Genomic DNA, 140,647 nt, shown 5'->3' on the forward strand with positions numbered 1-140,647 from the left:
GACACCATTTAAAGGGATCCTGTCACCAGGAGACCCATTTTAGCACTCCTACATTCCCCACAGAGTATAGTACATATACTGGCAAAGAGTTTTTGTAAAAAAATAGTTTTACAGAAAAAAGTTAGACGTACCAGTAGCAAATTGTACGGTACCTGCAGGACCATGGACAGCAGGGGGAGAACCGTGAGCGGAGGGGGGATTGGTGGCTGCTGGCGGCAGTCTGATGTTGGCCGGCGGTGGCGGGAGCACAATGCAGGTTCCGGGAGCGGAGAGAGGTGGAAAGCGGAGGTCGGTACTGTATGTGGGGGGTGGGTTGGAGTCGGCCAAAGGGTGGGCGGGAGCTTGATGCCGGCATGTGCAACGTGTGATTGTGGGATACTGTATGGTGCTGTAACCCTATGGGAGATGTGTGGGATACTGTATGGTGCTGTAAACCTATGGGAGATGTGTGGGATACTGTATGGTGCTGTAACCCTATGGGAGATATGTGGGATACTGTATGGGGCTGTAACCCTATGGAAGGCTGTGTGGAATACTGTATGGGGCTGTAACCCTGTATAAAACTGTTTTGTGGTGAATACCATACTGTTCAGGTTGTTAATAAATATTAATTTGATGGTTAAAACAAAAATCGATATTTTTTTCCAATATAAGACATACCCCGAAAGTAAGACATAGTGGGACTTTTGAGGGTAAAAAGAATATAAGACACTGGGGGTCATTTACTAAGGGCCCGATTCGCGTTTTCCCGACGTGTTACCCGAATATTGCCACTTTGCACCGATTTTCCCTGAATTGCCCCAGGATTTTGCCGCACACGATCGGATTGTGGTGCATCGGCGTTGGCATGCACGCAACGGAAATCGGGGGACGTGGCCGAACGAAAACCCGACGGATTCGGAAAACCCGCCGCATTTAAAAAAAAAGTGTTGCGGGACTCGCGCTTACCTTCACTCGGTAAAGTAAATCTGCCCCAATGTGTTACTTTCGGGGAAACACGGTAGTACCTTTCAATGCCATGTGCTCTGTGACTAAGCACTTGTCACCTGGGAGTGGTTGGTTTTTTATGCATTTTTCATTTTTGTAGGAGGTTATGGGCATGGGTTAAGGTGTTATTTTTCACATTTTCATTAAAGAAAATGCTAAATCATGCTATTAAGGGATCTGCTCAGGTTTCAAGTCACTTTGAGAGACCTAAATAATACTAAAACCCCATTATACAAACTACACCCCTCAACTTATGTATAGCAACTTTTATGAAGTTTGTCAACCATTTAATTCTTTTACAGGGGTTAAAACAAAATTGTGTGCAATTCTGAAATATACATTTTTTGGCTAAATGAATGTGTTTTTTAGAAAATGTACACATCCTCTGTGGATAAAATACCAAAACGCTCCACAAAGGTTGATACCCTATTTCTACAGAGTACAATGATACCCCATATGTGGTGGTAACCTGCTGTATGGGCACACGCCAGGGCATTAATCACTTTTTATTGGCTATACTGTACAATCTTTTTTTTTTTTTTTGGTAATTTGGAAAAATAAGGGCTTATTTTTAACTTTAAGAAATAACGTTAATACTTTTTGGTTGACAGAGCTGGTTTAGGGCTTATTTTTTACATGCTAAGCTGTCCTTTTTACTGGCACCATTTTTATGGAAAATCTACATTTTTGGAAAGTTTTTGGGGTTTTGTTTTTACGGCGCTCACCGAGCAGGTCCAATAATGTTACTTATTTATTGTACAGATTGTTACAGATGCGGTGATACCAAATATGTGGGTTTTTTTCTGCTAGTAGGCAACACCCGGCTTCCAGAGAGAATTGCGCAGCCCCTGAGCACTGGCAGACCGCGGGGGGTTCAAATCACCACATCATGTGTGGCCATGGTGTGTAAAGGGTTAAAAGGGTGTTAGCAGCGAGTGTCGGGTGTAATATACAGCTGACACCCGCGGCTTTTGGCACCGGCTCCTTCGGCAGCCGGTGGCAGAAGTGGGACGTAGTACTATGTCACGATGCAGCAAGTCCTTGGGGATAGGGGATAAGTAATTCACTTGTCAGTTACCTTGTGCTTGACTAATGGGGAAAATGGTTAGTCCACACTGGAAGATCCTTCCTGCTTTTGATGTGATGGCAAATACAGTGCCTTACAAAAGTATTCGGCCCCCTTGATCTTTTCTACCTTTTACCTTTTTTCTGTTGCTTTTACGCCAAAAATATAATTTGGAATTGTGTCCAAAAAGTTCTATTTTGGTTTAATCTGACCAGGGCACCTTCTTTCACATGTTTGGTGTCTCCCAAGTGGCTTGTGGCAAACTTTAAAAAAAACTTTTTATGGATATCTTTCAGAAATTGCTTCTTCTTGTCACTCTTAGATTTGTGCAGTGTATGACTGATTCTTCTCCTATGGACAGGCTCTCCCACTTCAGCTGTAGATCTCTGCAGTTTATCCAGAGTGATCATAGGCCTCTTGGCTGTGTCTCTGATTAGTCTTCTTGTTTAAGACAAAAGTTTAGAGGGAAGGACGGTTCTTGGTAGGTTTGCAGTGAGTGGTCTGATACTAATTCTACTTCAATATTATCCCTTGCACAGTGCTCCTTGGGATCTTTAAAGTTTGTGAAATCTCTTCCTCTCTGACGATCCTGGACATTGAATAGCCAGAGACCAGGGCTCATATCTCGGGAACGGTGGGGGCTAGGAGCAAAATTCAAAGTGCCACTGAATCGATACACAAGCCCCTACAGCATGGGAGAGTCTGTCTATGTGGAGTCTGAGTCTAAAAACAGTAGGATGTGGGGAGTTTATACATAACCCACATGTGTAGATACACCAAAATACGCAGCAAAGGGAACAATTTCTGCATAACATTACATTGAGGTCTAAACAGATATTTTATTGTACTCACTTAATATTTAAGCAGTGTAAATTACTTCTTTGGACGTTGGGAGGTTCTCAATATTGATGGCTGTCAACATTTTATAAAATGTATGGATCAAAGCATTAACCTGTTGACACCTTTAGGGGTTGTAAGTACTAGGGTGCCATGAAGTCTAAATATGGCCATGAGTATAAGAAAGGGTTTTGTATAAATCCCATCCACTACGCTGCTAGAGTAAAATGCAACAGTTTATGCTTCTGCTAAATTTTCTGCCACAACTTTTGCCCTTCCAAGTCTAAGGTCTTACTGCTTGCAAAAGTATTTTATACCAGGAGGATGAGAACGAAATTTTTATGTAATTTTATCATCGATAAGCAATGCTATATTTACGCCTATGCACTGGGGCTTGTAATATAACAGCTGCCTACAGCTGTCTGTCTCTCTGGTTTATACAACAGGAAAATGATTTTATAAAATTGCATACAAACAGAACTGGGCTTATACTTAGACCTCTGAGAATTGCAACTCAGACATTACATAAGCTGAATTAGTGTTTATGTGTATAGCTAAGTGGTTGCCTATTGATTTCTAGAACAGAATGAATGATGTATATTATATTACAGTGGTTGCACATAACATTTCAAAGTATTGTGTCTGTGATGAAAATATCCATTATGGCTGCAGCACTACCAAAGCAAATTAGAAGATAATGGGACACATTTACTAAGGTGCTTGTGCCAGTTTTCTGTTTGACTTTGCATGTTCTTTTATGTGCTAACTGCTTGCACATGTATTTAAGAAGTTTACGTGCTACATGTGTTGCATGCAACCCTTTTGTTTACCGGCTGCACTATTCTTCACATGATAGTGAAGCCACATTTGGACTGCGCCCCACGTTTTTCATGCAGAGTCTGACAGAAGTGTGTAGCACGCCCCATGTTACATGTCCAACAACAACAAAAAGTTGCCGCACACTACACTACACAGGCAAACTGCATATAGTACAGACTGCATTGTTTTTAGTAAATGTGCCCCAATGTCTATAGCTATAGGTTGAAATGCACTCCCAAAATGTAATTAATGTTTATACCAATTTCATTCTACTTTAGTTAATAATGCACAAGTATAATTATCTGCAACAACCCTGCTGATGCATAGGATAGGTAGGTTGTTGCGAATAGCGCCCTCTCCATGTTAGGAGCTGCCTAGGGAGACTGCTAACCTCTCTAGGTGTCTCCAAAAGTGGGAAACTTTGTAATTGCAACTGGAACCACTGCCTGGGAGAGCAAGTATTAACATATCTTTTGTCTGTAACCAATGATATGATGTGTATTTACTGTAAAGCAAGCTGGAAGCTGATTGGAAAGTGCTGCCACCTCACTAGGGAAGTATAAAAAGGGGGACCAGAGGGCTGTCCTACAGCCTGGCAGGTCTCCAGCAGGTGGTGTGTGCAAGAAAAATAGAGGGAGAGGCTAATTCAGTGTTTCTCCCTGCTTAAAGGAAACCTACCACTTGAAGTGGCATGTTTCCGATGGCAATTCCGGCACCAGCTCACCCTGAGCTGGTGCTCGGTATTGCCATCGGAAACCTGCCACTTCAAGTGGTAGGTTTCCTTTAAGTGTCTGTAGTGCCTGTAGGATGATTCCCAGGGTGATGGATGGTGAAACCCGTGGTGGTAAGCAGCCGTATCCAGGGATCAGACGGAGGGAACGTTGTTCAAATAAACTTATAGTTCTTGCTCTGGGTGCTAGGCAGTAGGCCTGATGCACTAGATTAATTGCTGTGGCAGCACTGACATGTGCAGCTCACTCAGGCTTGACAGAGTGCTGAGACTCACCCAGCAAGGGCTTATATACCCCCGTCAGGTGGTAGCACCTCTCCAATCACCTTCCAGCTTGCATAACAGATACATCATTGGATAATTACATATACCAATTAACTGTTGCCTTGCCAGGTAGTAACTACAGCTGCAATTGCACTTAATTCATATTCAAGAAACTTCCTAGAGAGGTGATCAATCTCCCTAATGTCTCCGGACCTGGAGAGGGGCGTTATTTGTAGATATTCAATACCAAAGTTTTGGGTTAAATAAGGTGTCAAAAAATACAGAGACTGGGTTAGTGCAGAGTCTTTCGTGATCTGGGGTGTTGAAATGATTAATAAGAACATACTCTGCAGTCCAGAGTATTAGGGGTTATGTCCGCATATTTGTTGATCTCGGAATGTAGAAGGGTTAATACATGTATTGTTAGTGTTCTAGGACAATAATAATGATAATAGTGATAATAGTGATAATATGAATAATAATGATTTTTTTTTTAAATATAAGGCCAACAAATTCTGCAGAGTACAAATCGTCATATGGGAGTGAGGTTTTAGTATCTGGTGTCTAGTGAGTTTCCACATTTACTCTTCTCTGCTGATTTATTAAAAAATAGTACATTGAATGGCTATTATTGTGGCCATGTGCATTTAAAGGGCTTCCTCGTTTTGTTTCTCTACTTGTTGTCAGTGAATGAAAACATGGTTCATCCTGAGATTTAGCATCCTTCTGGCTGTAATCCTGGTCACACAATAAAAATACCTAAGCAAATTGAATGGCAGACATGAATTTTCAAGTTTCACGTCAGGCAGCAAAAAGGCTAGAATCAGCCCTGCATCTTTCTCAATACAACAATATGTTGTTACTGTAGATGTTACCCGATTCAGGTACAATCCAGAACCTATAATTTATAGTGTAGGAATATAGTGGCGGCCTCTACCATTACACAGTCTTTAGGTCTAATATAAGCTAATCATTTGTTAATGGTTATTTGCCTAAGTATATGATACTTTACAATTTTATTTCAATACTTAATGGTTTACCTAGCATGTTATAATAATTTTAGAATGAAATGAGTGGTTTGGTGGCCTTGTACTTATATATGACATATTTTGAAAACCAAGAAGATGGGTTGCAGTGTTTTTTATTTTCTGATTATAGATTTTGTCTTCTATCTTGCGTGACGTCTATGACTATGGAGGCTGCCATTTTGACTTAGCACTAGAGACAGCATTTAGTGTTAAAAGGAACCCGTCACCAGGCACTCTTTTATAGACTCCCCCCATGTCCCCACAGACAATAAACAGCATATCCCCAAATAGGTTTTTATAAAAGTTTTACCATTATTTAGTTTAAACAATAAACTAGATTAAGTTTACCTGGCTCTCTGCAGTATTGTCACCCCACCCCAAACCTGGAAAATTGTCATTATCCAGCACTTAAAAAAAAAACACCCCCCAGTCACTCATTGCCACCTCTTCTTCTTCCTCTTCTCACTGGCCACAGCAACCGAATCTCGCACTATACAATAGGTAGAAGAGGAGGGGGCAAGGAATGACTAGGGATTTTTTTGCATAGTAAACCATGCCCTTTACCCTGCCCCTTATCTAACCCCTCTAGTATTCCCACACAGCATAATACCTACATTAATGGCCCTTACACCGTACTATGCCCCCATTTCTGTGGCCCCATTCCCCATCCTCCTCTGTGTGCCTACTTCCTCAGTGTGCTCCCTCCCTCTTATTGTGGTCTTTTTCTCTGTTGCCTCTTATATGGCCCCCTCTCTGTTCCTTCTTCCATTGTGCCCTTCTCTGCTTCACCTCTAATTATTTCTTTTCTTTTGTTGCATGAAAATAAACTGTAGTTACTAATCTTGTTCCCCCGAAGCAGTCCTGCTTCCTCCTACACACTTCTGTGTGCAGCAGAGCCAGGTTGGCGCTGGGTGATGACATCAATGTGCCAGCCAGGCTTTGCTGTATACAGACACAACAGAGACTTGTTGATGATGCAGAGCTGACGGCTCTCTGTATCACCATGATGATACACTAACTCCTCCGGACACCAATCGATTTTATGTCCTAAGACATACCTCCCGCTGGGATCCAGGATGGTTTGGAGGTACGCTAGAGGCAGCAAAACATCATCTATTGCTAGTAGTGATGTAAAAATCCCATACTACAAAATCACTGAATTTGCTCATGTACAATCTACAAAGCATCCAGATTAATCTATCAATCCAGAAACTACACAGATGCCTCCAGTCTGTACCAATTACTGCACTGGTCCATCATCTTCTGAATGCAGTTTAAACCTATCTCCTTCATCCACAAAGCTCTCCAGAGTGCTGGACCGCCCTAAGGGTACAAATAGATGGTGCAGTTATGATACGGTGAATTGCATCAATTAGAGGATTGGGGCGCTTATTATTAATGAAATTAGTATTTACTGACAGTTTCAGGTTAACAGGACATAAAACTATCACTAAACAACAATTTTGTTATGAATAATCATCACAACTGCATCACGTCCATGTCATGGCCGCACCATCTATTAGCACTATTATACAGTGAGTTATACAGTGAATACAGTCAAGTATTATAAAATGGCACCAATAAAAACTACACAAAAAATCCCTCTCACAACTCTGATGTCAATATAAAAAAACGTAATTGATCTTGAAAAGGAAAGAGAAAGACAAAATGCCAAAACATATTTGATTAACTAAGCTTATTTTCACCCTTAGGCCAAGACATATTTGATTAACTAAGTTTATTTTCACCCTTAGGACACAGCCCAATTTTTAAAATCTGCCTGTGACAAGTTTTGCAGTTATAACTTTGGAACGCTTTATCTTCAGACAGTTTATCTTCAGACAGTTTTCAGACAGTTTTTTCATGACATGTTGCACTTCACATTATTGCTATATTTTAGTTGAAATATATTGCTCTTATTTGTAAAAAAATGGAAATCTGGTGAAAATTTTAAAAATGTTCCTAGTTGCTCCACAAGGGGAAGGGTTGGAGTGCATGGACACTATCCTGTCCATCCTCAAGCTAGCTGCCTCCTCCTAAGCCACCTGGCTGTTTTGATGGTTTGGGAAAAGATTGTTTAGCCCTCCTCCTACTCCCCCAGCCCCTGTGGCAGCTAGGCTGCTTGTTGCATCATGTACACTCACCAGCCACTTTATTAGGTACACCTGTCCAACTGCTCGTTAACACTTAATTTCTAATCAGCCAATCACATGGCGGCAACTCAGTGCATTTAGGCATGTAGACATGGTCAAGACAATCTCCTGCAGTTCAAACCGAGCATCAGTATGGGGAAAAAAGGTGATTTGAGTGCCTTTGAACGTGGCATGGTTGTTGGTGCCAGAAGGGCTGGTCTGAGTATTTCAGAAACTGCTGATCTACTGGGATTTTCATGCACAACCATCTCTAGGGTTTACAGAGAATGGTCCGAAAAAGAAAAAACATCCAGTGAGCGGCAGTTCTGTGGGCGGAAATGCCTTGTTCATGCCAGAGGTCAGAGGAGAATGGGCAGACTGGTTCGAGCTGATAGAAAGGCAAAAGTAACTCAAATCACCACCCGTTACAACCAAGGTAGGAAGAAGAGCATCTCTGAATGCACAGTACGTCGAACTTTGAGGCAGATGGGCTACAGCAGCAGAAGACCACACCGGGTGCCACTCCTTTCAGCTAAGAACAGGAAACTGAGGCTACAATTTACACAAGCTCATCGAAATTGGACAGTAGAAGATTGGAAAAACGTTGACTGGTCTGATGAGCCTTGATTTCTGCTGCGACATTCGGATGGTAGGGTCAGAATTTGGCGTCAACAACATAAAAGCATGGATCCATCCTGCCTTGTATCAACAGTTCAGGCTGGTGGTGTCATGGTGTGGGAAATATTTTCTTGGCACTCTTTGGGCCCCTTGGTACCAATTGAGCATCGTTGCAACGCCACAGCCTACCTGAGTATTGTTGCTGACCATGTCCATCCCTTTATGACCACAATGTACCCAACATCTGATGGCTACTTTCAGCAGGATAATGCGCAATGTCATAAAGCTGGAATCATCTCAGACTGGTTTCTTGAACATGACTATGAGTTCACTGTACTCAAATGGCCTCCACAGTCACCAGATCTCAATCCAATAGAGCATCTTTGGGATGTGGTGGAACGGGAGATTCGTATCATGGATGTGCAGCCGACAAATCTGTGGCAACTGTGTGATGCCATCATGTCAATATGGACCAAAATCTCTGAGGAATGCTTATTGAATCTATGCCACGAAGAATTGAAGCAGTTCTGAAGGCAAAAGGGGGTCCAACCCGTTACTAGCATGGCGTACCTAATAAAGTGGCCGGTGAGTGTATATCCCCATACATTTATACATTACTCTCTTCCAGTGTCTCCTCTGATTCACACAGTCAATGGACCTCTGCCACAGTTGTTGGACTCTGGGTGCACACTAATAGGAGTCACTCACCGCCATGCTATTGCCGCTTGCAGTTTTTCTGATTTTAGGCATTGCAGGTGGCACTTGCAGGTTTCTTTGCCTTCAAGAACCACTAATCGCTGGCAAAGTCCCATTTGGGCCTCATTCCACTTGCTCTAGCTGAAGGTGGTCTCATAGAAAGTAGAGTAGATATCCTAGGTGTTCCAGCAGTGGATGTACATATCCCTGACACTCCCCATCTTCGGCCAGCAGTGGTCGTGGCCACTATAACAGGAAATGGCACTAGAGAAGGCATTCTGGTGACACTTTTCTTTTGATCCCTAGCACACCACAAGTTCTTTTGCCACCAGATTAACCTTCTGATGAGCATGGTCATGTGGTTAGCACACAGGGTGGAAGCTGATTCTTCAGATGCCACCCCAGCGACCCACTATGGGCTGCCTGTGTAGGTTGATAGCAAATTTTTAATTTGTTGATATTTGGTCTTTACTCTTCCCCTCAGCAGTTGACGGTTGATAAAGAAAAACATTTTGAAAAAGGGGGGACAAAAAACCCAAAAGCAGCTAGGATATTTGTTATTTGGCTTCAGGCTTTGCTGTACCTTCTAGTGTTCTAGTGCACCTCATTACTCTGCATCCACCATGTTTCCATTTATTGGGTTGTAACAGCAGTTCTTATTTTGTGAATTTATGCCTGCCAATAGATTGCTTGACCTCTTTTGAGATCTGACTTCATTGTCGCAGTCATCTTTTGGTTTGTACATGGAACAATCCAAAGGGAGTGTTTTGGTTGGTGGATGGAGGGAATCATGTTTCTGCTGCTTGGAACACTACACCTTTGTATATAACCCAACTGTGATATTGGGGTTTGTCTGCGGCTGCTACCAGAATATGTTTAGTGTGGTATCCTTCATATTCAAATTGTGGGGTTTGTGTCACTTCACAAAAGCTTTTTTACTCCATTGTCCTATATCATTTGCACTGTTTCACTCTTCTTGGCCCAAGTGTACATATGCACGTCCGAGGTAATTGATACCCACCATAATAGGCCAACATTGTCTTATCCGAGATTTGAACCACCCGGAAGCACAGCGGCATGTTAGGATTTCCAATAACTGTCTGTGCAACATCCCCCACCAGGGCCTAGCCTTTTCTTGGGGCCTGGATGCAGCCGGGGCCCAGAATACCGGAGTGGCTGGTGGTTGCGGCCTAGGCACGTTAGTGTCACACATGGGGACCGGAGGGCTGTCCTACAGCCTGGAAGGTCTCCAGTGGGTGGTGTGTGTAAGAAATTAGATGAGGGTGAGGCTGATGTGTACTGGTTCTCCCTGGGGCAACCCCTTAGTGTCTGTAATATGAGTCCCTGGATGATAGATGGGGCCACCCTTGATGGTAACAGCCGTAGCAGGGACCAGACGGAGACAACATTGTGCAAAAATTACTTACAGTTCTTTATTCGCAGGCAATGTGCCAAACGATTCCATACAGATGGTCGGATTACTAGGAGTGATCTTGGAGAGTGAAACTCAGGAGTTAGGTCACCAGCCTGGTTGCAGATGCAGGCTGGGATGTAGCTGTGTCCAATGCTGGAAGCTGCACCTTTAGTCCTGGTTGTTCTGTGTGAGCTCACTAGAGGTGTGAGGCACACTCTGTCTCTGGTCACTCAGTGTCGAGTTACTATGCTCCTCTGTCAGGAGCTGGGTTACAAGAGCTGTTCATGAAGTAAGAGCTCTGCACCAAGAGAGTTGCTCCTCTGTCAGGAGCTCGGTTCCAAGAGAGACCTCTCTGGGTGAGAGGTGGTGGTAAAGAGCCCTTGTCATTTCTAGTCCAGTGGTTTTGTTACTACCTCTGGTCAGGTGGTGGCTCACTCTCCAATCACACTCCACTGGATAATAATAGCAAATACAATTAACCCTTGCCTATCCAGGCAGTATCTACCGCTGCTAATTACCTCTTGGTGTACTGAATGGTACAAGAGGCTTATTCTAGGACATGGCCCCTGCTGAGGCGGAGTTTTGGCATGCAAGGTGTTAACATCTAACAGTCAAAGTTCCTCATTTACTACTATAACCCCCACAATTATTTATTCCATACAGATGTTTGTGTCTTATACCTCAGCACTGGGTTTTTACACCATGCCGGTAGTATGACCAGTATCTTCTCATTAAGTATTACCCAGTTCCAGACAATCCATTATAACAACATTAAACATTAACAAAAAGCAGTGTACTATTACACTCTGTACCCACTCTCCCATTGCATCTCTGTCAACAAGAAGAAACAGAAACGCTGGTTTTACTGCACATTTCCAGCAGCTCCAGCTTCTTCCGAAATTCTCTCCCCATCTGACACTGTCTAATGTTACCCCTCCTACTCTCTTCCACGCCTCCTCCTTTCCTGGCCATCTCTAACCCCAGCAAGCTGGCAGTGATCTCTAAGTCATCATCTGCAAAGCAAAGTCAGGGAGAGGGACTGCAGGCAGACACTCCTCTGGTAAGTTAGCTCGGCTTTTATACTACACCTTCCGTTATCTAGATTTGACCTCTTTTTAGAGTTTATGGTTATTTCTGAGGCAAATCAGGAGAAGAATTCTTATAAGGTTCTGGATAACTTGGAGATTGCTATGGAAATCATCTGGGAAAAAGACAAAGCAGACATGGAGAACTGTACTTGAAGGATTATAGCAGCACTAGCAGTGAGCAAGTTGGAGACGGTCCCTTTTTTTGCACCAAGAAATACCATATAGAAACCTGTGTTCTATAACAACTGCTTATTTATATCTGTATGCCAAAAGCTGTACTCCCCATAAATCACTCAATAAGTGTGTGCTGCAGAGCTTACATTCTAGTATAGTTCAGATGTGTGCAGATAGAAGAGGGAGTAAATTATTGTTAACTGTTTATTGATATAAAAACTCATTATATGTTTCAAAGGAGTTAAAGGAAACCTACCACTTGAAGTGGCAGGTTTCCGATGGAAATACCGGGCACCAGCTCAGGGTGAGCTGGTGCCGGAGCTTATTTTAGTTAGTGTTTTAAACCGCGGTATCGCGGTTTAAAACACTTTTTAAACGTTGTAGCCGGCGCAGGCAGGTACGCGCTCGGCGCTTACCGTGCACGCGGCTACATAGGAAGTGAATGAGAGCCGCGTGCACGGTAAGCGCCGAGCGCGTACCTGCCTGCGCCGGCTACAACGTTTAAAAAGTGTTTTAAACCGCGATACCGCGGTTTAAAACACTAACTTAAATAAGCTCCGGCACCAGCTCACCCTGAGCTGGTGCCCGATATTGCCATCGGAAACCTGCCACTACAAGTGGTAGGTTTCCTTTAAGGGGTATTAAAGGGGTTATAGTGATAGAAGTTGAGAAGAAAAGAGTTGTAATGTGATTTTGTAATGTTGCTCTTATTTATATACTCTTCATGCAGATCTTTCCTAGTTTTATATAAGAAAGTATAATCATTCCTGAAAGTTTACAAATGGTTTACACAATAGTAGTATTGTCAAATTGTGCGTTTAATATACTCTGTTCATACTCTGCAACCTGGAAGTTTTCTCATACATTGCAGGCTGCTCCTTCCTGTTAAGAGTGAAATCTGTCAGAGAGCTGGACTGACGTCAAGTTTTATCTTCATTCTCCTAAGAACTCACAAACTCTTATTTTAACTAAATCCCTCAATAAGAATTCTGCTTAGATGAGACTTTGTAAGCAGAACGGAGATAAGAGCTACAGACCAAGCAGTCAGACCATTTCTCATAGTATACAGGGCATAACAGATGGCAGCCTCCAATGTATGAGAAAACATTCAGGGTGCAAAGAAAGAAAGGCTAAATTTATTACATTTGTGAAAATGTTTTCTTAGCCTGAACAATGTCCATCCTTACCACAGGCCATAAATAAGTGAGTGTCCAACTCTCAACAGAGCTAAAAATCAGATATTTGAGGGTGCCTAGGTATTTATGTGACTCCTTCACTCTTTACACTTCTTCCTATGTCAGACTGCCAGCATAGACAATGAAGAAGACCTCTACATGTATGATGTTCATAGCATGTCCTATGCAAAGGTCACCAATTTTTCCATTTTGTCAAACCCCTTTAAGCTCTTGTGCTGTTGCATACCACAACTAATCCAATTTTAAAGTTTTGAAAAAGGAAAAATGTAATATATTGTCATAAGCGACACAACATTTTCTTTTATCCACAACCCCTATAATGTTGATCACAGTCCAACAGCTTGTGATATGAAGTAATCACAGTGAGACATATGTGAGCCGCAATAGGTTTAAAACTTAAGATCAAGGGCGTCTGCTTATTTGCTCCAGGGTGCTGTAACCAGTGATTGTCTGTTTTATATACATACCTAAAGAGTTAACTTGTTTTCACCCTCTGTAAAGTAGGCCTTTTATGCCCCGGGGCTCTTGGCTGATATTAAGTGGGAATTCCATGTGAGTTGTCCAGTCGCAGAGTTAGCATTTAGTCTATGTACAGTAGTCAGACAAAGGACTGTATTCTCCTGAGTCCGAAAGAGAAAAAAGTGTCTGGGAGGCATGAAAAAATTACATAAATAGGGCGTATCTCTTGATTTTTCAAACATCCTCCATGTAAACTTACAGTAGCATTATACCAATCTTCACCAATCCTTACCAGCAAAATTTGCTGGAATAAAATGCTAAAATAAATGAATACACCTGAGGGGGAATGTGCCAAGAGCTGGTGTATTGTATGTGTGCCAGTCTTGAGCATCTCCCAGCTGGAGTGCATCATACCGGATATATGAAGGGGCTCCGGCCTCTTAGTCTATCCTGCACACAATCCATTCCATGGATCAATCCTATTCTCCAGATCACTTTGAATCCAGTCCTGCCTTCCATAGAATCAATCTATAACCTGCGCCAGGAACCTATTGTTCTCTACCCACACCATTTCCCTCCCTGCCCACTTGACGTGAAGGTGGCATGGGGAGGAAAATAGTCGCCATTCCTGGCATTGCAGCAGGATTTGTTACTTTTTATGGCTTGTACACCACCAAACCACTGTATAAGCCTTGATAAATTGTGTTTTAAGTCTGCACCATTTTGAAGCCGTGTCAATTGAATTACATTTTTTTACTTACATTCATAGACTACAAATCATTACATACATTTGGCCTCATTTATGAAATCTGTCTAATAGCAAGTCTGTCCTTGTTGTCTATATAAACCAATAAGAACTCAAATTTAAAAAATTGACCCAAATATTTTACTTTATAATGAACCACAAAAGTGGTATGGTTTAGACCAGTGGTTCTCAACCTTTCTAATCCTGTGACACCGCAATACAGTTCCTCATGCTGTGGTGACCCCAAACCATGCAACTCGCAGTAAAAACACAGTAAAATTGCGGCTCTGATGGCTTTAGGCGACCCCCGGTTTTGGTTGTTCGACCCCCGCTGGGGTCCCGACCCACAGGTTGAGAACCACTGGTTTAGACAAATCCAGCTTAAGAGTATCCATTCTTATGGTTGGAGGTAGTCCAGGAGGCATAATAGTACTAAATTTTCTATAAATAGTTCAACAAATTTGTTCAGCACAATTTTTTTTTACTTTTTAAAAGTAGGACTAAAGTTGATCATGTGTTCTTACAAAAAATAAACTGCACCCAAAGCTGGATAATACTAGCTGATTTGACTTTCCCTATGAATAATGCATGCACTCTTCTCTGATAAACTTGTGTCCACATGACTATAGAGTGATTTTTTTCCACTGAAGTAAATGAATATTAGCAAGTAGAAATCTCAAAACCATTAAGAATTCTTTCAAAAAACTTGAGAACTTTCTGCCATGCAAACAATGCCAGTAATTTGTTGAAACTGGACAACCTTTTAAAATGTTAAGTTATTGAAAAACACACATACTTAAAAAAGTTACTTTGTTCTTACTAGAACCAGATAGTGTGATTGTGGTAAACTTTCTTATAATTACTATCCATGGCGTTCTTCCTTCTAAAATCAACTTTTAAAAATATGCACATTTTTCAGAAGGGCTCTGAGTCGGCATTACTAGAGCCCCTCCTTGCTGTAGATTCAGAGACTGTTAAACGCTTCTCCCCCCATACTTCAACACTCCCCCCCTCCTACCTCTGCCTGATGTAATCTCAAGGCAGCAGAGAAATTTTAAGCACACAGTGGGAGGGCAAAAGTGCTCCCGCACAGCGTAATGACCAGTGAAGCTGCAGCACCGAGGGGCTCTGGTAACGTCCACCATAGCGTAGGATATGTGGCTGGCAGGATACATTTATCTCTGTGCTTAGCTGTGGGAAATTCAGAGTATCGTGCCAATTATTGTGTCACATTTCTGTTATGGAATGCATCTAGATTCAGCCTACTTTTTATGAGTACGGACAGTCCACTATTAAGAACACCCGACTTACAGACGACCCCTAGTTACAAACGGACCTCTGGATGTTGGTAATTTATTGTACTTTAGACTTAGGCTACAATAAACAGGTGTAACAGTTATCAAAGGTGTCTGCAATTAAGCTTTATTGTTAATCTGGGTTTGTGTGCCAAAACAATATTTTTTAAATCCAATTGTTACAGAGACCAAAATATTTTGGCTGGTGTTACAATGAGAAAATATACAATTCCGACTTGCATAGAAATTCAACTTAAGAACAAACCTACAGAACCTATCTTGTACATAACCTGGGGACTGCCTGTAGTTAGACAAGTGGGAGTGCCTTAGATGATGGTGTTGTTCAACAAAAGGAGTTTGGCTTGAAATATATAATTTTCAGAAATTTCACAACCTAGGCCAACCAGTATGTGGTGTGGACTTTTAATAATAATTTATGGACCAGATCTATCATATAACCTGATTCACTGTGATACATTTTCAAACTGCATTACTAATATTTTATAGCATAAGTTTAGGCTATGGAGACATTGTATTACTATGATTTGAGAGCCACCTGTAGATAAGATGTGGACCATATTGTAGTGGTTTGGCAATGTGATTCAGTGACATCATTTCCAGACAGCCACAGGATGAGAAAAGTAATATAAAATACATTTAGTCTAGTGAATAGATTAGGCTACTGCTTAGATACGGCTGAAGGCAACACAGCCTAAAGCATCCAATTAGGCAGATACCATGCAGAGAGGTCTTTGACTCTGTCTGAATGGCTCTATAGAAGCGCCACATAGATACAGTATCTGCGCTATAGAAGCAACTCTCTTCCTGGTCTGTTGGTTTCCAAGCCAGGAAAGTAATGTCAATTTGTCAATCCCCTTTAACTCATTTCAAACCCCCTCTCCTGAAGCATGTTAATATCCAGGAACCCTTGGGCTAAACTTCTGGCTATGAGGAGAGGAAAAAGTCAATTTTATTAGGAAAGGCCATTCTATTCACACCACTTGGCTGCTGGTCTGTAGTGAATTTTAAAGGATGTGGCAGGGTTTCTATCCTCCATTTACCTATTTGTCTGTCCCCTCTTATCCGTGCCCCTAAGAACGCAGGAAAAGATATAGCCAAAGACCTATTATAGTCATAAAAAGCGGAGTGCTAGAGGATTTTTTCAGTATTTATTCACAACTGTGAGTATAGTGGAGGCAATCCCACTTGGATGATAGATGAGGTGCTGGGGGAGGAGGGGGTGTGTGGAAAAAATAAGCTAAGGAAAAGTTAAAAAGCAAAGTATGACAAGAAGTAAAAAGGAAAATATGAAAAAAGTTACACAATGAGAGCCATCTTTCATAGATACGGGCAAGAACCACAAAGCTGACCAGATTCAGTGAGCAGCCCGGGTCACATTACCATATGCTCTAAAAAAGCTACCACTACATTACACTATACGTGCCAAACATATCCAAAGGCCTTCGTATACTAATGTATGCCAAAAGGATGTCTGCTTGCCATGTGTAGGGTCTTTATAGTTTCAATGTATTGAAAAGCATTGTCTGCTGCACTCACTATAGAAAGACATATTATCAGTCTGCTTACAAGAGAAATATTTACTATTTTAAAAAACTGTGTATACGGTGTTGTGCCACATTTATCAAATTTTGTTATTCATTTTGGATGCATGGTTTCAAGAGGGAAATGGGTGTGGTGTACATTTTACTAAAATACATCTATATTTGGGGACACTTTGAGAAATCAGATATTTTGATAAATAACTGTCTAGTTATTTCTGGTTTTCACTAACTTAAAGATCCCTTTAACAAATATACCCAACTTTGCTCCAAAAGGCAGTCAAGGGCTTCTGTCATGGGTACACATCAGAGAGTACTCCCTTTGCTGGCAGGAAACTGACAATTCTGTTAGGATTCAATGATATTCTGCGTGTCACTGATTCCACTGGGGTCTACTTAAAATCTAATGTATATTAGGGCCTGGAGGTCAGAAATGAGGGAATATAAAGAATATGAATTTAATTTGTCCAAAGTCCCATTTGTTTGAATTCTCCCATTAAAGTAAGATGTGGTTTCTATCGATTAATTATACTTTTCTTATATAATGCTAATAATGGTCCAGAAAGTTAAGATCTAGAGAGCTATTTGTGAAATCGGCTAGAGCTGATTAAATGAATTCCAATGGACATAGCACTAATCCTATATTTATTTTTACATACAGATTAACTCCATGTTGTTATACATTTAAAAAGGGGATCATATATAGCACAAAAACAAGCACAAAAAAGTACAAACATACACATAACTAGATTGAACTGGCACAAGTGGAAGGATGGAAGGAGTCCAGAGATCACAAGCCCAGTGACTAAATATTAAAAGATAAACCATTAATTGTGAAGCACCAGAAAACCCCTTGTCTGTCCTTGTTCCTCCTGTGATTTGGTTTGGGGCCTGTGATTTTTTTGTGGTTTACAATATAGCAGTTCCATGGGGTCATGAAGATAAACATCTAATTTTGGATTTTGCTTGTATACTGACTATATACTATACTATACACTATAGTAGGGGAAAAAAATCACTGGTGACTAGTGTTCAGCCTGTACATCACCAGGGGTAAAGGGGTTACAGGGACAACTAAAACAGCTATAAAGACAGCTCCCCAAACTTCTATTAATATAGTATTTGGAAAATGAATATAGAGCTGAACGAAAATGGAGCAAGTGACAACAACAACTAATCGCATTACTGCTTCCCCAGTACACAATAAAGATGTTTCATCATTCGTTGCTTTGCTCCAAGTTTCTATTGGCTACAATTTATTAATGCATTGAAGTGATTATTTATTTTTATCATTCTCTAGTTTGACACAGTTGTATTATGGCTCCATGTCTATGTCTTTCAAACATTGCATGATGGCGCCTGTAAGATGAAGAGCGGTCTGTGGTGACTGCAGTAGCTTGATGGTGCAGGTCATCTGAGGCTAGAAAGTAGACATGCTACTCTATGTGATGTCATGTGGATTTACTGTACTCTCTGCCCTTCTCTATGGGGCTTAAAGCTTTCATACTGGAGTTCAGATTTTACCAATTATCCCTCTGTAGTAATTCTAGCAGGCAATAAAATTAAGTGCTCATTTCTTATGGAGACAAATTAGTTTTTACATCTCTTCCTTGAAACCAACCAAAATTAAATAATAATTGTTGTCCAAAGCAAATAGATTGTTGTGCAAGTATCCTGTCCATTCTTTAAATAACAAAAGCCGAAATATTTAATTGAATGGTCATTAGAAGGGTTGTAAGAAATGGTTGGTTTCTATACCCAAAACCTCGTGCATGAAGTCTCATTAATGTAAATGAAGAAGGCAGTCTTGTTTTTCCCATACAAATCCTTTTAGTAACCATTTTAATCTTGGATCTATAAAATTATAAAGTTTTTAAATATCTTTTCTTTACTATTATTAATGGACTTAACCCTTACAGGACTCAGTCCTTTGTTTTTGTGTTTCTTTTATTACTCCCTACTTTCAAAAAAACCATAACTTTTTATTTTTTGGTTTACATTTGTACATTCTAGTAGCACCATTTAATATTCCATCCAATGCACTGGAAAGCTGCAGTGAAATTGATTTAAAAAAACGAATTGCGCCATTTTCTTGTACTTTGTTTTCACGGCTTTCCCTTTACAGTCCAAATGACACATCTCCTTTCTTCTTTGGCTCAAAGATACCAAATAAATATAGTTTTGTCATATCTTTCGACCTTGCCATTTTCTGACAGGCATAGCATTTTCATACTTTAGTGTACAGAGTTTTGCAGGGCGAGCTGAGCTGTATCATTGATACCCTTTTTAGAACTGTAGACTTTTATGGGTGGCAAAATGACCAATGAGCATCTTTTTTCTGTTTTAAATTAAAATTTTATATTTTGGGACAAAGGGTTCTAGGCAAAGGGGGTGGGGTGATTTAAATTTTTTACATTTTTTTACATTATTTAAAGCTGCCTGAGAAGACTGACTGTTCATGCAATACTTCAATACTACTGTAATGCAGTATATTACAAATACAGAACAGTGAGGGAGATGTATAAAAAGTATCAGTGCATAAGCCAGTGCTGGAGTCTACTTTAGACCAGTTATTAGATGGTCTAGTTTTTGTCTGCATTTTCTGAAACTCAGACTGAATTTTCTGGCGCCTGGGTTAAGTCACACCCCTTTTGCTGAGGCCACGCCCCTTTCAGGACACGTCGGAAAACTGTCCGAAAATAGTCTTAAACTCTCAATAAATGTGCTGCTTGGTATTTCAGGGGGAAATTACTACAGGATTCTGCCATAGATAGTCTGATGAAACTCCCCCAGTGTGTTATACCTTGGATAGAGAAAAACATTAATCCTCTGGCAACACTGAGTTAGTGTCTTTAAAGTATATAAAAAATGCTTCAAAAGCAGAAGGAAACAAAAGCTGCTAAATACTGATAGGAGATCAATTGTGGACTACATTTAAAAATAGTAATTTATTATTTATTATACCATTTTCAAGTGGCATATTATATTTAATATGGGATCAGATTTACATCTACAACAAGCATTGGCCTTGCAGATGTAGACTCCCTTCCTGAATTTACTTTTATTAATTTTACACTTTATATTTTACAAGTAGTGTTTATGTCTGTGAGGGATTTATCTTGACTGTGCCTTGTGCAATAGTGTTGATTCCCTCCCTTTTCACCCGATGTATGATGTGACTGATGTTCTAAGAGGCTCCAGACTTGGTATATCGGGTACATGAATACTACACCAGGTCCTGCCAGACAGAATTCTGCTAAAACCTGACCCAGGATCCTAGTGCAAGCTATAGTAAATGGCCCACTCCGAACAGCCAGGATTTGTTATTTTTTTATGGCCCTATTCCCACTAACCGCCCCCCCCCTCCCCACACTTGGTGTGGAGTTGGCGTAGGTGGTAAAAAGTCACAACTTTTTCATAGCTTGTACAAGCCATGATAAATACCCCACGGATATGTATTTGAGTTTATGAATTATTTTTCTTTCTTGTGTACAATACATATATATTTTCAATTATTGTCCTTGTCTTGTTTTGTTGAAAGTCTGGTTTTCTAGCTAGAGTCATCTGGTAACCATATTCTTCTATTGACTAATTCATGTTGAACTCCTCTTGCTACAAAAAAATCTGCCTACAGGTTCTATGACCTGCAAGGGTGCATTCACATGTTCAGGTTTTCAGATGCATTTTTTAATGTCCAAACCAAAAGTGAAATGAAAAATGGAGGTGGAGTAGCATCTCTTTATGATTTATTCTCAGCCATTATGATCCGCACCTGTTTTTGGCTTAAAAAAAACTCATCTGATGCACCCCAATACTCACAACCCAAAGACATTAGTTTCCATGTGAAAATCATCTTGTACAGTGAAGTTGTCACTCTTGTCTCCCGTATATTGTGTGTGGGCAGTAGGTGGTATTCACCCTGGTAGCGTGTATTCTGCTCAGTGTATTTATAAATGTTACTGGTCTATTTGGGATTGCATGCTTGTACTCGCTACATGCCGGCCAGGGTCCTGCTTTATCCTCATGTGCAGTAAGCTATACATAGCCAGCTACTATGCAGCATTCACTATGCCTCTCAACTTACACCACAAGTACATGAATAGAACTGGAAGAGGTAGAGTAAAGGGTGAAAGAGAAGTAGCGCAAGAATGAAGGAGGGTGGTAGCAATAAGGTCTTTAAATACTCCTACATCCTGAAAAGGTAAAAATTAATAAAGGTAGTTTGTATATCAACTATTAGACAGATCAGCTTGCTAGCTAAGATAGAATTAGGAGAGGTTGGTCAAGCTAGTATGGTAACATACACCGGCACTTGTTTGGCACTTGCCGGCGTATGTTACCATACTAGTGTGACCAACCTCTCCTAACTCTAGCTTAGCTAGCAAGCTGATATCAATGCCCAATGCTAGGAAACATAGATGAGAGATAGGGGGTCGCTATCATATACACCTCTGATGAACCGCTATTTATTACATGTAGCGGGGAAACGCGTCGGGCTCGTACTGACTAATGGTCGCGATAGGTGAAGACCCTTATGTGCAAAATTGGTATAAGAATGAAAGCACAAGGGCTAAGCACTACTAAATCTCTATAGGTGTATGGGTTCCATCATTGCTGATTACAGTGGTTGAATGATTGGATGCGATAAGTGTGCACTAGAGATGAGCGAACATACTCGTCCGAGCTTGATGCTCGTTCGAGCATTAGCGTACTCGAAACTGCTCGTTGCTCGGACGAATACTTCGCCCGCTCGAGAAAATGGCAGCTCCCGCCGTTTTGCTTTTTGGCGGCCAGAAACAGAGCCAATCACAAGCCAGGAGACTCTGCACTCCACCCAGCATGACGTGGTACCCTTACACGTCGATAGCAGTGGTTGGCTGGCCAGATCAGGTGACCCTGGGATAGACTAGCCGCTGCCCGCGCTGCTCGGATCATTCTGTGTCTGGATGCCGCTAGGGAGAGAGCTGCTGCTGGTCAGGGAAAGCGTTAGGGTGTTCTATTAGAATAGTGTTAGGCAGGAGTGATTCAACAAGAACCCAACAGCCCTTCTTAGGGCTACAATAACGTTATACTTTTTTTTTTTTTGTTTGCTTGTGGCTGGGCTTGCTGGCACTAGTAGTGCAGCTAGTACCATATTGTGAGGAATTTGCAGGGGGACTTGCTACCGTTGTGTTTAGCTCTTAGTGACACACATATCCACCTCAAACACCAAAGTGGGAAAATTTATTAGGGGTTTGATTTCAATTAGGCACAGTCTGCCATTTACTTTTTATTTTACGTTTATTTTTTCATAACTCAGCGTCATCTCATCAGTGTGCTTTCATACTTGGCTAGAAAATAGCCATAGGAGAATCCAAACGGCTTACTTACGCCTACAGTAGCGTTATATATATTTGATTTCTGGTTGATCTGCTGGTGGCTGTCCTTGCTGCAGTGCATCTACTAGCAAATTGTGAGCAATTTGTAGTGAGAGTTGCGACCGCTGTGTTTTGCGCTTAGTGACGCACATATCCATCGCAAAGACCGAAGTGGGAAAATTTATTAGGGGTTGGATTTCAATTAGGCACAGTCTGCCATTTCCTTTTTTATTTTACGTTTATTTTTTTAATAACTCAGCGTCATCTCATCTGGCATAGCAGTGTGCTTTCATACTTGGCTAGAAAATAGCCATAGCAATAGGATAGCATCGTTTGGTTTTAAAAACTAAAAAACACAAAAAAAAACAAAAAACACAAAAAAAAGTTTAAAAAAAATTAAAGTTATAACTCTCATTTTCAAAATGTTTAACCCGAGGGCTAGGGGTAGAGGACGAGGGCGGGGACGTGGGCGTCCAACTACTGCAGGGGTCAGAGGCCGTGGTCCTGGGCGGGGTGAGACACCACCTGCTTATGAGGGAGCAGGGGAACGCCGCAGAGCTACACTCCCTAGGTTCATGTCTGAAGTTACTGGGACTCGTGGTAGAGCACTGTTGAGGCCAGAACAGTGCGAACAGGTGATGTCGTGGATTGCCGACAATGCTTCGAGCAATTTGTCCACCAGTCAGTCTTCCACGCAGTCCACCCATGTCACCGAAATCGGCACTCCTCCAGCTCCTGCACCTCAGCTTCCTCCCCCCCAGTCTGCCCCCTCCCAGCAAAATTTGCCATTTGAACCGGCATACTCTGAGGAACTGTTTTCTGGACCCTTCCCACAGTCACAAACCACTTGTCCGGTTGCTGCTGAGCAATTTTCCGATGCCCAGGTTTTCCACCAGTCGCAGTCTGTGGGTGATGATGACCTTCTTGACGTAGTGGAAGAAGTGTGTAAAGAGGTGTCCGACGATGAGGAGACACGGTTGTCAGACAGTGGGGAAGTTGTTGTCAGGGCAGGAAGTCCGAGGGGGGAGCAGACTGAGGGATCGGAGGATGATGAGGTGACAGACCCAAGCTGGGTTGATAGGCCGGGTGAACACAGTGCTTCTGAGACGGAGGAGAGTCCTCGACCAGAACAGGTTGGAAGAGGCAGTGGTGGGGCCAGACGGAGAGGCAGGGCCAGACCTGGTGCATCAGCGCCAAATGTGTCAACTAGTGAAGCTCCCGTGGCGAGGGCTCCTGCGGCGAGGGCTAGATTTTCAGAAGTCTGGAGGTTCTTTAAGGAAACACCGGATGACCGACGGACTGTGGTGTGCAACATTTGCCAAACCAGGATCAGCAGGGGTTCCACCACTAATAGCTTAACTACCACCAGTATGCGCAGGCATATGAATGCTAAACACCCCACTCAGTGGCAACAAGCCCGTTCACCTCCGGCCGTGCACACCACTGCTCCTTCCCCTGTGTCAGCTGATAGTCAGCCCCCTGCCCAGGACCCTGCCACAAAAACCCCATCGTCGCCTCCACGATCCTCCACAGCATCCACCAGAGTTCAGCTCTCCATACCCCAGACGCTGGAGCGGAAACGCAAATATAGTGCAACCCACCCGCATGCCCAAGCCCTTAATGTCCACATCTCCAGATTGCTTAGCCTGGAGATGCTGCCCTATAGGCTAGTAGAGACCGAGGCCTTTTGCAACCTCATGGCGGCGGCCGCCCCTCGGTATTCGGTCCCCAGCCGCCACTACTTTTCCCGATGTGCTGTCCCAGCCCTGCACCAGCACGTGTCAGACAACATCATCCGTGCCCTGACCAACGCCGTTTCTGACAAGGTCCACCTGACCACGGACACGTGGACGAGTGCTGCCGGGCAGGGCCACTATATATCGCTGACGGCACATTGGGTTAACTTGGTGGAGGCTGGGACCGAGTCTGACCCTGCGGCTGGTCATTTACTGCCGACGCCGAGGATTGCGGGGCCTACCTCGGTCCAGGTGTTTCAGGCCTACTATGCCTCCTCCTCTTCCCACCCCTCCTCCACCTCCTCCTCCGAACTACCATCCGTGGGCATGGCGCCATCAGTCGGTAGCTCTAGGCACAGCAGCAGTGCCGTCGCTAAGCGACAGCAGGCGGTGCTCAAACTGCTGAGCCTAGGCGATAAAAGGCACACCGCCCAAGAACTATTACAGGGCATCACGGCGCAGACTGATCTGTGGCTGGCACCGCTGAACCTGAAGCCAGGCATGGTTGTGTGTGACAACGGCCGTAACCTGGTGGTGGCTCTGCAACTCGGCAGACTGACACATGGGCCATGCCTGGCCCATGTGTTAAATCTGATAGTTCAGCGTTTCCTCAAGACATACCCCAATCTGTCTGATTTGCTCACGAAGGTGCGCCGCATCTGTGCGCATTTCAGGAAGTCCAGCACAGATGCTGCCACTCTCAGGGCAGCGCAGCGCCGCCTCCAACTGCCCGCTCACCGACTGTTGTGCGACGTGCCCACGAGGTGGAATTCAACACTGACCATGTTATCCAGAGTTTACCAGCAGCGCCGAGCGATTGTAGACTGCCAGATGTCAACTTCCACCAGAACTGGTAGTCAGGTCAGTCAGCTTCCTCAAGTCTACAATGAGGAGTGGACGTGGATGTCTGATATCTGTCAGGTGCTGAGTAACTTTGAGGAGTCAACACAGATGGTCAGTGGCGATGCCGCCATCATCAGCCTCACCATCCCGCTGCTTGGCCTGTTGAAAAACTCTCTGATCAGCATGAAGTCGGAAGCTTTGCGCTCGTCACAAGAGACGGGGGAAGAAGATTCCCTTGTTGATAGCCAAAGCACCCTTAGGTCTGTTTCTCAGCGCATATCGAAGGAGGTGGAGGTGGAGGAGGATGAGGAGGAAGAGGAGGAGAATGTTGGCGAGACACAAGAGGGAACCATTGTTGAGTCCTTCACTGTTCAGCGTGTATGGGCAGAAGAAGAGGAGTTGGAGGAGTTGGAGGAGGAGGAAATGGACAGTCAGGCCAGTGAGGGGAGTGAATTCTTACGCGTTGGTACTCTGGTGCATATGGCAGATTTCATGCTAGGCTGCCTATCCCGTGACCCTCGCGTTCAAAGAATTTATTCCAGCACCGATTACTGGGTGTTCGCTCTCCTGGACCCACGGTACAAGCAAAATCTTTCCACTCTCATCCCTGGAGAGGAAAGGAGTGTGAGAATGCATGAATACCAGCAGGCCCTGGTGCACAAGCTGAAACAGTATTTCCCTTCTGACAGCGCTAGCGGCAGAGTGCGTAGTTCTGCGGGACAAGTAGCGAGGGAGAGTAGGCGAGCAGACAGCTTGTCCAGCACTGGCAAGGGTACGCTTTACAAGGCTTTTGCCAGCTTTATGTCACCCCAGCAAGACACTGTCACCTGTCCCCAGTCTCGGCAGAGTAGGGCTGATCTTTACAGAAAGATGGTGAGGGAGTACGTAGCTGACCATACCATCGTCCTAAATGATCACACAGCTCCCTACAACTACTGGGTTTCAAAGCTGGACATGTGGCACGAACTGGCGCTGTACGCCTTGGAGGTTCTTGCCTGCCCTGCCGCTAGCGTCTTGTCCGAGCGGGTTTTCAGTGCAGCTGGTGGCATCATCACCGATAAGCGTACACGCCTGTCGACTGACAGCGCTGACAGGCTGACGCTTATTAAAATGAATAAAGCCTGGATTTCTCATAATTTCCAATCTCCACCAGGTGAAGGAAGCTCAACCTGAATAATTTATCCACTCCTCCTCCTCCTCATTTTCCTCCTTCTCCTCCTCTTTGTACAGTAAAGCAGAGGAAACTGGCTATTTTTTGACAGGGCCCACTGGCTCTAGCTATAGTACTTCATGCATTTAATTTTTCTGGAGGGCCACCGACCCGGTCCTCTGTTTTAAACAATTTTTCGGAGTGCCACATACAGGCACTCAATCTATTCATTTTTTCTGGAGGGCCACCTACCTGCTCCTCTGGTTTGAAAACTTTTTTGGACTGCCACATACAGGCACTCAATCTATTTCATTTTTCTGGAGGGCCACCTACCTGCTCCTCTGGTTTGAAAACTTTTTTGGACTGCCACATGCAGGCACTCAATCTATTTCATTTTTCTGGAGGGCCACCTACCTGCTCCTCTGGTTTGAAAACTTTTTTGGACTGCCACATACAGGCACTCAATCTATTCCATTTTTCTGGAGGGCCACCTACCTGCTCCTCTGGTTTGAAAACTTTTTTGGACTGCCACATACAGGCACTCAATCTATTCCATTTTTCTGGAGGGCCACCTACCTGCTCCTCTGGTTTGAAAACTTTTTTGGACTGCAACATACAGGCACTCAATCTATTCCATTTTTCTGGAGGGCCACCTACCTGCTCCTCTGGTTTGAAAACTTTTTTGGGCTGCCACATACAGACACTCAATCTATTCCATTTTTCTGGAGGGCCACCTACCTGCTCCTCTGGTTTGAAAACTTTTTTGGACTGCCACATACAGGCACTCAATCTATTCCATTTTTCTGGAGGGCCACCTACCTGCTCCTCTGGTTTGAAAACATTTTTGGACTGCCACATACAGGCACTATCCAAATTAAATTGTCTCCATAGCAGCCTCCACACGTTGTCTCCATTGCTACCTCCAAAAGTCGTCCATATAGCTGCCTCCATACATCGTCCCTTTATCAAACGAGGTGAGTCAGGCAGAAATTTGGGTTGTTTTCATGGATTCCACATCAAAGTTGTTAACTTTGTCGCCACCCAGCTGTGTTATCCACAAAATATACTGGCAAACTTTTATCATTTACCAATATTATTTCAGCGCTTCTTGCGCATCTGTTTACATTCCCCTCTCTCGCCATATCCCAAACTTATAAGAACGCTACTACACTTGATCTTATACAAAAGGTTCTTAGAAGTGCTGTTTGGGGAGTAGCCTAGAGACAGGGGCTTGGATTGGCGAAAGCTCGCCTGGAAGCGGAGCGCCAGCTCCATCCCAAGATACAACTAACATAGTTTTAAGTGCAGCACCTTTAATCTACTACTAGTTCACTGCCTCCATAATAATAATAATAATCTTTATTTATATAGCGCCATCATATTCCGTAGCGCTTTACAAATCATAGGAAACAAATACAAATGTAATGTAACAGAGCACAACATTTGTATGGAACAACAGGAGTGAGGTCCCTGCTCGCCAGAGCTTACGGTTTATGAAGATGGTGGGGTAACACGAGGTAAAAGAATTTTTAATGGTCAAGCCATTCTTCTTAGGGAATAGAACAAAATATAATAAATGGAATTGCTGTCGCTTGAACCACTCAGCCGTCACCAGGTCCAGGGTGAATGGGACTGCATAGAAGTCTGGTGCCTGTTGGTTGCTGGATAACAGATGGGAGGACGACACAGGACGGGTTAGTAGAAGAGTTAAAACTTCATGCAGTTAATGAGTGTTATAGGCTTGCCTAAAGAAATGGGTTTTAAGAGCACGTTTGAAACTTTGGAGGTTAGGTATTAGTCTGATAGTCCGGGGCAGAGCATTCCATAGAATTGGTGCAGCTCTAGAGAAGTCTTGGAGACGCGAGTGGGAGGTCCGCACTAGGGTAGAGGTTGATCTAAGATCACTGGCGGATCTAAGAGCACGGGTTGGGCTATAGACTGAGATAAGAGAGGAGAGGTAGGGGGTGCAGCATTATACAGAGCTTTATGGATGAGGGTTATTATTTTAAACTGTATTCGAAAGGAGACTGGCAGCCAGAGCAGCGACTGGCATGAACTGTAGGCATACATGGTCCCCTTATCAAACGAGCTGTGTCAGGCAGAATTTTGGGTTGTTTTCATGGCTTCCACAACAAACTTGTTAACTTTGTCGCCACCCTGCTGTGTAATCCACAAAATATACTGGCAAACTTTTATCATTTACCAATATTATTTCAGCGCTTCTTGCGCATCTGTTTCCATTCCCCTCACCCGCCATATCCTAAACTTATAAGAACGCTATTACACTTGATCTTATACAAAAGGTTCTTAGAAGTGCTGTTTGGGGAGTAGCCTAGAGACAGGGGCTTGGATTGGCGAAAGCTCGCCTGGCAGCGGAGCGCCAGCTCCATGCCAAGATCCAACTAACATAGTTTTAACTGCAGCACCTTTAATCTACTACTAGTTCACTGCCTCCATACATGGTCCCCTTATCAAACGAGCTGTGTCAGGCAGAATTTTGGGTTGTTTTCATGGCTTCCATGTTAACTTTGTCGCCACCCTGCTGTGTAATCCACAAAATATACTTGCAAACTTTTATCATGTACCGATATTATTTGAGCGCTTCTTGCTCACCTCCTTTGGTTCCTCTCTGCCACCCATTGGTTTGAAGCCTGAGTCCATTTAGGGTATGTCGCCATGCCACTCTCTAGCCTGCCGCTGCTGCCGCTGCCTCTGCATGAAGTCCCCTATAGTGTCAGGGTCAATTATTGGATGTTTTAGATGCTATCTAGCTTCATTCTGACACTCTGTCATGGCCATGCTGTTGCCCATAATTTTGGCATAATGGTGCGATTAAGCAGCCTCAGAGGCATCCATGCATGCTGCCCCTGCTGTTTCCTGTCCATTTCCGTGGTGTTTCCATCCTTTTCTGAGGTTCCCAGGTGTTTGGCCAAGCTTCCCTGTGCAGAGCCTTGGTCCCCTTGAAAAATGCTCGAGTCTTCCATTGACTTCAATGGGGCTCGTTATTCGAGACGAGCACTCGAGCATCGGGAAAAGTTCGTCTCGAATAACGAGTACCCGAGCATTTTAGTGCTCGCTCATCTCTAGTGTGCACATGACAATTGAACACAGCACCATCATCCTCACACAGAACCTCTAGTGTGTTGGAATCCATACTCTTACGTATGCATGTTCGCCTTGTCAAGTTGGTTTAATTTAAACAATTATAGGCAGCCCTACGAATATTTTTAACGTTATTCTAATAAAGTTTACGTTCTTTTAATGTCCTTTTGAGATAGTTTTGGGTTTAGACAGTTTACATTAATTTTTACAACTAGTACTGCAAAGTGGCGTGTTCTCTAAAAGGGACATGGCCTCACAGGAAAAAGTCAGAGCACCAAAATTTTTGTTATTGCACCAGCATTGTGATGCATTATGCTGGCTTACCCTACGCCAACTAATAGGAGGTGCGCAGTACAATTTTATCATTGCTTCTATGCCAACATTACTGCTTCTATGCCCCGTGCCTGCATCATTTTGAAAAAGCTTCTAACTTTCTTTCTTAAACTTAATGCAAAACCATGCCAGTTTTGCCTGGCTGCCGAACCACCCACCGAATACATCAAGAGGCTTACACCTCTTCATGTATACAGAGGGACATTAGAGGGTGTGGCCGCTATCAAATATCAGCTAATTTTTATCAAATTCAGCCAATTCCAGGAAATAACATTACTGGGACCACAGACAAAATTTAAAAACTCACATGTGAGTACTACTGTAGTAGTGAATCTGATGGTAGATTCCCTTTAAGTTATACCCATTACCCCCTGTAGACAACAATGATTTCAGGGAAACAATGTGTGGGTGGAACTACCTAGGAGATCAACAGTGACTTGTAAACAGATACTTTGTAAGGTCCATGATAAACGGCAGGCAGGAGCAGCTGAGAGAGGGATAATTGATCCAAGTAAGGGATTACATCCTAAGAGCATGATAGAAAATATCCTGGCATTATTTATTATGTGCATTATAGTGCTCTACATGAACAGGGCACATGGCAACCAATTACAGCATATCTTCCGTCAGTCAACACCACAGGCCTGGATTCCTTAATGTAAGAGCAATAAGAGTAGAAAAAATGCTGGCACAGGATATTGTGATGGTTGAGAACTTGACAACTTTAAACGTGGCCTGAATGTTTTTCTTGAAAACCAAACAATCACATTATTGGAACAAGATTCTTGGTGTGAAACCTTGATCTACAATTTATTATGTCTACTGTATTCTTGTGTCCAGAACAAATTTTCTCCCCCATTCTGCAGCGCCATTTTAACACACGGGTAGACCCCCAACTTAACACCAACTATAGTTGACAATAGTTGTACTGCTGTAATAAGCTCAGTATGGAAGTAGTAGTACTATGCTGCGCCATTCAGAATAAGAGTATCAGAAAGTATTCTGCTCATCAGTGGAGCATTTAGGCTACCAATGGGCCCTCCACCAGTTTTGAGCTTTTAAATACATAGATGTAGCCCTCAACCTCTTATCCACCTCACTATATCATGTCCAGTAAAAAAAACAGGCAACTATTCAAAAAGCACTCAAGCCCATATAAAAATTTCTGACAAAAATAACTAATAGCACTGTCACATAGCCTGACCGCCTCACAATTGGAAGGCAGACTAGGCTCACTAGGACTCCAGTACTAATCAGAGAAATGTGGCAACTAACAACACACAAGTTGGTCTGCTCTATCAGGTACATAACTGCTTGATGACCTCTCCCACTGATGACTTATCGATGCACAAACTTGATATCTCCACACTGCGACCCTAAAATAACCCAATTAACTGCAGTATAGTGTTTTCTGCATAACGACTATGTCCACACGGTTCTCCTAAATAATAGATACCTTGTAGTAGTGCCATTTACTTTGGTAGTCCCTTAGCTTTTTAAAAAAATATTTTTGAAATATTTTGTTGGCTATTATAATTTTTTAGACTTTTTTGTGCTGAAAAATCCCCTTCCCTCTTGGATACATATGTGCAGCTGTGGTCATAGTGAAGGCAGAATGGTGGCAGTTTTATGACAGAACAGTGGAGGATTACGGTAGAATTTGGCTCCCTTCTATAGTTACTAAAAGCTCCCACCCAGGGGATATCATACAAACTTTAGGAGTGTTAGAGGGAGAATTAATCTCTCAAACAGAACAGCTAAAACCAATTCTATCTATACTTTCAGAAGTTTCCGAGATCATCTGCCAGCTTGCTTTTCTCAGTTTAACTCTTTTATTCTCCGCTCATCATGCTATACTAATTAATGAGGCAACTGTATAATTGGCAATTTCCTAATCTCTTCTCTTTGTAACAACCGATCTGATAACATAGGAAATAGGACCTCAAGAAATAAAAGAAGTTATTAACCGAAAAATAACAAAAATAATTACCAGAGCCCCTTCATTCCAGCATCAGGCATCAAATGCCATTACTGTTGCTCCTGTTAGGTGTGGCAGATCAGTCTGGCAGCCAATAACATGGGTAAGGAGTTATCTGCCCCTGAATGACATGTCGTCTGATGAGGAACAGCCACGGGGCACCGCAACAGTATGGTGGGCTATGTTTAGTTTAAGGCATATATCCAGATATATCAAACAGGCTGCACCAGTTTCCAGTCTTACTTTGGAATTTGCACATGTATTTAAGAAGTTTCTGCGCCAGTTTTGTGTGCGCCAGAAAAATGTGCACCTAAAGGGGCAGGGTAGTGCTTAGTCACACAGAATTGTGTCACATGCTGTATGTTAAAGGTGCACCTAAAAAAAGTTGGTGCACAGTTCCTGAGCATTGGAGGGTACGCAAAATAATTGAAGACCGTGCTCCACTATTCAATGATCGGGCTCACTTTTGATAAATCTGGCCCATAATGTCATAAAAGAGGCTTTGTGTTTAAAACTATGTTGTGGTCATTTTTTAAATGCTTAGGTGGGCATTATACCGAGTGAGGACCACAAAGGGGTATGATACTGTGTAGGTAGACTAAAGGGGACATTATTCAGTATGGGTTGTTACTGCTTCTATAAAATAGACTTAGATGTATCATTACAAGCTTAGCTCATTTGTTGTATCTATGACTTAAGTTTTGTTCAGGTACTTTATTTGTATAGAAAGCTTTGTTGTGGTGCTGTTTCTGCATAGTAAGCTTGATTCTGGCACAGTATCTATGAAGTAAACCAGGTTCTTATACTGTGTTTATGTAGTTAACCTGATCTATCTATTAAACTTGGTTCTGGTATAGTATTGATATAGTAAACATGGTTCTAGTACTGCATCTATATAGCCAGCTTGGTTCTGGTACTGTATTTATGTAGCAAACTTGGTCCTGGTGATTAAGCAAATAAGTAAACTTCTATGTTGTCAGCTAAGGTCTGGTATTATATCTATTTAGTAGGCTTAATGGGAGGGTTCCAATCTTTATACAGCCCAGCCTAAACTATAGTGCATATACAGACAAGCTAAATCTATAATGAGTAAAAGAAATAATTTACAGAAGATGCTATTACAACTGCAAACATTTACAGAGTGTATTCATACACAGTTTAGGTGCTGAAAATATTTTTCCTGATCAGGGAGAGGGGATAACAACTATGTCTGCTTCACTGAAAGATTGTGCAGGTGCCATGACACGGGTGGGTATAAGTGTTTTTTAATGCCCCAGACACAGCTTATATAGGGCAATTAACCTTCTGTATGGGAAGCAAGAAAAGTAGCATATTATGCCTACAAAATGTGTTGCCTAAAAGCAACACGAGTATAAAAGTTGAAATAAGAAAGATTTGCCTGTATTCTATTTTGTAATGCACCAAATGTGGAGGAAATCTGCCATCAAGCATGATACACAAGAGGCACTTAATCGTAGATCCAGGCACTGTTACTGTGGTAATCTTCTTATATATGTTATCCATGGCCTCCTTCCTTCTGAAAACAACTTTGAAACTTGTTCTTATCTTATGTGCAATAAGAGGCTGTGTAGCTACAGCACGGTGGGGATCTGGTAGCGCCCTTCTGGTTCATTAGCGTCATTTTAAATTAAAACATGGGGAAAATGCTTAACTAATTAATTTAATTGATTAAAAACAATGTCCACAAAACACCAACAAAAATACCTTCCTAAAACAGATTTGTTACCTGAATATACTCCTGTGTCAAGTTTTGTGCCATTCCATTACAGTGTGTGCTGATGGTAACAGGGTCCCCGCCCCCTGTATATTTTGTCTTAATCGCATGAACTTGTTAGGTTTGTTATTTTAAGGAGCTTTCCCTTTCCACAGAATATATAGATATCTTGGGGTTCACTGCTTGAGACCCCCACTATAAGGGTTAACACTGGTGGTACCAATGGGTGTTTGCTGCAATATGCAGCAAACACTCACTGGCTATGGAGAGGGCTCATTCCATGAGCCCTCTGCAAACACCCGCGGCTAAAGGGTATTACTACGTCACACGTCGTTAAGGGGTTAAAAGTTTTACCAATAAGGCCTCTTTCACACTAGCATATGCTCAACCATGCGAGTGCTGCTCACCCCTCCCATTTCCATAGCAAAGCATGGTGTCTGGCCATACATATGGGAAAAGACAGATTATGCTCTATCTTTTCCCTGTGGATTGTACGCTATGGTGACACATGTACCGCGACCCGGCGCCACAGGGTCAGTGGGGACCGATATTTGGCTGCAAATTGTGCTGCCGGATGTTGGTCCTCCACATGTTTATGTGAAAGGGCCCAAACTTGAATAGTCAAAATAAGACAAGGAAAATCTGGGTGATGAAAAGTTACATCATTCACAAGCATAACAAGCTAGTTTTGGTGGGTTGTGTGCTTTTTTAAGGTATACCTTCTCCCGATGTAGTCCTTATAGGACCAGAAGACAATTGTAACATGGTCATGGGTTTTAAATGTAAAGCTGAATGGTGTAGACTATTAGGTCATTTATCTTAAGTTTTTCTTTTTTCTCTTACATTTGCATCTTTTTTTGTCGTATTTGCATTTTTGTGGCAAAATTTGCAACTTTTTTGTGCAGGAATTTTTCACAATTGAGCCTGATATTTCTTTAAAAACCAGATGTGAACATATGAAAAACTCACAATTTTGGTGAAAAAATGTTGTGACAAATAAGCTCCAGTCCTGTTCAGGCATAGGAAAAAAGTTTAGAAGGGGTTGCAGAAAAGTTTGCGACTTTTGTGTGACTTTTTATTAAAAACCCCACAGACTCAGCTGCATGATATACCAACCTGTTACATAAATCAAACAAGTCCAAAAAAAGACGCACAAATGTCCCGACTTAAGATAAATGGCCCCCTATGTGCTCCTTAGTTAAATATTTCCATTTTGTAACGTCATACAATGTTATAATAAGAGCAGAACATGAAAAATGGGTATAAACATTAGCACTAAGAATGCATATACATACTTTGTGATGTCTATATATTTATACCCACATAGGGAAACAATGGATAAATAGAAACATAGTGAGATATACAGTGGAAACAAATAAAAGTAGGTAAAAATATACATAAAGACTAAAACATAGTGATATGTAGGTATAGAGTTATTACAACAATAGCAAGCTCATGCAGTTCCTATGGGATTAGCTACCTTATATATAGGTTTGGAGCAAACTACAAAGCACAGCAGACATCACTATTTGGAACAGTTTTGCCATTAGGGTCTATTTCCAGTGTTCAGAGAAGAGTCCTCTGGTGGTTGTCCTACATGTACAAACAGTCATCATAACTTCCATGATTCATACATTATCCTTTTGGGGTTTGATCCTATTAGTACTTTTAAAATTCTAAAATTCCTCTTTGGATGCTGAAATATTTGGTGAACTGAAACTTGCAACATCAATGAGACATGAGGTAGATGCTCCCTCCTTCACTCTCTGCACTGATGGTCTGGCGCTGACATCATCTCTGTTTCCCACATGTGTGTCATGTTTCCACTTCAAATGGAGTTATAAATTAATGTGGATTATGACCGAAATGCATTTCATACTTACTGTAGTTACTGTGGCTTTCACTAGAGTTAGGGTTCCCAAACATGAAAGCATCTCTGCAAATCATTTTAGCACAAGTACATTCCTCTTCTCACGTAAAGAGAAGGTGACATCAGAAAATTACATCTTTTTTAACCAAATTTATATGCCATATAGATGCTTGTGTTTGGGATTCTGCCATGCAACCCGAACATATTACAGCCAAAAAAGACATGCACAAATGTCCTGACTACAGATAAATGACCCCCTATGTGTATAGCTCCTTAGTTAACCCCTTATCACCGACACTAGTTTTCAGCTCAATGACCAGACTCGATTTTTCAAATCTGACATGTCTCACGATAATTGGTTATAACTTTGGAACGCTTTAACATATCCAGGTGATTTTGAGAATGTTTTCTCGTGACACATTGTACTTCATGTTAGTTATAAAATTTAAGTGATAAGTTTTGCATTTCGTTCTGAAAAAAAGTGAAAATTTGGCAAAAGTTTGTAAAAATTCTTCATTTTCCATTTTTCTGGTTTCCAGACAAGATGTAAAACTACCCAAAAAGTTTGATAATTAACAATTACAGAATATCTGCTTTATGTTGGGATGATAATTTATGCTTCCGGTCATTTTTCTAGGATGTTATGAGGCTTAGAACTTTAGGTGCGATTCTTCTTATTTTCATGAAAATTGCCAAAACTCACATTTTGAGGGACAACTCAGCTTCCAAGTGACTTTGAAAGGCCTAAATAATAGTAAAACCCCATAAATTACCTCACTATAGAAACTTCACCCCTCAACCTATGTAAAACAACTTCTATTAAGTCTATTAACCCTTTAAGTGTTTCTTGGGTTAAAAAATATGGACCTGCGATTTAGAAACTATGGAATTTTTTTGGAAAATACATTCATTTAGGCCAAAACTGAAATTTTCAGAATAAATTAAATGATGAAACGCACTGCAACGCTTGATGCCCAATTCCTCCCGAGTTTACTGATACCCCATATATGGTGGTGACTGCTGTATGGGCGCACGGCCGAGTATAGAATGAATGGAGGCGCCATTCACAGCAGATTTGTATTGTCACATTGTACGACCTATAAATTTTTATTTTCTTTGGTAATACAAACATATGAGGGCTTATTTTTTATCGGATGAGATACAATGTATAGATAATTTATTTTGGGAGTCTAAAGCTTATTCTTGAGATTTTATTAACTATTTCAAGGGGGACACAAACAAAATCATCAATTTTTATTTTGGATTGTTAGCATTTTTTTTCCCCCGCTGACCTTAATGTAAAAATAATATTTTATCTTTATTCTCTGGTTCGCTACGATTGCGGTGATACCTCATTTATATAGTTTTTCTTATTTTTGCTTAATTTTCCTGAGCAAAACCAATATTGGAGAAAATCGCATTGTTTTTACTATTGACAACTTTTCAGGGCCATAACTTCTGTATTTTTCTGTTGTCAGATCTGATTGAGGGCTTATTTTTTGCGAAAACAGTTGTTCTTTTCAGTCGTATCATATTAGGGAACGTAACTTTTTTTGATCACTTTTTAGAACATTTTTTGTGATGGTGATGAAAAATTGTATATTATGGGAAGTTTTCCGAGTTTTTTTTTGACGTAGTTCACCGAGCGGGTTCAATATTGATTTAGATTTATTGTACAGATTAATACGGACGCGGTGATACCAAATATGTATGTTTTTGTGTTTTATTTACTGTATATGCATTTTATGTGTTACTGGGGAGATTATGGGACTTTTATTTTATTTATTTAATTATATTATAAAAAGATTTAATTTTTTTTTTTTTTACTTTTTTACATTTTCTACTTCTTGGCTTGAATAAGCGATCATCCGATCGCTTATTCAAGCCTTTACACTGCAATACACTTGTATTGCAGTGTATAGTGTAAGTAACTGAGCATGCTGCGCATGCTCAGTTACTTACAGCCGGGTCCTGCCAGGAAGGCACCCGGGGCAGCGGCAGGAGGGATCGGATCCCCCGGTAAGCACACCGGGGGGGTCCGATCCATGGGGGACACACTTGCACGCCGCGGTCATGCTTGACCACGGCGTGTAAGGGGTTAAACACCCGGGATCAGAGTTTTTCCGATCCCGGGTGTTAGTGCCGGGTCTGGGCTGTGATATCACAGCCCGACACCGGCACTATACTGACCCGATGTCCCGAAATCTTCTTCTGACGCGGCGCCGTAGAAAGGCGTCGCGTCAGAAGAAGTACCCTTAATGACCGCCGTAGAATCCCGATAGGGCGGTCATTAAGGGGTTAAATATTTCAGATTCAGTAACGTCATACAATGTTGTAATAAGATCAGAACATATGAAGAATTGGTATAAACATTAGCACTAAGAATGCATACACAATGATGCATACATGGTGATGTCTATATAGTTATACCCACATAGGGATACATAGATAGATACATCAGAAAATTGTATATTTTTTAAAGGGTTATTCCCACGAGGACAAGTTTCTTATATGTACTCAGGATAACAAAACACATTCTCTAATTCTCTGTTATTAACAAAAATGCAGCATTTCACATATATAAGTCCAAACTGTCTCTATCAGTCCTGGGGTACACAATTTCAGTTGCCCCTACACACAACCCTGTAACTTCTGACTTTATCTTGCCTTATGCTTCATGGAGCTTGTCTTTCTCTCTGCTCACTGCCTCTAGCCCCGCCCGCCTGCAGTCCAGGATGGAGCTCACACTGATACACAGACACTGAGTTCTGTGAGGAGTGTAAAGCTACAGACAGATTAGTTCTTTATCCGAGGAGGCAAAGCAGGAAGGCACAGGAGATCTAGTATGTTGTGGAATAGCAGAGATGTAAGAGAACTGACATTGTGTGTAACAGGCATCTTGTGAATCTCATCATCTATGATCTGTCTCATCTCTTGTTCTATGTGTAAGATACTAGAACAATGTTTTGCTCTAGTAACACAGGGTCCAATGGATCGACTTTCGTTGGATTTTAGACATTTTCGGGATTTGCTCCGCTGTGACAGGTATTTATCTGAGAATTGTGTTGCACGCGATCTTTCATGCGGCGGGACGGGCTGTCAGACGATCCGACTTATTCGGACTGAGTGCGAGATTTAATATTCAAATTATGTCACAACCAATGCACTTACATACACCGGGGAAGTGACATATGCAGAAAATCGGGCGCAGGATCTTTGTGAATCTTGCGTAAAATGCACTTCGGGGGAACTCCGTCGGTCGGGTAAGTAAATGTGCCCCATTATGACATACATGTATGGAGAGGGTTCATGGGCTGTTATGTGTTATGCCATGCAAAAGTATTTTTACCTGGTCGCCATCTATTAATCTCAAACTTCAACGGTACATTCACACTATGTATGTTCGCCTGGGCATACAGCTGCATGCTGGGGAGGAAGAATGGTGAGCTCTGCTTACCCCTCCCCTCTCCATAGAAAAGAATATAATACACTCCTACATTTTGCTGTGCACAGTCACGGTGCGGTGAGACACTGGGGGTCACTTATTAAGGGCCCGATTCGCGTTTTTTCCGACGGGTTACCCGAATATTTCCAATTTGCGCCGATTTTCCATGAATTGCCCCGGGATTTTGGCGCACGCGATCGGATTGTGGCGCATCTGCGCTGGCATGCACGCACGGAAATGTGGGGGTGTGGCTGTAAAAAAAACAGACGGATTCGGAAAAACCGCCGCATTTAAAAAAAAAAGTGTCACTTGACATGCACTTACCTGCACCCAGCGGAGGACGGTGAACTTCAGTGCAATCCGACGAACTTCAGCGCAGCAGCGACACCTAGTGGACGTCGGGGGAACTGCCTTAGTGAGACCCGAATCCTCCGCAGAGAGCGCGCCGCTGGATCGCGACAGGACCGGGTAAGTAAATCTGCCCCACTGTGTGCACACCGCATAGTGACCGAGCTCCAAAGGTGTAAATGGGGGCCGATATGCGGCGGCAAATGGTGAGTGTTAATCAGCCCTAATACTGTTTTATTGTTCCCCTAAAGACATGCATATCTTTCCCATTCCTTTACTGGCCAGTCACATGGGACTAGGTACACAGCTTTGCATACAGAATGGTAAACTTTAATTTAACTTTACCATAAAGTTTACCAGTTTTACCATAAAAGCTGTTTGGCCATGTGCAAACTCTTCTCTATGGGGATAAGGGGGAGTCCGCAATAGGACTCTAGATGACAGGTTCCCTTTAACTGCCCACAAGATCAATGTAATGGCTGGTAGACCCATGACAGGTAGTGCTTTGGGTCACATTCTTCCACCATCCAGGGCTGCCTGACAGCACTCCTTGCTTCCAGTTGCCACCTCCTCCTACTACGCTTCCTCCTATCCTTCTTCCTCATCCAGTCAGTGCAGATCCTGCTCCAGATTTAGCCATGGGCAGCAGGCTTTGCTTAAACTCATCTGTCTGGGTGAAGACCACGCACTGCCCAAAAGCTCTGGACTGCGATCCTGGAGAAGACAGATGAGTGATTGCTGCCACTGAACCTCAAGCTTGGCAATGTGGTGTGAGACAAGGTAGCCTAACTACATGTCTTAAGCCTAACCAGATTGCTTCGCATCCCTTTAATGGATTTCACTGTCTGCTTCAAATGACACCTGCAATGTATTCTTTCGGTCAGTAAAAGCACAAGGATACCAAATTTATATAGGTTTTTATTAGGTTTTAATAGATTTTAAAAATGAAAACCTTTTGGACAATTTTTTTTCATTTTGCCCTATTATTTTAAATACTCATCACTTCTCATTAACGATTGCAAGCTTTGAGGTTAAAGTGCATCTTCGCTTGGGACAAGCCCCTTCCCACTGGGATATTTCTTCAGAGCACTTCAATTGGGGACTTTTGCTAAGGGTTATGTTAGACTGCATTAACACTATGGTTGTTTGTGTGCTGACAATGGACATAAGACCGACTTGTATAAATAGAGGATTTTCTGTTCTTGTCCATCATCACTCACTACAACATTGACGTAAGTAATGATAGATTGTAAAGGAAAGGCTTCCATTTATGCTTGATGCCTTCGTATTTATTTATTAAAAAATGTGACACATCATGACTATACAGATCTTTTTCTATGTGTCATGGAAAGGTTTCCTTTTTGATTGTGTGTTTGTCAGCCATCTTTCTCAACTCTGTAGACTGAAGGAAGTGCATGTATCATGTGTCAAGGTTTACTGCCAACGTCTAATCTCCCCAAAACATCAACACGTCATATAAAATTTGGTTCAAATACAGTTACACAAGATTAGCCCTGTTTATTTAGACACAGCCATATTTTATTTACCTGTACAATCCCTTTAAGCTGGCCATACGCATTAGTTTACTTTTTGCCAGAATTTGATGATATATGGATCCAACAGTCTAATCTTATCTGCATATTTGCAGCTAAAAAGTAGTAAAAATTTAATTTATTGCCCATTGCAAACAATGACAGAACTTAAAGTTTATTCAAGGATTTTAAACAAGCAAAAAGTAAACTTAAGCAGAAAACACATGCAATAAGCACATATAATTGAGGGTGCTAGAACGCAAGTAGAAAAATATTGATGAATGTCACAACTAGTATCTGTAATATCATCAAAATTGTATAGAAAAGATACAAAGTTCAGGGGGAAGTAAAATGGGGTATTCCAGCAGATGGGGATTAAAGCTTGATTAGATAAAGTATATACTGTACACTAATATTAGTGGCTGAAGTCACTGGTTTACATACATTCTTATGACTAGAGACGCCAGCCTCATACCAAGAAGACAGATTTACTTAAAAGTAGTCATCTCTAATTCTCATAATATCAGACACATGTCCGAAACAGACACTAGGCAGTAATACAGTAAGTGATATTAGGGGAGGATTTATCATGAAGAAAGTCGCAATTCCTTATGCATGACCTCACGCCACCTCCATGCCAAGTGGGCGAGAGGCCAAGTAGGCCTGGAGTAGGTTTTTGTGTAATACTTCACCAGGCTAGACCTGGCAGTACATCGCATATAGTAAAAGGTCGATGCCTCTTACTATATCTGGCATGGGGAACATCAGGAGGTGGGGCAAGACTTTTGGGGGTTATTCGTCTATTAATAATAATTCTTTATTTATACAGCGCACACAGATTACACAGCCCTGCACAGAGCTTGCCAAATCGGTCCCTCTCCCCAATGGGTTTAAAATCTAACCAACCTACCATTATGTTTTGGAGTGTGGGAGGAAACCCATGCAAACACAGAGAGAACATACAAACTCTTTGCAGATGTTGACCCTGGGACTTGAACCCAGGTCCCCAGCCCTACAAGGCTGGATTGCTAAGCGGTACTAAGGGATGGCACTAAGCATCAGCACAGGAGAGTCAGGATGACAACATTTTGGAACCCATCTTAAAAATTCAGTGGGTGGAATTTCTTAATCCTCCTGTGCCAGACTTCGTGTGGATTTGTTCCAAAATACTGTCTAAAAACATTCTGCCACATTTATCAAGGCTTTTAGACCATTTTTTAACAAAGGGTGTGTGATCTCTGGGAAAGGGGTGTGGTTGTAACGGAAATAGTCAAATAATTAAGAGGGTGCACCACACATTGTGGCACACAGTTTAGACTAGCTTAAACTGCGCTGGAATTCATTATTACAGTAATGGATCTGGTGCAGCAAAAACCTAGTGTTGTCAAGCTCTGCACTGTCAGGCCTGCATCAATAAACTTTTCAGAGTGTTTGGGTGACATTATGGATGAGCATGTTAAAGGGGTTGTGGTCAAACCAATGATAACCCTATTGATCACGAGAATGAGAATCCTATTCCCTTGTATTATTGGGGTCAGGGAAGAGATTCCCAACTGTAGACTACACTATTTCAATATGGTTGGACCCTTCAGTGCAATCTAGGGAACTGGTTTGGCTGCACGAGAGACTATTGACTAGGGTCAAGAAGTAGGAGTTCTCCTTATGGAGACTTTTCCAATTAAGGCTGCCCTGTAAGTGTGTGTAGACTTATACCCATTGATGCTCCACTAGGGACACTGAAGAGAACCAATGATGTTGAAACGGCTGTCTACAGTTGAGAATCAGTACTTTCTGGAATAGATATACTAGTTTGGCTTCATCCCTCATCATGCCATTAGTCTTCCTGAAAATTATTCTTGGTGTTAAGGAAGCGGCCTTTCAAGGTAGCAAAAAGAGGCATTTCTTGATCCATCCTAGAAAATGTATTTGCGTATTTCTCAAAATCCCCTATTTGAGCATTAATGGCTATGAGTCTAAACACACTTATGAGGTGGCCTTTGTAAGGAGAACTCTTGCTTCCTGACCCTAGTCAATAGCCTCTCATTCAGCCAAACCAGTTCCCTACACTGTACTGAAGAAACACAACAAGTTAAAACAGCTCTGTCTACAGTTAGGAAACTGTTCCTTCTGGAATAGATATACTAGTTTGGCTTTAATCCCACATTATGTCCTTAGGTTCTTGAAAGTCATGTTTGAAGTTAAGGGGTTGCTTTTCAAGGTAGCAAAAAGATGCATTGTTTTCCTTGTCACATCCTTGAAAAATGTATTTGCATATTTTACTGTATTATTAGTGCAGCAGTTTGAGCATGAATATTCCAGTTCAATTCATTATTTATGGGACTAGTGTATTCAGATATATCTGACAATCCTATAAACCTTTCTCTCCACTGCCTCTCCAGGCAAGTAAACAGAACCTCAGTCCAATGAAGTACTCGTCATACCAGAAACCTATAATCTGCACATTATCCACTATCCAGTGTAAACTGCTTTGTGAGGCTTACCATCACTTTAGATTTTGTTCTAGATATACAACTTGTAATGGTCCTTTATTATATAACTTAGGCACACTGGGAAAAGTAACTCAAATAAACAAGACTGGTTCTAATGGAATGATAAGTGTCTTATCACAAGGGAGATGTGAGAGGAACGTGTTGTCCTACTGATGACTATGTCTTGACCATCTCTATGTTAGTTATGCCTCACTGTCTCCATGTACAGATATTTCCGAGCAGCCACTGTAATAACTAACTGCTGCCTACTCTGTCATTGGAGAAACATTGCCCACACCAGAGCAACATTCCACGAATTCTCTACAAGTAAAGATTAACTTAGTTATAGATCCTTAAAATCTTAGCAAAGCCTTTATTTCCTTCATCATCTTTTTCGTTTACATTTTGTCTAGTACTTCAGTGGAATAGCTATAATCAGATGTACCCATAGTCTTATCTCTTAGGGTGCCCATCTGCCACATAACAAATAACAGGTATTAGGTCTTGCCCATGAGCGAGTGCAGACAGTGAAAATTGCTCCATGCGCTGAATGGATCTCCCCACTAGAACCACAGCATGCCAGTTCATTCCTGTGATCAGAGGTTTGGGTGTGGAGATGATCCCTTCAATTTTCACTGATTGCACTAACTCAGTAAGTTTTATACAGATATACTGATTATAAAGTAATAGATGTATACTTACCAACATTCAAATGCCAGAAATAGGAAGTTTGCCCCTAGGGCATTGATGGCGAACCTTTTAGAGTGCCCAAACTACAAGCAAAAGCCACTTATTTTTCACAAATGCCAATTAAAAGTAACTTTAAACGTGTTGGTGCCCTGAGGACACCAATACAGGAGAAAGAAGGAGAAATTCAGATTTTTATTGTAGTTTCCCTCTAAAGTCTCCTTAACAGGATGAATCACGGGCCTGGAGAAGAGGCTACAATGATAACCGAGCACGGTCCTCATCTCCTTGATTCAGGTCTTGACTTGAATGGTGACCTTTGTGCTGGGTTATGGTCTGGGTCCCCAAAGAGAGGGCTCTGAGTGCCACCTCTGTTACCCGTGCCATAGGTTTGCCACCACTGCCTAAGGCAGTGATGGCAAACCTTTTAGAGACCGAGTGCCCAAACTACAACAAAGACCCACTTATATATCGCAAAGTGCCAACACAGAAATTTAATTTGTGATTTATACTCCCTTCTCTGTCACAGTTTTTATTGATACCAGCTCCCTGAGGACACCAATAAAGCAGAAGATAGTCCCAGGTACAGCTGTCACTTTAAAATACCTGTGTGCACAGCAAGTCCTGGGCTGTCTGGGACTGCAGGAAGATGCCTGAGTCATCTCTGGTGATGGCCTGAGTGCCCGCAGAAAGGACTCCGAGTGCCACCTCTGGCACCAGTGCCATAGGTTAGCCATCACTGGCCTAAGGGAATACCACTAAATGTTGCCCCTTTCTGTCTCATAGAAATAAATCTTTAGGAAGTATGCAAATACACCACTAACAACATTTAAATCAATTCTATAAAAAACAAGAGACTATAGAGGACACTCAGGCACTATGTTGATAGTCCATGAGCTTATCTGTTCTTTCTTCCTTTTCTGATGTTTTGGAGATTACATGACTCCATGTGCATACCAGTGGGTATGAATGAAATAGTCAATGCCACTAAGGAGTGCCCACAAACTTTTTACCTTGTCGTGTAAATCAACAGTTTACATAGACTTACTAGAGAGGTCCAACATCAGAAGCTTAGGATGTAGAATCCAGCAGAACAGGTCATAGTTACACATCTGCCAAGGCAATTAGTTGCAGACCTCAAGGTTTATGACTATTATTTTTGCATGGAAAATAAGTAAGCAGCCAACAGTCTACCTGCCAACATAAAACAAATTGTTCAAGTGACATAGCTGAATGTGCTGTATTAGGAGGTGGGGAATGCTACACATAGCCAGGAGACTTTCTGTTCCAGGAATCTGCCACTTTACGCTGGAAATTATCCCAGCTCCAGGATTCATGAGCCTCTAGTTACCTATGAAAAGCATAGCCTGGATATGCAACTTCCCAAACGTGCATAAACCTTACAGACTCATTAGAAAATACAGCGTCAGCTGTGAAAGTGTTGTCACTTATCTGTAGACTATCCATATCAATAATGCATGTACAATATACCCACAGCAAATCCTTTACAAGATGTTTACATTTAAAATGTAGTAGTTATCCTGAAAGATGAAATTAATATGGTTAAATATGGATGAAATTAATGGAAGTGTACTTATATATTTCTTGTGTGGTCCCCAGGCTAAGTCACGTCCAATGGCATAGAAAATAGATAGACATATGATGATAGATAGATGCCATGATTAGATGCCATGTTTTCATAGATACATTTCCAGACATGCTTGTATCCACAGCAGATGTAGCTAAACAAGCAATACTGACATACATACTCAGGGAACATATGCATTTGTTTTTGGATTTAATCTACATAATCTAATATGAATTGATGGGGAAATAAATACAGCCTAGGGATGTGACACAGTGATCATGGGTTTCACTAGAGGCATAACTGGTGCATGTGGACAATCTCTCCTCTGTTCCCGTAGTGACTCTCTCATGCTGATCAGTCATCTGCACATTTCCTTCTCTTAGAATAGGAGGTCAGTTTTTGGTTGTTCTCTTGTTTGAAGTTTTAATATTCTATGGCACACTAACAGAGGCTATGATAAATATCTAAAAAGAATATTTGATTTGTTAGAATTGTGCAGGATTGGTTGTATTTGAGTTGCACCATTTAGAATTACATTATTGCTTAACTTTTACAAAGTTGTTTTGGGCTGGAATAGAAAAAAAGCTATTTTGCCATTTGTCCTTTTTATTATTAATTTTGTGTTGTTCACCATGCGGAACTAATATCAGTCCAGGCTCACATCTGTTCCATTACTGACCGACTTACACAATATAAAAGTAGTAAATGTTCCGTACAAAAATGTCTGAAAGAAACAAAAAGGACCATTTGATTATTTATAAATATAAATTAGAACGCATTCCAATATTTGGTTGCTACTTTCTTCAGGCTCTTTGCAAAACAAAGACAAACACCATTATTTAAATAAACTTCTTTCCCGGATATCCGGCTATGCAAAGGATAAAACCTACTCAGATGACTTCAAAATATTAAATACCATAACATAGTTTTATTAGATGGATAAATAAATATATGCATTTTTTTGATTTAAAGGGGACCTACCACCACGATTCTACCTCTAAAGGTAGAACGGGTGGTAGGTGGATAAATGGGACGTAAGGATAGCCCTTTTTGGGCTAATCCTTACGTCCCGGCTATCCTTTTGTAAACTTTAATCAGTTGATATGCTAATTTAATTAAGCGGCTACTGGGGCGTGGAGTAGCCGGACATGAGGCTACTAGTCGCGGCTACTCCACGCCCCAGTAGCCTTGTTCCTCCGCCTACCGGGTAATCTTTGGCGCGCAGCTCCTCGTAGCTGCGCGCCCTCGTGCGAATATCCTGCGTTCTGCGCATGAGCAGGACGCAGGCCTACGGGTGCGTGGCCGTAGCTCCGAGGCCGGCGCTACTGCGCATGCGCAGACGGCGGGTGCTCGGACGAGGGCGCGCAGCTACGAGGTGCTGCGCGCCGAAGATTACATGGTAGGCGGAGGAACAAGGCTACTGGGGCGTGGAGTAGCCGCGACTAGTAGCCTAATGTCCGGCTACTCCACGCCCCAGTAGCCGCTTAATTAAATTAGCATATCAACTGATTAAAGTTTACAAAAGGATAGCCGGGGCGTAAGGATTAGCCCAAAAAGGGCTATCCTTACGTCCCATTCATCCACCTACCACCCGTTCTACCTTTAGAGGTAGAATCGTGGTGGTAGGTCCCCTTTAAGTTTTATGAAGTTTTGAATGATACTGGGATATCCACCATATTAGAGCCCATTAATTCCTCCAGCTTTGTCTCACTGGTGGGATTACTCAGGAAGTCCATAGGGCAGTTGCTTGCATGTTGTGACTGTTTCTTATGGTTTATACCCAGGATAAACATCTTACAGAAATAAATTAAATAAATAATGTTTAACAGGGTTCTTTACCACTAGGTAGCTCCATCCCCATTATAACACGCTGCAATCCATATGTATTGCAGTGTTTTCTGTAATGCCCAGGGAATTATACCCTGTAGAGATGTAGCTGTTTACATGTTACCACAACATAACTGTACATCCACATGAGCTGGTACTTATTGGCACATCTGGATGTACAGTTACATCAGGTGATGACCTTGTACAGTGTTATCACTGATCGAGGCTGTGTGGACATTTAGATGGCACTGCCATGGTAGCCAAGGGACCCGGTGCATGTGTCCTGCATGTATTTTACACACAGTTGTGCCCGCAGTGATCACAGGCAGCAAAACTGTCAACTCCCATGGTGGGCAGAAGAGAACTGTGAGCATAGCAGGACTTTGCCTAGCACCATCGGACAACTGTTACATTCTCCGGGTGCTACAATTAAAATTATGACCAGAATTCAGACCTATTTAACAATGCTGTCTGCTGCTGTCTATCTCATTTGATGCTGTCATTCTTATTTAAAAGATACATCTATTGGGTAATGAATGGGGTTCCGCTGTTCACATGTATCTATGTAGTTACACCACATGTATCTATGTAGTTAGACCACATGTATCTATGTAGTTAGACCACATACATATGTGAACATCATTGATATAGGAACTTATTTGTGATGGTTTGCTATGGAGACCCAGCCGTCTCATCTTCCTCAGGTTTCTGTGGCTAAGCATCTACACAGCACTAGCTGGATGGTGAACATCTACTGTTTTTATAATGTGGTCTGCGGTATTTTAAAATATCTTACCAAATCCAGCCAGGGTTTTATACTGATAAATCCGAGTGGTGAATTCCAGAGAGAAATATGTGTCTTTATTAAATGTAAGAAATTCATCCAACAGCTTCTCCTGTGACAAAGGAATTTTGGGTGGTTTTATAAAGAAAGATACTTGTTAGATCACTTTCCACAACTAGTGATGTATTGCAGACTTGTAAAACCACTTGAAGAGAAGCTGCTTGGATAGGTTTTGTCAGAATAATTCAGTCTCGGCGGGGGGGGGGGGGTGGCGACAAATGAGTCTACCACCTCCCAACTCACCCACAACTAAAAGCAGCATTGTGTATGGCACCGCAAAAAAATTACTGCGACACAATTCTGTTGAGTCGCAGTAATAAATCTGATACAGGTTCTGAATCTGCACCGGAGCGCCCCTTAGGTTCAGAATTTTGTGGCACGGTCTTAATAGTGCAGTCGTGACACAATATTGGCATAAACACTTCATAAATACATGTACAAGCAGTTTGGACGTTCTTTTCAGTGCAAAGTCAGACAGAAAACTGGCGCAAACACTTAAATGTGGGCCATGATGTAAAAATCTATCAATAAGCAACTGGAAATCATGGTAAAAGGGGAGTCTGCACATGATGAATACACTGCAAGGCTCCATCACATCTGGACCCCCAAACCAAAGGTCCTACCTTATTTTCTCTAGTTGCTCTGCATGATGATATTGAAATTAATCAGCGGCTCCTGTGAATTATAAAATGAATGCATGTTAATCCTGAGAATTGAGTGAGCTGGGTGTTCCCCTTCCTCCTTTGTACTCTTGCACACCACCTGCTAAGCTGCAGCACAGAAAGGAATATGAATATGGCCACAATATGAGGGTGATAGAGGACAGGGGGTCACAAAATGAGAAGGAGATGAGATGGGAAAACCATCCAGCAATTACGCCGCAGAATCTCAGGACATGTGAATAGTATCACTACAGAGAGGGATATTCCCATCTCACGCAACATACGTAAATATCATTTGGGGGACTGGACAGTACTAAAGTTCTGGTGAGTTAAACAAATTAAGGCAGGCATTAGACGGGAGACGTGAACCAAAGATTATTACAGCTGGAAACAAAATGGATGGATCCACCATTTCACAAATAAGTTCCTATATCAATGATGTTCACAATTCACGTTTGCTCCATTTCTACGATGTGAACTATACTTATTCATCCTCTTTTTTTTTGGCCATTTTTTGCTACAATACCCAAATATCTTTATTATTTTGTATTCTTTGAGGTCCCTACTAGGGCTCCACCTTGCCTAGAATCTATGACTAGGTGGGACTACTAGGAGGCGTGTCTTGTCACAATGCGTATGTCTATTGCAAATGTATGGGGTGAGCTGATGGTTCCATGGTAACCAGCCATTAAAAAAGCTAAAAATAGTGGTCAGTTTGTAAGGGATTGGGTAAACAATGGCTTTCTGTATTGTACTTGGTGGCAGAAATGGTCATGGAAGACAGGGGCCACAATATGAGAGAGGATGGAGGACAGAGGTTTGTAATATGAGGAGAATGGAAGACAGGGGTCACAATATTATGGGGACAGAGGATATGGATCACAATATGAGGGGGGTGGAGGACAGGGGCCACAATAAGAGAGAAAGATGATAGGGGCACAATATGAGGGGGGTGGGAAAAAGAAGAAATGGGAAATGGGAAAAGAAGGAAGAGAGGGGTTACATTGTTCAAGAGATGAGCCACAATGTGAGGAGGAGAGGGGAGGGGGGCAGGTGTGCAGAAGGCTAGAGCATTAAAAGTGTGGGGAGATAAATAAAAGTGGGGAATCAAAAGTAAAGGGAGGATAAAATTAAAGAGCGGGCAGGACAATGGGCGTGGTTTAGGAGAAGGGGTTTTGTCCATCTTCCTCTAGCCCAAACATTGGAAGGTATGAAAATCTACTCATATCCGTCATTGCTTTAAATAAAAACCATTTATCACAGACTTTTTGTGTAAAAAAATAAGAGCAAAAAAAATTGCTAAAAAATAGTTTTTTCTCCCCCGAATTTTTGAAGTAAAAAAAGCACAAGGACCTTTTCCTGCCACTTACAAATCATGGCTATAACATAAACCACTGATGCAATGTCGTGAAAAGCCAGGTTTATGAACAAAGTAAAGGGCTTTGGTTTGGAATTTACCCTAAGTGATCTCTTACAGGTTTAGAACGCCTCTGGTTGGAAGTGATGCAATATTCCTGAAGGATCTCCAGTGACATTCAAGCCAATAAGAAGAAAGCGCAATCATGTCTGTGATATACAGTGAAGTGGCAGTTGATGAGCCAACCAGTGATAGCTTTTGGATGGTAAGAGTAAAGTCTTTGTGTCACAGAGAGTAATCAGAGCCATGTGCTATATAACGACTAGTGCACCTGTGTGACATCACATTACCAGGGACACATTTCTATCCACTGGAAGTAAGCAATGAAACTTCCTATAGAACGACAGCAAGAATAGATCTAGACAACTGTGAGGGATTAATACAGAAAGTATATTGCTAAATTGTATAACTTTTCATTATACAAACCATAACAATTATTTGCAGAAAATTTACAACTTTTTAAAGGAAATCCACTATCAAACTCATTCATGATAAACCAGGAACACTTAATCATTTATCCAGGCACTGTGACTGTGGTAATCTACTTAAACTTATTATCCATGGCCTCCTTCTTTTAAAATCAACTTTTTAAATTATGCAAATCTACTCTAACGGGTTGTTACCAGATCTCCTCCATTCTGTAGCTTCACATGCTTTTACATTGTCTATACACCTCCTCTGCTCCCTCAGCACTTCCCTTCTCCTTCTGCCCGATGCAATCTCACTGCAGAAGAGGAATTTTCAACACATAGTAGTAGGGGGGAAGTGCTCCTTGACACTTTAACAATCTGTAAATCTACAGCATAGAGGGGCTTTGGTAATGCCCCTAAGAGCACTTCTGACTCAGCATAGTATTAAAAAGTTGATTTTAGAAGTAATGAGGCAATGGATAACAAATATGGTTTATCATGATGGATTTTGATGGTAGATTTCCTTTAAGCAATTTTGTGTTATATTTTTAATACTCCTATTCATATTTACATGTCTTCATGGTTACAAATTGCAAACCAGTTCTGTGTATTTTGATCCTTAGCCTTTGACTACATAGGGTTTATCTGCAATCTGTAATCATGGAAAGACAACGGTCTATATAAAGCTGTGTACACATTTGAATGGGAAGATGTTTGGTGATCAAAATTAAAGGGGCTGATCACTTTTTTAAAGGAGTTAGCTGTGCTACATATTGGGGAAAGAACTCTGTGCATCATATATTAATATACTGAGTTCAATCCCCACCACCCCAATCCCCACAGACCCCACTGGTCGTGATCACGGACTGATCTGTGAAACAGCCCTAAGTGTGGGGGGAAGGATATTAGGCAATTTACCAATATACATCTAGTAATAGTTCTGCTCCGCTTTCTTGAGATGTAAAGTGAAGTCTCCTGACTTTTACGTCATCAACAAGACAATCCTGTCCATAAAATGGCCACAGATGGAGGGTCATGTGATCTCTATCTGTCCATGAGCAATCGCACAGGGTCATGTGATCTCTATCTGTCCATGAGCAATCGCCCTGCCAGGACCTTAGCAGTTCTTACCATAAGGTCCTGACAGTGCGATTGCTCATGGACAGATAGACATCGGGGCAGATTTATCAAGTGTCTGAAAGTCAGAATATTTCCAGTTGCCCATGGCAACCAATCACAGCTCAGCTTTCATCTTACCAGTGCTCATGAATATTTTAAAGGGAACCTGTGATTGGTTGCCATGGGCAACTGGAAATATTCTGACTTTCAGACAGCTTGATAAATCTGCCCCATCATCTCCATCTGCGACCAGTTTATAGACAGGAATGTCTGGCTGATGAGGTAAAAGACAGGAGGCTTCACATTACATATCAAGAAAGAAGAGCATAACTATTACTAGATGTATATTGGTAAATAAACTAATAGCCTGCCCCCCACAATTACACACACATTACAAAAACATGAGGTAAAGTGGCCAATCCCTTTAAGATATGGGTGGAGTGACATTTTGACCACTGTGATTTTGAAGTCCAAGGGCCAACATACCCCTTAGTCTGACCATGACATACATGTAAACTACCTGCATATCAATGTATGCAAAATGCTCATCTAAAACTTAACGTAATCTGTCAAAAGAGAAAGTCCATCAATATCTATACAGTTTGTTTTACATTATAGTAAATAGTTAATTACAAAATAAAACTAAAAAATATATATTTGTACTAATTGTTTTACTCAAAGCCAAACAATTACAGCAGCACTGTAAGACGCATGGAAGACGGCTTTCGGCTTTGTGATGACATTATAGCCTGTTTCCAAGACAGAGCCAAGATAGAGAAGCAGTATTCACTACAGATGGAAGAATGGGTACGCAAATGGAAACCAATAGTAGACAACAGTGAGTATCTGAAGTTAAATCTAGAAAATGGTGAAAAAACATTATTTGTGTCATTTCCTTTTAGGCTCAGTTTTTACAGCTCCAAAGGACATGTCTCCTTTATTCTTTGGTTCAGTATAGGCACAAAGGATACCAAACTTATACAGGTTTCATTAGGTGTTTTGATACATTTTAAAAAATATTAAAACCTATTGTACAAAAGTTTTTTTTGTAGTTTCTCCATCTTTCATACTTCGCTGTACGGAGCTGTGTAATGTGTCATTTTCTGTAAGCTGATGTTTTCAATGATAGAATTTGGGAGACTGTATGACATTTTTATCACATTTAAGTAGATGTGTGTAATTGTGTTTCAAAAAGTAAACAAATGGCGTTTCAGACATTTGGGCACTATTTTCCGTTGTGTGGTTCAATGTTGGAAATAACTATTTTGTTATTTTGAAAGATCGGGACTTTTAGGTTCGGCGATACCTGTTTATGATTTTATTTGTTTACTTCTATATCACACTATTACAGAACTGTAGCAATGACAGGTCTTGGACTCCAGGCTTTCATACAAACTGATTGTTGCTCTCCGATGACGCCCAAATGCTTCTGAATGCTGGCGCCAATTAAAGGGTTAACACGTGCGATTGTTGCCAGCAGCGATAGTGGGTGTTCCTGGATGGTGTTTGTTGGAATATGAAGCAAACACCCAGCTTCTAATGAAAGCACCAGCCAGTAAACATTCTCCATGCTCCCTTAATGGACTTGTGACGTAAATTTATGAACATAATAAGGGATAAAAAAATTTGTTTATATGTGAAGCACTATTACAGAATGGTTCAAAGAAAATCAAGTCTAAGGCGGTGCAAAAATGGAATGAGGATTTGGGGAAACAAGTAGAGTATGGGGATGTATGGAAAGAAGTGCTACAGTCACCGTTATGAGTTTCAAAAAATGGCAGTCATAGAATCACCCAATTTTTTATGATTCATAAGTTACATAGGACACCTGCATGGTTACATTAAATAGGTTTTCGAGAAAATGATCTATGTTTGAAATGTCACAGAGAAAGGGAAGGGTGGTATCACATGTTTTGGAGATGCCCAAAACTATTTAACCCCTTACTGACATGTGACATAATAGTATGTCACATGCCGGGTGCGGGTGCATGGAGAGGGCTCACGGGCTGAGCCTTCTCCATTGCCGGTAAGTCTTTACTGCATATTGCTATCAGCACAATCCCCATATACTGCCATACTGAAGTATGGCAGTATATGATAGGATCGTACAGACAACCTAGAGTTAAAATACCCTAGAGAGTCTGAAAAATAGTAAAAATAAAAAATAAAACAATTATAATAAAAAACCATAAAAACTCAAATCACCCCCCTTTCCCTAGAACTGATATAAATAAAAAATAAACAGTAAAAATCAAACACATTAGGTATCGCTGCGTCCGAAAATGCCCAATCCATCAAAGTATAGTAACGTTTTTTCACTGCGTTTAATAGCGCCAAAAGTCAAAATGGCACTTTTTTGCCATTTTAAAAATTTTTTAAAATTCTATAAAAAGTGATACAAAGGTCGTACAGTCCTAAAAATGATAACATTGTAAACGTCATCAAAAGTCGCATAAAATGGCACCACCCACAGCTCTGTATACCAAAGTATAAAAAAGTTATTAGCGCCAGAAGATGGCAAAATCCCCCAAAAAATTTGTACAGGAGGTTTTAATTTTTGGAAATGTATGAAAACATTATAAAACCTATACATATTTGGTATCCCCATAATCGTACCAACCCAAAGAATAAAGTAGACCTGTCACTTGGGGAGTACAGTGAAAGCTGTAAAATCCAAGCCCACAAGAATACGGTACAAATGTGTTTTTTCACCAATTTCACAGCATTTGGAATTTTTTTCCAGCTTCCCAGTACACGGCATGGAATATTAAATACCACCATTTTGAAGTGTAATTTGGTAAGCAGAAAATAAGCCATCACACAGCTCTGTACATGGAAAAATAAAAAAGTTATAGATTTTTGAAGGTGGGGAGTAAAAAAATGAAAATGCAAAAACGAAAAAGGGCTGCGACGGGAAGGGGTTAAATATTGGGAAGATGTATTTAGTTTAATAAATGAGGCATCTGAAATGTCATAAGAGAAAGATCTGCGGTTACATATTATGGGTTATTTTGTAGGTTAAAAATTGAGTAAGGATGCTAAGAGAGTAATAGCTCAAATACCATTTATGGCTAGAAAGGTAATACTAAATATGTGGATTACGGATATGCCACCAACAGTTGAATTGTGGAAACAAAGGGGCTCATTTACTAAGGGTCGCAGAACGTACTTTAGTCAGACTGTTTGTCTTTTTCGGGGATTGCATGACTTGGACAGGTATTTAAGAGGTGTCTGCGCAGCTGTGCTGGCTTCCAAACAACACAAATTAGGGCGCGTGCCATCGGATTTAACTTTCACATTTTGTTGCAAGCTAATGCACTTACATGCACCACTTAAAAGATGGTGAACTCTGTCGGACCTGAATGGGGAAGCGACACATGTAGGATATCGGGCGCACAATTTTATTGAATTGCCGCACTGTGCATTATTGTTGGACAATGCACTTTCTGTGAACTATTGCGGACGGGTAAGTAAATAAGCCCCAAAAATTTTCCCTGGCGACAAGAGACGGAGGAGTGTCGTGGTAAGAAATGGTATAACTGGTTGCATTTTTTGAGGGTGGAGGGGGGAATCTAGGAGAGAGGAGTGTTTTTTTTTTCTTTTTGTCTGTGGTCTATTTCCCCAAGGAGAGGAGGTATGTTGGTTATGTGTATAAAAATACAATAGTGACAAAATATAAAATGTAGATAATGTTCTTGAAGGGAAGAATAATGCTGCAGGAGAGTAAATTGTATACTTTTGCTATTTTATAGGAAGATTGTGATTCAGTGTAATTTAATATGGAAACGGTTTGTGTAATCATGTAAAGTAGTAAGTATAATTTGCCTCTTTATGTAAAGGCGTGTATTCTTCATTTTATTTTCTGTATAAATAAAGTATTATTTATCTAGTGGTTTATTAGGCCTATTTCTGATGTCAGGTTCTCTTTAAATGTAATGAATGGAGGCAGATTAACCCCTTCGCGCAATAGGACGTACTATTATGTCCTGGTGCTGTGGGGTTGTATTGAGAGAGCTCAAGGTGTGAGCTCACTCCATACACAGCGGGTGTCAGCTGTATAATACAGCTAAGATCCCCCTGTTACTGCCCTGGTCGGTGCTGGCACTGATTGCCGCAGTCATACTGTTAACATAGCTAAAATAGCTGCCGATGGTCGCCGCCATCTTGCATTTGCCACATCATCCAGTGACATTATTGGAGGGTGGTGATCAGTTGGCATGGCAGCCTACAGTCTGGAGATTTGTAGGCTTGCCATGTATACAGATGCAGATGGCAGGCTATTAGGGATCATCAGTAAAATTGCCAAATACTGCAAAAAAATTATTCCCTGCCTTAAACACTTTGGTCTCAAATTAAATTAAATGATTAAATTAAAATGCCACTACGTACCACTAACAATGACACCCTACATAGGTCAGTACACCAAAGGGTGAAAAAGTTATTGGCCTTAGAATTTTTTTTTTGGTCAATTTCTACGCACTTGGATTTTTTTTTACAGCTTTCCAGTACATTGTATGGAATATTAAATGGTGCCACTAAAAAGTACCATTTGTCCCACAAATAACAAGTTTTCATACAACATAAAAATGAAAAAGTTATCACTTTTGGAATGAGAGGAGTAAAAAATAGAAACGCAAAAATGGAAAAGGGCTGAGTCCTGTAAGGGTTAAAGGAAATCTGCCATTGGAATCAGGCATGAATGGTAATATTATCATAGTTCTTATCCATGACCTCCTTCCTTTTAAAATCCTACCCTCTCTGTGATCTGATCTCAGGCTACTTGGTATAATTTTAAAAGTTGATTTTAGAAGTAAGGAGACCATAGATAACAAATATAAAAAGATTTATTAAGATAGAGTAAGTGCCCCTGATTTATCGGGCTTGATATTGATAGGGCTAAGTGCACATACTAATAAAAGGCTCTTCCTAGCAGTTTTCCAATTATATCACTGATGAAATCATAAATTTAGTGGAAATGACCTAAATTCTCTGTGACACTGTGGCATTTAGCGGTCCAATCGACGGAACTGTCTTTGGGTGGGGCCATCCAGGCACTCCTCTCTCTTCTGCCTGCTCCCCGGACCGCCACTCCCACAATCGCCAGCTCTCGTGCTTGCTCGCTAGATGCCGACGGTGACTTTAACGCGCAGTGTGGCACAGCATTTAGTTATGTTCCACTAAAGCTATGATTTTGAAAGTGAGATACTTGGAAAAGGGTTAGGGAGAGTCTTTCATTAGCATGTGCAACTAGTCCTTTTTTTACCCGACAGGTGTCCTTTAAGAGACTTGAGTGCAACAGTCCTTGGATGTTGTGTTGATTATGATAATAATGTTCATACTACACAAAACAACTGAATAGCAAAACCCCATAAGGGTTATGCCATTGGCTTATTTCTGTGAAAAATTGCAAACTCAAAATAAATCCTCAGATATCCAGTCCCAAGAATCCATAATGTGATATGGATTGAAGCTGCAATACCAAATATAGACAGTAGATGGCACACAGAGGTGATCAGGCTGTATGGGACACATGCAATCTAATAGAAGCAATATTTCACAATAATCATTGCATTGGGCATGTAGAAAATCTGAGTGTTCAGTCACCCAACTGAGAGTCCAGTTCAATGTCATTTATGAATAATAAATAAAGAAAACAAGTTTTAACTGGAATCCTCTGTAGAGACTTGACACTCTATAGGAGTAAGGTTGCATTCAGATCGCCATCTGGGGGGATATTTCGGCCACATATACGTCCCCACAGACAGCAATGGCGGCGGTAAGTTGCCAGAAAGATAGAGAATGCTCTATTTTTCCCCCCTGTGTGCAGCCGTGCAACGCTATTCTCTATGGAGGGGGGTGTCACCTCCTCCTCCTCTCCAGTGCACAGTGGTATGGCCGCACAACTGGGGCTGGGTGGGCATACGGCTGTGTGAATCTCCTGTATGGCTACGTTCACACGACTGTGCGGCCATACACACGTCCCCCATTAACGGCCATAGCCACAAATAATTGCAGTATTATTTTTAATGGAGAGGGGACGGGTCACCAGCACGGCTCACGTATGCAAACCCGGCTATGACCAGGCAGGCATAAGTTCGTGTAAATGTGGCCCAAAGATGTTGTTTTTTAAAAAGCATCTAGGCTCGACAAAACCTGGCTCTATGCAGCTCATTTATATATGATTTTAAAGGTAATTTTTCATAGGTAAAGGGAAGGGTTTTAGCATAAAAGAGACAAGCTAGAAAGGAAATTTCATACCCTCCCTGAGGCGGATGGTAGTTTGGTGGTGTAAAATCTGGTGACAGGTTCCCTTTGATCATAGGTCCCATGTATGGTTCGCTCTTACGTGCCTGGCAGTCCTTTATGACAGCTACTGAAAAGCTAAGTGAGTTGCATGTACAGATCCAGAAGACCCTGATGACAGATGACACAGAGAAAATCCGTAACTGGCAAAAGGATACATATCACCGCAAGATCTTTGGTGGGTTCAAGGAATCCTGTGAGATAGAAAATGGCTTCCACAAGGCCCAAAAACCATGGGCTAAAAAATTCAAAAAGGTAAATGAGTAACTGTAATGTATCATACATGGAATGGAAACTGAGGAGCAAACTGCTGTTTTTATGGAGACTTCTTCAGTGTTTGCAACTTTTTTCACAGCTTGAAAAAGCAAAATCCTCTTATCATAAAGCCTGCAAGAAGGAACATTTAGCAAGTGTCCGAGAGAACAATGGAAAGATAAACCCAGAATTGTCCTTAGAAAAGCAAAAGAAGCTCACAGAGGATCATGAAAAATGTAAACAGGATAAAGAAAAGGTAAGATGGACTAAAGCACGTATAAAACCTTAAAACAGATAACCTGAGCACCTGTGTGCCTGCCTACTACAGGGCATGTAGGTCACAAACCAACTCAAAGATCAACAGACATGACTATAAATACAGAAAACATAACAGGGAAGGAGGGCAACACGATGTCCAGGAAAAGAGGGTAAGTACCCCAACCAGCGCACTTTTATGCGTGTTACTTCACCCCCAGGGCCACCAGGGCCCGGGTGCCTGGGGCCTTCGGCTTGCGGGGCCCTATATGAAGATCCGCTGTCAGTCTTAAAAAAAATACAAAAAAAATCTATACTCACCTTCTGGCTTCTTCTCTCCAGCCTACTCCGTCTTCCGTCCTACAGCCTATGATGTCATGCGGCCGCATCACCCTCACGTTATAGTGATGTGCCTGGGCCGGAAGATGGAGCCGCAGGGTTGGGGAGAAGAAGCCAGAAGGTGAGTATCGCTTTTTACATTTTTTTAAAGTGGGCCCTGCTGTTGATATTATGATTATGATATTATGATGGGGAATGAGAGCGGGAGGGGGGGCCTTATGTAAGGTGGGGTATCTGGGGTGGACATTTCATTAAGAGGGGGCATCAGGAGCAGACATTTCATTAAAGGGAGGCATCTGCTGTGGACAATTCATTAAAGGGGCATTTGCGGTAGACATTTCATAAAAGGGGACATCTAGGGTGGACATTTCATTAAAGGGGGCATCTGCTGTGGACAATTCATTAAAGGGCGGCATCTGGGGTGGACATTTAATTTATGATGGGGTGATTTATGCAAAAGGGGGCATCTGGAGTGGACATTTCATTAAAGGTTGGAATCTGGGGTGGACATTTCAGTAAAGGGGGCATGTGCTATGGACATTTCATTATAGGGGGCATCTGCTGTGGACATTTCATTATAGGGGGTATTGACTGTGGACATTTCATTAATGGAGGCATGTGCTGTGGACATTTCAGTACAGGGGGGCTCTGATGTGGACATTTCAGTAAAGCTGGGCTTTCCTGTGGACATTTCATTATTGAGGTGCAGCTGCTGCTAGACATTTTATTTGAGTAGCCACTGCATTTCCTACCCTATGGCTTGTACTCCAGTCAATAACTTTTCCCAGTTTTTTTTTTTTTTTTTTTGGGGGGGGGGGGATTAGGAGCTTTGGCTTATAGACGAGTATTTCCAGTATGAGGGGGAGTTCAGCTGTAGGGCACACAGAGACCGGGCCAGGTGCAGCAGTCCAGATATCCTACACCGTCTAGTTTCATGCAGGGAATGTGATTGGCTTTCCTAAATAGATGGGTTGTAAGAGCACAATTGTCTTTCATCATTAAATTACTGTTATTGAGGATCTACAGGATATAAAGTATATAGAGGAGCACATAAGTCCTAACATCTGGGTACATGTTGGTTTGGACGCTGGGAGGGGGCCATGGTCGTGTAAACAGCCTGGGGCCCATGGGACACTTAATTCGCCACTGACAATATGTCTGCTGGTAGCCCTAGTTTGTAAGGGGATATATTGCAATACCACTCCTCCTGACAAAGCCATGGGCGAAACGCACCTCGAGGGTGTCTCTCCTGGGCATCGGGTCTCCACCGCCTAGCTCTCTCACTTCCCCTGCTGTCTCATTTAGTAAGTACATGTGCCATTGTTACATTGTAAACTCTACCGTATTTGTTACACAAATGCCTATAGACTAAGTTTTATTTATTTAAAGGGACAGTGCAATAAGAAAATATAATGGTATAGCAGCGATAGGTGCAATTTTTCCTATAAAAAGAAAGTGAAATAATATAGATTTTCCACCCCAAACTCATCAGACCCTGGCAACCCATTTATGCTTTTATCTTGTTGTTTTGTGCCAAACCCTCCTTTTTCTCTAATACAGTATGTTTTTTGAAAAATAATTTTTGTGTATGTAAAAATATATATATAACTATTTTTTCTTAACAATAAAGAATTTTGTGGTCTACAACTCTATAGCCACCCAGATTTTCATTTATTTGGTGCAGTCTTCGGACAATATTGTCTGAGTAATAAAAGATACATTGGGGCAGATTTATCAAGAGTCTGAAAGTCAGAATATTTCTAGTTGCCCATGGCAACCAATCATAGCTCCCCATTAAAATATTCATGAGCATTGGTAAAATGAAAGCCAAGCTGTGATTGGTTGCCATGGGCAACTGGAAATATTCTGACTTTCAGACTCTTGATAAATCTGCCCCATTGTCTAGGGAGGGATTATTTTTTGGATGATGCAATATCAAGGCTGCAGACTAATTTCTCCATCTATATATATTGCATATACAGTACATAAGAAGTGGATGGATGGTCCTTTCTCCTGAAACTTTCTGTACAACACAGACTGGTTTTAGAACTTTGTTTTAGGGAATCAAAACTCATGGAAATAGTTGACTTTTTGTAGGAAGCCATAGATGGCTTGAGTCACTCTAGATAGGTGTTGGTTCATAGAGTAATGCCATCAGTGGGGTTACCAAGTATATGATGTCTGTTAGGGAATATGGACAATAGTTGTCTTTAAGAGATCCAGGACACACTGAGAAAGGTTCACTCTCCACAGAAAGTAAATATTCTGTACGCACGTGGTAGGTAATGCCATCTCAAACCAAAGTCCTCCAAAGCCTCATGGGCTACAAAACAGCACAGTACATATTGCAAAGTTGGATCAATATTATATAATCATTTTCCTTAATCAACTGTAGGTAAAGCAAAGATATGAAAAATCCTTACAAGAAATCAATAAATATAATCCGAAATACATGGAAGAAATGGAAACCGTTTTTGACCAAAGCCAACAACAAGAGCAGAAGAAAATATTATTTTTCAAGCAGGCCCTTCTCTCCATACACAAACACCTTGATATCACCAATAATGAAAGGTAGGTGATCTCTGGAGGATCTCTGACTTGAAGGCGTGTCTGAGTTTAAATGCATTTCAGCCCTGGAGGGTGGAGCTATCAAAAACAATAGAAAAAATGATACTTACCTCCTCCAGTGCTCCTGTTGTTCCCTTGGCCCCGGGGTCACTGCCTTGCCTCAGTTGGTTTCCTATTTGTTGGCAGTGATGGGTGACAACACAGGACTTCTTTGCATGTCCATGAAAAATACAGACCAGTTTTTACTTGTGAAAACGTTGGTTTTCTGTCCTTGTGTTTGTGAATTTCCAACTGTATAGTTTTCAGAGCAACTCCTTGAAACACTTTTAAAAAAATGAGCTGTCAAAGGACTGAGTCTGTACCTTCCTTGTATATTTTAAAGGGAACCTGTACTCCCCGTAATCCCACACAGAACCTTATAGCTGCCCTATAAGGAAGGGGGTCTCCGGCATACAGTCAAGCGACCCCGCTCCACCTTTTCACCTCACACTCTTAACCCCCTACCTGACGTCTTCATCAGCATGCGCGTGCACATTGTGGAAGAGCATAGCGCACTGAGGATTACGTTATTGAGTAAGAGGCTGGGTTAGGAGTGTGAGGGGATGAGAGGAGGCGGGACAGCTTGATTGTATAGCAAAGCTCCCTGCCTCCATGACTTTAGCAAGGGGGTACATAAAAGAAGAATTCTTATTTGAAGATTGGTGGCAGCTATACACTATATACAACCATCAATGGAAGACTCAGAAAGTAAGCTATAAGGTACTTTGTGGGGTTTGTAGGTATGTGAAGGTGCTGACAGGTTCCTTTTGACTGAACTTCCTTAAATCTTCCCACTCATAGCAGAAGGGATTCAGTTTCAATACTAAAGCAGTTACTCAGGGGGAGGGGCTATGCTGCATTTTGTGAAGAGATTTCACACACCACTAAACAGGAGTGCTCCAAATCCAGCTACAATCCTGGAATATAAATTTCACAGTCCTGATGTTATTAACAACACACACATAGTTGTGGTTACATGGCTATCCGGGACTGTAACCTGCCACTGTCTGCAGTTTATATGTCATAATATTTTAACTAACATTTGGAAGTGTCATACTACACTTTATAAGAGAATTCTTAACACAGACTGTACAGATAAAGATTGCATAAATGATAATCTTTGCTTTGCTATACATGTAGTATAATGACGGTTTATGGTGACTTGAACCAGGCCATTATGGCTGTCAGTGACCAGGATGACCTGAAGTGGTGGAGGAATAAACATGGGCCTGGGATGTTAACGAACTGGCCTCAGCTGGAGGTGAGATGTCTTATGAGCTTGTATTTGTAGTATACAAAATAATAATATAAAGTAGTATAAATCATATAAATAATGAAACCATCATAAAATATTTATTGAAAAATGTGAAGGCACCTGTCCTCCGTTAGAAAGCTAATCACCAACCTTATACTTCCATGGTACTGGCAGCAGTTTATCACCCGATCAGATGTAGATCATAGATAGGGTTATGTAGAAGATAGGTTTTTTGGGGACATTTATCAGTGCTTCTACGCCAGTTTTCTGGCAAATAAATACTTTTGTCATATGTCATTAAAAGTTCAACCTCCTACATGTGTTTTTCAGTCTCATTGTGAATATTGTGGAATTCTCCTCCTCTCTTCTATACATTGAGTCAGTTTCAAACTGGTCCTGAGATGCCTAGAAGTAGTACAGGAAACTAGCCACCAGCTCATGGTTATTAAAGTAATGGTTGTCCTTGCCTTCTTCATTACCGATATATGAAGACATACCGTATATACTCGAGTATAAGCCGAGACCCCTAAACACAAAACTAGAAAAACCTATTTACTTGAGTATAAGCCGAGGGTGGGAAATGCATTGGTCACAGCCTCCCCAGTATATAGCCTGCCAGCCCCCTGTTGTCCTGTTGTATACAGCCTGCCATCCCCTAAAAATGAAAAACTCAGTACTCACCATTCTGACGGCCTGGGCAGCTCCGCTTCCATCTTCATGTTCGCGGCAGCTCCGTCTGCAGCGCCTCTTCTTCTTCAAGCCGGCGTTAGGACCGCGACATCTCCGTGCGCACGGCCCGGGCGGCACACAACTGTGACGTCAGCAACTGTGATGTCACAGTTGTGTGCTGCCTGGGCCATGCGCACGGAGATGTCGCAGTCCTAGCGCTGCATGCGGACATGAGGATGCAAGCGGAGCTGCCCGGGCCGTCGGAATGGTGAGCATTGAGTTTATTTTTTTTATATACCCGAGTATAACCCGAGTGGAGAATTTTCAGCACAAAAATTGTGCTGAAAAACTCGGCTTATACTCGAGTATATACGGTAACTATATAGAGAAATATATATGTATATCGGTATTTTATGCATGTAATGAAGACAATTGTATGTGGTATTTATGATTGGAAAATCCAGTCTTTATAGTTTTCATGAGCTCAAATCCTATCTGAGACACATAATGACAATTGGCTGTGATATTTATACGCATCGCAGTGTAAGTGCTGAATGGAGACTGTCCCTGGGTTTAGAAGTGAAGGGGGCATTCCCTGCTATGTCTGATAAACTATTTGTTAATAAAGAAGATGCAGAAAATTTTATGTAAGATGCCAACATTTTTAATCACATAGTATGAGAAAAGTATTTATTTACGCTATAATTTTATTATGGAGAGGCCTTTTGATGAAAACTATATGAATTATATAACTGTCATTGCTGTAAACACATTACCCAGGAGAATAAAGTTACGAAGGTGAACAGTTAAAAGTGGAAATAGACAAAAGACACTGCATTCCCTTTTTCCCTGTCCACTTTGTGGCCTGTTTTATGGAACAGTGAAAAACAAGGAGAGTTGACATGTGATGTGGAAGATGTGCTATTTCACTCATAAACAACTTCCTGGGGTCATATGATTTCTTAAGTTTAAGAGGAAGGAGGAGGAAGGACCTAACCTCTATCTCACAAATAAGGATGGCTGGCAGCTCAATACATGAAAAGTATAGTAAGAAATGTAGTTTAACGCCCTAAGAGATATTCACATCCCCAGAAAGTGACAACTTTTCTAAGCAAAAATTGGTCCCTAGGCGGCCCTCCCCATATACAGCACTGAGGGAAGAGCAGCAGGTTACATTACAGGTAGACAGCCCTTTGGAAGAGTACTATGTATTCTATATGTACTATGTATTCTATAGATGCTGATTTCAGGTTCAATATTCATCTGTAGGAATGGAATCCGGATGTCGAGCAACAGATAGTAAAAAAGAAGAAAGTGAAAGAGGAAAAAGTAAAGCTGTACAGTGTGACACCCACTGAAAGCAGGTAAGATCATAAAGAATAGAAATACAGCTCAGCAGGTGCCTCATATTGTATCAAAGTGTAATGTTTTCTCTAGATCCCTCACGAATACTAGAAATGCACTCATTGCACATACCTTGTATGAGTAAGCATGGGTATAGACTTCATGACAGTGGAGCATTTATTATCTGCTTTCTGCCTTTTTTTGGTGGAGTTTTTCTTTTCTTTTTTTTTTTTGTTGCTGAGCCTTGTGTGCCATATTTATTATGTTTCAGCAACACAATATAGTTTCTTTTCCAACATGCAAGCTTGTTGTTGCTCAATTTGGGCGCAGCTTTTGAATGCCAACACTTCTGCATTTCTAGTTTCCCAGCACTTTTTTGGCACGTTATTTAGTGCATAATTATACCAACAAAAAGCAAGTCTACCAACTTCTCATACCCTTCTTGAATGTAAATTGACTAGAGGTATTGGGGAGATAAAAAGAGGGAAAGAGTGCTAGCTAACGCAAGATTATCCATGATAGGTTGGGGGTATGTAAATAGGTGAGGTTTAGTACTCACTTTTTTTGGCTGTGCTGTTTGCAGGCACAACACTGGTGTAGGCCCATGTGGTGAGTGGCCGCTGCCTCATCTTCACCCTCATCCAAGGGTTGGGTATCAAGGAGTAATAGGAAGGGTAGGTTGCAGGCTATAACCCCCCTGGTAAAAAAAAAAAAAAAAAAAAAAAAGAGACGTTCGTGGGTTGCAGGTACTCGATAAGAAGGGGTTTCTTTATTCGGTTGACAACGCACTTCGCACTATACAAGTGCTTCATCAGGTATATTTTGTGGATTGTGGAGTTATTCTGGGGAGCAGGGACAGAGCAGCTTTAGGGATACCTGGATGCAGTGCCTTCATCTTCTCCTGGTATGGGTCCCCCTTCTGTCTACAGTAGCCGCTCCATATTCCTGCTCAATTTCCGTGGCTCCTGACTCTTCGTCATGGGTGAGATCTTTCTGGTTTATTATCTTTTGATCTGAGATCTATCCATTGTGTATTGATGTAAAATTGTCTGTTTTATTACTGCTCTCCATTTCTTCTGGTGTTATGAGATGGAGTGTGGCTCTGGTCTGAAGTACTTTATGACCTTTTATTGAATATATTAACTCCTTAACGCTCTGTGCCGTAGCTCTATGGCGCAGAGGTGCAGAGAATGTATGAAGAGAGCTCACGGGCTGAGTCCTCTTCATACAAGGGTGGGGGTTGTTGCATATTGCAGCAAACCCCCACTGCTAATAACCGCGGTCGGTGCTCGTCTTCCGCGCCGTCTTCTTTCTTCTGCTGGGCGCCGCCATGCTTTACCCCGGGGCGGCGCCTAGTATGACGTCAGCAGCGGCGCGTCATACTAGGCGCCTGCCGGGGAAGATCAATGGCGGCGCCCGGCAGAAGAAAGAAGACGGCGCGGACATCGGGGGAGCAGCGCAGCACATCGGGGCCACCGGAGGGTGAGTATATACGTTTTTTTTTTTTTTTTTTTTTTTAATGCTGGGCTGGGCTGGGCTGTAATGGTAATGTTGTTGTATGCCTTATGTTTATGAGCGACAGTTTTCCTGCTATATACCTGCATGTCATAAGAATTTAAATTAAAAAAAGGACCATGTTAAATTCAAATCTGTTTTTTTTTAAATTTTTACCGGTGTTTTGTATGCGTTGGAAAAGGGGTAGTCTTATACGGCGAATATATCTTAAACTCTATATTTTAAACAGGAAAGTAGGGGGGTCGTCTTATACACCAGGTCGTCTTATACGCCGGAATATACGGTATATTAAGACACAACCCTAAGGCTTTTCTTACATGATGTGTCCATTCCCAGTTACAAATCTGCCATTAATAACATTCCTTTTTTACAACAAATTTACATCCCTTCATTGGTTTCAATAAGAACTGTGTAGTACTTGAATGGCCTGAAGGGGTGTAAATGGCCTGTAGCAGCAGGGCCAGATTATGGGGTGGGTCCAGGGGCCCCATTAATTCTCTGAACTGGGCGGAGAGCCAGAACCGGGGCGGGGAAGAGGAGGCAGTATAAAGGCATATTACCTGGGGGATGAGGAAGCTGTATATAGATTTATAACTGGGGGTGAGGCTATATATAAATGTATTATTGGGGGGGAGGAGGCCATATAAGATGTGGGGACCCCCACCAATCTTACTCCGGTTCTGTGTAGCAGTGCTGAGTCAAAACCCCTGTCTGTGTGTCTTTATCTATTAAGGTTCCAGCCAGGGATTGTGTATAACTTTCTACTTCCCCTGAAGGTAAAAGTAAAGGGCACTATATATGTCTGCAGCTGAATATTGGCAGAAGTTCCCCATGTACTAGCTCCATACTGTCAGCATGTTTGTAGCAATGAGACCTGTCAATCAGGAACAGAGAGCCATGACAGTGCCACATTACTATCAATGGACTCACATAAAGGGAGTTGAATAAAAGTTTACGAACTGATTTTTTTTTTCTAAACATTGCAGCGATGGAAAATGAACTTAGGGATAAGGGCAATGCTATTTAATCATAGTTTTTAATAAAGTATTTATTTTGGGTGGGTTAATTTGCAAGGCAGGTGCTTTTACAGTGGTTTTATTAGAAATGCGAACAAAATGACCCAAGAGGGACTGGGGCAGAAGTTTCAAGAGTCAGTAGAGAAAGTCAGAATGTTCAGACAATGTAAAATACATTTCTTCTAAATAAGGAATGTTCCAGAGAATTGCATGTTTGCTTGGTATAACGATTAGATCTGTGTCCTTTATATCATCATACTAAAAGTCCTTTTATCTGGTTTACAGTATGAATAAACCACCAGTAAATGTCCCTGGAGTGCGGGTACGAGCGGTCTATGATTATTCAGGACAGGAGTCGGACGAGCTCAGTTTTAAAGCAGGTGACTACCTGAACCCAATAACATGATGCTATGTCTATACTGTTTTACTGTACATCATCGAGTTAAACATTAAGCACCATTTGCCTACCATCTACTTTGAATGTTCCACAAGGTATGTTAAAAGCTGGAGCTTTGTGGTTTTCATTTTCTGATAAAAGCAGACAGACAAGCTGAGCCTCCATAGAAAACGGCTTCAGGTCACATAGTATTTGTACATTCTCTGTAGGCTTACTTACTCTCCAGAATACAGCAGTGTGAACAATGCCTTACAGTGTAACATCATACCCTTCATGTTTAACAAATCTCTAACTCAACTGTTGTAACCAGGTGATGAACTCACGAAAATTGAAGATGAAGATGAACAAGGCTGGTGTAAAGGTGTGACTGATCATGGTCAAGTTGGACTCTATCCGGCCAATTATGTTGAAGTTATTACAGGATAGCAGACCAATTCTGAAGAACGTCAGAAGCTCAGTATTTGGTGTATGACAATCAGCTCGACAGGAATTCATCTGGTCCTTATGCTGGGCTGGGGTTGACAAATGGCAGGGCTGATATAAGAGGGCATGAAAGTTTTTGGGTTGTCAGATTTGGAATACTTTTACCTATGTATCCTCCTTCCCAAGGGATTACCACTGTCTCAGTATTATTAGTGCCAGTCTGTCCTGCACTTAACTATTTTTTTTTATCTCCAAAAAAATTCTTCACTCTTGAACTGTAAAATGGCACAGAAGTCTCAGGAAACACTGTGCCAGGCTTGGACCATCTTCATACCAGTCCTATGGATGCTGCAGTATAATGTTGAGTGTGTGTTGCGTGTGCCTTTAAGCGCAGGTCTTGTGCATTACAAGACTGCCTCACTCTGGAAGGAATGTTTTTTGTGTTTTTTAGAGAAATGCTACAGCAATATAAAAAATAAAGTTCATGTAAGTGAAACTATTTGTCCATGTTTGCATATGTCGGAAACATTTCAAAAACTTGCGAGACAATTTTGCCATGTGTGCATGATGTTTGCCGCCCCTATATATTCTGCCCAAATAGACATTTGCATGAGTGCAGCTAGACATGAGTGCAGCTGGATCCAACACTTCAGTTCATCACCATTTACTTGGGACGAGACCTCCACCATCAAGTTTTAGTCTCCGTTCATATTCATGGCTGCTTAAAATTTGTTCTCACTGGCGACAAACTCCTCCAGTACAAATAATCTCCTATATAACAGAACAATCCTAGTTTTTAGTGGTAGGATACATTGTGGAAGAGAGAAGCAATTCCTCCACACAGATATTAGCAATATCTAAATTATTTTTCTGATTTATATAGTCACAACTTTAAAAAATACAACAAAATCAAAGAACACACAATTCATATATTCTAAAATATTTTTTTAATGCCACGAGGAAAAAAAAAATGCTACTTCATAGGAGACATTTTTTATGGACCAAGTTATAAAAACGGGTTAAATAAGTGAATTCCTTCAAGTCTGAAGACAGCACATTGCATGTAGATCCCATATGTGAATACCATAGGAAATCAGGGGAGTACAACCTGGCTGAGTGCTGCCTCACAGTGGAGGAAGATGGGAGTGCACATGGTTCGTGCAGGAAAATCCTCTGTGTGACGGAGTAGATCTGAAAGTCTCTAGGTGAAATTTTAGAAAGTAATTTGGTAGATTAATACCAATGTTTCTCTAGCAGTAATTTTTTTGAAGGTGACTGAGGGGTTGATTTACAGTTCACAAGAGGTGTGACCTCTACTATACTGTCAGATAAGGTCCATTAAGATATCCTCTTCCATGACACTCTGGGCCTGGACCTGCTGTAATCCTGGTTGAGGAACAGGACCTCGTGGACCTGTATTCATCATGACTCCTAAAATATCAAATTGGATAAAGACATGTTACTCAGCGTATATCGTACATAAAGAGGAGATCTCTTTTCTTCCGACAAGTCTGTTTTAGCAAATTCTTTTAATGCCAATAATACCACTGATCTGACCATATTAAATCAGTATCTGGTTCAGAGGTCGCACTAACATTTTTCCAGAAGGGTAAAAATACTCCTCTCACCATTTTTGAGGAGTATTTTTACCCGAGGAGGAGTATGAAAATTTCGGTAAAACACAGCACGCACACCACTACACTACACTACACTCACACAGCACGCACGCACACCACTACACTACACTACACTCACACAGCACGCACGCACACCACTACACTACACTACACTACACTCACACAGCACGCACACCACTACACTACACTACACTACACTCACACAGCACGCACGCACACCACTACACTACACTACACTACACTCACACAGCACGCACACCACTACACTACACTACACTACACTCACACAGCACGCACGCACACCACTACACTACACTACACTACACTCACACAGCACGCACACCACTACACTACACTACACTACACTCACACAGCACGCACACCACTACACTACACTACACTCACACAGCACGCACACTACACTACACTACACACAGCACGCACACTACACTACACTCACACAGCACACACAACACTACACTCACACAGCAAGCACACTACACTACACTCACACAGCACGCACACTACACTACACTCACACAGCACGCACACTACACTACACTCACACAGCACGCACACTACACTACACTCACACAGCACGCACACTACACTACACTCACACAGCACGCACACCACTACACTACACTCACACAGCACACCACTACACTACACTCACACAGCACGCACACCACTACACTACACTACACTCACACAGCACGCACACCACTACACTACACTCACACCACTACACTACACTCACACAGCACGCACACCACTACACTACACTCACACAGCACGCACACCGCTACACTACACTACACTCACACAGCACGCACACCGCTACACTACACTACACTCACACAGCACGCACACCGCTACACTACACTACACTCACACAGCACGCACACCGCTACACTACACTACACTCACACAGCACGCACACCGCTACACTACACTACACTCACACAGCACGCACACCGCTACACTACACTACACTCACACAGCACGCACACCGCTACACTACACTACACTCACACAGCACGCACACCGCTACACTACACTACACTCACACAGCACGCACACCGCTACACTACACTACACTCACACAGCACGCACACCGCTACACTACACTACACTCACACAGCACGCACACCGCTACACTACACTACACTCACACAGCACGCACACCGCTACACTACACTACACTCACACAGCACGCACACCGCTACACTAGACTCACACAGCACGCACACCACTACACTACACTACACTCACACAGCACGCACACTACACTACACTCACACAGCACGCACACTACACTACACTCACACAGCACGCACACTACACTACACTCACACAGCACGCACACTACACTACACTCACACAGCACGCACACCACTACACTACACTCACACAGCACGCACACCACTACACTACACTACACTCACACAGCACGCACACCACTACACTACACTACACTCACACAGCACGCACACCACTACACTACACTACACTCACACAGCACGCACACCACTACACTACACTACACTACACTCACACAGCACGCACACCACTACACTACACTACACTACACTCACACAGCACGCACACTACACTACACTACACTCACACAGCACGCACACTACACTACACTCACACAGCACGCACACTACACTACACTCACACAGCACGCACACTACACTACACTCACACAGCACGCACACTACACTACACTCACACAGCACGCACACTACACTACACTCACACAGCACGCACACTACACTACACTCACACAGCACGCACACTACACTACACTCACACAGCACGCACACTACACTACACTCACACAGCACGCACACTACACTACACTCACACAGCACGCACACTACACTACACTCACACAGCACGCACACTACACTACACTCACACAGCACGCACACTACACTACACTCACACAGCACGCACACTACACTACACTCACACAGCACGCACACTACACTACACTCACACAGCACGCACACCACTACACTACACTACACTCACACAGCACGCACACTACACTACACTCACACAGCACGCACACTACACTACACTCACACAGCACGCACACTACACTACACTCACACAGCACGCACACTACACTACACTCACACAGCACGCACACTACACTACACTCACACAGCACGCACACCACTACACTACACTCACACAGCACGCACACCACTACACTACACTCACACAGCACGCACACCACTACACTACACTCACACAGCACGCACACCACTACACTACACTCACACAGCACGCACACTACACTACACTACACTCACACAGCACGCACACTACACTACACTACACACAGCACGCACACTACACTACACTCACACAGCACGCACACTACACTACACTCACACAGCACGCACACTACACTACACTCACACAGCACGCACACTACACTACACTCACACAGCACGCACACTACACTACACTCACACAGCACGCACACTACACTACACTCACACAGCACGCACACTACACTACACTCACACAGCACGCACACTACACTACACTCACACAGCACGCACACTACACTACACTCACACAGCACGCACACTACACTACACTCACACAGCACGCACACTACACTACACTCACACAGCACGCACACTACACTACACTCACACAGCACGCACACCACTACACTACACTCACACAGCACGCACACCACTACACTACACTACACTCACACAGCACGCACACTACACTACACTCACACAGCACGCACACTACACTACACTCACACAGCACGCACACTACACTACACTCACACAGCACGCACACTACACTACACTCACACAGCACGCACACTACACTACACTCACACAGCACGCACACTACACTACACTCACACAGCACGCACACCACTACACTACACTCACACAGCACGCACACCACTACACTACACTACACTCACACAGCACGCACACCACTACACTACACTACACTCACACAGCACGCACACCACTACACTACACTACACTCACACAGCACGCACACCACTACACTACACTACACTCACACAGCACGCACACCACTACACTACACTACACTACACTCACACAGCACGCACACCACTACACTACACTACACTACACTCACACAGCACGCACACCACTACACTACACTCACACAGCACGCACACTACACTACACTACACTACACACAGCACGCACACTACACTACACTCACACAGCACGCACACTACACTACACTCACACAGCACGCACACTACACTACACTCACACAGCACGCACACTACACTACACTCACACAGCACGCACACTACACTACACTCACACAGCACGCACACTACACTACACTCACACAGCACGCACACTACACTACACTCACACAGCACGCACACTACACTACACTCACACAGCACGCACACTACACTACACTCACACAGCACGCACACTACACTACACTCACGCAGCACGCACACCACTACACTACACTCACACAGCACGCACACCACTACACTACACTCACACAGCACGCACACCACTACACTACACTCACACAGCACGCACAACACTACACTCACACAGCACGCACACAACACTACACTCACACAGCACGCACACAACACTACACTCACACAGCACGCACACTACACTACACTCACACAGCACGCACACTACACTACACTCACACAGCACGCACACTACACTACACTCACACAGCACGCACACCACTACACTACACTCACACAGCACGCACACCACTACACTACACTACACTCACACAGCACGCACACCACTACACTACACTACACTCACACAGCACGCACACCACTACACTACACTACACTCACACAGCACGCACACCACTACACTACACTCACACAGCACGCACACCACTACACTACACTCACACAGCACGCACACCACTACACTACACTCACACAGCACGCACACCACTACACTACACTCACACAGCACGCACACCACTACACTACACTACACTCACACAGCACGCACACCACTACACTACACTACACTCACACAGCACGCACACCACTACACTACACTACACTCACACAGCACGCACACTACACTACACTCACACAGCACACACAACACTACACTCACACAGCACGCACACTACACTACACTCACACAGCACGCACACTACACTACACTCACACAGCACGCACACTACACTACACTCACACAGCACACACACTACACTCACACAGCACGCACACCACACTACACTACACTCACACAGCACGCACACTACACTACACGCACACTACACTCACACAGCACGCACACTACACTACACTCACACAGCACGCACACCACTACACTACACTCACACAGCACGCACACCACTACACTACACTCACACAGCACGCACACCACTACACTACACTACACTCACACAGCACGCACACCACTACACTACACTACACTCACACAGCACGCACACCACTACACTACACTACACTCACACAGCACGCACACCACTACACTACACTACACTCACACAGCACGCACACCACTACACTAAACTACACTCACACAGCACGCACACCACTACACTAAACTACACTCACACAGCACGCACACCACTACACTACACTACACTCACACAGCACGCACACCACTACACTACACTACACTCACACAGCACGCACACCACTACACTACACTACACTCACACAGCACGCACACCACTACACTACACTACACTCACACAGCACGCACACCACTACACTACACTACACTCACACAGCACGCACACCACTACACTACACTACACTCACACAGCACGCACACCACTACACTACACTACACTCACACAGCACGCACACCACTACACTACACTCACACAGCACGCACACCACTACACTACACTACACTCACACAGCACGCACACCACTACACTACACTCACACAGCACGCACACCACTACACTACACTCACACAGCACGCACACCACTACACTACACTACACTCACACAGCACGCACACCACTACACTACACTCACACAGCACGCACACCACTACACTACACTACACTACACTCACACAGCACGCACACCACTACACTACACTACACTACACTCACACAGCACGCACACTACACTACACTACACACAGCACGCACACTACACTACACTCACACAGCACACACAACACTACACTCACACAGCACACACACAACACTACACTCACACAGCACGCACACTACACTACACTCACACAGCACGCACACTACACTACACTCACACAGCACGCACACTACACTACACTCACACAGCACGCACACTACACTACACTCACACAGCACGCACACCACTACACTACACTACACTCACACAGCACGCACACCACTACACTACACTACACTCACACAGCACGCACACCACTACACTACACTACACTCACACAGCACGCACACCACTACACTACACTACACTCACACAGCACGCACACCACTACACTACACTCACACAGCACGCACACCACTACACTACACTACACTCACACAGCACGCACACCACTACACTACACTACACTCACACAGCACGCACACCACTACACTACACTCACACAGCACGCACACCACTACACTACACTCACACAGCACGCACACCACTACACTACACTCACACAGCACGCACACCACTACACTACACTCACACAGCACGCACACCACTACACTACACTACACTCACACAGCACGCACACCACTACACTACACTACACTCACACAGCACGCACACCACTACACTACACTCACACAGCACGCACACCACTACACTACACTACACTCACACAGCACGCACACTACACTACACTCACACAGCACACACAACACTACACTCACACAGCACGCACACTACACTACACTCACACAGCACGCACACTACACTACACTCACACAGCACGCACACTACACTCACACAGCACGCACACCACACTACACTACACTCACACAGCACGCACACTACACTACACTACACTCACACAGCACGCACACTACACTCACACAGCACGCACACTACACTACACTCACACAGCACGCACACCACTACACTACACTCACACAGCACGCACACCACTACACTACACTCACACAGCACGCACACCACTACACTACACTCACACAGCACGCACACCACTACACTACACTACACTCACACAGCACGCACACCACTACACTACACTACACTCACACAGCACGCACACCACTACACTACACTACACTCACACAGCACGCACACCACTACACTAAACTACACTCACACAGCACGCACACCACTACACTAAACTACACTCACACAGCACGCACACCACTACACTACACTACACTCACACAGCACGCACACCACTACACTACACTACACTCACACAGCACGCACACCACTACACTACACTACACTCACACAGCACGCACACCACTACACTACACTACACTCACACAGCACGCACACCACTACACTACACTACACTCACACAGCACGCACACCACTACACTACACTACACTCACACAGCACGCACACCACTACACTACACTACACTACACTCACACAGCACGCACACCACTACACTACACAGCACGCACACCACTACACTACACTACACTCACACAGCACGCACACCACTACACTACACTACACTCACACAGCACGCACACCACTACACTACACTACACTACACTCACACAGCACGCACACCACTACACTACACTACACTCACACAGCACGCACACCACTACACTACACTACACTCACACAGCACGCACACCACTACACTACACTACCACAGCACGCACACCACTACACTACACTACACTACACTACACTACACTACACTACACTCACACAGCACGCACACCACTACACTACACTACACTCACACAGCACGCACACCACTACACTACACTACACTCACACAGCACGCACACCACTACACTACACTACACTCACACAGCACGCACACCACTACACTACACTCACACAGCACGCACACCACTACACTACACTACACTCACACAGCACGCACACCACTACACTACACTACACTCACACAGCACGCACACCACTACACTACACTACACTCACACAGCACGCACACCACTACACTACACTACACTCACACAGCACGCACACCACTACACTACACTACACTCACACAGCACGCACACCACTACACTACACTACACTCACACAGCACGCACACCACTACACTACACTACACTCACACAGCACGCACACCACTACACTACACTACACTCACACAGCACGCACACCACTACACTACACTACACTACACTCACACAGCACTACACTACACTACACTACACTCACACAGCACGCACACCACTACACTACACTACACTCACACAGCACGCACACCACTACACTACACTACACTCACACAGCACACACAACACTACACTACACTACACTCACACAGCACGCACACCACTACACTACACTACACTCACACAGCACACACAACACTACACTACACTACACTCACACAGCACGCACACCACTACACTACACTACACTACACTCACACAGCACGCACACCACTACACTACACTACACTACACTCACACAGCACGCACACCACTACACTACACTACACTACACTCACACAGCACGCACACCACTACACTACACTACACTACACTCACACAGCACGCACACCACTACACTACACTACACTCACACAACACACAGCACGCACAACACTACACTCACACAGCACGCACAACACTACACTACACTCACACAGCACACACAACACTACACTACACACAGCATGCACAACACTACAGTACACTACTCACACAACACTACACTCACACAATACACAGCACGCACAACACTACACTACACACAGCACGCACAACACTACACTACACACAGCACGCACAACACTACAGTACACTCAGCACGCACAACACTACAGTACACTACTCACACAACACTACAGTGCACTCAGCACGCACAACACTACAGTACACTACTCACACAACACTACACTCACACAGCACACACAAGACTACACTCACACAGCACACTACACTCACCCGGCCTTGATCTTAAGTCCAGTCGCCCCTCTGTCCACATGTCTCCCCTGTGGCCGGTGCTCTCACTCCGGGTCTCTCCGGCACGCCCCTTAGTCACGTGCCCCGCTGAGCGGCCCGGCGATCGCGCTAGTGACATTTCCCTCTTTTGCAGCGCGCGCCAGGCCGCTCAGCCTGTGCGCTACAGGGAATAATTGCCATGCGTTCTTTTACGCATGGCAATTATTTTGGGGGGTAATGGCGCCTCATCACGCGTCTATGACGCGTGGTGAGGCGTTAATGCGACCTCTGATCTGGTTAATTTAATGTGCTGCAAACCTAAACAGGTAACATCTAAATTATAAAATAATAACTTATTTCTAGGATGAATTAAAGGGGCCCAGTATAAAATAGAGTTTTTAGAAGAGATATTCCAGAAATTAGCTTTTACTAAAATGGACAGGTAGTAATAATGACAAGTTCTCTTCTAACCTTTTCACAAACTTTGCAGTAACAGCAGTCACAATTTGGAATAAAAAAAACAAAACAAACAAAAAAACCACATCCCATAAAATCATGGATAAGACACAAGACAGACACAAGAGGCACATGTCTATGTAAAGAAACCCTGCTGGGTTGATCAGACTTACCTGGCATTGGTGCACGTTGTGCCATTTGATTGCCCCACTGCTGTGTTGGGGCCTGATGCATAAGAGACTGCCCTGAGATCTGCAACTGTGGCTGGCCGGGGGCCTGGTGAGGCATTTGTTGCCCCAGTGCTTGGTGAGGGAGCATGCCTTGTGCTGCCTGCTGCATGTGATGCAAAGGCTGCTGGGCCTGAGGAACGGTGGCCTGAGGCTGTAAAAACACAGGATTTGGAAGACACTTAATAATTTGACAATACTTTGTTGATACAAAAAATATTCTGAATTACCAGCAGCAAAATAGTATAACTGTACTGTTCAGGCGACCGCTATAAATGCAAACACTGCAGACCCTGTAGATATAGTCTGGTCCCAGAGCTCAGAGAACTGAATAAGGCACAATAGGAGCAGGTACATCTAGTGCTCGGTTACATAAACATCACTTGGTCCATATGAACCCCTTTAGGTTATCAGCTGTGTACAAATGTGAAAATTGGAGATGGTTCTCCTCTCTGGAGAAGGTCAGGCTAGCTCAGGTTATGGTGAGCTGGGCCGCTATCTGGCACACAAGGTGTCCAACGCCCAATGGTGACATCACCCACATCTGGTCTCCATCAGCCACATGCACACATTTAGTTATCGGAACAGAAATTATTTCCACTCTGGTGCTCAGAGTTTTAATGGAGAATTTGCTGCAGATTGACAAATGAAAAAGTGTGATAAGTACTGGCAGAAGGTGCGGGATAGGGCTGGGACTGGTCACACTACAATATACAACATGCATCAGCTAGGGTTTTATATATACATGTAGAAATGAACAGAACGTTAAGAAGCTAAAGTACCAAATTACAGCTGTTCACATTGGCTACATTGTGGCCGGCATCTCTGTTTGTTGCAGGTGGTGAAAGGTCCTCTTTAAGTAACTCCCTATTAATTATTTACCAATAATAAAAGCTCTGTCTGCTGACAGTAAATGAGAAAACCCTAGTTCAGTGTCCAGGAAAATGTTATGGCACAAATACAGGTAATACAAATACTATGTTAACAACAGTGCAAAGAAACTCTAAGAACAAAGCTTAAATCACAAGACAACATAGTCGATGAATAAAGACAAATGCTACAGTGAGATCACCACATTGAACAATCTAGGAATTAGAAAAACAAACAACAGCGACATCATAGTCCAAAAATAATAATAACAAAGACATCATAATGAACACAATCTAGTAATAGGAAACACAGAGGAGACATCACAATGGACACAGCCTAGGAGTAAGATGGATACTATAGTAAAAGGAATACAAAAAAAACACTACTGGAAGTCCCTGACTTAGGTGACACCTGTCATCAGGTCTGTGTCACTATTTCTGGCACCACTACCTGTTGGAGCTGCTCACAAGGATCCATCCCAACCTTTATCTAGTCAATTCATACATTAATCATTATAAAATCATCTTTTCTTTATTATGTAAATGAGGCTGGTCACATGGTCATTGACACATGTCACCCCTCCCCTCTCCTCCCCCTGCTCAGGTCTGTGTGTAATGTATAGTAAGGCATTGGTAGTGTGTGCTGCATCTGCTGACATGTTGCATCCTCCTAATACACATGTGAGACACAAACATCAGCTACACAAGTACCTGACGTGTTCTGCTATAACATGGCTGCATCCTGGAGCGGTTGTATCTCTCCTATACACACACACAGGCTGCATGGGGCGTGGCCAGCACTAGGGAGCACATGGAGGAGCCATTACACCATTATACCTCACACCATTAGACAGGCTGTCAGTCAAGCACTGGGGGTGTGGCTGTGCCTCCCACTCATGAATAAGCTGGGCAGCTTGAATATGCTAATGACTCATTGGACATTTCACAGGTAATTTGCATACAGCTTTAGGACCTTATTGCTTAAGTTTACAAGCATGTAGAGGGACAATGCAGGGATAGAGGCAATGCTCTCTAATGGCAGTTTATGAAAATATATTTAGTTTAGGGGGTTATTTTGCCTGACGGGTTCTCTTTAAGGACGCCTGACTTAAAGACTAACCTCTCTGTCCACTGTGACCTCTGATGAAGCTCTCAGAATGTTACTTTAGTCCCAGACGACAATGATCAGCTGTAAGGTGTCAGTAATGTTGTTCCCATGACAGCAAAACATTTAATCCAATTATCACAGGAAATAAGTTTTTTGTCCAGAGTTCCAATTATAAAACATGCCAGTTACAACTGATACACAAATTCAACTTAAAGGGGTTGGCCAGTTTTCCATAAATCTGTTCCATTAAACAGGTCTCTGCATGTTTCCCTGTTATTCACATGCTGCACTTTGCCTCTCTAGACAACTTCTGGTTTCTCCCTCCTTCAGTGCCTCTATAATGGCAGCCTCCAGTGTGTTTATTTTCTATCTATCCATCTCACTGACAGACAGGGGAGAGGGGGCAGCACTCAATCTCCTGATCCTCCTTTGTTTACATAGTCTACACACAGCAATAAAGGAAGCATCAGGGATGATGAATCAATTGGTGGGCATTCAGGGATTATTATTAAGGCAGTGACGGCACATGGGCAATGTTATAGAGTGGCCAGCCCCTTTCGGTACAAATCTCAAGAACCTATCCTATAAATAACTTGGGGACTGCAGTATGACATAGAAACCGGTTAGCTATAAACCGTTTAGCCCTGTGCTGCCCCCTGATTTGTGTTGCAATCTGCTTATGTGAGCAGTGATATTTCCTGACTTGTAATATAGAATGTGTGCTGTAAAATAAGCAGCATCAAATGCATCCATGGAATAAGGAGGATAGTCCAGACTAGATAGACCAAACTGTCTAAAGGAGAAAACGGTTTCCCATTGCAACCAATCAAAGAACACCTTACAAGTGCTTTTGAATATTAAAAGCAATGCTGTGAATGGACATCCAAGAGTTTTTTTTTTCTGTAGAGCCCAAGGGAATAGCAAGTACCGAAAAAAACAAGTTTGCATATGATACTCACAGGCTGCTGGCTGAGCAGTAGGTTTCGGAGTTGGGGGTTGGCACCAGGATTCTGGGGTCGAAGCATGGTTCCTGCCTGTGGGTTCTGAGGCTGACCAGGTGCTTGCACTGTCGCCTGTGTTGCTTGTTGAGGTGCCTGGGTGGGACCCTGAGGTGCCTGTTGTTGCTGCATTCTGATCTGTAACTGAAAAGAACAATTGACATCCCCTGGTCAGTGAAAAGTTTTTTTTTTAATTAAATTTTTATGGTGTTTACTAGTGAACGTGTTCTAATAACTGAACAAGGATTGCTACTTAAAGAGGTTCTTCAGTGACGGCTCCTCTCAGTGTACAAATGTGAATACAATGGACGCCCAATGTAACTTTGTGTATAAAGTGGATCACCTCTTTAATACTTCAGTGGGTGTGGTAGAACAAGATCACCAGGTACTTGGATGGTGTACTGCCCACATGTTATTTGAATATTGTATAAACATACATATTTAGTGCATTATTAGTGGAGTTCATTGTGTTGGAGAGGTGCATGGCAATTCACGTCACTCTGTGCCATTCACTTGAATGGGACAGAGCTGCATATAGAGAAGCTACAGAATCTATAACAATGTGCCTCAAAAATGAGGAGAACTCAAAATGCTGAATACTTTCAGATATTAAGCTCCTATGCTAAGGAAGATGTATTTTTATATTAAACATTGATAGTTTGTTCCAGAAACGCTATGGGACCAACATCTATCTCTAGAAAAGGGCTCTAACACTGTAGAAGTGCATGGATATAGCAATGCACATGCCAGGCCATCTCCCAAGGCAGTATAAAGCAGAAAACACGGGTTCTGTATCAATCTGACATTTTAAGTAACTCCCGTGGATAAGCGATTAATGTTATAGACGGGAGTAGCCCTTTAAAATTGACTGCTCCAGGTGTGTGGTGTTGTAAAATACTGCATATAGAGCTTAGGTATATAACCAGCAGCTAGCCTAAACAAGCAGAGCTGCAGCTCAACGACTAGTCGGTTTAATAGGTTCTAAAGAGTTGTTTTAAAGTCCTGGTCAAACCCGGTAAATTCACCACCAGTTCTGAGTGCTTGTCAGCAGAATCTAGGCTGGATGCTGAGTGTGAGATTACTGTGGACGCTCACCAGATTCTGTGATCTCGGTTGTTCATCCATCATAGTTACCTGGTTCACAGATGGCATGCCTTGAGCTACCTGCTGCCCGGGCAACTACAACATAATGGAGAGAAAGTTACAATTTAGTATCAATATAAAGGGTTATTATTAGCAAATAAAGCAGAACAACCAGTGATCAGCACTGATGAAGGCTCTACCTGTTGTGCTACCGTCTGTGTCACTGGCAGAGGACCAGGCTGCTTGGATAAGAAGGCTTGAGGGTTGGGTTGTACAGTCCCAGCTCCCATAGGCTGAGCAGCCCCCATCTTGAAAAACAAAATGACATAAGCAGGGTCACAGTTCGTATGTGTTTTCTGAGGGACACAGACAATATTCAAGTTTTTGTGTTGTTGCCTATAAACAAATGGAGCAGAAACGTGCCAAGCAATAAGGACCTAATGTAAACCTAGACTTGATTGGCATATTACTCAAGGAAAAGCCTAAAAACGTGTGAAAATTTCTTTGTTTTTGGACCCAAATTAACTCCCTAGCAAACACACGGTCGAACAAGGAAGCGTGGTTGTGCTTGATGTTCCATCTCAACCTCATTCACAAGAATGGGTCCTTGCTGAAACGAGGAATGATAAATGGGAGTGATGTCTGGACTGGGCTGCGCCACAACACTTCAAATTGGTGACCGGCAGGGATGTAAAATGTCAGACCCCAGTCGATCCGATACTGATCTCTAATCCCAAGGTGAGGTTCAATATCTAAAGACACAGAATTCCCTAGGTATAAGATTTTGTTATCTGCAACTGCAGAATTAAAGAATCAGAAGATCAATGTTTATCAGTACATTTAAAGTTTAAAGAACTTCCAAAATGTGAACATTATTAACTTAAAGGGGTTATCCATGTTTAAGAAATAACTTTGGGCCGGGCTTTTTTAAAAAAAATTAAAAAAATAAAACGTGTAGTCACCTCCTTGGGGCTGCTGGTATCCCATGCCGTGGTCCCTCTGATCTGTGCCCCTGTTTATTTACAGGGGCACAGAATCTGCGCACAGGGAGCTTCCGGTCGGAGAGGTGGCCGGCCACACCCATCCTTCCCTATCTCTCAGCATTGTAGGGTGCTGGGAGATGGTGGCGGATGGAAGCTTCCAGCCGGCTGGAATCTCCCTGTGCGCCTCTGTAAACAAATGGACCACAATAGTAAGCATTGTGGTCATACAATGGCCATCAACAGGTGTCCTCATGACAGCAGTCTATAAATCAAACTTTCATTTTACAATTTAGCACAACCTGGTTACATCCAAGAGAAGTTGACAGTGAAAATACAGTATTAAAGCTTCCTTCTTACACTCCGATTCTGCATCTGTACTTGTTTGTGATTGGTGATCACTTGCCGGATGCCATTAACAAAGCCGCTCTGATCATATGGAATCAAACCCATGAAGATCTTCTTTTTGGATGAGTACAAAAGCATGAGAACCCTCACTTCACATGGAGTCGTGTGAGGAAAATGCACACAGCCGGCCTTAAACATAGATAAAAGTAAGAAATTATTAGACCACACTAATATGGAACGTGTCGATCTAGGGAAGGACAGGCAATGGTCTTCCAATATATTTATGGTTAGAATTGTACATGCAGAAATATGAATCCATTATAGACTGTTACAAGACATTAAACATGCTGAAATAGTGATCATATAATGTTTACTTACAAACCCGTTACCCATGATACGGTAGAGACCCTTCAGAGATTCCAGATCCTTGTTGGTGAAGTGGAATTGCACCATTCGAGAGTTCCTAAATAAGGGTCCCAAGGTTGTCTGCAACAAGATAAATGCAACACTTTATTCATCCCTATAGATAGGGTTCTTACTTTTAAGGTGGGTGTGGGTTAGCAGCAGTTTTATAGTAGTTATAATACTTCTCCTATGCACTGTAAAATATAACAGTTACATTCTTGTATATATGGTGCAGTATTATAGTAGTAATGGAACAATAGACGAGAAATGGAGGGTTCCAGCACTCAGTATCCCCTCCTATTCCAGACCTGCTGTCAGTAAGCTGTCTTTTTTTTTCATTTGGTCTGTAAAATTATAGTTGTTATATTCTTGTACATAGGGGGCAGTATTATAGTAGTTATATTCTTGTATATAGGGGCAGTATTATAGCAATTATATTCTTGTACATAGGGGGCAGTATTATAGTAGTTATATTCTTGTATATAGGGGCAGTATTATAGCAATTATATTCTTGTACAGAGGGGGAAGTATTATAGTAGTTATATTCTTTTCACCTCAGGCAGCAAAAAGCAAGAATCAGCCTTGTGCAGCAGATAATAAGTATGAATACCTGGCTAGCTGCAGGTAGGGCAAAGTAATGGGGTCTATCAGAGCCCCTGTGTGCAGCCAGTTATTCACAATTATTACCTGCTGCATAAGTTCAGATAATTACCATCATCATTACTATAGTCTGTTATTTAATGTACAAATACAGATTTATGCAGTAGTGGCTTCTGGGGGGAATTTGCGCTGTACTGTAGTTTTTGGCGCATCTAGGGTTTTGGTTAATAGTGCGGCCCCCTTAAAGGTAGCAGTATGACAATGTGGCCCTTAGAGTGAAAAAGGTTGTGCACCCCCGCTGTAGTACCTAGTGCTTTTTGTGTCGTATTATTAAAGAAATATGCATATAAAATCAGCATTCAGAAGAGTGAGCAATATTTAACCTTTTCCATCTTTTTATTTTAATTATTTGAATCTGTGCTAAAGAGAAGCAGAGTACAGGGCTTGCTCATCTCTAGCAGTCTTTACAGCTAAATAATGGAGGCCCTCCATTTAAAAGGTATTTTTAAAAGGAAATCAACCAGTGAAAAAAACATTTTTTTAAAAACCCTATAACTACTCACATCAGCTTCTCTTCATCTTGACCCTGGCACTGTCCGTCACTCTTCTTAACACGTCGGGATCACCTAGAAAAGAAAGTTATAATTAGCAGCACGAAGCACGGGGACAAGAGGTCCGGAACTCCGGACTGCTAATTATGCATGCCCCCACACCCATCGTCTGATATCACCTTGCTCTCCCAAGCTCCCAGCATGAGAGAGGTAGGTGCAGGGGCGTCCATAATTAGCAGTCCAGAGTGCCGGACATCTTGTCCCGGCGCTTCCTGCTGCTAATTATAACTTTCTTTTCTTGGTGATCCCGGCGTGTCAATAAAAGCAATGGAAAGTGCGGGGATCAAAAGGAAGAGAAGCAGAGGTGAGTAGTTATAAGTTTGTTTTTTCAGTGTTTGATTTCCTTTAAGAGGCACCTCTGCCACAACTCTATTTATCTATTAATAGATTTGCGAGTAATCCGTTTTATTATTTTGGAATCTCTACTTCTCCGCTAAACCATAGTGCTGTTGTGTAATCGGTTACAGTGTCAGTGTTTCCGCTTAGCTGCGAGTCGGGGACTTCTTGCATCATAGATCGAGATGAAGCAAGGAATCCTGTCCCCGGGATTGTGGTCAGCCAATGACAAAGGACTCTGAACGGTCCGTTATCGTAGGCCGAAAGTGGATTGTGTTAAACAGCCATTTTGGGGAAACTTCTTGGGCTAGAGAAGAAAGTCTGGATATGTTTGACTGTAGAGATCTAAAAATAATAACATAGAATTTTCTCCATCTATGCTAATATGTGAAGTGCCACATATTACAGGATGAAAATATGGTGGTAATAAAAAGTAAAGTATACAAATGTAGCAACTACCAAAGCAAACCCCAACTAACACACATTTTATTAATACATACCAATAACTGCTGAGGGATCAGCTGCATGATTAACTTTTGAGGCCATTGATCGGTTTTCCTGCAATGTAGAAAAATAAGAACTAAAGAATTAAGTTTCTGGTAAATTAAGTCTTTATTACTATATAATAACACATGACAGAGGCTTGTAGGACAGATAAGCATCCATTGTAGCATTTTCTGCCAATGACACTTTCAAAAAAGTTATCAGAGATAAACTTCATGACTGTGAAGTTAAACAAAATCTACCATTAGCATATTTTTTTGGCAAAACTACTCAGAGTTCCCGGGATTAAACAAGATATGTTTCTGCGTCCGTGTAACTACAGCATTCTCAAGGTATGTTTGGTGCATAGTGCATAAAAGCAAATGGTAGATTCAAAAAAACCATTAAAGAAAATATATGTCATTGTCTAACTTTTACTGGATCCGGTTACATATGTTCACTATTATTTCTTTCAGTTAGGCCCCTCCTATTCCTGCCGGGTTTGGGGATGGGGGCAGTATTTTCTACAGTCAGCACATGGGAGTGCAGCACAGTTCAGAACAATCATTTCTGCAACATTTCAACACTTCAAATTAACTGTACTTATTACTGGGAAACATTGAGGCGTGTTCACATGTGCGTTCAAATTGCATTTAATTTAAGGATTATGTTCTAATTCCTTTAAAGGGGTTTACACAATAAACATAGAGTTTCAGTTTTATTGACGTTTACGCTCTTATAACTCAGTGATGGTCAATGTAAAATTCCAGAGTGTGGGCGGGGACACTTCATGATTCCTCTGTATTATTAGATATTGTGTGCTGTCAATGTGCTTAGATTATCAGGGTACAGAGTATATATACACCTTTATTTAGCTTCTGAACATTCACTAGTATCTGACACACAGAAAAAGAGAAAGGAGACAGATCAGAGATGAGAGCTGATGAGATCCATGAGATGGATATAAAACACAATGAAACACTCTTGCATTGCTACATCTCAGCTATAACAGACACAATCAGCTCTGCTATACGTCTTTCCCCTGCTTATCTGTAGTTTGTAGAGTAAGTATGTGCCTGCTGCTGCTTGCCGGCAGGAAGTGTCTGTGAATGCCTTGAGCTAGTCTTGTAATGGACTGGGGAAGGCCTAGATGCAGAGAGCACTGCAGTGTGCAGAAAAGAGAAACTATTCATGAGAAGAATCTGCCATGCCTGACCATAGTCTGTCTGATCCCGGAGGCAACCTAACTTGTATACACCAGGACTGATCGAAACAGTTTGCAATAATATCTGTGAAATGCTGTAATTTGTTACTAACATTGAAATAGAGAATGTGTTCTTTTGTTATCCTGAATATATTTAAGAATCTTGTCTTCGTGGGAATACCCCTTCAATCCCGCAATATAAACCTACCTGCACGTAAACCACAGCCATGTGTGAGCCCACTGAAATGCATTTGTCCATGTGCTAATAGAGATGATAGCTCAAAGATACCTACTGGCCAAGAAACAAAGCCCTTTAAACTTACAGATTTTCTCCAGGGTTGACATACACTTGGCATGGAAGGGAACGTGTTAGCTTGGCATTGGTGTCCACAGATGGTGGCTTAGGTTTCTATATGGAAAACAGAATAATATAGTTATAACAAGACCATTTAAAAAGAGGACCCGTCACCAGTTTTGGATCCTAAACCAAATACAGGCGCCTATGGACCTGTGGTTTAGCGTTGCAAAACAGCTTTTATGAGCTCTCAGGGCAGGGACAAAGCATATATATATATTTACCTAGATGTGAGTCTGACGTTCTCTGCCACGCGCGCCTGCATTCGCGATGCGGGATGAGGCCGGGAGACGACACCGGCTGTGAAGCCGGGGTGTACAACTCTGGCTTCATTGCCGCACTGCACAGGACTGCATAATGTATATTTTTGTATAGATTTATTTTACTGCCCCAACTCATAAAGGGAGATTCAGACACTAAACCACAGGTCCATAAGGCCCTGTGATTGGTTTAGTGTCCCGAATCGCCCTGAATGGTTCGCTTTAATTGATATAGAAGCTAACACTACGGTATGTTACTATGTTGCAGGAAATAACTCACCTCTTGCCACTCTAGAACACCACTCCAGGCCAGCATTTTGTTGGCGACGGATTGTTGTGTATTGGGCAGCTGTGGTGTTCCAATCTGCGGTGTGGCTGATTGTTGAGCTGTTACGCCAGGTGGTGCCCCTGTGACAGGCTGTCAAGAAAGATGGAAATGTATCGATAATAAGTGTATAAATAACACTGAATGCAGCTCAACTAGGAAATTCAGGATCTCAGATGGAATTGGGCCTTATGTCAAACTACTCATTTTCTTTAAAAAAAAAAAAAAAAACAAATACAAAAAACTTTTAATTGGGCAGAAATGTTTTTCAATATTTAGTGCTCGTTCCCTCCGTGATAATGAGGTGCTATGAGGAAGTCACAATGTTGTGACGAAAGGCTTCTTGTAAGTCATGCTTTATATCAAGGGAGCTGCCTTACAAGGTAGCTAAAAAAGGCATGGTTTTCCTAATCCCATCCTGGAATACTTTGCATATTTTACCAGAATTCCCCAAGTGGAGCATCAATGGCTATAAGACTCCACATGCCTACATGGCGGCCTTAATTGGCAGTCTCTGTAAGGAGAACTCTTACTTCCCGACCTCCTTTGGATTATTATCTCCCCGCTACTCCTTACTTTGCATTTGGGGGTTGGTGGTGTGCAGTCCTTTGCACGACTGCGTAGCTTTGACTTTCTCTGATACATTTACATTGTATTCTAGGCTTAGTAACCATAATGCCCCTAGAAACCTCCTAGTTCTTGCCGGATGCTACCAAATGCTATCATCCTACCCTAGGATGTATGTGAACAAGTGTAAGTGTTTTAAAGGATATCTACCATCAGTTGATGCAATGGCCACCTCATTTTCGTTAGGTTGTAGGTCAAATTTTGCAAGACAAGCTAAAAGTTTCATTGATATGATTTTTGGAAATGTAAAACTGTTGTATGGTGGGAAAAACAGATATTTAGAGGGGTTTTTTTCTCCCAATACAGCCTTCAACTTATGACTTTTTTATATTTTAATAGTATGTGCATTTTTTGGAATGCATGGATAGCTAACACATGTTTTTTTTCTTTTTCATACATTTTAAGCTTTTTTTAAAATTTTTAATAAAACATATATTTTAGGCCCCTATACCATACAACGCCATACACTGCAATATATCTGCAGTAAATTGTCTTTATTTCACCCACGCCCAATCACAATCTGGTCAAAAATCATCCCACAATCCAAATCAACATTATGTAGGGTTCTTTATATTTCATGTGCTTCCCCGACATCCCTTGCAATAGGAAGGTGTTGCAAGAAGAAAACAGAGGACCAGCCAACAAGGCCTTATCCTGGGAACACCAATTGTATTTGAAGGCTGATTTGGCAGCTAAAAAACTAATATCAGACAACTATCAAAAAACTGTAGTGACATACCATTGGCTGTGGGACTGGCTGCTGCTGAGCGGCTTGTTGAGTCATCATTCCCTGAGTGGGTCCAGGACCGGTGGTTACAGTAGATACTAAACTTGGCTGAGGGGAAGAGGTTATTAAAGATGCAGTAGAGGTAACCATCTTGGATGCTTGTCCTTGTGGCATTGTGGGAGCTTGTGGCTGGCTGAATGGTGGACCAACAGTGGAAGTAGACTGCATGGCACCAAGTCCCGGAACTGAAAAAGAAAACGTATTTAGGATAGACAGGAATAGGACAGAAAATAGTAATAGGTTGTCAGCTGGAGGCTCCACTTAAAGGACCACTACATTTAATCTCTAGAGTCCAAGCCCCAATTACTTATCACTACTTGACCACTTTATTGAGCCGCTTCAATTCAGAAATGAACACACATGGCTCTGCTGCTTCACTCTTATCTACGAGGTTGCCAAAATCAGCCTACCCAACCACAGCGGCATGGCCGCTTTACCCCAGATGCCTTACCACTACTTGATTCCTACAATCACAGGGCAATACGCTTATGATGGAGGTCTAATTGTTTGACCAAAATGTTATGTTGGATTGTACACAAAGTATCACATTTTAAAATAATAAATTGATGCAATATTTTTTTTTATTACTATTAAGTGCCTTACTGTCTATTTGATTGTGAGGGGTTCCCTTACTTGTGCACCAGCTTAAACCATTCATTCTTAAAGAGTGAGGAGTATTTAACCATATGCCAAAACCAGCCTAGTCCAGCAATTATTTGTTGACATTCAAGACTTGAAATGGTCTGGTGTCTTTTTTTAAATATCAGAAAATATAAAAAAAATAAAATTTTTATATTTTCCACGTACGCAGCTGGAGGGAAATTCAGCTGTGCACTGTACATAATAAACAGCCCATAATAAGGACAGGAGCTGACCCAGGTCTCTAATGCTGCAGCTCTGTGCTTCTGCATATCTAGTTGTCAAACATTCACTCAATTTTCAAAAACATGAAAAAATTTTATGAGATCACCGATTTTGGAAATTTGAAACATTCTCTCCAGTACTTGAAAAATTAATCTGAAGAGTCAAATGGGAAAGGGGGAGAGGCAATACTCCAATATTAAATTTAGTCCTTCCATCATAGAAATTAGAGAATATTGAAATAGACCTCTTCTACGAGTGTCACAGAAGAAAATCTGTCATGCCCTTTAAAGGTGGTAATACTTACACCGATTCTGTATATTGCTTTTCTGTATCTTAGCAGCTTCCACAGCCGACTGGGCAGCAAGTTGTGCGGGTGTCAGATTGCTGGTTTGAGACGGATGCTATAAAAATAAAGCGGTCACATGGTAGACAAAGAGACATCTGCTTAGAAGTCATACATTAGCACCGCTAGAACCTGATACTAACACATTGTACCAAGTTCATGCTTAGTGGTGTCTTCTAAAAGAATGAATTGTAATAAAATGTTACAGTGAAGACTGCAAACTACAGCATACAATACCAGGCCTACAAGTAGGAACATTTCCTCTGGCCATTTACATCACTGTGTTACACAATGATGCAACAGTCACCAAAATTATGTTGTAAAGTCTTACCATATATACTCGAGTATAAGCCTAGTTTTTCAGCACAAAAAAAATGTGCTGAAACCCCAAACTTGGCTTATGCTCGAGTAAAAAAAAATATATAGGTTTTACCAGGTTTTTGTGGTAAAATAAGGGGGCTTGGCTTATACTTGGGTCGGCTTATACTCGAGTATATACGGTAGATCCAGCAGGGCAGAGTCTGTCCAGGCTTATTAAAAGATCATCTTTATTCCAATCGTATTAACTCATAAAATAGCACTCAATCACCCTAAAAGAGTGGTGGCGAACCTATGGCACGGGTGCCAGAGGTGGCACTCAGAGCACTTTCTGTGGGCACTCAGGCCATTGGCCCAGGACACAGTTCACCAAACAGGACCAAATCCACCAAATCTTCCTGCAGTCCCAGGCAACTGCTCTCAGCGCCATTTTAAAGCGACACTTCATTAACTGTTTGGAACTGCACGAAAAATGAAAAGGTTTTGACAGAAGCTCTTCGGAGGTCATCCTGTTGGACCCACCATTCTACCTGTACATAGAGACCATGGAGGGAAGCTACAATGATAGTCTGAATTTGCCCTCCTTCTTTCAAATGTATTGGTGGCCTCAGGCGGCCGATACAGTTAAAAGATTAAAAGAACAATTAACTATGAGTTACTTCTTAAAATGCCATGTTGGCACTTCACAGTAAATAAGTGGATTTTGGATGTTGTTTGGGCACTCAGTCTCTAAAAGGTTCGCCATCACGGCCCTACAGCAAGTATGTCCATCATGTTCAAGCTTTTCATTCTGTTCACACTTGCTGTACTAACAGTGTTTGCAAGCTATTTTATGGATTAATACGATTGGAATAAAGATGATGTTGTTATAATAAGCCTGGACCTAGTCTGATGTGTGGGATCTAAGTCTTTACATAGTCGGTTTGCACCACAGCAGTCCTTGTGGGATCCGTGAAGCTGTCAGCAGTAACTATGGATGGATCGTTGATCATTGACCAAGTATGATGTACATGATGTAGTTACTAAAGTGTGGAGTTGTGATTACAGGTTATACTAGTTCCTGCTTATGACCAAGTTTCTTAAAGAGGACCCGTCACCCATAAATCGGGCACTAGGAGCTGCTTACTAAGAGAAAGCGAATAGGCAGGCTATTAGAGATCACTATCCATTGTAGGCCTATGAGACTGTAGGCTGACATGCCAATCAGCCCGTTAGCTCTCTTCATTCCCCTCCCCACAGCACAAGGAAATAATAGTGAAAGGTTTATGCTTTTGAGAAGGTTTCACTACATAACCTCAGAAACAATTGTACATATCTATGCATAAGACAGCATACAATAAGTCCCTACAAAAATCTGCATACCATGTATGGTGTCTGGACTTGAGGAAGCTGGTGTGGAGGGGCACTCGGAAGCTGAGATTGGACAACGGGAAGCTGTGGTTGGGGAAGAGGCTGTTTTATCGGAACAATGCCAGATGTCGTGGATGCTCCCCCAACTGTAAAAGAAACTCAAGAATTAATTATAATAACTGCAAAGTCAATCATAAATGTGCGCAATACATATACAGATACTGTCCACAGAAAATTTATTAGGAGTATTAACAGTATTTATTAGTAAAAGTAGAAAACAAAATTTATAAAATAATGTTGAAAGTTTAGTTACACTTTGACAGCAATTCATTTATACAAATTTATTTAAGGACACAAAGGTGAACCATACAACTTACCAGGAAGGACCATTCCGCGAATAAGTATCATGTGTCGAGGGTCCTGACTGTAGTCCTTGGGCTGTGGCTCCATCATATTACCTACTGGCATGGCTTTCTCAAAAAGTGTTCTCAGGGCTGGTAGCTTCCGAGGAGAAATAATGGAGAAATGGATCCCTCTCTGGCAAGATAATAAAACTCCATAAGAAACAATATCAGGTAGAGAGTTGCGTATTTTTTAAAATAATTCTTCTGGTTTGTTTGTTTCAACATTTTGTTTACAGAAACAACAACTAATAGAATATAAAACATAAAACAATATGTACCTCCCCAATCTTCTGGACCAAATTCTCTGTTGTGTACCCAGAATAGGTTGTGCTTTCAACAGCGGGAAGCAAGTATGGTGGAGAGTTACAAATCAGGATGCAAACCTTGTGAGTCTGGCCACTACAAAAGATAAATGAGCAAATTATATTATCAAGACACTGGTTAAAAGGGTGGTCAACTTACCAAACCAGAATTGTAATAGTTTCTATGGGTATGACAGAAGTTTCCTCCATATAAAAGTTGCTTTCAAATTTTTGCTCTGAGTTTTTTCTGTTTGTCACAAGGCAGAAACAAGACAGCACTTCCTGAGATGGCATGACATCCTATTTAACCATGCCATTCCATCATGAAGGTTACATTCTACCCTTAGGCCGGAGACCCATTGGTCTATGAATTCTGCACATTTCGCGGACCGACAAAGGTGCCAAGAACAGCAGCATCAGTGATATATATTGTTTGAATGGTAACAAACAGTTATCAGTTTGTTCATACATTTCTACTGAAGTAGGAAGTTATAAGAAAAGATGTATACTTATGTCTCCTCAGAGTCTATAGCAGAGGAGCTTCACTGCGTGGAATGTCCAGAACACAATCATCTCAATTAAAATGGCGGTCAAGGGTGCACAAGCCTTGATAACAGGCCACATGCAGCCTGTCACGCAATGAGTTGCTCTCCGCACCGTGCTGACAGAGTCAGAGTCCAATGGGTAATTCCATAACACTGGTTGTATGCTTCAAGGTCAGGACCCAGAGCAGAGCACCTGCAGAAGAGGACCCTGGTGTGGAAAGTACTTGTCAGCTGTACTGTACTGCTCCTGATGCAGTTCTGCTTCATGTCCTGATGCCGCCACATACAACCAGCACAGGACACCGAGCAGAGCAGCACATGGGGGAGAGAAGAAGCTGCACTGTGGTGCAGGGAGGAGAAGAGGAGTCAGGAAAGGATCAATTTATCTTGGTCTTCTCCTGGAGTATCTGCTATTATTAGCTTTATGCTGACGCCTGAGGTGGGGACACTAGTATTTGTAGTTTTATGCTCTTGGGTGTCTCCAGTATTTTAAGTTCTCTTAAGTAGTTTAAGTATTTTATGCCCTCTCCAGTACTATACTTATCTGCTCTGGAGTCTGCACTATTATTGTCTGCTCTGAATACAGTATTTTGTTTCCGGATTTCTACTGTATACACTCGAGTATAAGCCGGGTCGGCCTCGGGTCGAGGCACCTAATTTTACCACCAAAAACTGTGAAAACCTATTGACTCGAGTATAAGCTGAGGGTGGGAAATGCATTGTTCACAACCCCCCAGTATATAGCCTGCCAAGCCCTTTCCTGTATTTTCATGTCCATTTTTCACTCCCCACCTTCAAAAAATCTATAACTTTTTTATTTTTACACGTAAAGAGCTGTGTGACGGCTTGTTTTATGCGTAACAAATTGCACTTCATAGTGATGGTATTAAATATTCCATGCCATGTACTCGGAAGTGGGAAAAAAATTCCAAATGCAATGAAAATGGTGAAAAAACGCATTTGCGCCATTTTCTTGTGGGCTTGGATATTACGTCTTTCACTGAGCGCTCCAAATGACATGTCTACTTTATTATTTGGGTCGGTACGATTACGGGGATACCAAATTTGTATAGGTTTTATAATGTTTTCATACATTTACAAAAATGAAAACCTCCTGTACAAAAATTATTTTTTTGATTTTGCCAAATTCTGGCGCTAATAACTTTTTTATACTTTGGTGTCGGAGCTGTGGATGGTGTCATTTTTTGCGAAATTTGATAATATTTTCAATGATATCATTTTTAGGACTGTATGACTTTTTGATCACTTTTTATAGATTTTTTTATATTTTTCAAAATGGCAAAAAAGTGCCATTTTCGACTTTGGGAGCTATTTTCCGTTACTGGGTTAAACGCATTGAAAAACTGTTATCATATTTTGATAGATCGGGCATTTTCGGACGCGTCGATACCTGATGTGTTTATGATTTTTACTGTTTATTTATATTTATGTCTGTTGTAGGGAAAGGGGGGTGATTTGACATTTTAGGTTTTTTTATTATAATTTTTTTTTTAAACTTTTTTTTATTTTTATTTATTACACATTGTAATGAAGGGGTTAAAACGAAATAGCCTCGGGTCTTTGGAAGGCCCGAGGTTACCATGGAGACGGATCGATGACGTCACGGGGAGCGGTGATCCCAGGTAAGATGGCGGTGCCCATGCGCCGCTATCTTTTTGAGGCTGTCGGCAGCTTTGCCGGCAGCCATCGCTGCGAAAACACCCACGATCGGTGCTAGTTACCGGTAAGCCTTTGCTACAATATGCAGCAAAGACTTACCGGCTATGGAGAGGGCTCAGCCCATGAGCCCTCTCCATGCAGCGCGACCCGACCGCCGCCGTGAATACACGGCGGGCGGTCGCAAACCGGTTAAACTCGAGTATATACAGTATTTATTGCTGTACTGTGGTATTTATCATTTCTGGGGTGCCATTTTGTGCCGTACTGTGGTTGCCAGTACACCTAAAGTGCTGGTTACTGATGGGGCCCTTTACAGATGATCAGTATGACAATATGGCCCTTCTTGTACCAATAAATGTTGCTCAACCCTTGGTCTAAATGCCTAGATTAAAAATTAAACAGACATTTAAAAGGAAATGTTTAAGTTTTATAGTTTATTATAAGTTTGTGGAGTTTAACTATGACTCCACAGCCCTGCTCCTCTGGTTTCCTATTATAAAAGACCACTAAGTCTGAAATGAGTCACTTGTAATTTACTTACATCTGTTCTCTCATCTTCTTGAAGTCATCAAACAGTTGCAGGGCAGTGCTAAGTCCTTCAGCGATGAGGCTGCAGCTCTCACCTCCACCTCCCATAAACCTGCACATAATGACAGGATAAAACCAGAGGGTTCCCTAAAGGAAACCTGTCAGTTAAACTAACACACTAAACATATCTTTAAAGGGAACCTACCACCCCGATTCTACCTATAAAGGTAGAAGGGGTGGTAGGTGGATGAATGGGACGTGAGGATAGCCCTTTTTGGGCTAATCCTCACGTCCCGGCTATCTTTTTATAAAGTTTATTGCGGGCATATGCAAATTTATTTATGCGGCTACTGGGGCGTGGAGTAGCTGGACATGAGGCTACTAGTCGCGGCTACTCCACGCCCCAGTAGCCACATTACTCCGCCTACCATTTAATCTTCGGCGCGAGTCCCCCGGCATCTGCGGCCTACTGCGCATGCGCAGTAGCTCCGGCCCCGGAGCCGCGGCTGCGCAGCCAAAGGCCTGGGTTCTGCGCATGCGCAGAACGCAGGGGACTCAGACGAGGGCGCGCAGCTATGAGGAGCTGCGCGCTGAAGATTAAATGGTAGGCGGAGTAATGTGGCTACTGGGGCGTGGAGTAGCCGCGACTAGTAGCCTCATGTCCGGCTACTCCACGCCCCAGTAGCCGCATAAATAAATTTGCATATGCCCGCAATAAACTTTATAAAAAGATAGCCGGGACGTGAGGATTAGCCCAAAAAGGGCTATCCTCACGTCCCATTCATCCACCTACCACCCCTTCTACCTTTATAGGTAGAATCGGGGTGGTAGGTTCCCTTTAAAAACTGGTATTATACAGCAGTACAACTATCCCTATATTGTTATCCCCACATCTGTAAAGTTCCACAGTACGTTCGTTGAGTTGACTCCCCATCTATGCATATTCATGATCTTCTAGAACAGCCACGCCTCCAGCTTCCTCACTGACCAGAGGATTGTGCTTTCTCTTTAGCCAATCTGGCTAAATCCCATTGCCCTCAGGCATGATAGAGACATTGGCTGTGTGTGACAGCTCCCTCATCCCCCCCCCAGAAGGAACTCTCTTCAGTGAGTGACACACTAAGGCCCCAGAGTTCACTGAAAGTGCACTGTCCGTCTATAATGCTCCGCGCAGTGCTTCACCAAGATCGTGCGCCTGAAATCATGAATGTGTCGCTTCCCCGTTCAGGTCCGACAGAGTTCACCATCTGTTTTTGTGGTACATCTTTACCATAGGGCGTGCGAAACAATTTAAATGTTAAATACTGCGCTCTGTCCTAAATCAGTCGGACTGTCCGATTTCACTCCACCTAATTTGTGTCGCAAAGAGGCTAACGCAGCTATGCCATAAAAAGGGTCGCGTGCGTCACAATCAAAACAAGGACACTTCTTAAATACCTGCGCAAGCCATTTTAGCCGTGAAAAAGGTGCACAGTCCTACTAAAGTGTGCAGCGCGACCCTTAGAAAAAGAGCCCCACTGTCTTTCTCTCATTCCTGAGGTAGGGAGGAATGAGGTAGTTGAGCCGAGTCAGTGGCTGTGTGCGACTTACTGAAAAGAATTCCTAAGGGAGAGGGGAATGGGGGACCAGATTTCTTTTCCGTGAGTCACATACAGCTAGCATCTCTCACATTCCTGAAAGTAAAGAGAGTCTAGTTGGCTGACAAGAAAGCACACCCCTGGTCAATCACGAAGCTGGAGTAAAGCTGAGCTGGAAACAACAAATATATAGATATATGGACAATAGTAAACTTTACGATTGGACTTTGGAACTTTACAGGCATGGGGAGGAACAATGGAAGGATAGTTGTACTGCTGTATAACAAGTGTTTTCAACTATATCATTAGTTAGTGAGGGTTATTTTTTACTGGCAGTTTCCTTTAACATCAAACTTGAGCAATGGTCCTTGTAGGAAAGATTGAGTCATATGCGATATGTACATTAAGAAAATATAAAATAAGGATATCCCTATGCAATAAAACTAGATTTTAAGCATAAAGTTTTATGATTTATAAAAAAACAAAAAACATCCAGATACTAACATGATACTGTCCAGCCATTGAACAAACTCATAAGCACTGCTGGTGGGAGCATGACACTGTACATAGGACTCTGGTGCACAGTCCACAGTGTTGAAGACCACAAGACTGTACTGTGTGCCGCCATACTGAAACACAAGACGTCATCTGTTATTGTATACGTTATCAGCTTGTTGATAGCTCTTTAGAAAAAATTACAACTCACATCTCCTCCAAAGTCAGTTTCTGCTGGAGGGCCACCATTGAAATATCTGTATGGAAAAAAAAGAAAGATATATATTGTAAAGTAAAATCTTAAGAGAATAACAGTAAACAAAATAGACTAATTTAAAGCTTAATTGCATTAAAATTAACTGAGCATAGTGGGTCCAGCTTTATTTGACCAGGCATTTAAAGGGAAACGGTCAGCAGAAATTGCCCTTTATTTTTTTTTTAGAATTTCTTTTTATTAAGAACAGGCAGCAAAACAGGTTAGAAAAACAGAAATTTTGTCAGACAGTAACATGCCAAGTACAGAAGAATGCAGGTTCTCTCAGCTATGCCAGCACGTGAAAATGTGTGTTGACAAGAGACAAATGGGTTTAACATGTCTTTATGTAAATTAGTGTGAATGAATAAACTCTGTATTCGCACCCACTCCGCGGACCTGTCGTTTGAGGCTTGAATAGCAAGCCCCGATGGCTGCAGAGGGCCTACTTAGGGCTCAGAGGGGTAGAAGAAGGAAAAAAATAAGTCTAAGGTTATCCAAGAATGAGGCAAAAGGAAGAACATGGGCAAGGAAAATACACGAGGAGGGGAATGTATGAGGAACGAAGGGGGGAGACAAACTAGGGAAGAAGGGGGGGGGGGGCAGAGCTCAGTCGAATAAAACAGAGGTATTCCCATGTTTACAGAAGTTCTCTATATTCAGGAGACAATTTGAATTGAATCCAGGGTTGCCATGTTTTGTGGAACCTATCATGGGTCTCATGAACAGAGGAGGAAAGATCTTCCGTGTAAATGAGGTCGTTGACTTTTGCCACCCACAATGTCATTGTTGGTGGTACAGTTTGTTTCCAAAGTAGCAGAATGCAAACTCTCGCAGTGATGATGAGGAACCGGATCAGAGATTTCTTGTACCGTTGTACAGACATATCACAATGGTGAAGGAGGAAAAGACAATACAAGACCAGAACACGTGTAAAAAGGAGCCCTCCTGTTCCCCACACCTCCAACAAGTATCAGGGAAGATTGTTTGTAGTCTGGAAGGTACTCTATACCATAATGCCAGTAATTTATAGCCTGCCTCTTGGTAGAAATTGCCCTTCAAACCACAACCAGTATGTTGCCAAGCAGCTGAACACCTTCCAGATCAGGTTTCTTTCATGCCCAGTGTGGTGGCATCATATAGAAAACCTACTTTGAAGTGAGACGTAAATTAGTTGTATAAAGTCAAGGAGGCAGAAATTTAAAGAGAACCCGTCATGCAAAATAACCCCCCTAAACTAAATATATTTTCATAAACTGCCATTAGAGAGCATTGCCTATATCCCTTCATTGTCCCTCTACATGCCTGTAAACCTAAGCAATGAGGTCCTAAAGCTGTATGCAAATAACCTGTGAAATGTCCAATGAAGCATTAGCATATTCAAGCTGTCCACTCTATTCATGAGTGGGAGGCACAGCCACACCCCCAGTGCATGACTGACAGCCTGTATAATGATGTGAGGCTGTATAATGATGTGCTTCCTGGTGCTGGCGCCCCCTGCAGCCTGTGTGTTCATGTGTGTGTATAGGAGAGATACAACAGCTCCAGGCTGCAGCCATGTTACAGCAGAACATGTCAGGTTCATGTGTAGCTGATGTCTGTGTATTAGGAGGATGCAGCATGTCAGCAGATGCAGCAAACACATTAGCCATGCTTTACTATACATTACACACAGACATGAGCAGGGGGAGGAGAGGGGAGGGGGGACAGGGGTGACATCACTGCCTCTGACCATGTGACCAGCCTCATTTACATGATAAAAAATAGATGATTTTACAATGAATAATGTATGAAATAACTAGATAAAGGCTGGGATGGGATCCTTGTGAGCTGCTCCAACAGGTAGTAGTGACAGGACTAGTGACACAGACCTGATGACAGGTGTCCTTTAATTATTACATTTGCTAGAAGGGTTCCTTGACAATAACCTGAGCACACTGATAGGTGGTCCTGGACTGGAGCAGCCATACATCGCCCACCTAATGGTAGATATTCGAAATACAGGCAGTCCCCAGGTTACGCACGAGATAGGTTCTTTGTATGCAAGTCGGAACTAATATATTTTATAATTGTAACTCCAGACATTTTTGTTTGTCCCTGTGTCGATTAGATTTTTAAAATTTTGTGCTATCATGGGAACAAAGATTATCAGTAAAGCTTCATTACAGACACTTTACAGCTGATCATTGATTACTAAAATAAAGCATCCAGAGACCTTCACAGGGGCAGAGGGTTTGTCTGTAACTAGGGGTCATCTGTCGAGTGTCCTTAACTCTGTAATGACATTGACTACAGTGGGGCATGGAGAGAAAATTATAACCAAACTAGAACCAGTGGAGCAGCCCATAGAAAGATCATGAGAGTAAGGATTGATGAAGGTGGAGACAGTAACGTCTTGTCCTGAGTGAGGTGCTCCAACAGTTATTTTTAACATACACAATACATAATCTAACTTACTCTATTGCAGGAAGAAGGTAATGTTTCCTCAAAGACTCAAAGTAAGGTCCTAAATTAGCTGTTCCTTCTATAACAAAGACAACATCAGATACTATGCCTCCATTTCCCTGGGTAGATGCATCCATCGCTGTAACTGTTCTCTATGACCTGCAGAAGACAAATAACATAATAAGGCTTTCACATGGCAAAAAAACGAATGTGTAGGTTTGAGAATGTGTAAGATCTGTTGCTCAAATAAGAGGGCTTATGAAATAAACAGGAATCATTACTGAACAATAACTGCTCACGCTCATGCCATGGATTTGTTGTAAGAAAAGCACTTAAACGTCACCGGCCTTTACACAAATGAATGATTTATATAAACTATAAAGGCAGATGCACACAACAGTGATAATCACCCATGAGCTGTCTGTTTTTGAATAAGATGGCACAGGGCTGCAATAAATGTAATAATTTATAATATATTAGTTCCCATGACCACGATTTGAAAAGACTGCATGACCTCTCATTTCCACTTTTCGCTGATCACTGATAGACTATAGTTCATGAAAATCCATGATGTAAATTTGCTGTATTTGCATACTTCAATGATATCTGCATAATCTATGAAATAGGGGTAGGGCTAACATCAAAGCTGGGAGCTCAACTTCAGCTCATTACACCCAGTGATAGGTCAATATCATAATAAGCGCTATCGCTGGGGGGAAAGTAAATGGTGGAGCAGGGGCAGATTTAACATTGGAGCTCCTGGAAATTGGCGATTATTCATTGATTTGAGTGATGACTCCTTGCGACTTTTATATTGTATACTGGATTTGGACAATAAAGAATATTTGCTTTTACTAAAAACGCAAGTGGATCTGTGGTCGTGAAGCTGGACATGGTGTTTCAAGTTATTAACAATCCGGAGGAGGCGGGATAAGAGTCCGTGCTACACTGATCCACATGGGTGCAAAATCAACGATCCAGGTGAGCTGACACTACCTTTGCTGTTGACACAGCTCCTGGAAATGGTTTGTATAAAAGGGGAGAAGGGGGCATACGGAAAAGGAGGTGTATAGAGAGAGGGGGGCATACGGAAAAGGAGGTGTATAGAGAGAGGAGGGCATAAGGGGGGCAGTAAAGGTGAATGAGGGTACACAGAGCAGCTCTGCACATTTAAGTAGATGCAACAGAGAAATTAAGTGGCATAAGGGGGGGGGGACCTAATGAGATTGGACTAAAATAAAATAAAGGATTGTCTTTCTATTTAAAAAACAATATTAATAGTCACAAATCACCAGTCCGGAAATATTAAAAGATCTGGACAATTCCTAGAAGAAGAAGGTAAAGAAATACTATAAAAGAAACATCTTCACTCTCAGGAGATCCCATTAATTGTGCCCCAGATAAGCCCATGTGGCACAGCACAAAGTACACATGCACTGCTCTTGGTTCCAGCTACAATGCTAAACTATACAGTCCAGCTAAATGGATAATACATGCTGGGTACTGTGGCTTCCCAGCTGCTGGACACGCACTACGGTGAGCCCTTTCTGCAGCACGTCTCATACACACCTTCGAGAATTACCTCACTTCTGCCAGGAGACGTCTCCCTGGGACAGAGGGTGAGCGCCCCCTCTATCCGGGCACCAGGTCCAGGTGATGCTGCGCCCCAAACCCCCTCCCGGAAGCTCCAAAACTCCACTCCAATACAACAACACCACCAGCAACGACACGCCGGCGCAGGCAGCCTAGAGGAGCGCCGCTTTGTATACAGACAGAGGCGCAAACATCTAGGATCGATTAGTCCTGTCTGACTTCTGCTCCTCTGACCGAGCGTGTACCTCTGGAGACCGTGCGCGCTGCGCATGCTGCTTCTTTGGTGCCACCTAGGGGCTTGCAGCGACATAACACGTAGCAACAACAATATTGGGATGTAGCATTCATGCGGTTTTTTCACTCAGAAATGGTATAGGATAGCCTTAAAGGGGTATTCCCGTCAATTCACATTAATTTAATTTATCATATATATATATATATATATATATATATATATATATATATATATATATATATATATATATATATATCAAAACAGAGAAGAGAAGATCATTTCCAATAAATATAGCCACATTGTCCCTTAGTGAGGTACCTGTCCTTGGATATGACCACTCCCTCATCCTGGCAGCATGTGCTATGAATAAACTCGCCCATCTGGATTAAACAGTCATTCCTGGTAATTTCATATACAAAAACAATGGGGGAGATGTATCATCACAGCTTTTCAAAATTACGCAGGCACACGGAGAGAACGCCCCTTGCCGGCCGCCGTAGAGCAGTGGTTATATCCAAGGTCAACAATCTTGTTACTAAGGAAAAACATGACTACGTTTATAGGAAATTATCTTTGCACTGGAAGATTTTTTTGATAACTTCCAAATTGAAGAAATATATGTATATGGCAGATAACCAAAGTTAAAGGTCAATGCTTGGACAAGAATAGATCAGTAATGGATTTATACTAACATATTATGAAGCTGTAAATAAAACTTTCTTGACCTATGTTGTCCTCAAGACCAATCATGCATATTCTATGGAAATCCCATCCTTCATTCTTATATGGGCTCTTGAGAGGTGACAGACACCCAGGACAAAGCTGCAGCTTCCAGTATTGGACACAGCTACATCCAGGGTCGGACTGGGGGGCCAAGGGCCCACCAATGAAATTGATTCTGGGGGCCCACCTTCGGCTACATGGACGTGTGAATTATAGGGTATCTTACAAATACAACTCTCTTGGTCTCCACAGTATTGTAAAGTGAGCTTTCCTATTATTTAGCACCAAACATGGCATTTGGTGGATAAAGGGGTTGTCCGTGGGCTGAAAAATATGACTACTTTCTTCTGAAAACAGTAACAAACCTGACCATAGGTTGTACTTGGTATTGCAATCAAGCTCCATTAATTTCTATGTCTGAGCTGCAATACTTGTAAAAACAATGATCAAATATGGTAAGCTATTGTGTCACCCCCTTCATCCTCATAGACTGTAAGCTCTTGTGTCACCTCCTCATCCTCATAGACTGTAAGCTCTTGTGTCACCTCCTCATCCTCATAGACTGTAAGCTCTTGTCTCACCCCTTCATCCTCATAGACTGTAAGCTCTTGTGTCACCCCCTTCATCATCATAGACTGTAAGCTCTTGTGTCACCCCCTCATCCTCATAGACTGTAAGCTCTTGTGTCAATCTCATCCTCATAGACTGTAAGCTCTTGTGTCACCCTCATCCTCATAGACTGTAAGCTCTAGTGTCACCCCATCATCCTCATAGACTGTAAGCTCTTGTGTCAACTCCTCATCCTCATAGACTGTAAGCTCTTGTGTCACCCCCTTCATCCTCATAGACTGTAAGCTCTTGTGTCACCCCCTCATCCTCATAGACTGTAAGCTCTTGTGTCACCCTCATAGACTGTAAGCTCTTGTGTCACCTCCTCATCCTCATAGACTGTAAGCTCTTGTGTCACCCCCTCATCCTCATAGACTGTAAGCTCTAGTGTCAACCCCTAATCCTCATAGACTGTAAGCTCTTGTGTCTCTCCCTCATCCTCATAGACTGTAAGCTCTTGTGTCACCCCCTCATCCTTATAGACTGTAAGCTCTTCTGTCACCCATCATCCTCATAGACTGTAACCTCTTGTGTCACCCCCTCATCCTCATAGATTGTAAGCTCTTGTGTCACCCCCTCATAGACTGTAAGCTCTTGTGTCACCCCCTCATAGTAATTCCTTTATTTATAGAGCACACACAGATTACACAGCGCTGCACAGAGTTTTTCAAATCAGTCCCTGTCCCCAATGGGGCTCACAATCTAATCAACCTATCAGTATATTTTGAGTGTGGGAGGAAACCGGAGGACCCGAAGGAAACCAACGAAACCACGGAGAGAACATACAAACTCTTTGCAGATGTTGACCCTAGGACATATGTCCCGTATGATTTCTAAAAAGCTACGGAATAGGATGGCGCTATATATATATATATATATATATATATATGATTATAAAATCAGAGCCTCTCTGTGCTGCAGATTCAAAGGCTATTACATTGTGAAGGAGCACTTTCCCTCCTACTGTGTCCTGAAAATGAGATGCAGTAAGATTACATCAGGCAGAGGGAGAAGAAAGTGCTTGAGCAGAGAGGGAGGATGGGACAGTGTAACTGGCTGTGAAGTTGCAGCACAGAAGGGCTCATCCTTTCTTTTGCCTAAGGATGATGCCACACATAGCGTTATGAAACTGTTTTTGGTCCGATTTTAAGCAATCCGTTAAAAACGCATTAGTTTTATTAAAATGCATGCGTTTTTTGAAAACGCACCAGTTTTTGACAAGTTTTCCAAAATTGCGCAATTAAAAACAAACGAAAACGCATGCGTTTTTAAAAACTGTTTCAAAACGCCATGTGTGGCATCACCCTTAGGCTGGTGCCACACGCACCGCTTTGTCTGCGTTTGAAAACGCAAACGCAGACAAAGCCGCACCCAGCGGGGCGGGCCGCGGCCCCAGTGGGTGCGGCTTTGTCTGCGTTTGCGTTTTCAAACACAGACAAAGCGGTGTGTGTGGCACCAGCCTTAGCCAGACAATCTATGGCAATACACATGGGGTAGGGTGTTGCTTGTGAGACCTCCCTTTATCTCTTCGACCTTGCATATTGGTATATTTGTTAGTATATCTAGTGATTTTGTTCCTATACATTCTTTTATTATATTTCAGACTGGTAGCCCTTATTTTGTGATATACAACTACAATTTGGTGTCTATGCAATGTACTGATATATCTGAAGTACTTATGCTGTATTAAAATAAAAGTGATTTTAGTTTATTAGGTGTGCAGAGTGCTACGGTGTCCTTGTTGTCGTTGTTTTTACAATCAGGTTCAAAGCAGCTAAACACATAGTAAACAGTAAAAAATGGATGCGTTTTAAAAACGCATGCATTTTTGAACGGACTGAAAACGCATGCTTTAAAACGGTCCAAAACCAGACGTGTGGCATCATCCATCGTGTGAATTTTATCCAGAGTAGTATCACATTAACACCACTAGGAGGCAGCAGAAGAGCTTGTTTTCCATGATTTTCAAACTTGAATCTGTTTATTGTGGATTCCTAACCTCAACACCTTATTATGTAACCTTATGTTATTGTGCATATGACCACATGTGCAATACGGGCCATAAATCTAGAAGCCTTAGGGCTCTTTCACATTGGTTCCACGGATACCTCACAAAGGCATTGATTTCTATGGGTGATAAGTAAGAAATAGTACTCAGCACAATCCAATTTAAGTGGTCACAGTTCAACCACTAGCGGGGCAGTGTTAGTAACCGTATCGGACTCCGGCAATACACTCCTCTCGTTAGGGCACAGGCGGTGGTGCTCTGCTAATACGATGAATAGTCCATTCAATATCCAAAAAGTAAGGAAAAATAAGCAGCACTCACCAATAGCTGTGTAGTGTCTTTATTTGAGGTGCATAGTACACGGGGGAGCGGGGCCTGGCGACGAGTCGTTTGGCGCCTACTGGCGCATCATCAAGCCAATGACGTCATTCACCTGCGCCGCGCACCTTATATGCGCAGGCGCCGGTACGCGTCGTCATGGGAACAATCCAAATACATTAAATTCACAAAAAAGCAGTGCACGGTGAGTATAAAAACAGGGACATAGAAAATATAAAAGCATAGTACAATAATAAGTATAATTAATAACATTGGCAGAATAATATTTATACCGTAAGCAGGATGTAAAGCTTTTATTTATCCATTTTAAGGTTATGATCTATGTATATACGTCAGATAGGGTTATTCTAGGGAAAAGACTGGATTAATGGAAGGGCACCTATAAAAACATGCTGTAATCATTTTTTTCATTAAGTCCCAAGATGCCAGTTGCATCAAATGCAATGATCTGCCTGCTTTCCTCTCTTAGTAGATTTTGATTTCTATCCCCTCCATTGGGATTAATTTTAACTTGTGTAATTCCTGCAAATTTTAAAACGTCAGGGTTACCATCATGGCATGTTTTAACGTGTTCTATAAGTCGAGGACAGCCGTTACCTGTAGCAATCGACTTATAGTGTTCTCTAAATCTAATGTAAAGTTTACGTATTGGCTTGCCAATATAGAACCGTTTACAAGGGCAGAAGATGATGTATACAATGTACGTAGATTTACAGGTAATGAAAGAGTTAACAGTATAGGAAGTACCTCCAAATTCTATTAATTTTAATTGACTATTGTAGGTACAAAATCTGTGGTTACCTTTGGGGATACTTTTCTCTAACCATGTTGGTTGTGGGGTGGAAAATCTGCTTTGCACTAGAGCCTGTTTTATTGTGGGGCACCGTCTGAAGGCCACCACGGGGTGTGTAGAGGTGATGTCCTGGAGTTGGGGATCCTGATTCAAAATGCCCCAATTTCTTCGGATCGCTTGTCGAATGATGCCTTCGCACGGGCTATATTCGAAAGAAAAGGCAAACTTTTTATTATCTTTTTCTTTTTCACCTCCATGGTCTCTCCGTCCCCTGCTGCATTTCAAAAGTGTTTCCTGAGATAGAGTAGTGACTTTTTGATATGCTTCTTGGATCACTTTATCAGGGTATCCCCTTGCTCGCAGACATTTTCTCAAGTCTAAAAAATTGTATATCTGTGCTATTAATTCTTCTCAGGCAAAGAAATTGGCTATATGGAAGGCTGGTTTTAGTATGAACAGGGTGGAAGCTATCGAAATGTAACATAGAATTAGTAGCTGTAATTTTTCTAAAAGTAGATGTGCATAATTCGTTATCTATCTCCCTGATTTTAACATCTAGGAAATCTAATTCCTTCTCTCCATACACAGCCGTAAATCGCATGTTCATCTGATTGGTTAAATTAAGATAATCAACAAAATCAAAAAACTGAGTGCGAGTGCCTTCCCAAACTATAAAAATGTCATCCACATAACGTCATCTATGGGTGTTTGTATTTCTATTGGCTTGTATTTTCACGCATGAGGATCACAGAAGGCAATAGAAATCTATGGGTCCGCAAAAAAAACGGCTTAAAAACCAGGTGTGATGTTTTCAAAGCAATGTTCTTTGAAAAAACCTTCAGGATGGATGCACAACTGGAGCTGAGCACCTACCCAATGTGAAAGAGCCCTTAGATTGTTATTTCTAGTCTCATATACATATGGCTCCAAGCAACGAAGAGACCATGACAGCTGTCATGGGTGGTCCCGCGACCCATATCGCGGGTCGTGGGCTCACCCGTGCTTCTCTGCCCCCGCCAGCACGTCTCACCTGTCCCGGCTCCCCTCTGCTGTGCGTGCAAGTCGCCGACTGCTAGGGCACGCAACAGCTTCTCCAGATTTAAAGGGCCAGCGCGTCATTAATTGGCACTGGCCATATTGCCCAATTCTACATAAGCCTGCCTCTTCCTGCAAGCCCTGCCGGATCTTTGTGCCTCACAGCCTGAGAGAAAGGTCTTCTGTGATTCACCTGCGTTCCAGTGTCTCCTGCGTTCCAGTGTCTCCTGCGTTCCTGCGTCCCTCCGTTTTCCTGTGTTACCTGAGCTCCTCCATGTTCCTGTGTTACCTGAGCTCCTCCGTGTTCCCGTGTACCAGTGTTCCTCCATGCTGCTGTCCTGTGTGCTGTGTTCCCGTACCCCTCTACTTGGACCTCCTGTTGCTGACCCCGGATTGGACTCTGACGTTGCATCTCTGCCACCTGCCCTGACCCTGTGCCTGGACCTAACCTTGAGACTGACTGCTGTTCCTGTACCTCAACCTTGGCTGCCACTGAGCCTGAGGAATGACCTGGTGGTACCACGCCGCAGCTTGTCTCACCCGCTTTGTGGCGGGCTTTGGTGAAAAGCGGGTACCACTTAAACTCCGGTCCCAGGTAGTGGCTTGAGTCATTGTCTGCAGTGGTCCAGAGGATCCACAACCCTCTAGCCTGACAACAGCTAGGCTCACACAAACAATAATCACAATGGCTTGACCACTGCTGGTAGCCGTCAACTGTAACAGCATATTGAATTAAACAGATCTCATCCATTTGCAGGCATACTGGGAGATGCCATTCCTCCCAACTTTATGGATGGAGAAAGCGGAACAAAAGATGGAAAGTTTTTATGCTCTAAGCAACGTCCTTTGCTTACAAATCCCACACTGTCCTGTACTCTGTATTCTGCCACCCCTTAGTGGCATACTCCTTTTTTATAGAAAACATTACAAAGATGTGTCTTTTTCATATTGTTTTTATTATGCGTCTTCTAAAAATAAAATTACAAAAATGTAGTTAAACTAAACTACACCAAACTGAAAGCATCACGTAAAAAAAAAAAACACAGCAAAAGTGTTCTCAAATGTCATTTACAGAAGAGCATATGTACAACAAATATCCATTCCCTGACTAGACCCTCAGCTACAGGACTGCTCCCAAAGGTGGGACATCCTGCACCTCATCTCCCTGGTGCTATCCCTATTGTTCTTTGCTATAGATGCCTAGGAGTGATGCCAAACAGCCAGTGACCTAAATCCCTTTAAAAACTTCCTCCAACTTTCATGACTGGAAAAGCAGGAGATTAAATGTGACATCCACATATTATAATGTCCCCTTTGTAAGCCCCTACTTATATTGCTCCCACTTCTTTAGCATTCACACATATATCTGTTTTTTGTTGTACCCACTTGAAATGCCCTCTTTTCTGTGGCCCCCTCCTTCTAATACTCCCTTTCTGAAGCTCCCCAATTTCTGCCCCCTTTTCTTTGCAGCACACTTATAATTGCGGTTGGTGTATCACAGCACTTATCCTCACCCCCTTGACACACACTGCAAAATAGTGGAGGTGCTGTCGGTAGTGTACAGGTGTCTGTCCTATAGTGAAAATGACAAAAGAGGGTAATGATATGTAAATACCGAGGAACTGGCTACCGCTAGACATAAAAATGGTATTTGCTACTCAGCAAGGAGCTGAGAGCAAGATCAGAAACACGTCTACTATTACACCTCTACTGTAGAGGAGATTGAGAGGACAAATACTAGCCATCTTGTTTAGAATTACTATTCTGAGCCTTAGAATGGAGATCCAAGTCCATCTAGGCACACTAGTGCGGTCCGCTGAACAAAGTCCTATCACGGAGATTGTAAGCCGGCTGAGAAAGTACGCATGCCCGAACGCTGCACACCGGGAGTGAACTCAGCATGTCAGTTCACTCCTGCGGTGCAGCGTTCGGGCCGTGCGTTCCTGGCAGCATGCGTTGCGAGTGTGATGCGAGTTCATTGCATCACACTCGCAAGTGTGGAACGGGTCTAAGAGTAAACGGCTCCGTAATCGGAACAGCGTGATCCACAACTTATGCTCCCACAAGTACCTACCTACCGTGTTGCCCTGCCTGTGATCTTATAAAATAATTTTAACTGCTATTCTTTTTTCTAAGATTCATGACTGAAGCTATATATTCTACTGTGTATAGATACTGTTAAATTTTACTTATGTCATTAGTGTTAATCACATATTTGCAATACTTTTTATTGGTATTAAAACATTTTTATGTCTAGTGGTAGCCAGTGCTCGGTATTTGTATATCATTACACCTCCTTGCTTTTATTTTACATTCCAATAAAAAATTATACCCATTAAAATACTATTTTTATGTAAATCCTATGAACTCTCTGTTGATTATTAAATGAACAGTAATTAAAAAAATCCTATCCCTAATCTGTCCCTGTTTCTCTTCATTCCATGACTTGAGCCTCAACTACAGAACTGCTACTAAAGGTGGAGCAGCCTGCACCTCGTGCCTAACCTAATCTCCTGAAATTCTCTCTAGCGCTATCCCAGTCATTTATTGACTTTATGGAACTGCCCCCCTGCAGTTAATCACATCTGGGGGTGAGTTGCTCAGTGAAATTTGGGGGGGGGGGACTTTCATGAGGAAGAAAAAAAATTCTGATGTAATTTAACTTAGAGCAAAGTCCAAAAGTATGATTAATAGAACAGTTAATTCTAGTATAGCATTAATACCTAAAAGCCATCACCTTATTCCCTTGAACCAAACAAAAGGATTAAGTCTTGTGGATTCAGGAGAAAGGGGGTCTCCAACCAAAGCCATATTTCTGTCGGCTTAAGTTATGGCATTGGGCTGGTCCTGCCAACTGGCGCATTTCTCCTTATACTACAGTCCGATCATCTAACATGATAGTATGGCCATTAATAACAAGAATCTATCTATTTCTGATGTAATTTCAGTCCCTAATCCAGTCAGCAATGATAATTATAGAAAACAATATAACATTGTCATAGTGGGTCATTGTAGCAGTTGTGATAAACCATCTTAGGCTTCCTGTTTAGGAATCTGTAAATAAAGCCAACCAGGGGCGTCACTAGGTCAAAAGATCCGGGGCCCGTGCCCCGGATCTTTTGGTCTGTGCCCCGGATGTCTCGGTGCAGGATCAGTTTCTGCGGTGTTCCCTGCCTCCTGTCACTTCAGTGCCACTTTACAAGGAGCCTGAACAGAGATAAACTCTTTCCTCTGCCCCGGACACAGGCCACGCCCCCAGCTCGTTCACCTTCTTCAACAATACTTTTTAACCCCTTACAGTCTGTGGAGTAGTGTAACATCGTGCAGGATCCTAGTCCTGCAGAAAGTTGATAGATGAGCTCTCCACATCAGCCTTTCCATGACAAGCAGTGTGATTACAGTAGTCCACATGGAGGAGGAAGGAGGATTCCTGCAGCTATTATGTCAGCTCTGCCTGCTTGCCACCTTCTACAACAGAGATCTATCTGCAACATCCCCCACCGGGGCCTAGCCCTTGAGGTGAGGCCTGGAGACAGCCGGGGCCCGCGGTACCGGAGTGGCTGGCGGTTGCGGCCTAAGCACGCTATGGTCACGGTGCTTGGTACGGGGGAACCGGAGGGCTGTCCTACAGCCTGGCAGGTCTCCAGCAGGGTGGTGTTGGCAAGAAATGATGAGGGAGAGGCTGCTATAGCGAATCTCCCTGGGGCAAACCCTTAATGTCCCGAGTGTGAGTCTCTGGGTGATGGACAGGGTGCCGGTGATGAAGGCAGCCGTATTAGCAGGGACCAGACGGAGACAGAAGTTGAAGAAAACAACTTACAGTTCTTTATTTGAACCGGCAGGAACCGCAGCAAACGTGCCTTTAACAGGTAGATGGAGTGCTGAGATGTGAGTTGGAGGGAGCCTCAGGAGATAGTTCACCAGCCTGGATGTAGAGGGCAGGCTGGGAAGGCAGCTGTGTCCTGGTAGGAAGCTTCAGCTTGTCCTGTAGGGCTTCAGGTATCACCTTTAAAGGTAAGATGATACCCCTTTTCCTCACTACACTAACTCTAGTCTAATACTCCACTCTTCAGAGGCAGGGGCTAAGCTCTTCCTGCTCTGGTATGGGCTAGACAGAGATTTCTCACTCACTCACTGATCTCTAGGATTCCACACTAGAATAATCATCCAGAACATTCCTGGCCAGGGGGTTTTATTATCTCCCTTTAGTCAGGTGGTGGCTGCTCCTCCAATCACATCTCAGCTTACAGAGCACAGGATGTAACACATATCATTGGACAATAGCATCTTGCATCATACAAAATACTTAACTCCTGCCTTGCCAGGCAGGATTAACCACTGCAATACCCCTATGTCCTATAAGGACCATGTAGTGTAATGGGATTACATGCAGGTGGGACGTATTCGCAAACCCTCCCTCGCCATTGCATCGGCGAGGGTGTTGCATACCCCGGGGGCAATTGAAAGAGCCGCCCTCGGCTCGACTACAGATGGTTTGGGGCACAGAGGGGGCTAAGGGCACTTCTAGGAAGTGCAGGCTATGTGAGGTGTAGGGACAAACCGCCCATGGTCCTGGAGACAGGCACCTGGGTTGGTGTCGGACTAAGACAAAAACATGTAGCTGTATGACAGTTGGTCGCTGACGCCATTAAACCGAACTGTACAGTAGGAAAGGTGTGGTGTCATGTCCTGTAATCCACTCCTTGCACCAAGGCCTGTATATTTGTTTTATCAACGCTTCTTCCCTGGCGGCAATTATATAAGGTGTCTATCTGCATTGCGTTAGCATATGCGACACAAGTACCTCCTGACTGGCATCCTTACCCATGTATGGGTGGCATCCAGGTGCTAACTGTGTAACACCCCCGGTCCCCTTAGGACCCGCAGTTTACGGACTACCCCCTCAGTTTGAGGGATCAGGTAGCGGTCAGTGTTTTACATAGAAAGACGATCCGACACAGCCACACTACAACCTGAAAAGCCTATGAAAGGGTTAATGCAGACTACTGGCAGATATGACAGTGTGCAAACAGGTGGTAAATTCACATTGGCTTAGGAGCCCAATGGGTACACATCTTAAACGTTACAAACGTTACAGAAGTAGATAGGCTACTCAGGGTAGCGCGATAGCAAATGTCTCTTTTCCTGCAAAGAAAAGGCATGGGAGTGCAAACATAATGTCCGTACCTAAAAAGGAAGGCATTAAGTGCAAAATACTAATAAATAAAGTGGCAACTTTTCCTGGTAGTATCTGGCAAAAGTCTCACAGAAGGTCTCTAATGACAAAGTCCATCTTCTGGGTACAGCCCTTGATGTGGGGAAAAGAGTCCTTTGAAGAAATCTCTGCTGTGGCAGAGGAAGGGGTGCTATCATAGCACATGACAATAATCAGTTCAAGGTATGTCTCTTGACTGAGATAAATAAGGGTAAGAGTCTCAGGAAAGTCTCTGGCTCTTGTGGAATAGGACAGAAATATACAATATGTATAGCACCTGAAGTGGGCTACAGCCCTTCAGGGGTTACTCTGCATCTTCTTCGGTGGTAAGTACTTTGGTGTCAGAAAAACGTACCTGCCTCCTCCTTCTGTGTGACACCAGCTGATACTCCTGCAGGTACGCAGGAGCTTTACCTTTTGTCTCCCTTTGAGACCTCCGCAGTTCCGGCTGGGAGAAGATAACAATCTCCTCATCGTCGTCCTCTGATTCAGGCGCTGGAGTCGGAGTCTCAGCTGGCTCTGATGTTTCAGGGGTTGCAGACAGTGGAGCCGGATCATCCTCCACAGGCAGCAGTATTGGAGACTGCGGTGGGGATGATGGTCTCTGCGAGGTACCTCTTACTGGAGTGGAAACAAAACAGAATTGAGGCACAGTCACAAGTTCCAAGAAACTGGGGGTAGGCGAACACAAGGAGGTCTGTAAGTTGGGGGTCGAGGTGAGAGGTGTAGACATAGGGGCAAAAGGACGAAGACATCTCTTCAGCCGGTTCCTATGTACCCGGAGTGGTGGACGGTCTCCTCTTGAAATCTCGTAGACTTCAGGGGAGAGACTGTCCCAAACTAGGTATGGCTCACGCTCCCAACGCCCATCTAGCTTACTGGTAGGATGGTTGTTGCGCAGCCACACTCGATCTCCTGGGGCAAAAGGCTCAGCACAGGCATTATGATCGAAGTCCTTTTTTTGTTTCTCCCGGGCCTCTTCCAACCGCAGATCCACAACTTCTCTGGCATCCGCCAGGCGCCTCTGGTGTTCGTGAACCCAGTCAGTCTGGGGGAGTAAAGACTGGGAATCAGGGGACTCCATGTCCCAGGTCATATCCGCAGGGAGATGGCCGTGCCTCCCGAACATCAGATAATACGGGGTGTATCCTGTGGAACAATGAGTGGTATTGTTGTACAGGTACACTAATTCGGGCAACAGTTTTGGCCAGTCAGCCCTTTTTGCAGGGGTCAGAGTCCTCAGCATGTTGATTAGAGTCTGATTCATCTTTTCACAAAGCCCGTTGCCTTGGGGATGATAGGCTGTGGTCCTCAGCTTCTTGCAGCCATATAGAGTACACAGCTCCTGGAAGACTTGGGACTCAAATGCTGTTCCTTGGTCTGTAAGGATCTGGTCCGGACAGCCATAGGGGAGGATGAAGCTCTTCCACAGGGCCGCTGCGGTAGTCCTTGCAGACAGATCTCTGACAGGTACTGCAACCACAAATTTGGTATAGTGGTCGATGATAGTAAGAGCATAACTGTGACCGGATCTGCTGGGCTCCAACTTCACGTGGTCCAATGCCAGGATCTCCAAGGGCCGTTGGCTCACAATGGGACGTAGAGGGGCCCTTTGATTGTGTCGCTCTCCTCGAGCGATGGCGCAGGCTGGACATTCTCGACACCAGGCTTCAATGTCGGACTTCATGTTGACCCAGAAGAATCGCCTTCGGAGGGTGGCTTCAGTCTTCTGAGCGCCAAAGTGTCCGGACTGGTCATGGTACATTTCCAGTACTATCTTGGCGTCCCTCCTGGGAATCACAATCTGGTATAGCCGGTCATAAGTGATAGGGTCCAGAGTTCTTCTCTTTAGCAGACCCTGGTGCATGCTCAGAGTCTTTCTCTGGCGCCACAATTGAGACAGTTCTCCATCAGCTCTTCTGCGCCGGATTCTTTCAGGCACTCGCCCACTAGAGAGATAGTCCATTACTTCTCCTATGGCACGGCTACCAGCCTGAAGACTCATCCAGAGGTCCTTTTCCGCAGGGGGCTCTGACTCTTCTTGAGGAGTAGCTGGCGCTGCCTCTGTCGGTAGGGAGTAAACTCTCTGGGCATCTTGACGCACAAACCGGGCATAGAATGCTGGCATCTCCACATCTTCCCACTGAGCATCCGTGGAGGGTCCCTCCCACTGGTCAGGGAGACGGGACAGAGCGTCGGCGTTGTCATTGGTCTTATCAGCCCGGTACTTGATGGTAAAGCTGAAATTGGCAAGTCTGGAGGCCCACCGTTGTTCCAGTGCTCCAAGACGTGCGGTGTTCAGATGCGCCAAAGGATTATTGTCTGTGAAGACAGTGAAAGATGATGCAGCTAGGTAGTCCTTGAACTTTTCGGTCACAGCCCAGACTAACGCCAGAAACTCCAACTTGAAGGAACTGTAGTTCTGGTCGTTTTGCTCCGGTTCTCGGAGGGAACGGCTGGCGTAGGCTATGACCCTTTCAGTTCCGTTTTGGAGCTGGGATAATACCGCCCCTATACCTTACTTGCTGGCATCAGTGTATAGGGTGAAAGGCAGACTGTAGTCTGGATATCCCAACACCGGAGGTTCAGTCAGCCGTTGCTTGAGCATCTGGAAGGCAGCTTCTCGTTCGGCCGTCCACTCAATGGATACTCGGGAACGTTGGCTCTCTTTTGGCAGGCCCCTTAGAAGCTCTTGCAGCCGCCAGCTGGGCAAACTTCGGGATGAAACGCCTGTAATAACTGGCAAATCCCAGGAAGCTTTTGATGTCCCGTACGGTTGATGGGGTAGGCCAGTCGTGAACAGCTGCAATCTTCTCTGGATCTGGCTCAATTCCATGAGCGCTCACCACATGTCCCAGGTACTTGACGCTAGGTTGTAGCAGGTGGCACTTGGATGGCTTGACCTTCAACCCATGTTGGGTCAGGATTTGGAAGACTTCCGCCAGATGGTGGAGGTGGTCTTCATAAGTCTTGGAGTAGATGATGATGTCGTCCAAATATAGCAGGACGGTCTCGAAGTTGCGATGACCCAAACATCTCTCCATCAGCCGTTGAAATGTGCCTGGGGCGTTGCATAGCCCGAACGGCATGTTGTTGAACTCGAACAGACCCATTGGGGTGGTGAAAGCCGTCTTCTCTCTGTCTTCTGGTGCCATGGCCACTAGCAAGTAGCCACTGGTCAGGTCCAGGGTAGAGAAGTAGGCAGCTGACCCTAGGGCTGCGAGGGATTCCTCGATTCGAGGCAGAGGATAGGCGTCCTTGTGGGTGATATTGTTGATCTTCCTATAGTCAACACAGAATCGAAGGGTTCCATCCTTCTTCTTCACAAGGACCAGCGGGGCAGCCCATGGGCTGTGACTCTCCCGGATAACGTTGGCTGTCTTCATCTCTTGTACCAGCTTCTTCACCTCTTGGTAACGGGCTGGAGGTATGGGCCGGTATCGTTCCTTGATAGGAGGATGAGAGCCAGTAGGGATGGTGTGTTGGATCAGAGTAGTCTGCCCAAAATCCAGTGGGTGTTTGCTGAAGGCCTGGTGGTGCTTCATAACGACCTCCAGGACACCTTGTACTTGGTCTGCAGGAGTAAAATCGTCGTCTCCAATATTGAGCTCAAGCCACCAGGATTGCTCGGCAGGCTCACCTTCAGCACTTGGCTTCAGTTCCAACTGTTGGGAGGCAGACAGAGAGGTTTCCACCAAGTCTTCAGGATGGACGCTGAAGAGAGTGGCTACGGCTTGGTACTTTCTCAGATCCACTGGGGAGTCTCCCACATTTAGTAGTCGAATGGGTACTTGTCCTCGGGACACAGTGACTAGGCTCCTGGCGGCTAGAATGGGCAGGTCTTCATCCGCTGGTAGAGGTTCTACTATCGCCTGGTAGTCTCGACCTTGAACGCCCATGCAGGCTCGACACCATACTAGCGTCTCCGTCCCAGGTTGAAGGCGGACAGGTTGGGGATCCTTGATCCGGGCTCTGCAGATTTCACCATTAGGGCCAGCAAACTTCTGTTGCGCCGCTAGAACCTGCATAGTCTCCTGAATTACCTTCCGGGAACCGTTGGGCACTGTTGGCAGGGAGTCGTGGAGAGCCTTCAGCACTTCAGGGTAGCATTTGCGGAGGACATTGGTACCCAGTACCAGGGAGAAGTTACCGTTTTCGGGCACACGTGTCACCACTACGCCCTGTCTGGTTAACTCAGTGTCTCCAATGGTTAGCGTGGGCTCCCAGTAGCCGCGGATGGGTACGGGTTTTCCGTTCGTAGCAATAATGTTCAAGTAAGCCTTGGGAGGCTGGATTAAGGATGCTTTTCCTCAGCATTTCTTGAAGGCAGCACTCCGGAGGGTGGTCACTTGAGAGCCGGTATCAATTAAGGCCGGTAGGGTAACTCCATTGATGGTTACATGAACCATGGGGCGAGTCCCCACGAACCTGGGCATCCAGTTAGCATCTCGGGGACTTACAAGTTCTTCCCTTGGAGGTCGTCCCTTAGCTCCAAGGGTTTGTCGTTTAACTGACGACAGTCATTCTCTTCATGCCCATATTTATGGCAGTAGCTGCACCGCTGACGGGGTTTCTTCTGACTCCAGGTGCTTAACGACTTCGCTTCTTTTGGGCGCTGTTTAGTCGGAGATTCGCGAGGAGTAGCTGACCGTACCGGGTTCTCTGGAGGTTTCCTCCTCATAGCGGAGACAGTTACTTCCAACTGGGTCAACCGATCGAGGATTTGATGCAGGGTGTCCGCCAGATTAGAGACCTGTCCTGCTAAGTCAGCAACTTCCGTAGCCGCAGGAGTAGGTGATGTCGACTGCGTTGGATAGGAAGCTAGAGCAGATTCCTCCATTTCCACGGATTCAGGCTCTTTCTGCGGTCCAGTAGGCGGTCGGTCCCCTAATATGTCAATGGCAATTTCCTTAAACTCAAGGAAGGAGGCCTGGGCATGTTGAGAAGAGATGATCTTTAGTTGACACCTTTGATTTCTATCAACAAGTCCATTAATAAATTGTTCCCTTAAGGTTTGATCAGAGGTTTCAGCGTCTTTGGGCTCAAGGCAGGTGATGGCCTTCCATGTCTCCTGTAGGGAGAGGGCAAAGTCTCGGAGGGACTCTTGGGGCTTCTGTCTTTTCCCGAAGAATTTCTGCTTCAACTCGGAGACAGTACACTTGTCAAAGGTGTTGCGTAGCCTATCAAGATTCCGGACCACGTTCTGACACTGTTCTCGGGGCCAAGACTTGACTTCCCGGAGAGCGGGTCCTTTCAACTGCCCGATGAGGATGCCCACTTTCTGTTCCTCTGTGAATGGGAGCAAGGCGAAGGTGGCTAACAACTTGTCCCTGAATTCAGGGAGAGTATGTGATTCTCCCTCGTAGTAGGGTAACCAGGGGGCCCCCAGATACTAGGGCATAGTCAGAGGCATCATGGTGGGAGTCCCAGGGGCACTAGCTGTAGCAGGGCTGAAGGGACTCTCTGGAGGACTTAACATGCTCCGGTACCCTGAGGAGGGAACAGGGGACGGGACTTGCGCCAGTCCCGTATCTTCGTCCTGGGCGGACATGACTGGCCTAGCTGAGGGAAGCCTGTAGGGTTACACAATGTCCGTTGCTATGGGCGATGGCTAGAATGGGACGTGGGCACCTTAAGACACAGTCACTATTCCCTGGGAGGTGAGCCAATAACCTAGCGTCGGAAACAATCTCTACCCCCCTTTAACTTCCCCAGGGGTACTCACTCAGGATCAGCCGCGGTGACAGGACAGCTCCGGTGCACGAAAGTCTCCGTTCCCGATGTCCGGCAGGCAGCAGGGCTCGGTGATGCTCAGCGGTGTTTTCCAGTCGCAGGACACGTGCGCCGGAACTCCGGATGAGGCGCACACTGCTGGCAGGCTTCAGGCGCGGCCTGCGCCGAAATCCAAGATGGCCGATTAACCCTCCTCGTTGCCGGCCGCACTCGCTCCAGCTCCTCCTCCAAGGTAGTTCGCGCCACTCGCGCAGGGGGCGGAGCCTAGTGACGCCTCTGGAGTTCCCGCCAGTGAGGATTTGGCGGGCTGGAAATACTTGCTGCGCCACACGCCTCTGAGGTAAATGCTTCAGGCGCAGCAGCGCCGGATGTAGCAGAGCTGACACAGTTCTTGCAGGGCTTAACCTCCTGAGTGCTGGAGCGGAGCTCGACAGCACGCGGCAGCAGCAACACAGTTCAATGTAGAAACACACAAATACTTGGGCCTAAACCCGGATGGCAGCAGGGTTAGGCAGCACAGTCTTTTCAATAAAGGAAAGTCTTTAATGCCGTGATAAGGCACAGAAGTATTAATCCTGTTCGTGACGCCACTTGCAACATCCCCCACCGGGGCCTAGCCCTTGAGGTGAGGCCTGGAGACAGCCGGGGCCCGCGGTACCGGAGTGGCTGGCGGTTGCGGCCTAAGCACGCTATGGTCATGGTGCTTGGTACGGGGGAACCGGAGGGCTGTCCTACAGCCTGGCAGGTCTCCAGCAGGGTGGTGTTGGCAAGAAATGATGAGGGAGAGGCTGCTATAGCGAATCTCCCTGGGGCAAACCCTTAATGTCCCGAGTGTGAGTCTCTGGGTGATGGACAGGGTGCCGGTGATGAAGGCAGCCGTATTAGCAGGGACCAGACGGAGACAGAAGTTGAAGAAAACAACTTACAGTTCTTTATTTGAACCGGCAGGAACCGCAGCAAACGTGCCTTTAACAGGTAGATGGAGTGCTGAGATGTGAGTTGGAGGGAGCCTCAGGAGATAGTTCACCAGCCTGGATGTAGAGGGCAGGCTGGGAAGGCAGCTGTGTCCTGGTAGGAAGCTTCAGCTCGTCCTGTAGGGCTTCAGGTATCACCTTTAAAGGTAAGATGATACCCCTTTTCCTCACTACACTAACTCTAGTCTAATACTCCACTCTTCAGAGGCAGGGGCTAAGCTCTTCCTGCTCTGGTATGGGCTAGACAGAGATTTCTCACTCACTCACTGATCTCTAGGATTCCACACTAGAATAATCATCCAGAACATTCCTGGCCAGGGGGTTTTATTACCTCCCTTTAGTCAGGTGGTGGCTGCTCCTCCAATCACATCTCAGCTTACAGAGCACAGGATGTAACACATATCATTGGACAATAGCATCTTGCATCATACAAAATACTTAACTCCTGCCTTGCCAGGCAGGATTAACCACTGCAATACCCCTATGTCCTATAAGGACCATGTAGTGTAATGGGATTACATGCAGGTGGGACGTATTCGCAAACCCTCCCTCGCCATTGCATCGGCGAGGGTGTTGCATATCCACTTCCAATTATCCTCCATTAGACATAGTAAGTTATGTGAGGATGTCCATACTGTAGTTGTTGTACACACAGAATGTATATTTCTATTTATGCGTTTCTGGTTATCTACATTAATAGCTGAGTGTGCATGAGGAGAGCTGCAAGTAAAAGAACTTATTCCCCTGCTTACAGTCTGTCTGACATCAGCGAGTGAGCCAATGCGAATAGCCAGAGATGGGCACCACCTCATATCCTCTAAAACCTTGGTCACATTAAGGTGTTCCATGCCTCGCACACAATACAAGTCTGGGGCACATTTTTATATGATCATAGGCACTCGCTGGCTCCAGCCTCCAGAAAAATCACAACGGGCACCTGCGATGTGCTGCGTCAGTGGCGTACAATTGCGCCCTGGACTGTGTCTGAATAGGTGCAGGCGCAGGACAGTAACACCATGCGTGGGCCCACGACATTGCCTCCCTGCCCAACCCTCCCTGCCCAACCAGCATAGTTGCCACAGTTGCTCTGTGCCGGGATTTTCAATTAAATCACATCTTTTATATGTTTGTCGGACTAACACACAGCACACATATACAGTTGTGTGTGTGAATCCTAAGGGTGGTGGCACACATGGCATTTTGAACCCGTTTTTAGGCCGTTTTTAGTCATGTGTTTTCAGATCCTGATAAGGATGCATCTTTATCCAGTTTCCCAATTATCTTAATTAAAAACGGATCCGTTTCTTACGATCGGAAAACGCATGACTAAAAACGGGTTTAAAATGCCACATGTGCCACCACCCTACGAATGTATAATTTAAAGGACATCTTCCAACAGATTAATTTCTTATATCTTTGCATGGCCGCATTTCTGTAAAAAATAACTTTATAAGGTATGCAAGTTAGCCTGTGGTGCTCTGCAGAGCACCATCAGGATACACCGCAATATATTTTATGCCAGCTGCGCTCTGAGAGCCGGTGAAATTTGAAAAGAGAGCCGATGACATCACCGTCTCTCAGAACGCGGCTGGCATAAAATATATTGCGGTGTATCCTGATGGTGCTCTGCAGAGCACCACAGGCTAACTTGCATATCTTATAGAGTTATTTTTTACAGAAATGCGGCCATGCAAAGATATAAGAAATAAAGGTTGGGGAGGGGGGTGGTATGTAATAGTCATCTACCATCTATTTTTTTATTAAATTATACAGTTGGGGGAGTCTTTAGTGTAGGAACATTGACACACAATTACTAAGGGCCTTGCACCAGTTTTCTTTCAGACTTTGCAAGTTCTTTTCAGTGCTTGCACAGGTATTTAAAAAGTGTCTGACACACATTTGTGGTGTACGTGTGGTGCACACTGCAGTATACCCAATGTGACACACATTTCTGCACTGATATGCGCGTTCCAGTGCTCAGTCGGACCTTGCACCATATTTATCATGCAAAGTCCGACAGACATGCATATATGCATAGACATGCATGAAGTCCGACAGAGAAAAAAATGCATATAGTGCCCATTGCACTGTTATTAATAATTGTGCCCCATTATTTACTCTGAGCATTAGTGAATGTGGGGGTATTATTCAGTGTGGAAGGGAAGGGGGGGACTTTAGTGTGCAGCATTTTTTAGTGTGAGCATTATTTAGTATGGGTATAGCTATGTGGTTGGTTTCTTACAGTCTGCTTTATTAGGAAGTGGGCCACATTTAGGTAGCAAGTGTAGATGTTTCATTGAGGGACATTATAAGGTGGAGAGCATATCCAAAGGATATGTCATAAATACATGACAGGTGCAGATGCCTCAGGACCATCTCTAAAACAGGGGTCTGATGACGTCCTGTGAGCGGCCAGGCCAAATGAAAAGTCAAAGAAAAGTGACCACGCATGCACGTACATCTCTGTATTCTGCCCGTCAGTGTGAATGGGGTCAGCTGCCCCCCATTTTTGAGATAGAAGCAGAACCCAAACCTGTGTTGTATCTTTTACATATTCTATGGATATGTAATAAGTGCTACTATTCATAATACTCGTTTTAGTGTGATGGCCACAATGACCCCAATATCACTAGATGTAATAGGTACTTCTGTACTTATCTCCCGTGCTTTCTGTAGCTGTAAATGATATGCACTGTTGTTTGTAGCACAAGCACATGTGGGCGGAGGGTATGTAGAGGAGTTGACACTACTGAGAATTCAATGTATATGCATTGGGGCCCGTGCCCCGAATCTTTTACGACCCTAGCAACGCCCCTGAAGCCAACCTTGATTTTCTATAATAAAACTGGCAGGAATGAGCTGTGCCAAATTACACCTTTCCCCAACCCCCAAAAGCATCCACATATAGGCATTCCTGTTTCTCTGAGCTTCATTCCACAGCTGTGAGAACAAGGGCCTGGAATTGAGAGAAGAGCAACATACTTGGACCTATCACCTTCAAGATGTCAAGCTCAACTGGCACAAGATGGTTCAGGATGATGATGTCAGCATAGCTGCCGCCTCTGTATCCGCAGTATGTTAGTAGCATGCAACAGTTTTCACCTTTAGACATGATAGTAATGTATGCTCACATATACCCCATGGTCGTTCAATATGCCAGTTTTGTCCACTTACCTGTATATCATCTGCTGGAAACTCTATATATAATATAGTCAGTAAATTATATAAAGAGCAAAACACATGGGGGCAACCAATCACAGAGCAGCTTACTCTTATTATGTACAAGAAAATGAAATTTGGACTGTGGTTGGTTCATATTGTCTTTCAGAAAGCTTTATAGATTCTATGACTGGCTTATATGGGAGCCAAACACATATTTTTTTTAAATAAAATTCCAAAATAATTTAGCGCAACATAGTTGTGTTTCCATAGCAGTATTTATTTATGTATTTTTTTATGAATATTTGTATAATTTCTGAACTATGATGTCATAATTTCAATTCTCATTAAATAAGTAGAAAACTGCCTATCTGCACTTCACAGACTACTGTCTCCCACTGTGTGAGATTACAGCAGGAAGAGGGAGGGGGGAGGAGAGTGCCAAGAAAGCAAGGGGGAGGGTGAGACATACTCCTGCACAGTGTAACAGCCTGTGAAGCTGCAGCATGGAGGGACTCTAGTAATGCCCTCAGAGTCCTACAGGCTCATTAGCATAATTTCAAAAGTTGAGTTTAGAGCTCAGGTGTTTCATATAGAAACATACAGCCAATTTCTCTGTTGTGTTCCCACCTTGTTGCTCCAGCTTTAAAGGTTCATACAGATGGCTGCATACATGGGCACTGTAAGACAACATCAACAAGTTCTCTTGTTGCCATGTTGTATCTTCTCCTAAAAATGTATTTTTCTCATGGACTTAGGCCAGCTGCACAATGACAGGACTGCCCTCGATGGATTTCATAGAGCGACCCATAGTAAAAAAGATAGTCTTCAGTGATTCCAGGGATTCCTAGCGTCATTTATGACTACGATGCTCCTAGCCCTCTCCTCTGCCCTATGGTCAGTCCATGAAATCTGGCCAGGGCACAATCTATTTTTCGCAGGGACAGCTAGCTACGGTTGTGTACAGCCAGCCTTACAAGTAAGGCCTCATTCACATGGGCATCTGGGGGGATGTATATGCGGCCGCATAGACGGCAATGACGGCATGCTCTATCTTTCCCTGTGTGTGAGGCCATGCACCGCTTTTTTCTATGGAGGCGTCACCTCCTCCTTCTCTCCAGCGCACAGCGGTATGCCCACTGTGTTAATGTACCCTTAGGCTATATTCACACTGCCGTTGCCCACCGTACCGTAGCACGGCGGGCACACGGCAGCGTGCAGGGAGAGGAGGAGGAGGTGAGCGCTGCTCACCCCCGCCCCTCTCCTTAGGAACATATGGAGCACGGCGCCGTAATACGGGAAAAGATAGGACATGTCCTATCTTTTTCCCGGGTACGGCGCAATACGGTGCAGCACGTTTGAGCCCATAGCGATGTATGGGGGACGTATATATATATATATATATATATATATATATATATATATATATATATATACACTCACCGGCCACTTTATTAGGTACACCATGCTAGTAACGGGTTGGACCCCCTTTTGCCTTCAGAACTGCCTCAATTCTTCGTGGCATAGATTCAACAAGGTGCTGGAAGCATTCCTCAGAGATTTTGGTCCATATTGACATGATGGCATCACACAGTTGCCGCAGATTTGTCGCTGCACTTCCATGATGCGAATCTCCCGTTCCACCACATCCCAAAGATGCTCTATTGGATTGAGATCTGATGACTGTGGAGGCCATTTGAGTACAGTGAACTCATTGTCATGTTCAAGAAACCAGTCTGAGATGATTCCAGCTTTATGACATGGCGCATTATCCTGCTGAAAGTAGCCATCAGATGTTGAGTACATTGTGGTCATAAAGGGATGGACATGGTCAGCAACAATACTCAGGTAGGCTGTGGCGTTGCAACAATGCTCAATTGGTACCAAGGGGCCCAAAGAGTGCCAAGAAAATATTCCCCACACCATGACACCACCACCACCAGCCTGAACCGTTGATACAAGGCAGGATGGATCCATGCTTTCTTGTTGTTGACACCAAATTCTGACCCTACCATCCGAATGTTGCAGCAGAAATCGAGACTCATCAGACCAGGCAACGTTTTTCCAATCTTCTACTGTCCAATTTCGATGAGCTTGTGCAAATTGTAGCCTTAGTTTCCTGTTCTTAGCTGAAAGGAGTGGCACCCGGTGTGGTCTTCTGCTGCTGTAGCCCATCTGCCTCAAAGTTCGACATACTGTGCGTTCAGATATGCTCTTCTGCCTACCTTGGTTGTAACAGGTGGCGATTTTAGTCACTGTTGCCTTTCTATCAGCTCGAACCAGTCTGCCCATTCTCCTCTGACCTCTGGCATCAACAAGGCATTTCCGTCCACAGAACTGCCGCTCACTGGATGTTTTTTCTTTTTCGGACCATTCTCTGTAAACCCTAGAGATGGTTGTGCGTGAAAATCCCAGTAGATCAGCAGTTTCTGAAATACTCAGACCAGCCCTTCTGGCACCAACAACCATGCCACGTTCAAAGGCACTCAAATCACCTTTCTTCCCCATACTGATGCTCGGTTTGAACTGCAGGAAATTGTCTTGACCATGTCTACATGCCTAAATGCACTGAGTTGCCGCCATGTGATTGGCTGATTAGAAATTAAGTGTTAACGAGCAGTTGGACAGGTGTACCTAATAAAGTGGCCGGTGAGTGTATATATATATCGGCCGTATATACGTCCCCCACCCATGTGTGTGAATGTAGTCTTAGACTGTAGAAAGATACAGCAGACTGAAGAACACTGATATATAATGCAGGTTATGTAGACCAGGCCTAAGGATATGTGCACATGCCACTTCTAGGTGAGGCAAGGATTTGCTGCACTAGCCTGCCTGTTTTGTTTTTTTTTATAGAGGAAATGCTTTTTATTTATATTCATGAGAATATAATGGGGTCATTTATCATTGTTTTTTTGGTGTATATCTTTGGTGTTATTATGGCGCAGTTGTGGTACAAATGCTGTTTTGTGACTTTCCATTGAGCTAAATAAACATAGGACAGTCACTTTGTAAACTCACTTTGACTTTGCAAACAATTTATTATTCGCATAGACTAGTTTTCACAAAAGGACTGAATTCATGACTTTGTGACTTTTTGTTTTGGCACAAGTTTTGGTGCAAATTGACACCAGTCCCTACCTTTGTCTATGATGCAATTTTTGATGGGTTTTTTTTTTTTGCAACTTTTCATGCGACTGTTGCAAAAAACACACACAGCATAAGACCACTGTCAGCAGATATATCAAGTAGTTGGGTTCGGGACCCTATAGGATCCATGCGCACCAACGCCATTTTGGAGGAGGACGCCCGCGTCTCTCTGGTGAAGAAATCCCCTAATGTAGTGGTTTGGGGGGCGCCCGATTGGTCCAGTGAGGTGCCGACAAGATTCTGCTTCCTCCGGTTGCCCATATTCATGGGGAACAGGGCTGTGGGTAACGGAGCAGGTTTAGGGTGCGTCTGCTACTCTCAGTATCCAGACACGCCCCAGAAATGTATTTTTATATACTTTTTAAAATTGAGCTTCCTTCTTTAACCCCTTCCTGCTGTGCAGCAGATTTATCTGCTGCTGAGCGCAGTGACTTAGGGATCAGTGGCGGATATATCCGACTCTAAGCTGATTACTGATGGCTAGGGGTGTACCAAGCCTGTCTGCTGCCTAAGGCGAGCCATAGAGAGACGCCCCCCCCCCCCCATATATGTAATATATCAGGGAATGTCAGGACCAGATCCATCATATTGATTTGGTGTAAAAATAAAGAAATGCAAAATGCATACAGCGTGCCGCCATATAGTATAAGATAGATAAAGCATAAATTCTATGTCTGGGGTAGGTTGGGGGCATAAATTCTATGTCTGGGGTAGGTTGGGGGCATAAATTCTATGTCTGGGGTAGGTTGGGGGCATAAATTCTATGTCTGGGGTAGGTTGGGGGCATAAATTCTATGTCTGGGGTAGGTTGGGGGCATAAATTCTATGTCTGGGGTAGGTTGGGGGCATAAATTCTATGTCTGGGGTAGGTTGGGGGCATAAATTCTATGTCTGGGGCAGGCTGAGGCCATTAATTCTATGTCTGGGGCAGGCTGAGGCCATTAATTCTTTTTCTGGGGTGGGATGGGGCCATTCATTCTATGTCTGGGGCAGGCTGAGGCCATTAATTCTATGTCTGGGGCAGGCTGAGGCCATTAATTCTATGTCTGGGGCAGGCTGCGGCCATTCATTTTATATCTGGGGCAGGCTGGGGGCATTAATTTTATGACTGGGGTAGGCTGGGGCCATTATTATTACACCTGGGTTATAGTCGGAGCTCTATCAATACTGGGGTGGGGGTGGGGGGTAAAGGAGGTTTCAGGAGAGAATAGAAGAAATAAATTATCCTTACCATTACAGTATGTTACATTATGGGGCACTATTCGTGTGGTACTAATATTTTAGGGGGCTCTATTACAGTATTTGGGGCACAGTATTGGTGGTAGCAGAAGAAGGGACAATGGGAAAGTGCAGAACATAAGACGTCTGTGTGGTAAACTCTGCAGGAAAGCTGTGTACCTGGAGGAAGAGACAAGGTGACTATTGGAAAAGATGAGGAACGAGTGCAATCCGGGGATCACCTGATGTCACTGGATGCAATAGGTGAGGATCTTATGTGTTTTCTGTAGCTGTATATGATACATACTGATTTTTTGCATGTTCGCTTCTGTGTATATATATATATATATAATGTAGTATTATCGTAGTTATATTCTTGTACATAGGGAGCAGTATTATAGTAGTTATATTCTTGTACATAGGTGGCAGTATTATAGTAGTTATATTCCTGTACATAGGGGGCAGTATTATAGTAGTTATATTCCTGTACATAGGGGGCAGTATTATAGTAGTTATATTCCTGTACATAGGGGGCAGTATTATAGTAGTTATATTCCTGTACATAGGGGGCAGTATTATAGTAGTTATATTCTTGTACATAGGGAGCAGTATTATAGTAGTTATATTCCTGTACATAGGGGGCAGTATTATAGTAGTTATATTCTTGTACATAGGGGGCAGTATTATAGTAGTTATATTCCTGTACATAGGGGGCATTATTATAGTAGTTATATTCTTGTACATAGGGGGCGGTATTATAGTAGTTATATCCCTGTACATAGGGGGCAGTATTATAGTAGTTATATTCCTGTACATAGGGGGCAGTATTATAGTAGTTATATTTTTGTACATAGGGGGCAGTATTATAGTAGTTATATTCTTGTACATAGGGGGCAGTATTATAGTAGTTATATTCTTGTACATAGGGGGCAGTATTATAGTAGTTATATTCTTGTACATAGGGGGCAGTATTATAGTAGTTATATTCTTGTACATAGGTGGCAGTATTATAGTAGTTATATTCCTGTACATAGGGGGCAGTATTATAGTAGTTATATTCTTGTACATAGGAGGCAGTATTATAGTAGTGGTATTCTTGTACATAGGGGACAGTATTATAGTAGATATATTCTTGTACATAGGGGACAGTATTATAGTAGTTATATTCTTGTACATAGGTGGCAGTATTATAGTAGTTATATTCTTGTACATAGGAGGCAGTATTATAGTAGTGGTATTCTTGTACATAGGGGACAGTATTATAGTAGAAATATTCTTGTACATAGGGGACAGTATTATAGTAGATATATTCTTGTACATAGGGGACAGTATTATAGTAGATATATTCTTGTACATAGGGGACAGTATTATAGTAGTTATATTCTTGTACATAGGGGACAGTATTATAGTAGATATATTCTTGTACATAGGGGCAGTATTATAGTAGTTATATTCCTGTACATAGGAGCAGTATTATAGTAGTTATATTCCTGTACATAGGGGGTAGTATTATAGTAGTTATATTCTTGTACATAGGGGGCAGTATTATAGTAGTTATATTCCTGTACATAGGGGGCAGTATTATAGTAGTTATATTCCTGTACATAAAGGGCAGTATTATAGTAGTTATATTCCTGTACATAGGGGGCAGTATTATAGTAGTTATATTCCTGTACATAGAGGCAGTATTATAGTAGTTGGCTTGTATATGAGAGAAGGTATTGTAGTAGTTTTATTTTGTATATAGAAGGCAGGATTGAATGTGTTATTCTAAATGTGTTATTGAAGCATTATTCTTGTACATAGGAGGCAGTATCAATATATTATTTCTCTGAATTGTACATGTATGGCACAGGGGAAAGGTATTTAAGGCTTATCGGGTCATGTGTTTGCATCATTTACTGATCGACAGGTCACATTCCTTGTACATTAGATTCACTTACTAGCAAAACATGTTCTTGTTTTGCATTAAGGCCATCTACCAACAATTTGTCTGTTAAAACCCCACCCACATTATATGACCACACCCACTTGTTTTGACTCCGCCCCTAAAATGGGGCCACTTTTATAGTTTTTTCCAGGGCCGTTTTAAATTCCCAGTCCGCCCCTGGAGTAGTGTAACATCGTGCAGGATCCTAGTCCTGCAGAAAGTTGATAGATGAGCTCTCCACATATCAGCCTTTCCATGACAAAGCAGTGTGATTACAGCAGTCCACATGGAGGAGGAAGGAGGATTCCTGCAGCTATTATGTCAGCCCTGCCTGCTTGCCACCTTCTACAACAGAGAGCTAGCCACTTCCAATTATCCTCCATTAGACATAGTAAGTTATGTGAGGATGTCCATACTGTAGTTGTTGTACACACAGAATGTATATTTCTATTTATGCGTTTCTGGTTATCTACATTAATAGCTGAGTGTGCATGAGGAGAGCTGCAAGTAAAAGAACTTATTCCCCTGCTTACAGTCTGTCTGACATCAGCGAGTGAGCCAATGCGAATAGCCAGAGATGGGCACCACCTCATATCCTCTAAAACCTTGGTCACATTGGGGTGTTCCATGCCTCGCACACAATACAAGTCTGGGGCACATTTTTATATGATCATAGGCAGGGGTGTACCAAGCCTGTCTGCTGCCTGAGGCGAGCCATAGAGAGACGCCCCCCCCCCCCCATATATGTAATATATCAGGGAATGTCAGGACCAGATCCATCATATTGATTTGGTGTAAAAATAAAGAAATGCAAAATGCATACAGCGTGCCGCCATATAGTATAAGATAGATAAAGCATATTGTACCGCCATGCAATATAAAATGCATACAGCGTACCACCATGTAGTATAAAATGCATACAGCATATCGCCACATAGTATAAAATGCATACAGCATATCGCCATGTAGTATATAATGCATACAGAATATCGCCATGTAGTATAAAATTCATACAGCGTACCACCATGTAGTATTAAATGCATTCAGCGTACCCCCATGTAGTATAAAATGTATACAGCGTACCCCCATGTAGAATAAAATGCATACAGCGTACCCCCATGTAGTATAAAATGTATACAGCGTACCCCCATGTAGAATAAAATGCATACAGCATGCCGCTATGTAGAATAAGATAGATACAGCATACCGTTATGTAGTATAAAATGCATACAGTGCCCCCCCCTATTTAGTATAAAATGCATACAGCGTGCCGCCATGTAGTATAAAATAGAAGTCCTGATAAATATTACAAATACAGCATATACATACAGCATATATACACACATATACAAACAGTAGATACAGCATATGCACACACTGCACATACATATAGCAAATATACACACATATACATATATACACACACACACGCATATACATATATACACACACACGCATATACACACACACGCATATACACATATACACACACACGCATATACACATATACACACACACGCATATACACATATACACACACACGCATATACACATATACACACACAAGCAAATACACATATACATACAAACGCATTTACACATATACACATACATATATACACACACACACATACATATATACAAACACACACATACATATACACACACACATACATATATACACACACACACACATACATATATACACACATACATATAAACATACACACACACACACATACATACATACATACATATATATATGCAAAGATAAAATACCATTACCTTTCTTTTATGGTCTTGGGGTCTTGGTAAGTTTGCTGCCTTGTCCAGCGACGGCGGTTTCAGGCCGGGAGCAAGGGTTGGGGGAGGGGGGAGGGAGCGGGGGTCGGAGCTAGGAGCCAGCAGCCCAGCAGCGAGGGTTGGGGGGGGGGAGAGCTGGGACCGCGGGGGAGGGGGGGTCAGAGGAAGGAGCCAGCAGCCCAGTAGCGAGGGTTTGGGGAGGGTGGAGCCGGTACCGCGGGAGCGGAGTCGGGAGCTTGTGTTTGGGGATGTGGAGCCGGGACCGCGGGAGCAGGGTTGGAGCTGGGAGCTTGGGGGAGTGCAGCCAGGACCGCGGCTGCGGAGTCGGAGCCGGGAGCTTAGGTTGGGTGGAGTGGAGCCGGGACCGTGGGAGCGAGAGTGTGGGGGGCGGGAGCGGAGGTATCCGGGGGTGGGAGTGTCGGCCGGCGGCCGGAAGCACGGAGCTGGACAGAGCAATGGAGTTCCGGAAGCAGCAGGGGCGGGCGCACAGTGCCAGCAGGGAGCATGGTCCTGGAAGGAGGGCTGCAACGCGGTCCTGTCCAGTGGCAGCGGGGGTCAGGCACACGGTGGCGGCGGGGAACTCTGTGCCGGCTGGCGGGGAGTGGGAGCACGGTGCCGCCCCCTCGTCGAGCAGGAAGCGCGCCGCCTGAGGCGAGATACTCAACTCGCCTCATGGCAGGTGCACCCCTGCTGATGGCTCAGCTCTGGATCTGAGCAAACCGGCATTGCCATACACGTGGTGCCAGCTGTAACCCCAGCGCGACTGCAGCATTTAAACAGCTTTAAATTGCCCCACAGTCGCCCCCCCCCCCCCATGCGCCTTCTCTGGGGAGGAGCTGATCGTTCCTAGGGCTGGCTGAAGGCAGTGACTGTAAGATGACGTCTCTGACATCATCTTAATGGCACAGTGTCAGCCTGACACTGGCTAATACCCCAATACATCAGTATTGCAGAGTATTATCATGAACAAGCAATCAGATGATTGTTTGTTCTTATCCCATGGTGGACGGAATAAAAAAAGTTTTAAAATATGTTATTCAATAAAAAATACATTAATAAAATAATAAAAATGCCAATAAGCCCCATTAAAGTAGAGATGTAGGGGAGACAAGGAGAGACAAAAGAGCGCTCCTATAGTGTGTTACCCTCGTTATATTAGGATTTATTGTGATGTAGTGATGCACTCACCTTTTGGAGTTGTGCAGGTAGGGCACAACTCCTATTGATGCTTGGTATGAGACTTAATGCCGCTGCCTCGTTCCGCTGCTGGCTCCCCAAAGGTCCATGTGCAGTAACTTGAAGAATAAACGGATAGCATCCAGGAAGGGTGCGTTGCTCTTCTATTTGGAACGTTTGTAAAGGAATCGGCGCTGGCTTGCTCAAAAAGTTTCTTTTATTTAAGCCAATTATGGCAATAAAATATAAAAGAATTAAAACAATAAAAGGAATGACGCGTTTCGCGCTCGTGCTGAGCGCTTCATCAGATTCAACTGAATAAGCCCCATTACCTATAAAGAGACATATAACGCACAAAAAAGTCTAAATCATAACACAAACCCCACATATATAGTATCACCACATCCTTAACAACCTGTAGAATAAAAGTAAATAATTATTAAACCTGCACAATGAACGCCGTAAAAAAAACAGTTAAAAACCTGCCAAAAAATTATGATTTATACCTATTTAATCCTACAAAAATGCAATAAAAAGTGCAATCAAAAAAACATATGTACTCCAGAATGATACTGTTGCAAAGTACAACATGTCCCGCAAAAAAGCAAGCCTTCAACCAGCTCCGTAGCCAAAAAAGTAACAATGTTATGCCACTTGGAAGACGGCGATACAAAAACAATAGTTTTTTTTCCCCACATTAGGGTTTTATTTGCCAAATTTAGTACTGTATAACATAAGAAAAAATATTCATGTATGGTATCTCCATAATCATATTGACCCATAGAATAAAGATAACATGATTATTAGGATATACGTTGAACACCAAAAAAAATCCACTACAGAATTGATGCTTTTCTACTCCTGACCTAAAAAAAAAGTTCATAAATTTTCAACAATAGGGGATACCAACCCCAAAATGGTAACATTGGGAAAAACATCTTATCCTGCAAATAAAATGCCATCACATGGCCCCAATATGAAAAAGCTAAAATTCTTTTAGCCTACAAAAGAGGCCAGTGAGAAAATTAAAATCCTGGCAGCTGCAGGGCGCTCCTTCCCTTCTGCGCCTCGCTGTGCGTTCATAAAACAAGTAAAGGCCACATGTGGGGGGTCTCTGTACTTGGGAGAAATTGCAGAACAAATTTTAAGATGGGTTTTCTCTTTTTATCTTTTGGAAATGTGTAAATTTTAGGGCTAAACAAACGTATAACCGACAAAATTCGACCATTCTAAATTTCACCTCCATATTGATTCAATTACTAGGAAGATCTCAAAGGGTTAACAATCTTCCTAAAAGCTGTTTCTGATCGTTTGAGGAGTGCAGATTTGATAATGGGGAAAATTGTATAGGAGTTTTTTAATGCTAAATATTTAAAATTTCATTCAAAACAGTATTTATCCCCAAAAAAGTCAATTCTGAAAATACAGAAAAGTGATATTTGATTTATAAGCCGCGTGACATCAAAATAATTTATCCAGACATTTCAAAAATCATAAAAATGTAAAGTAGACATATGGGAAATGTTATTCAGCAACTTATTTTGGTGGTAAATCTATCTGCCTGAAAACGCTATGATTTTAAATTTCGAAAATGGCAAATTTTTCAAAAAAATCATTTTTTCTTTCTTTTTGGAAATAAACGCAAAACTTATCAGCCACAATTTACCACTAAAATGAAGTAGAACATGTGAGGAAAAAACAATCTCATAATCGGTTTGATAAGTAAAAGTGTTCAAAACTTATAACCATATAAAGCGACGCTGAGCCTTAAAGAGGACCTGTCGTCCATAAATTCGGCACTAGGAGCTTCTTACTAAAGTTAGCAGCTCCTGGTGCTTAAACAAAAGACACAGTGTTAGAATGATAGCGGAAACCTCTGATAACGCTAACACTGCGGCGGCGTACAATGTAAACGCCGGACCGCTCTCTAAGAGGTCCGGTGTATTCATGAGGGGGCGGGATTGTGGGTGGGTTTAGGGGTGGTGACTGCTGCATGACGTGCGGCAGTCACCGCTGGCCTATGGAGCGAGCGGGGTGGTCCGGGGAAGCGGCAGCGCCTCGGACCGCATATAGGGATTTTTCTCCAGCACACCTTCATCCACGGTAAGTTTTTTCCACAAGCACGGATCCTCCCCGCTGCAGGGCAATATATCCACAAGAAACACTTCTGGATCCAGCTTTTGTGCAGAATAAAACCGCCTTTATTTAGTACTTCATGGCATCCAACAGGTAAAATACAGGTGGAACAGTCAGGTTGTCAACGCGTTTCTAGCACACCTAAGTGCTCTTATTCATGACTACTCATGACGCCTTGGACCAACCCCTCATGAATACATCAAACCACTTTGCAAAAGGTTCGGCATTTACATTGTGCTCCGCCGCAATGTCAGATAGTGTCATTTATTATGCTCTTTTATCTCTATAAAAAGTGAAAATGTAAGGAATAAAAAAAAAATGGTGGAAGTATATATGTATTACCTGGAATCTCCCTTTAAGTTATACAATGCAGTATGGAATTTGCTGAAGTGGCAGCACTGACTAGTGAAATCATTGCGTGCTGAAGGATGGACAATCCCAGAATACTGTACATTTGTCATCATGATTCTTAGAATACAAGAGTCAATTGATTGGCTGTCTTCCTTTCAACATGATAAAGTAAAGTACTATTTATATAGCATCTCTGCACTGGAAATGATAGGTGACACCTACTTATATATGACAACTTTTTCCTGTAAGGGCAACGAGGAACCATAACTGGTGCATGAAAGAAATGCTTTTATAGGCCCAACACCTGGGAGGATTGTACAGACAAATGGTGATGTAAAGCCGCTTAGACAGACCTCCTGGCTCCAGCAGAATTGATTTCCCATGTTCCTTAGAATAATAGTTCACACACTAGTATTGCTTACTTATAGTACAATCTGTTATGACTTATCAATCAATAAGATGGGTCATAAAATATTTATTGCTATGGGTCCCTCTGACTGAATTAATGGATTGATTTTGGTCCCATTTGTTGGCATTTGGAAAGACATGTGCAGTCTTTCCATACTGAAATCAATCTCGGTACCAATGGATACTGGTATCAGTACATGTTCCACAACTTTACACTTAATTAAGTCACTTTATAGTCTATGGTGCACCAATGACCTCAATGGTGGCAATGAAAAGCAGAATCACATGATTTATGGAACCCTCTCAAGCCCATCACGTCTTAACTTGTGGAGACCATTGGTACCAACAGAATCAGAGATCATACATTATTCATTGTAAAATCATCTATTTTTTATCATGTAAATAAGGCTGGTCACATGGTCAGAGGCAGTGATGTCACGCTCCTGTTACCCCTCCCCTCTCCTCCCCCTGCTCATGTCTGTGTGTAAGGTATAGTAAAGCATTGCTAGTGTGTGTGCTGCATCTGCTGACATGCTGCATCCTCCTAATATACAGGTGAGAGACACAGACATCAGCTACACATGAATCTGACATGTTCTGCTGTAACATGGCTCCCTGGAGCTGCTGTATCTTTCCTAAACACACACACACAGGCTGCAGGGGGCGTGGCCACCAGCACCAGGAAGCACATCATTATACAGCCTCACATTATACAGGCTGTCAGTCATGCACTGGGGGTGTGGCTGTGCCTCCCACTCATGAATAAGGTGGACAGCTTGAATATGCCAATGCTTCATTGGACATTTCACAGGTCATTTGCATACAGCTTTAGGACCTCATTGCTTAGGTTTACAGGCATGTAGAGGGACAATGAAGGGATAGAGGCAATGCAGTTTATGAAAATATATTTAGTTTAGGGGGGTTATTTTGCACGACGGGTTCTCTTTAAAGGGCAAAGGTTAGCAAGTTTAGAAAGTAAGTCAACAGAACTAGAATGAAGACACGTCACTACCACTAGCAAATAGGATTATATCCATGGTTACCAAGTTTGCAACTTTAAAATGTCAGTCTATAGGTTGCAAGACAATTGTGTAAATAGACATTAAAGAAGACCTTAGAACCTGTTGGAAAAGGTTGCACTTCAACTTTGCAGTTACAAGTAGACAGAGAGTAGACATGCAGAAATCCCTGTTCATATGGTAGGGTTTTCATTATTGAAAATCATATCCTAACAGGAGTTCTACTGACCTAAATTTATAGCAATATGGATCAAAGCACATATGGAACCTCTTCATTAGTGGCATAGCTAGTGTCCATTGGGCCTCCGGACAAAATTTCTAATGGGGCCCCCTTCCTATTATACCCAAAAGTTCTGATATAAAAACAGTTATTCCAGTGTTAAACAAAAAATTGCTTCTAAATAAACAGCCCTTTTTTACATTTTGCAAGTGATCAAAAGTTTATACAGTCTGAAAAAGTTAGAAATGAAAATGTCATGTCCCACAAAAAAATGGCACACTAGATATAGGTCCACAAATCAAATTTTATTTTTTTATGATGTCATTATGCTGCTGGTGCTGGGATGCTTACTTTCCGTCCTGTGTGCTACTGCAGCAAATGGTGTGACAGAGCAGAGAATGTCTGTGTGCATCACTTCCTGCTGTCTCAGCTATCAGCTGTATAGGAGGACAGCTGAAAGCTGCAATAAGGAAACCCGGACGCATTAGTAGGTGGGATCAACACCGTCAAGTGCAAGAATATAACTACTATAATACTGCCCCCTACGTAGAAGAATATAACTACTATAATACTGCCCCTATGTATAAGAATATAACTACTATAATACTGCCCCCTACATAGAAGAAAATAACTATTATAATACTGCCCCCTATGTACAAGAATATCACTACTATAGACAGCGAAACGGCTGTCGCCTTGTTTTACCCCCTGCTCCTACCTCTATCCTGACCGATCCATGCCACTGTACTTTTTATCCAATGACAAAATAAAGAAGATGTTTTAATGGTGAGTGGCCGCGTTTTCTATTCTTTCGCTACTATACATTTGCAACACCCCTGCCAATAAATAGGCAGGCTGTTAGTTGTGAATAGCGTCCTCTCCAGTTCAGTAGCTGTTATGGGGAGTTGCGAACCCTCTATGAAGGTCCTAAAATATGGGTGTTGTGTAATAACAGCTGTAGATTCTGTCTGGAAAGGCTACAGTTAAATGGGTGTAAGATGTTATCCAATTATGTAGCTGTATTGTAAGCTGGAGTGTGATTGGAGAGGTGCTCCCACCTGACCAGGGGGAGTATAAAACCCCAGTGCAGTGGAAGCACATGGTCCAGTCTCCAGAGTCAGAGTGAACAGATAGACCGTGTGTGCAGAATACCTTCAGTGCTGTCACAGAAACCAGTCCCAGGAAGACTGTAACCCAGAGCAGCAGCTTCCACAGTTTGGACACAGCTCCATCTCAATTCCCCCAGGCTACATCTACCATCAGGCTGGTGTACTATTCCTGCGGACCACTCTCCATGACCACTCCAGAACCAGAATTCGAATCTGCTTTTTGACTGTTCTGGCCCATTGCCTACTACCGGTTGTTCAACAATGAACCCTGCATTGATTTGCACAACATTGCCCCCGTCTGAACCCTGGATACGGCTGTCTATTACCACAGGCTTCCCCATTCATTACCCAGGGACTCATCTTACAGACACTCAGGGGTTGCCCCAGGGAGAAACAAGTACTTCAGCCTCTCCCTCCTTACTTCTTGCACACACTGTAGGTCAGCCCTGCGGTCCCCATACCAGGCACCATGACAACAGCGTGCACTAGGCCGCAATAGCCAGCCACTCCAGTATTCTGGGCCCTGACTGCCTCCAGGCCCCAAGAAAAGGTTAGGCCCCGATGGGGGATGTAGCACATTGCTTGTCCACCTTGGGCATTGGGCCCCGGCCCCCACATCCCTGAATCGCATATTCGTTACAAGGGGACCCGGGCCGCGGCTTTAGTACATTATACTGCGGTGCACAGGCACATGTTTATCAGTGACAACCGAAGCCCAGGAACAGTTCAGTTTACTGACGGGCACAGGCAGATGTTTACCTGTGACAGCAGCAACCCAGGCCCTTCCCTTCCAAACGGCCCAGGGGGTGCGATAGTTATGCCCCTGTTCTTCATACCGATTTAATCACACCATGGCCCACACATAAAAAAAGTACAAACTGCACTGTGTGCTTGCCTGTGGAGTATACAGAAGGCACCAGATTTATGATTTCTGGTGCACGTTCTTCATGAATATGGTGTCCTCTGCACTGCTTTGACAGCGTGTAACCTTTTTTTGGTGCATAGGGCGTGTGACACACTTCAGTCTGACCGAGCATCGGAAAGCCCGTTTCAGTGCAGAATTTTGTGTTGTGTCGGGTTTAGTGCCACACACGTATCTGCGCCGTGCCGCTATTGCCGTCTATGGGGACGTACATGCAGCAGTTTATTTGCCATCCTCCTCAGATTACCTCAGTACTGCAGTAGCTGCTTCCTCTCCATGTACTGATAAGCCCTATGAATCTGTACTTTGTTTACACTTTGTTCCCTAATTGGATTCATAGGAGGGGAGGAGCTGCTTTTCCCTGCTCATAGAGGAGTAGGCCATGTGTGAATGTGAATGTAGCAGAGCTGGATGTGTCCAAGACAGTGGATACAGATATCTCCTGCACAGAACAGTGAGGTATAAGATCTCCCCTATTCCACATCAGTCCTTCTGTCCCAATATGTGATTTTACAGAACTTTATCTGTCTCTGTCCTCTCCTTATGCTGCTCTCTTCACTCACCTTGTCATCTGCAGTATCAGCTCTGTGCAGATAAGCTATTAACCCTTAGTGCTCACACAGCACAGGCTACAGATTTCAAGTCCTAATAATTTCTACCACTTATGATATGTTCCCTGCTACTCCATGCGATGGAAGCTGCCAGTCTGTCACCATATACACCCTGTATGTGCACTGTGCAGTGTTCAGTGGATTTACTTGTGGGAAACTAAATTGATTTAACGCTAAATTACTTTGAAAGAGAACACAAGACATCATGGGTTGTGAGGGCATAGACTGACAGGTATTAGCAGGGCCGATTCTAGCATATTTGGTGCCTGAGGCGAATATTAAAATGCTGCCCCCCACCCCCGCTCCCTGTTAAGTAGATGTTGAAAACTTTACTAACAACTAACATCGCCACAGGCAGCTCCCTGACACTGTATTACTGACTACAGGATCTGAGAGGCATTAGTGGCATCTAGTACCTTATAGATGACAATCTCTTCCATCAGGAGAACTTTATTCCTGGTTCTTCAATCCATGACGTACCACTGCTGAATTCACGGCTGGATATCTTCAGCTCCGTGCAGCATCTCCACCCGGCGTCCCTAAAAATACCACAGTCACTTACAGTATGAAGTCTCCTGGATAACAACACTGCGCTCCTAAATATTATATACCCCTCACAGCACAACTGACCGCACTCTCCCCACATATAAAATATCCCTTCATATATATTTCTACTGAAATTATAGCATACACAGCACCAATCAATATACAACACCCCCAATTTATTAATACAGACCCCCTAACATTTGGTTTAAATGATGCAAAGTAATCTATGGTATCCTGTAACTAATAAATCCCACCCTGCTATTATGTCACATGATTTTACATACAGTGCTCCCCTGACCAATGTGAATATATAGCACCCCCTAATATACAGCTCCCCAGCTTAGTAATATACTGTATCCCATATACAGCCCCCCCAGCTGAAATCTGGCCCCATATAATATATACTGCACCCCCCCCCCCCAGTATAAAACAATTCTGGCCCCATAAAATATATACAGTACCCCCCCCCCCCAGTATAAAACAATTCTGGCCCCATAAAATATATACAGTACCCCCCCCCAGTATAAAACAATTCTGGCCCCATAAAATATATACAGTACCCCCCCCCCCCAGTATAAAACAATTCTGGCCCCATAAAATATATACAGTACCCCCCCCCCCCAGTATAAAACTATTCTGGCCCCATAAAATATATACAGTACCCCCCCCCCCCCCCAGTATAAAACTATTCTGGCCCCATAAAATATATACAGTACCCCCCCCCCCCCCCAGTATAAAACTATTCTGGCCCCATAA

General features: G+C 43.2%; 2 protein-coding genes and 1 long non-coding RNA gene across 6 annotated transcripts; 1 reads left to right on the forward strand and 2 right to left on the reverse strand.

The window, feature by feature from the left end:
• Positions 1-11,495: 11,495 nt before the first annotated feature.
• Positions 11,496-68,445, forward strand: LOC140063936 (protein kinase C and casein kinase substrate in neurons protein 1-like). Its single transcript, XM_072110230.1, has 10 exons — positions 11,496-11,651; positions 50,111-50,255; positions 52,261-52,417; positions 57,902-58,137; positions 58,238-58,393; positions 61,127-61,302; positions 62,479-62,599; positions 64,532-64,626; positions 67,423-67,517; positions 67,845-68,445. Exons 2-10 carry the CDS (start codon positions 50,196-50,198, stop codon positions 67,958-67,960), a joined length of 1,212 nt encoding a protein of 403 aa, XP_071966331.1. The 5' UTR covers positions 11,496-11,651; positions 50,111-50,195; the 3' UTR covers positions 67,961-68,445.
• Positions 45,899-50,293, reverse strand: LOC140063937 (uncharacterized). 2 transcript variants are annotated; one of them, XR_011847664.1, is made up of 3 exons: positions 50,109-50,293; positions 48,595-48,646; positions 45,899-46,024 (listed from the first exon to the last, which is right to left on the reverse strand). It is a non-coding gene; the product is annotated as an uncharacterized lncRNA (long non-coding RNA). The 2 variants fall into 2 exon arrangements; XR_011847665.1 differs by having other exon boundaries at positions 50,092-50,293.
• A 442-nt stretch (positions 68,446-68,887) lies between the features above and the next one.
• On the reverse strand, positions 68,888-102,671 carry MED25 (mediator complex subunit 25). 3 transcript variants are annotated; one of them, XM_072110232.1, is made up of 20 exons: positions 102,459-102,671; positions 100,889-101,035; positions 98,390-98,435; positions 98,188-98,312; positions 96,120-96,218; positions 93,330-93,450; positions 93,025-93,184; positions 92,660-92,793; positions 90,941-91,037; positions 89,725-89,957; positions 88,314-88,451; positions 87,742-87,827; positions 86,232-86,289; positions 84,158-84,265; positions 83,792-83,968; positions 82,652-82,759; positions 82,464-82,547; positions 81,330-81,512; positions 78,340-78,547; positions 68,888-69,388 (listed from the first exon to the last, which is right to left on the reverse strand). In XM_072110232.1, the coding sequence occupies exons 2-20, from the start codon at positions 101,011-101,013 to the stop codon at positions 69,282-69,284; spliced, it is 2,397 nt and encodes a 798-aa protein (XP_071966333.1). In that variant the 5' UTR covers positions 101,014-101,035; positions 102,459-102,671; the 3' UTR covers positions 68,888-69,281. The 3 variants fall into 3 exon arrangements, with proteins under 3 accessions (XP_071966333.1, XP_071966332.1, XP_071966334.1); XM_072110231.1 differs by having other exon boundaries at positions 102,446-102,671; XM_072110233.1 differs by having other exon boundaries at positions 82,503-82,547; positions 102,446-102,668.
• Positions 102,672-140,647: the final 37,976 nt, after the last annotated feature.

The sequence above is a fragment of the Engystomops pustulosus genome, chromosome 6, assembly GCF_040894005.1.
Source record: "Engystomops pustulosus chromosome 6, aEngPut4.maternal, whole genome shotgun sequence".
Taxonomy (NCBI): domain Eukaryota; kingdom Metazoa; phylum Chordata; class Amphibia; order Anura; family Leptodactylidae; genus Engystomops; species Engystomops pustulosus.

What these genes read in the sequence shown, in the direction of transcription:
- MED25 (XM_072110232.1), bottom strand. Translation starts at nt 101,013, where the DNA reads ATGGATGCATCTACCCAGGGAAATGGAGGCATAGTATCTGATGTTGTC. An exon ending in TACAGATGCAGAATCGGAGT is followed by an intron (nt 82,760 to 83,791) that starts GTAAGAAGGAAG and finishes TTGTTTTTCAAG; the next exon opens with ATGGGGGCTGCTCAGCCTAT. An exon ending in AACCGAGATCACAGAATCTG is followed by an intron (nt 81,513 to 82,463) that starts GTGAGCGTCCAC and finishes TGTTCTTTTCAG; the next exon opens with TTACAGATCAGAATGCAGCA.
- LOC140063936 (XM_072110230.1), top strand. Translation starts at nt 50,196, where the DNA reads ATGTCTGTGATATACAGTGAAGTGGCAGTTGATGAGCCAACCAGTGAT. An exon ending in CCAGTGATAGCTTTTGGATG is followed by an intron (nt 50,256 to 52,260) that starts GTAAGAGTAAAG and finishes TTTTACTCAAAG; the next exon opens with CCAAACAATTACAGCAGCAC. An exon ending in GTAAACAGGATAAAGAAAAG is followed by an intron (nt 58,394 to 61,126) that starts GTAAGATGGACT and finishes AATCAACTGTAG; the next exon opens with GTAAAGCAAAGATATGAAAA.